This window comes from Sciurus carolinensis, chromosome 4 (assembly GCF_902686445.1).
Source record: "Sciurus carolinensis chromosome 4, mSciCar1.2, whole genome shotgun sequence".
NCBI lineage: Eukaryota > Metazoa > Chordata > Mammalia > Rodentia > Sciuridae > Sciurus > Sciurus carolinensis.
Genome location: NC_062216.1, coordinates 170,382,215 through 170,524,356, shown reverse-complemented (window position 1 = coordinate 170,524,356; position 142,142 = coordinate 170,382,215). Strand labels below are relative to the sequence as shown.

General features: G+C 49.0%; 1 protein-coding gene across 3 annotated transcripts; it reads left to right on the top strand.

The window, feature by feature from the left end:
- The first annotated feature begins 44,775 nt into the window (after positions 1-44,775).
- On the top strand, positions 44,776-135,301 carry Tcf20 (transcription factor 20). 3 transcript variants are annotated; one of them, XM_047549167.1, is made up of 6 exons: positions 44,776-45,071; positions 86,744-92,497; positions 119,028-119,121; positions 127,642-127,691; positions 128,720-128,814; positions 135,080-135,301. In XM_047549167.1, exons 2-5 carry the CDS (start codon positions 86,780-86,782, stop codon positions 128,768-128,770), a joined length of 5,913 nt encoding a protein of 1,970 aa, XP_047405123.1. In that variant the 5' UTR covers positions 44,776-45,071; positions 86,744-86,779; the 3' UTR covers positions 128,771-128,814; positions 135,080-135,301. The 3 variants fall into 3 exon arrangements, with proteins under 3 accessions (XP_047405123.1, XP_047405121.1, XP_047405124.1); XM_047549165.1 differs by having other exon boundaries at positions 128,687-128,814; XM_047549168.1 differs by lacking the exon at positions 128,720-128,814.
- The last annotated feature ends 6,841 nt before the right edge of the window (positions 135,302-142,142 follow it).

Here is a 142,142-nt window from a genome sequence, read left to right as displayed (position 1 = left end):
CACCCCAGCAGCTCACGCTTCCAGGACGTGTCTGCCTTGGGCGGTAGCAGTGCTCGTCCTCCCCGTTCCACAGAAGAGGAAACTGAGGCTTCGTGGAGTTCAGACCCAAACCCCTGGCTCTGTGCTCTGGACCACGGTGCCTGCTGCGGCCTGGGTTTTCCTGCAGTTCTGCCCCCTTGGACTTGAGCCAGGCTGCTGTCTGGGGCTGGTCTCTGTTCTCAGTGGGCATCCCTCCTGCTCCTCCGACGGCTCGGTTCTGCCTCTGAGCCCTGGACGGCACTCGCCCAGGTGCTTATGGCTTGGCTTAGCGGCCATCTCCTCTGAAGACCACTCCTGAATGACTAATAGTAGGGTGTCCCTTTGTCATCATATCCCTTCCCCTGAACACGTGCCCCATGTCACCTCTGAGGGCCTCCAAGCTTCACTGCCCCTGGGTCTAGGCGACTCCCCTGTGTGCTGACACTGAGTCCCTGGCTGCCACACCCCCACTGCCAGCCTGGCCAACCTTCCAGGAGGAAGGTTCCTGGGATCCTGGAGGGGGTTGTCCAGCAGGAGCTTTGGCCTCTGAACCAGAGGTCCACAGAAACCAAGCCAGGCGTGTGATCCAGACCCGGGGCTGGGATGGCGAGGCCCCTGCCACAGGAGCCTTGGGTCTCACCTCCGCCTTGCACTCAGTGCTGGCACTCTTAGGACCGTCCTGCTGGCCATGTGCTCCAGGCTTAAGCCCATCCTGTGAAGGCATCACCGTCCATCCTGACGGCTCCCAGCCCGCACAGGGCCACCTCCCACACAAAGGCCTCTGCCCAGGAGACCTGGACCCTCACCGTGCCTTTGATTTCTATCAAGAAGAGGCTACTCTGCCACCACCCAGCTGACCCCCTCCCCTCTCCCCGACAGCTGCTGGGAAGCCCTGAGCCAGATTGCAGCCAGCTGTGGAAGGGACCTCGCAGTGTGTGTTAGGACTTGTCACGGGCGTCTGTATGGCTGCTGGGTGTTCACAGCTGCCCCTCTAGGCTTGGGATGAGGCTCAGAGGGAGGCCGGGTGGGAGCAGGTTCACAGGGCCCAGTACCAATGACTGGGCCAGTCATTGCTGCTCCAGTTCCCTTGGCTCCTATTGCGTGTCCCTCAGAGTCTTTTTGGGTGAGATAGGGAGTGACGGCGATGTTCATAATGGTGGTAATAGTCATTGCTTGTATTTACTGAGCACTTACTGTGTGCTGGCTTTGTTTCAGATGTTTCATGGTGTTGGTTCCTCTTACTGCCCCAGACCTGGTGTCCATGAGGGAACTGAGGCACTGAGTGAACTGGCAACTCAGTCCATTTGGAGGAAGAGGAGACAGAGGGTCCTGGAAAATAGCCCTGTAGGACATTCCTCTGCAGACAGTGGACAGGAATGTGAAGTCACCAGCCAGATCCCAAACCCTTAAGAGTGAGCTGGCAGTAGGAGCTGGGGGTGGGGGACTGTCAGGGTAGAACTGGGGACTCAGCTTGCTAGACCCTAGGGCAGGGATCCGCCTTCTAACCTCTGCCTGGGACTCCCTGGTGTCCCCAAAGGGGCTGTGTCCAGTGAGCCATGTGGCCTGAGAAGCATGCTCCTGAGGCCAGCGTCCCCTGAAGCCCTGCAGGATCATCTGTCTGAGCCTGGCCAGGACTGAGGTTAGGGGCAGGAGCCCCCGGGTCTGCCTCTGGCCGAGAGGCCTGAGATGCACTTCCCGCCCTGCTGCTGAATTGCTTGTGCGGTTTTTACAGTTGCTCGGGGAACTGTAAGTCTGCGTTGCCTGACTCCTGTGTATTTAAATTCTCAGCCATAATGTTATATTAACTCATTTTTTGCAGTTTCCTGGGAAGCTCTGTGTACATTGCAGGGCGGTGAGGGGAAGGAACGGCCGTGCCTGTGGACAAACAGCTGTGAGCGTGCCCAGCCCCAGGGGCTGACTTGGGCCCCCCACCTCTGGCAGGACCCCCAGGAGAGGTGCTTCCTGCCAGCCAGGTGTTCACAGTATCTGTTCCCCACACGGATGCAAAGGATCCTGCCTGGCGGCTGGTGAACGGGATCTGGCTGGGGATGGCCCCGGGACTCGGGAGAGGCTGGGAGTCTGTCTTCTGACTGGTGCGTCCCTCCCTCTTCCATCCCCTCCCAGGTGCTGAACCTCCCCCCACCCGTGTGCCCAGCTTGAGACAGCAGTGTTGCTGACCCTGCCCCACTGGGCATGCTGAGGAGATGGACGTTAACTCAGACAAGTAAACAGACGGTGCCTGCTTGGGGCCAGGATGTCCTTGAGAGGGGTGGCAAGGCACGATGGGGCAGAGCCCTGCAGGGGGCTGCTCTGAGGTGCCCATGGTGACCGTCCAGCCACCAGGCCCTGCTCTGCTGTGCTAACCCAGTTAACTCACCCAGCGGGGCCCTGAGGGACTGTGCCAGAGCCAGTGTCCGACCTGGCTGTCCCACTGCCTGGTCCAGGGTCTCACTGCTCTGTCTGAAGCTCTCTTGGAGAAGGTATTTCCAGTGGGTGGAACAGAATGTGCAAGGCCCCAAGACTGGCATGTGGCTGCGGAGTTGGAGGACCAGCTGGTGTGACCAGGGCAGAGCCAGCAGGGGCGAAGGGAAGGGGGAGGCTGGAGGAGTCAGGCTGACCTCGAGGCTCAGCGCACACTCATCCTGTTCCCGCACCATGGCAGTGTGGGGGGCGGGGGAGGGTGGTAAACGGGAGAGCAGAACCTTGGGGTGTAGGGCAGCAGGGCAGGACCTGGGTGCTCGTGGGGGAACCCCTGGGTCAGCGGGCTGGACTGTGAGGGGGGACCCAGACTCCTCAGGAAAGGCCTGGCCAGGAGAGATCTGGTGGCTCAGGAGAGCACAATCGACTTCGTCCCTCACTCGCTGCCTCGTTTTCTTCATCCAGAAAACGGGGGTCCTGCTGCTCAGGTGGGCGGAAGCTTAGAACAAAGTCCCCACTTTGTGGGAAGTGAAGTGACTTGCTCAGAGCCCTTTCCAGGTCCTCATGTGGCCAGGCCTCGAAGCCGTGGAGCTTGGGAAGAAGCCTGGGTTGGGACCCCACCTCTCCAGCACAGAGCGAGGCTCCGACAGCCTTTCCTGGCCGCCTGGGCTGAGCGGACCTGAGGAAGGTCGGCACACTTGGAGAGCATGGTGCAGTGAGGTGGCTGGGCCCTCGGGGTGCCCTGTCCCTGTCTGCAGGCTCCAGAGTGGCCAGCAGAGCACTGGCCCTCATGCAGCACCTCTCCCAGCCCTCCAGCTCAGCCTTGCCCTTCACATTGAGTTCAGACCGGCGCCTCCTCCAGGAAGCCTTCCCTGGCTGCCTCTGACACCTGTGTTCACATCACTAGAGTGGACCTTGCTGCCCTCCGAAGCTGTCCTGGGGGCTCCCCGCACGAGTGGCTGTGTCTGAGTCCTGGGCTCCAGTGCCCCTCGGAGGGAAAGGCAGAGTAGGCGCCAGTGAATCTGGGCTGTGGAAAGGACCGGGGCCTGAGCCTCATTGGGCAGGTGCCACCCCTGGCTGGTTTCCTGGCCCCAGGCTTCAGCCGGCCACTCGGTTGACTGGGGGCACCTGCACACCCACCCCGTTTCAGAGAGCGAGCCCTGAGAACACCTCTGCATCTGGAAGTCCCAGGAGCGGGGACACTGGGCTAGCGGTGCTGATATTCTGCAGGTGGTATTCTGCCAAGTGGTGATTTGGCCCCCTAGCCATGGCCCTTGACGAAGGCCAGGCTGGACAGTGCTGGGGGTCACTGGGCAGAGGGCCATCCTGTCCCTCATAGGGCCAGAGCCTGCCTCCTGGAATGGTCCCCAGCGCCAGCTCCGTTCTTCTCTTAATGAGGAAGCTCTTCTCCCTCCCTGCCGTCCGCCCTTCTTCCAAAATGGATTTACCGTTCCGCTCCGCCCTCCTCCTCCCCCTCCTCTCACGGGCTGCCGAGGGAAGTGGAGGGTGTTATTGTATATTTTAGCCGATTGTTCCCCGTACGCCCCAGTCTCTTTGGGGTGGGTCTGGGGGGGATGGGGGAGTAAGTAAATTATATATTGAACTCCTAACTGGAGCTGAGGCCTTGTGGTTTCCATGGCAACCAGGCTGGAAATAGCTCGGCGTGACATCAGCACGGTACAGGTATAGCCAGATCCAGCCGTTCCCCAAACAAGCTGGCTCTAAGGGGAGCAGGGATGTGCTGCTAATTAACATATGCAAATCAGGCCTGGTGAGCTGGGTGGGGCCTGGGGTGCCCAAGCTGGGCCATGGCCATGGCCAGGGCCTCTGGCAGGTAAGTGGGTCGGGGGTGCTGGTGGTGTCAGGCCCCAAGCCGGCCTGGCACATGCCCTGTTGTGGGACGTGTCTGGGCCTCCAGTGAGGGGCCCAAGCTGCCTGGGCCTGTCTGCCCCTTGGGGCTCTGGGAGCGGGGCCAACGGGGCTGCCAGGGGATGGGCAGACACATGTGTGAGGAGCTGGGACGGTTCCCTGCCCAGGCTCGAGTGTATCTGGCCCTTTGTGGCCCATGGGCACTTTGAAACCAGCTACCTAAGTGGGCCCGTTTTTCTTACCAGGTCTGCGAGGGCATCGACCTGTGCCCGCCATGACTCCTAGCCAAAGCCCTCCTCGCCCTGGGCGTGGGAAAGGCGCGGCCCCACCATCCTCTGTTGCCGCATCAGCACCCCTTCCCACCGCCCCACAGGATGAACGAGCAGAGCCCTGCCAGCCTGCCCTGCCGCCTTGGACCTGTCACTTGGTCTCTCTGAGCTAGCATTTGCCCCGTGAAGTGGGGGGCTCTCCTCCACCCACATCCTTTGCAGGGTAGTGAGGAGGCTGAGGAGGCAGGCTAATGAGGAGACCCTGGGAATGACCTGGGGGCACAGCAGCCTAGACAGGTAGAGGTGGAAGGGCTTCCTGCCCGCAGTGTTTAAAACACAACCGGGCACCCAGCGCCGCCCCCTCTTCCCTCCTACCCAGACGCTCTTTCTGATGAGGCTCTGGAACTCGCAGTAGGTTCTGGACGAGGTGAAACATTGCCACCTTCTGTGTGGTGAGTTCCACGGGGCCGGCTGCAGCTGAATGAGGTGATCTGTTCACTCCTGCAAGTGTCCAGGGAGTGCCAGGCGAGCCAGGAAGCTGGGAGGGTGGGTTGACGCAAACAGCCCGTGGGGAGCACTTGGTCCGCAGGGGAGGCAGGCAGAGACTGTGACCAGTGCTCTCGGAGGGACTCGGGTGTCTGGGAGGATTGCCCAAGGTATTGGAGTGAGGCCCGCAGGGCCACCAGAGCCCGCTTGCAGTGCAGGAGTCTGGGGAGGGGCCTTCTAGGGGGAGAGAAGTAGGTGAGCCCAGAGACTCACCTGACATTGGGGAGGAGAGTGACATTTGACTGGAATAAAGTTGGAGGGGTGAGATGAAAGTTTCTCCAGTTCCAGTTTTAGGGCTGGAAGTCAAGGAGTTTAGGTGTGAACCAGGAGTCAGTGGGAGCCATTGGTGGCACTGGAGCAGGGGAGTGATCAGATCTCAGTTTCAGAAAGAAAAGCTGGGCCAGAGAGGGCCTGGTGTCAGGCACATTGAACAGAGGTGATGGTGGCCATGGTGATGGTGTTGATGGCAGGAAAGCAGTTCCAGTCCTCTTGGGAGCCCTCTTAACCAAGAGCTGCTCCTTCCCTGGGCAAAGGAAAGTCCTTCGTTGTTGGGCCTTGGTTTCCTCAGCCGTCGGGCGGGTTGGTGGTGGAATGAGGCTGCGGGGTGTGTGTGGAAAGTTCTTAGCACAGTAAGTGAGCATTGGTCCTCCTGGGACCAGAAGGGAGCCGATGCAGGAGAGCGCCGCTGCCGGGAACCTTCTGGAAGGCGCAGGCAGGTGCCCTGCTGGGCCTCTGCCTCTGAGACTCCTGGTGGCCACGGAGCCAGCTCCTGGCTGTGGGCTGTGTGTCCGGCCACCGTTGTCGTCCAGGGGTGATCTTGAGGGAGGTGGAGCAGGGAGCCATGAGGACTCCTGGGGCAGCAGGGAAGGGTCCCTGTGTGGCCAAGGACCTTCCTGCAGCCTCTGGAACTTCTAGGAACTGGGTGACTGACTGGGTCCAAACTGGCAGGGCCACGGGACCTGAGGGCCAACCAGGACCTTTGCTGCAACCTTCCCTTTTGGTCCTTGGCAGTTCCTGGAATAGGACCTGCTGCCCCCAGGGGGATCTCAAGTTGGAGAGACAAAGACCCAAATGGCTCTGGAGCCACCTCTCCTCTCTCCACAAACCCCATTTCCTCTTATCTCACTGCATTGGAGCCCAGACTTAGTGCCAAGTCAGACAGGGCACCTGGCCCCTCGTGGCCCTGACCTCCAGGGGCTCTGGGGCTGCGCTGGAGGTGTGCGTGTGGACTGCGGCCGGACGGGGATCAGTGGTGGAGTGAGGTCACCAATGGCAGGGGAGGCCCCACCCGGCCCTGCTGGCGGGAGAGGCTTTTGCCGAGGGGCCAGAAGGCAGGCCGCTCGCGCTGTCCTGGCCAGGCATGGCTGGGGAGCCTCCACTGCTCAGTCTTCTGGGCTCCTGACCCTCCTGGCCAGCCTTGTGGATCTGAGGTGAGCCGTTGGTCTTCCCAGTGGGTCTCCTTGGAGTGCTCGTGGGGTCCCCGCCAGCGGTTAAGAGCCCAGCGTCTGGGCTAAGCAGAGCCACACATGCACTCGGGGATGCTGTGTTTCTGCAGGACCAGGGCTGTGTGGCATCCTCTGGCATCTCATCACCACCCAGGAGTCTGCATGGCACTTTGCTGCTTCTTCCCCATGTGCACCCTGTGCCCTTCCTGGCCTGCAGATGTGGGCAGGCCACTCCCCTCTCAGAACTGCCCAGGGCTCCCTGGGACTCGGTGAAAAGCCCAGCCCCCGATGCAGCCTCTCGTCTGTCTCTGTTCATGCTGTTCCTTCTGCCTGGATGCCTTTCCTCTGCCCAGCTACCTCTGACCCATTGGCCACTCTGATGATACCACCTCTGAGTCCTCCCTGACCATCCCTGTCCCAGGTTGGAGGGTGACTCCTCCGTGCTCCCACTGTCCTGGGCCTTGGGCCTCCTTGTCAATGGCTCTGCCCACATCTTTCTGGGACCGCCAGCCTGTAGCGTGACCCTGGAGATGGGAGTCCCCTTCGATTTAACCCCAGCTCAGGACGTTGCTAGGGTGCACAGGCCATGGCACCTGCCTGGACTCACCTCCCACCACACCGCTGCCCTCTGTGCTTGCTCTGTGCCTGCCCTCACCTGCCAGCCCACCTTCCGAGGACCTAGGGCAGAGCCCGCCAGGCTTCTCTCCTGGACCCCCGGCTTGGCGTGGCACCTCGAGGCCCCGTTGGCTTCTCCCACTTTCTAGTTTTGTCGGGCCTGTTGGGTGTTCGGTGACTGCCGATGGACTGAACCTTTCTGGAACCTTCCCTCTAGGCAGGATTTTGTCCTGTGGGAGTCTCTGAAGTGCTGCAGCCTCCCATCTGCCCCTGGGTGTCCTTAGGCCACTCCTTGATTGCCAGCATTTCTGAAAAATCCCATGGAAGCTGTGTGACCCTAGTCTAGCTCCTGCCACTTCCCACGGTAGCAGCAAGCCTGGGCACAAGGCGCGAGGGACCTGCTCTGCCCTCCCCGGGGTGGGGATGGATGGCCAAGCTCTGGCAGCCAGACTCAGGCCCCCACTTCTGGTCCACTTTAGACTCCCTTCTCCAGGAGCAAGTCTGGAGGCCTCTCGAGGCTTCTGGAATTATCCACCCGTTCATTCACTCTGCACAGTTTGCTGGTTGCTTGTGTCATGCCAGCTCTCTGCTGGCCTGGGGGTACAGAGTAATAATAGAGGGAGCCCAGGGCAGGCTCCCCATTCTCGTCTGGGACAGGCAGGGCTTCCTGCTGCCCCTCTGCCTGGCTCCAGCCTCTTGGGTGCAGGCCCTGCGGGCTCCTCTTCCCGCTGGTAATTGTCAGCTCCCAGCCCTGGGAGGCAGCTGGGCCAGGTGTGGGCCGCCTGGCCACCCGCCTGGCTGCCTGCCCACTCACCGCTGCAGGAGGCATCGCTGCCTGGGATTTGAGCTCCTCCGAGGGCCTGTGATGCGGCCGTGGGGAAATCATTTTCTGACAACGGCCATCAATTTTGCTGAGAGCCCATTGGCGCTCTGGCAGCCTGTCCCTCGGCAGCGGCAGCTGGTCCGTGTCAAGCCCCTCGGTGTCCTGATGACAGAAGCGATTTGCATTAGGCATCTGCCCCAGAGCACACGTCCGGAAGAGACGGATTCTGGCCAGTTCCAGACATGCACCGTATCACCTCCAAGTTTATCTTCAGGTCACTAGGTTGATGGACATGTCTCCTCCCTACCTTAGGGTGACCATCCATGTGGGCCCTGTGGGGCAGCCCCAGCCTGGGCCCTCAGGAACAGGGCTCCCTACTGCCCCTGAATCCACCGAGTCACAGGCACTGGCTTGGCACAAAGGCACAGCTGTCCGAGCTCTGTCCTGAGAGGTAAAGGAGAGGAAGGAGCCAGCATGCACGTGTCTCGGGGAAAAGCATTCCAGGCAGAGGGAACAGCTTGTGCAGAGGTCCCGAGGTGGGGCTCAGCTTGCCGTGTTGATGGAGCGGAAAGACTTCTGTTCAGGCTGCGGGGCGCCTTGGGTACCTGGGAGTCGTGGAGGGTAGAGCCAGGTCTGAACGGCCCCAGTGTCACCCTGAGGAAGGCAAGGTGAATGCTGGCAGGCGATGAGGAAAGCCCTGGAGGGGGTGCTGTTGGGTGTGAGCCAGGGAGGGGAGCAGGATCTTGCCTGGTGGAGTCAGTGTGGGGGCGGGGGCGGGGCCTGCAGGAGCAGCCACAGGCAGGAGAGGCCTGGGCGGGGCTCTGCTGGCAAAGCAGGGTCCTTCCCTGAGGTGTGGGGGATACTGTTCTGGGCTGGGTAAGTCGGGGCCACCTGGGGTTCTCAGGCCTTTGGTAAGTTCACTGGTCAGCCCCGTGGGATCAGCAGCCTTAGGGTTAAAGTCCTACTGTGCACCAGGGGGTTCACCCACATCCCAGCAGCCTCGCGGTATGCCTGCTGAAGCCGCACAGTAAATACTCCGGTCCATCAGTGTGTGTGAACACCTGCTCTCCTAGATGGGGAGGCCCAGAGAAGTCGCGAGGCATGTGCTGGGGCCACACCACAGCTTGCTAATGCTGTGGGTCAGTTAGAGGAACCCAGGCTGGGAAGGTTGGCCCAAGCAGGGATGGGAGATGACCTGTGACTTGGGCAAGAGCAGCTGCGGGTCTGGGCAGTGGGAGACAAGGGTGGTGGCCATGAACATGGCCTTGACTTAGGGCTTTCCCACCCCAGGTCAGCTGGGAAGGTCTCTGGCCTGGACCTGGTTCCGGAAGATGACATCTTTGGGCAGGCACCTCTGCCTCCCTGACCACGTGTCTGTCAGCAGCTGTGCTGGGTCCCCTGCTAGAGCCTGCTGCGCATGGAGGGCCAGAGGCTCCACGTGGGCAGCAGCTCAGTGGCCTGGCCACCCACCTGTGTCCCACTTGCTGTCACTGTGCTCACATGTCCGTCTTCCAAGGGGAGCAAGCGTGGACCTGTGTAGGCCAGTCCTGGGCCAGCTGTGCACTTCCTAATTGGTCCCCTCCAGGCCGTATTTTCTCGGGTATTGATGAGCCAGTGTCACCAAGATGCAGCCCGAAGCTGAGCTGAACTCAAGACAGATCGAGCCTGTGCCTCATCAATCTGCCCGCAGCCGCTCTGCCGCCTGCCAGGAGGGAGGGCAAGGCTGCGAGGCCCTCCAGGCTCCCAGAGGGGTCTTTGGAAACCACAGATCTACCTGTCGGGGTCGCTCTGTTGTTTCCAGTCCTGGAATTCGCAGGGTGACCAGGTCTGGGCAACCTTCTGTTGCCTGGGGTAAAGTGCAAGCTGCTCAGCCCAGGCCCAGGCCCAGGCCCTGGCCCTCTGCACTCTGGGACCTGCGCCCATCCCTCCCTCCTCCACAAGCCACGTTCTCTACATGTCCTGTCAATTCAGGTCTGGCGGAAACATGGCTCCCTGGGAGCTCCCACGCACACCAGACTGGATTTCTGTTGTCCTTGATGGTCCCAAGACCACCTCCCTCTTCTGCTGAACCCTCCAGACAGCTGGAATCAATGAGTTATTTGTGAGATTCTGTCTCCCTCAGAAACAACACAGCACATAGTAGGCCCGCAGCAGATGTTCAGTGCATGAATAGCATGTGACTCTTTGCCCTAATTAAAAACTTTGGCCGACATGGTGGCACACATCTATGATCCCAGCAGTTCAGGAGGCTGAGGCAGAAGGATCGTGAGTTCAGATCCAGCCTCAGCACCTATAGTGAGGTCCTAAAGCAACTCGGTGAGACCCGGTCTCTAAACAAAATAAAAAGGGCTGGGGATGTGGCTCAGTGGTTAAGCTCCCCTGGATCAATCCCCAGTAACCCCTCCCACCCCCCCAAAAAGTTAGAAAACGTTTTTTTTCCTGCTGCCTCTGGGATGAAATCTGGACCCCTCAGTGCGGCATCAGGACTCGCGGGGTTCAGTTGAAACAGTTCCCCATGCCTGGCAGTTCTGTTCCTTTACTTAACTCCTAGGCATCCTTCAGAGCCCAGAGAGATACCATCTTTCCTGTGCAGCCTTCCAGTTCAGCAGCTGCTAGGCACCAGCTGTGTGCAGGGCTCAGGGAGACAGGGTGGAGTTGGCCCTGTGGAAAAAGTCCCAGTGCGTCCTGATGCGAGGGTGCCCGTGAAGGCTGCTTCCACCCTCACCATGGCGCAGGATGTCCTGGCATCACCCATTTCACAGCAAGGACAGCAAGGCTCAGGGACAAGGCAGAACCTGTGCAGGTGTTCAGCTCCATCAAGGAGGGTGTGGCAGACCTGGAGCCCAGGGAAGAGGCCTGGCCTGCCATGGCAGGAGGGGCGCCCCAGCAGTGATTTCAGGGGAACCAGGTCTGGACTGAGACTGGAAGCAAGACTCGCCATTTTCCAGGAAAGCGTGCAGGACCACGTAGGGGGAGGGGAGGGAGTGGTAAGTGTGCAGAAGGTGGACGGGTGGGGAGAAGGGAGCAGAGTGGCAGAGGGAAGGAGACGGGCAGAGCGGGCAGGGGCCTGGTGGTTGAGTGTGGGACGTGAGCTTCATCGTCCTGGCCTGTGGCCACACTAGGCTCCGGCTTCTGGCAGCTCCCAGGTTCTGTGGTCCCTCTTTTCTGCTTGTCTAGTGTCTGCCCTGTTCCCTGGCAATGTCCCCTCCAGGCTGGCAAGGCAGGTGAGGGTGACTGGCATGTATCCCCGGGAGCATGGCTGTGTAGAAACCCTCTAGGATGAATTTAAGGAGCCCAGTGACGGTCCTACGGGGATTGTGGCTCTCGCATGTCTCATGCAGAATGACTGTGCCACCGCACCCGCCCCATCCCGGCCATCCTGGGCCTCCCTCCCCAAGGCCCACTGTGCGTGCCTCTCACGGCCTCCCCAGCAGCAGTCTGGGCCCGCTGGCTCCTTGGCGTGTCCTTCAGCCCTCCACCTGGCTGCAGACCTCAGTGCCCCTCGGTAAACACCACTCTCAGGCCTGCATAGGTATTGGATGGACCTGGGGTGGAGCAGGCAGTCCCAGCCCATTTCACCCTCACCAGCAAGGCAGGTGCCACGTCTGCAAAGAGGCAGCGCCAGGATTTGGACCCAGGTCGGCGGACCCCACAGACCTGCCTCGCCTCTGGCTTGGGGTGCGCCCTCCCAGTTCCCACCTCATGCCTGTCACCATGGTCCCGCCCCTCCGAGGCCCCACGCGGAGCACCCAAGCTCAGTCCTGGCGTGGAGGAGGTTCGGGGCTCGCTGGTTTGTTCACCCCCAGGTGCTTCGTGCCTGCCCACCACCTCAGGCACCTCTCTCCGCCTGGGACACTGGAAGCTGAAGTTTGGGCCATGGTGTTCACTTCTATGACTCACCTAGGGTGTTCTGGGACCTCCAGTAAGTGACCTCTCTGGTCTTCATTTGTGAGATGGGTTGACATTAGTGCCTCCCCAGAGTGGTTGGAAAGAACCATGCCTGGCACATAGTAGGCCCTCCTCTCCCCTCTGTGACTTTCCCACAGGGATCGTGGCTCCCTCTCATGTCTGTCTCTGTCTCTCCAGCGCTGTCTGGACTTCAAGGAAGCACCTCCAAACCCTCTGACTGGTGGACATCTCCTTCCTCTGACCTGCTTCACCTCCTGTCCAAGGATGGGGCCTGAGGGTCAGCTGGGTCTCCTGCCTGACTGCAGACACCTTGGGGGCTGGGGCCTGCCCCCCTGTGGCCCCTCATCCCACCCCAGCCACCAGACCAGGGCTCTGCACATAATAGACACTTAATACATGTTTATGGAATTGAATTAACGATAAAACGAGATAATGGCCTGGAAGGAGCCGGGGTTGTTAGGAGGGAATGCACAGCGTAAAACCAGGCATATTTTTTTAAGCAGATTAATCTGGTCTTAACTCATTCTAATAGCCTGCGCCCCTATTGGCCAAGGCCATTATAATAATATACGGCCAGGGCCGTGGGGCTGGGAGATGGCGGTGCCTCAAAGTTCGCCTTCCAGAGGATACCACAGCAGGCTGCCTCCCTCCTGTCCCCGCTGGAGCCCAGAGAGCCTGAGGGACTGCCTGGGTCACACAGGTGGGTTGGGGAGTATGAAGAGATGCTCAGAGAAGTGCTGGGGGCTTGGAGGATGTGCAGCTGCTGGGGACAAGACCGCACAGGAGGCCTGCTTTTCTGGAAGGGTCGCCCTCTCCGAACTTGATGCCTGGAGCCAGGGTTGACAGTCAGGTTCCCACCCCGGGGGGCTCTCTAACTCAGCCCCTCACCTCTGTGAATCACCTCCCTCACAGGTGGGGAGTCCAGTTTAGTGCTTCAGAGTGCACGAGCCCTAATGGGGGAGATACGAGGCTGACACGGTCGTTCACCCTTAGTCTGAATTCACATCCTGGTGTGGGCTGAGATCCGGGGAACCAGAGTTCAGTGGGCCATTGGGAGGAAAGAATGGCCAGCTCCAGGCAGTAGGTGAGGCCGCCATGGGTCCCAGAGCTTGGCTTCCTGGTCACCCTTCCCAGCTGTCCTCTGCTGTAGTCCTGAGTACTGATGGAAGGCTGGGAATCATGCAGCTGGGTTGGGGAAGGAAAGACCCCAGATCCCCGGATGGTGACCAGAGAAGGTTCCCCTCTCTCAGTCTGGGGCAGGGGGCAGGAAAATGACCATGGTCTGACAGCTGGGCACAGCTGCCACAGTGGGTGTCCTGCATGACTGTCCCTCAGCTCCTCTTGGGGGCAATACTGTGCTGTTGCACCCGGTGACTTGGGTGGGTGCCCAGTCCTGCCTCTGCCTCACCTCAGTCTTGAACCAGCATCGTCCCCTGGCCAGGAGAGCGGCTGCAGTGGCGACAGTGCCCAGGGCACCCCAGGCCCAGGTGAAGTGCCATTTCCCTCATTCCCCTGTCAGCCTGCCAGGTTCAGCTCAGGGCTCAGCTCAGGCCCCGCAGTCCATGGGACCCCGTGGGTCCCAGCGGAGGAACCCCGGTGGCTTGGGGATCAAGGGTAATGGAGGGGTGAGGAAGTCTCTCCACTGGAGGCTTCCCCCATTCAGTTTGCTGGGAGGAGCTGCCTGAGCCTGGGGTGCCCTGGTGGGTCCCCCCTCACTGCTTCCCACCTGCCTCCTAGCAGGCGGACGATCCTCAGCTGCTGGCCCAGCCTGGCAGGGCGGCTGCAGCTTTAATCAGCCATCGCGCCGCTTTCCTTGGAAGGAGAAATTGCAGGTGGCAACTCGTAATTTCCCAGGCTTCTCCCTTTCATTAATTTCTCCCTGCAAAATGGAGGCTTTCTGCTGAGCCGGGGACTTGGCAGCCGAGCGCGGCACTGCTGGCCCAGCGTGCTCTCTGCTCGAGGTGGGGGCGGTGGGAGGGGGCGGCGGCAGCCGCTGTGCCCGCACTGTTGGCCGTGCCCCCTCGCAGAGGCCAGAGGTTTATTCTGTGCTCAAATTGGCTCGCTGAGCCCCGCTAGGTCTGGGAAATTGCTTGGTTCGCCCTGTGCTTGCTGCTCCATCCCTGGTGGTGCTGGTGAGAGGAGGTGGAGGTGGGAACCTGTCAGCATCGGCCTTCCTGGACCGTGAAGGGACAGAGGTCTCTGGGCCCTCAGGGACACCCTGCCCTCTGCACCTCGAGTTCGGCTGGAGTGGGCTTCTGGCTGCCAGCGGCCTGCCTTCCAGTGTTGAGCACTCTGCGGGCCAGGCCTGCGTGGAGACAGGCAGGGGCGTGTGTGGTGACCCCCAGGGCCCTGGGGGACATAGATGGCACACTGACCATCACGCAGCTAAGGCTCATGCTGGATGGTCAGGGTGTGGAGGCCAGAGTCTGGAAGGACAGGTGGGAGGTGGGTGGGAAAGGGGAGCAGCAGGTGCTGAGCAACAGGAACGTCTGTCCGTCCGTCCTTAAGACACAGTTAAGCAGCGCAGGGGATGAGCCAGGTGCCCAGAGGGAGGAGTTGGGCGATACTTGGGTAGATGTGCAGTTTAGAGACACCTGTGGTTGGCCAACGTGGACAGTGTTGGGGGTGGCGCAGGAGGACCAAGAAGGATGCTGGGGGCTCAGGGTGGCAGTGCCGCTCCCTGAGGGGAGGCTGCGAGTCTGAGGAGGAGGGAGATGTCTTGGCTTGGTTTGTGCTGGCAGTGCTTCAGGGACTGCGGGAGGGGATCCAGGTGGGGTGCAGTTCAGGCCCTGCTGTGCATCTGGAGCTGCTCTGGTGGTCTCTGAGCTCCCTTAGCCTGCCTCCCAGTTTGGAAAGTGCACAAGCCATGCAGACAGAACCCAGGACACAGGGCTGCTGATGGAACTCTGGGCACTCCAGTCCTCAACCTAGAAGAGGGCCTGGCGCCCACTCCTGGCTGTCTGCCTGCCTGGGGAAAAGCACGCCTGGTTTGCATCTGCCAAGGCCGTCCATGCAGCAGGGGTGCTCCTGATGGCCGCCCAGCACCTCCGTGTGGAGGACTGAACGCTGGACAGACAATACCTGCAGCCCCTCGGCACTCTGGGCCAGTCACTCCACTTTTCCGTGCCTCAGTTTCCCCAGCTATGAACTGATTTTGCCCACCTCACATGGTGGGCAGAGACGTAAATGCACAGCCAGTGGCCCGCCTGGCACAGTAGCTGTAGACTGACCCATCCCTGCCACTTACCTCCCTGCACCCTCTCTACCAAGAGGCTCTATGGGCAGTGGGCTGAGGGGCCCTGACTGCAGCGTGTGCCTCCCTTCCCAAGCCCAGGGCCCTCCCTGCCTCCCATAGTCACCACCATGTTGGGCTCCACCTGCGTCTCCCCAAGTCCGCCGTGATCTATTTACGGAGTTTCTAGGCGGGACTGTAGTGTAGCTTTGATCTTTTAGGAGGAGTGGGCAGCTGAGGCCGGCGGGAGCCGGCTGTATATTTTCTCTGTAATGGGGTATTAAGTCGACAGCCCAGATGGGGATCTCCCTGCGGGCGGGAGGGGGTGGGGCACAGCCTGCTTCCTATCAGCCTGAAATATGGCCCCATCACTGCCAAACCTCAAAGGATGCTACCTTCGGGTTGGCTGGGAACCAGCTTTGATGTTCTAGCCGTGCAGGGTTGGGGCAGACCTCCTGGCACAGAAGGGGCTGCAGTCTCAGCCCCAGCTGGACTGGAATGTGGTCTGCCAGGCACCTGGGAGAGGGGCCCCTTCCCTCCTCCACCTACTCCTCTTCTCACCTCTCCTCCCCGCCCTCCCCACATCCTCTTCCTCTTTTCTCCTCCTTCCTACTCTTCTTCCTCCTCCCTCGGGCCAGAGTCTCTGGCCTTTCCCATGCTGCATGCACCTGCCCCACCCACAGATCCATCTCTCCCCAAAGATCCCCTGGGGGAATGTAAAGGGTACAGGCCACCAGGACCAGCTGTGGGTGTGAGCCTGGCTTTCCCTCCTGTCCAGCCCCAACCCCAGCCCCAGCCCCGTGCTCATCAGGTAACTTCTTCAGTTCTCTGGACGTTCGTGCCCTGGTCTGGGAAAGGGGATGTGGTAATAGCTGCCCTCAGGGTGGCTGTGCACGTTAGTGAGTAATGCAGAGCTGGGGTCCCTGTCCTGAGTAGACGCTGTCTGTTGCTAGGTTTGCTGTTTCTGTATAACCTAGGGGTGGAGGTGGGGCTTCTCTGGACCTCAGTTCCCCTCAGTACCACAGTGTGAAGACTTACTTGCAGGGTGAGGGTGGACAGGATGAAGTTGGATCCTGCGTCACAGAACTTGGCACATGGGGTTATCTGGTAGGTGACCATGATGATGGTTTCCTTGAATACTTAAATTCAGGGGCCAGGCGAGGTGGTGCACGCCTGATTTCCCAGTGACTCAGGAGCTTGAGGCAGGAGGATCTCAAGTTCAAGGCCAGCCTCAGCAGTTTAGCAACTTATCAAGTCCTGTCTCAAAACAAAAATAAAAGGGGCTGGGGATGTGGCTCAGTGGTTAAGCACCTCTGGGTTCAATCCCCAGTACCAAAAAAAGAAAAATTCACTCGAGGGTCTATTAAATTCACTGCATGCCAGGGCTGGAGGCTGGCGTGGAGCCAGGTACAGCCCCACCTGAAGCTGCACCAGGTAAGTGGGGCACACGTGCCAGGTGAAGAGGTCCTTCCAGAGCCACAGCATGGGCAGCGGGGGTGATCGACGCCAGCTTCCTTTCTTTTTCCTCTCCGCTCCCTGCCCACAGCTCCACATGAGACCTCTCGGAACCCAGCCCATCAAGGGCTTGGAAGCAGAGGGAACGGCTCCTGTCTGCCCCTCGCTGGCTGGTGGCCTTAGCAAGGCCTCCACTCCCAGCCTTGATTTCTTCATCTGTGAAAGGGGGCCGGGTGGGTGGTGAGTGGCCTTCCATGCTGGAGGCCGGGAGCAGGAGCCCGTGGAGGGTGGAGCTGCCCTCAGAGCCCATCACACCTACACCAGACACACCTGCCTGGGGCAGGACCCAAGCTGGGAGAAGTGGGGGGCTGCTCTGCTTTTCACCTCTGACCACCCCCCTCCACCCTCAGCTGTTCTCAGCCAGAAAGCCACCCATTCTCTGGGACCCTTTGATTTTGTCCCCAAGCAACCCCTTCTCTGGGGCCTGTCTGTCCCCTCCTCACCCCTTCCACAGAGCCCCCCTCAATAGCCACCACCAGCCAGAGTGTTATCTGGTGATGGTCACCAATACCCTGCAAGCCTGGGCCTCAGTTTCCCCATCTGGAGAATGGGGCTGTGCCCTTCCACTCTCCATGCGTGGCTCCCTTTAGCTGTACCGCAGATGCTGGCTCCAGGGTTCTAGGTGGGTCGGGGCCTGCTAGACCTGTTGCAGGGGTCCTCTCCCAGGCCCCAGCAGTTCCTCCGAGACAAGGTCTCTTCCTCTACTGGCTCAGGTTGAGGGACTTGCCTGAGGTTGTCCAGCTACAATGGGGACCCGGGCCTGGAACATCCATGCCATCGTGGTAAACGCTGCTAGCTCCAGGGTCTGGTTTCCCAGGTGCCCCACACCTGCCTCCCATCCAGCCTTGCCACTTACAGCCGTGCCTGGTAAATGCAGATGCTCTGGTCTCTGCCTAGCATTTTCTGTGACCTTGCCTGGGGTCTTCCTCTGGGGGACATTCCCCACCATCACCCTACAGTGGCCTCTGCCTCCTCCATGGGGGTCCCTGTTCTCTGTCACATTGCAGCACTGTCCCTGTCCTGGCCTGTGGGGGGGGAGGGGCAACACTGATTCTAAGAGTGCAGACCAGTCTGGAGTGAGGGGCAGGGCTGCCTAGGATTGGTCAGGTCAGGATGAGCTGGGACTGGACTGGGAGAGTTGGGTCCAGGTTAGCCTTGAAGCTGGGCTGCCCGGGCCTCCCTGAGATTTCCCCTTGCCACGAACTGCCCACACTTCTGTTCCCCAGCAGTCACAGCCCTGCTTCAGACCAACCTGGCTGCCCGACCCTGGGACCTGGGTTCTTTCTTGACCCCCAGACCTAGCCCTCTTTCCTTGACTTCCGCTGTGTGACCTTCTGCAAGCCCCTGCCCCTCTCTGAGTCTTGTGTCCCCACCCTGAAACGGTAGGTTGGAGCCCTTCTGCAGTCTTGCAGAGAGGTCCTGGGTTGGCCCCAGCTGGCTCCACTTCACCCACGTGGGGTTTTTTTGTTTCTTGTTTTGTTTTGTTTTGTTTTTTAACTTGAGCCAATATTAAAATGGGAAGCTTTCCACATAAAAACGCAGCTTTCCCGCTTCTCTTTATAACGGCTGGCCGGGCCACGAGCTCTCAAGATGGGAGGAGCTGGGTGGTCCTTCCTCTTGGCCCCCTGCCCGGCGCTGAGCTGGGGCCCTTCTGCCCCGCCACTCTTCTCCCGAGGACCGGTGCCTGAACCCGCCTCCCCTTCCTCCTCCTGAAGAGCAAACTGCTCCCCCAACCCCCCAATATTCTAGACAATCTGCCTCGTTTTAAAATTCCTTCAGCAGCCCCAGGCCCAGCGGCTTCTCCCAGCGAAGGAACCAAAGGAACGAGGCCGCACGTGACTGTGCTCTGCGGCTGGGAAGCTTTGATGTTGCGGTGATTGCGAGCGCCCCTCCCCCGCCCCTTTCTTCCTCCGCGCCCTCCCCCTCCCCCTCCCCGCTTCCCCCGCCCCCTCCCCTCCGCCTCCTCCCTCTCCCCCGACTTCCTCTCTGCTCTTCTCTGCCCGCCCCCTCCAGGTACCTGCTAATCGCCTGCTGCTCCTGCGGTTCAGGACTCACCTGGCTTGGAGAGACCGGGCCAGATCACCCTGGGAGGTTGAGGCTTTGGGGTGGCGGGAGGGGGTCCTGCGTGGAGGAGAGGTGCCGGGAAGAGCTAGAGGCGGCCAGCGGGGGCGTGCTCTGGGGAGCAGTGACACCCCTCCACCCCTACCCCGGTCCGTGGGGTTCAGGGTTGCCCAGTTAGCGCAGCCTTTTTTGTCCATGAGGGAACCTGAGGCCCAGGACATTGGAGGCTGGCCTGGGTTCGGGGTGGTGAGCGGCCGTGGGGTGCACCACCCCCAGCCCACCCAGTCCTCCCACACTCTCAGGGTTGGACCCTCAGGGCTCCTGTCCAGGTTAGTCTAGACGTCTCTCCCACAGAGGGCAGGCGCGGGAACAGAAGCCCTGGTGTGACTCCCTGCCACTGTAGTCGCCATCCCAGTGTGAAGACACATCAGTGGGTTCCTCCTCCGTGCTGGCATGGTGCCCAGGGCCTCCCCGCCTTGTCCCTTCCTCCCGGCGCTGCAGGGGTGGCTTTTTGGGAGGGCTGGCTCTGGACTGGCCTGGGGAGGCCCAGTGGGCCTGCCTGTGGGGGCGGGGTCGTCCCAGCCCTGACCCAGGCTCTGGCCCTGTCCTGCTCACTTTCTGTGGTTAAGTCTTCCTGGCAGGCAAACCCATGGAAGACACGTGCAGCCACAGAAGCGAGGGGGGAACCGTGTCATCTTGCCAGCCCGGAGGCCCACTGTGTGCCTGACGTTCATTGGGGACACACAGGTGTTACCTGTCCTGCTGCCCCCTCCCCAGGACCATCAGCACGTCATTCCAGGCTCACGGAGGTGTGGAGGCCTAGGCAGCAGGCCTGGGCCCTCTGCTGGGGGGTCTGATCACCCCTCGCAGCCCTCTCCTCACAGGGTCGTCAGATGTGCCCTTTCCTGGTGTCTGCTGCTTCCTCCTTAGAGTTGGTGACACTGGTGCCCTGCCTTTTTGGGGTGCCTTCTCAACAGCAGCCGCTCCACACCTGCTGGGATTCCCAGCCATAGTCAGCCCGTGAGGGTAGCTGCCCAGGTGCCACCCTTCACCTGTCTCTCCAGAGAGACTTACATCCCTCAAAGCCCTACTGTTCTCGGCTTCCCCCATCCCTCTCCACCTCCCACATGAGCTGGGAGCTGAGCAGTAGCTCTGGGCCCTCCCCTGGGCTAGAGAATCTGATTAAAGTAGTGCCTGGGGCCTTGGTTTACACCCTGGTTAACTGTGCAACTGTGGGTAAGTCACTGGCCCTCTCTGGGCACATGAGAACTGGAGGTAGTAGCAATATCTTCTCTCCCACAGGCTTGTTTTGAATAGGTTGAGAAGATAGATGGGGCGGGGGGGGGGGGGGAGCGGGAAGCAGCACTTTGAACAGATGAGAGCAGCTGCACTGAGTGTCCATCTTTGTATTCCCTGTGCCCAGCCGTGAACCCAGTGCACGCTCACAGATGCCTGCAGGCCTACAGGCCCTTGCTGTAGGACTGTGGCACATCTTCCCGCCCTGGAACTCCTTATCACCCACCAGTTTATTTAGGAAATGTCCTCTGCCCAGACCCGGTGGTTGATGGGCAGTGTCCCTTGCCCATTTTCTAGTGTTGGTCACTGGTTGGCTCCGCAGCATAGCCCTCTGATTGTGCTCATTTATAGATGGGCAGCTCCCTGCCCAGCACCACCTGGCTGGGCTGTCTGGTGCAGGCCGGGGCACTCGGCCTGTCTGAGCGATGGAGCACCGGGGCAGGGGGTGCAGGCTCTGAGGCCTGTTCTCACCCGAGCCCCCCTCCAGTTTCCTCTGTGGCTCTGGATGAATTATCAAGTGCCTCTCTGAGCTCAGTTGCCATGTGTGACAATAATAGCAACTCCCTCCGGGGGGAGTCCGTGCAGCAGCACGTAAGGCACCAGGTTCGGATAGGTGCTTGCTCAGTGTCAGCTGCAGTTGTTGCTGTTCTTATATTATTTGACTTGAAAATCTCCTGCTCCACGTGCTGTTACAATGGTTGTGGTTCATGGAGAGCTGAGTTGAATAAATGGGTACAGGGCTCCCAGGCCCCCGCCTGGTGAGATGATGTCTCTGAGCCTGGGGCCTGGCATTGACAGGACCCCCTCGAGGCTCTGGTGGTGAGGAGGAACTTGGCCCTGTCCTGGTGGCCTGGCCAGGGCCCCATTCTGGGTGGGGGTCTCAGCCCTGCCTGGCCTGCCTCCCGGCTGACAGCTCGGGCACTGTGAGCTGGCTGCCAGCCAAGCTGTTTCCTTTCCCGGCTGGCTGCCATCCCGGGCCCGATGCCAGGGGGCCGGCTGGTGGGCAGCAGCTCGAACACCACAGGGCTGTGATCCCAGCCAGGAGACTCCAGGCAGGGCTGGGTGTTGGGGCCTCCGACCGCCCCTTGCAGCCCTTGGGGATCTGGGCACAGCTGCATCAGCTCTCAGCACTGCCCCCAAGTCAACGCTCTGCAGAGGGGATCTGTGGAATCTGCCGAGCAGATTAGCAGAAGCAGCAGTGAGAGGAGCACAGGGGGCAGAGAGTGGAGCCAGGATGCCACGGGGCACGCAGTGTCCCTGTGTCCAGTGTCCCTGTGGACAGAGCCTGTGTGGAGGCAAAAGATGAGCATCCCAGCGACTGAGACCTGGTTGCAGGAGGACAGGCTGCTGCTGAAGGGGGTGGTGCCGGTGCTGGCGTCGCTGCTGGGCAACCCCAAGCATGTGTGCGCCAGGCGCCACCGTGTCCTTACAAACATCAGCTCCCTTGGCGGTCCTCAGATGAGGAAACGGGTCCAGTTCCAGCAAAATTGGCCAGGGCAAGCCTGGGACTCGAACAGCTTGGTGTCAGCACCTGCACCCTGACCGATGCCTGGGTCTGAACCTTAGGGCAGCACTGGAGGAACTGGGCATCCTGCAAGGGACCCAGGAGGGCTGCCTGGAGGAGGGGATGATCTCGGGGTGTGGGCTGAAGGCTGCCCGGGGTAAAGCCAGCAGCCACCTTTGACAGAAAGCCAAGGGAGGCTGATCTGAGGAGGTGCCAGGGGGCTGGGACCTAAGTGACATGAGCCAGTTGTGCAAAACTAAGGGAAGAGCTTCCCAGGGAGGGGAACCAGTAGGGCAAAGGTCTGGAAGCTGGAGCAGGCTTAGCGTGGGGGAAGGACCAGAAAGAAGGTGCAGAGGGTGCACAGAGTGGCTGGGCTGGCTCACCGGAGGCAGGGCCGCTGCAGGAACAGAGGAGATGGGGTGGTTCTGGGGCAGAGGAAGCCATGTGCTTCACTTGGGATGTTATATTTCCTCTCAGTCAAGGAGGAAGTGTCTGGGCTGGGGTTAGGAGAGTTAGCTGCCAGGCTGTCGCCGCCTCTCCTGCTGCGTCCTGCACCGTCATTTCTGTCCATGACAGAGGGGTTTTGTGGAGTCTGAGTCCCCGTGCCCTGGGGCTGGTGGTGTCCTGGGCAGACCCAGTCGGAATGCCTCTGTGCTCCTTTAGGCTCTGCGTAGGCCCCTTGGGCAGCCTTAGCCCCACCAGTGCCTGGCCATGCTTCTGTGCCCTGGACCAAGCACATCTCATTGAACTGAAGCCACCGTGCACGTGAGGCCTCAGGCTGCATTCCACCGTGTCACTTGTTCGTTTTTTCCCCTGCGGCCAGCCCAACACTCTTGACTGATAACTGGTAAAACTGACAGTCTAGGCTTGGCCGGTGACCACGGCAAGCCCTGCTCCCCTCGGCCCTATTGTCCCTGTCTGTACAGTGGAGACACCGTCGTCTGCCCTGTGGTTGGCCGCGAGGCTTAAAGGAGAGTCTGCAAGTCCCTGCCAGGAGCCTAGCCCGGCCTCCATCAGTGGCCGCTGTTGCAAATATGAATCCGAAATTCTTGTGACCGCCGGGCCCAGCACCCTGGACAGCAGCGGCCTGGCCCTGCCCTCTCCCGAAGTTGGAGGGAGGTCCCTTTCCCACCCGCAGGCGTCCCTGCCTCTGCCACGCCCATCCCTATCAGCGTCCCCAGGCTTTCCTCCCGCTCCTGGAGTCTTTAGTCTTCGGCACAGTCTGGTAATTAAAAACCTTCAGGGGGACTTTATTGAGTTAGCATTAGTTATTTTGTCCAGGCTAGAGAGCGAGAGAATATCTGTCCTCCGGGAGAGGGGGCTGGGCGGGGGCTGTGGCTGAGATTGGGCAGGTGCCTGCCGGTGCGCGCACGCGGCTCCGGGGCTCGGAACGCACCGCACTGCGGGCGCGGCGCGGGGAGAGGAGCGCGCTGGCGGGCGCTTCCCACCCCGAGGCTCGCCCTGCGGCATGTCCCACTTCCCAGGCCCTTCCCGCCCGGGTCTGGAGCTCCGTGGGCCCCTGGATTTCACAACCAGCCCCTGTCAGAGCCAAGATGGCTGCAGGCGGGGGAGCCGGGGCCATGGGCTCTTTCTCCCTGAGCTGGGGATGAGGTCTGGGCTAAGCCCTTTCCTCTCCGGCCTGGCCCTCAGGTTGGTGAGGTGCCCCAGGCTTCCTCTCTGCCCATCCCTTCCCCGTACCCTGAAACGCCCCCTTAGAGTCAAGTAAGGCACACCTGCCATTTGGAGCTGTGACCTTGAGCTAGCCCCCACCTGTCTGCCCTCAGATTTTCACCTGTAAAATTAGGACAGCTGTCTCTCTCTAGGTTGTCATGAGCAATACGAAGGTACAATATGAACTCCCTTGTCCAGGATAGGCTATTTTTATTCCCCAGGGACTGTTTGTATGCCCAGCCCTAGGGAAGGAGCACCCTTTGCCCCTGTGTCACTCTGTGACAACGTCACATCATGAATGCTGGCAGTAACCTTGAAAGACAGGTTTGGCCAGCCCATGTTTCAGAGGAGCTAGCTGAGGCTCAGAGCAGGGAGGTGGTTTGCACAGAGTCACAGCCAGGAGTGGGGAGGCTGCGTCCAGATCTAGGTCTTCTCATTTGAAAAACTGGAAAGCCAAACGCTGAACCACTGGTGTCCAAGGAAGGGTACTTGCCAGCCTGCGCTAGGCCTTGGGCCTGGCCAGGAGGCTCTCTGTGGGGGAGGCAGGGGGGGCTGGGCCTCTGGTCCACCCAGACTTCCTTTTCTGCTCCTGCCTTGCTCTAGGGGCAGACTCCCTGACCCCTCTGCTTTGCCTAAGGTCCCAGGCCCTGCCACTCTTGGTGGGGGAGCCCAGGGTGAGGTTTGGAGACATTGTCTGAGACCTGGAGTCTGGGGCCGAGGACCTGGAAGGGGTGCAATAGCAGGTGTCCTGTGCCACCTGTGGTCAGACCAGTCACTCAGTGGGGCTCTGGACTGGGCCAGCACTGGCACATTCCCTGGAGGTGCAGAGCAGAGGCCTGGAGGCGCTGACCTGGAGTAAGGAGGGCCGCCTGGGCCTCATAGGTGGCCCTGGCCCTGGGGTACTGTGTCATATGCCAGTGCCAGCAGGCCTCCTTGCCCATGATGCTCCCGCTCAGGACCCGCTCTGGGAGTTCTCCTGGGATTTTGCCAGGCCACTCCCTGCCCACGCCCCGGTCCCACAGCCCACCTTGGTTGCAATTGGCACACTATGATGTTACCTCCCAGAAAACCCCGGTCCTCATTCAGCATCTGCCGGGTCCCTGCCTAGTCCAACTCTGCCTCAGGTTCCTCATCCATAAAGTCAGTCCAAGGCATGGCACTTGTACCTGGGAACCACAGGCAGGACAAGGACAGAAAGGTCCTTTTGCTGCATCCTCTATCCCTGTGCGCACATTCTGTCATGAGCATTGGGGCCTCAGGGAGCAGGACCCTGAAAGTTCAGCGCCCAGACCCTCCTACTGCCTGGGGCCTGGGCAAGCTCTCCCCTTGTGGGATGGGTGTTTACCGTGACCCTGAGGTAAGAAGTAGAGGGCCAGCATGTAGGAGGGCCCGGGAATGTCATTTGTGCTTTTGTGTTTCCAAGACTCCGTTTCCTCATCTGAGAAATGGGAAAGAAATGCTCTGGTTTTCCTCATGTTCATGAGACCATGTGTGTGGTGGAGGCACCTGCACTTGCACCTCAGGTCCACAGGGGCAGGGGCACAACTGGGCTCCCTCAGCCTGGACAGGCACTGGCTGCTGTGGGGGAACCGTGGAGCCCTACATCCCCCACGTCTGAGATCTGAACTTTGATACTCTTTATCTCTACTGAAAGGAATGGGCTGAGCCCCAAAATCTTCAGGCACCCCCGCCACTCACTTCCTTGACCAGGCCACTTTTCTGTGTACGTACAGACTCTGCCTCCCACTCAGCAGCTCTGGACCAGAATCAGGAGACTGGATATAAGAGGTTGCCGCCTCAGCACCCTTTGACCAGGGCCTCAAGTTCACCTGGCTTGGGCCATCTCAGTCAGTAGCTCGACTGACCTGGGTCCACAGCCACCCTGGGCCTCCCCTGCCCCGCCCTGTATGCCGTCCCGCTCTCAGCCACACCCTTCCTGCCCTCTTCTGATTCCCCATGCAGAGGTTGCATTCACTGCATGCGCAGCTGCTGATGAAACTGCTCTCGGGAGGTGGCATTCCCCGGGATAGCGCCGGTGTAGGAACTTCGCTCAGTGCCTCATGGAGGGGCAGTCCGGGCCTGGCCCTTGGCTTGGGCCCTATGGCCTGTGACCCACAGCAGCTATAGTTCACTTGTCTGCTCTGTCTAGATACCTCTGTGACTGTCTCCCTCCTGGAAACCCTCCCTGACTCCCAGTCCTGTGGAAAAACTTCCTTCCTTGGGGCTCTGGCTGGATGTAGGTATTACTTTTCTTCCCATCAGATTGTGAATTACTTGGGAAACATTTTCTGGATCCCTGGGCCTGGTGTACAGTAGGCACTCAATAAGTGCTTGTGCTTGTTGAACAGGATATGGGAGCTGGGAGAACCTTAAAGATCATTCCAAGCAGAGGAAATGGAGTCCCAGAGAGGCGGGGACTAGGGTGCAGAGGAGCGCTGCATGGCAGAAAGGAAAGGGCCCTGGGTGTGAATCCGGGAGCCCACGGTGGACCTGTCTGGGTGGCTTGCCTCTGTGCCTCAGTTTCCTTATCTGCAAATGGGCACGTTAAAACTGCATGCAATGGTTACAGTGAGAGTGAACCAAAGTATGGCAAGAGGGGACACGCGGAGCTCCTGAAGATGTGGCTCTTCCTCCAGCTGTCTACGGCTTTCGTGGGTTGAAGTGGGTGGCACCAAGGTCCTCGTGTGCTCTGGGAGGCAGATCTCTTCCTTAGATCACTGGCGCACCCTAGGACAGGCCGGCCCCATCGTTCCACTAAAGCAGGAGGCCCAGCGGTATATGCTTCACCAGAGCCTGTCCACATTGGACCAGGTGCGTGCTCCTTCTCCTCAGGGACCCCAGGAAGCCAAAGGCCTTCTGCTCTTGGATCTTCCCTTGGGCTTCTGATATCACCAGCCTATCCCCTGTGGGCACCCTGGTCGGAGCCTCAGCTGAGCCCAGCCCCCTCTCCGGGGTCCCTCTTACCATGCGTGTTTTTATATTTTTGAGCAGATGAAAGATTTTCACTGTGTGCTTTTTTTGGTCCTCTGGCTGCCCGTTTCTCAAAGCACTCTGTTGAGGGGACACCAGAGGTCCTGTGCTGTGCTGTTTTTCAGGGACCCTGAACCTCCTGCAGGTGCTGGGGCAGGGAACTGGGGGTTAGGAAGGAGAGAGAATGAACGGGACAGACTGCTGCAGTCCCGACCCCACCTCTGGCCTAGCCTTAAAACCTCGACCAGACCTTGGGGCTGCTGCTTCCTGCCTGGCTGGCCTGGTCCCCAGGGAGGGTGGGGGCCTAGCCCTGCCTCCTGTAGGCCCCTGTCCCTCTGGCTGGCCCCCACTCCTCAGCAGCCGCCGTCGGGTGCAGGGGGCGCATGCGTGCGGCGGGAGTGAGCCGGCTGTGGAGAATTAATATTCCTGGAACATCGCCCCGGCCGGCTGCACACGCCGAGGAGAATATTACGGCGATTAGCGGTGGGAGTTCGGCCTGCACGCAATATCTGGATGGAGAATTCGGTGTGATTAATCTGGCGCTAAGTAGCAGCCTCCGGGGTCCGCGGGGCTCTGGCATGTTTGGAATGGGAAAAAAGCTCAGGAGTGCAGTGATCTTTGGGGGCTCTTTGGGGGCCTGCCAGGGTAGCAGCTGTATCCCAGGCAGGTTGTAGGCTCTCGGTGGCCCTGGCTGGGCAGTTCACCCCTGGTTTGCAGCCACTGGCAAACTGCCAGCTGATAGACAGGCCATTGAGAATCGCAGCCCACCAGACACCCACCCCAGGCCTTTCACTGTCCTGTGTTCAGAATCACAAACCCTGAGATGTGGCTTCTCTGTACACTTTACAGTCACCTTCCTGGACCTCGGTTACCTCATCTGTAAAAGGGATGCATGACTCCTGCCATCTCAGGTGAAAATAGCTGTCCCTCCCCCCCATCTTGTGAAGGAGGACACAGGCTGTGAGCATTATGCAGGAGTGGTGCTCTGCTGCCTGGGTGTGGGGGGCCATTGTTAATAATTCTAATAACCCGACTTCTGTAGCCTCCAGTTCCTCTTGCACTGTCTCTGCTCTTGGGGCAACAGCAGATCTGTTGCCTGGAATCGCCCAGAGTGTGTCCAGAGGATGCGATGGCAGGGACAGAACACTGATCATCTTACAGGTTTGAATCTGTGGTCTCATCTGTAAACTTGGCATAAAAATACCTCAGCTCCCTGAAATCGGGGCCCAAGCCAGAAAAGCCAATCCTTGTTTTAAGGTCTGTCGTTCTGGGACTGTTTTACAGTCTGACTGGGACACTGGTGGAGGTGAGAGAATTGGCGGTGGTGTGGGACCGGAAAATGTCTGCTGGGACTTCTGCACAGTCCTTAGCCCCAGTCTGGCTGCCTCCGATGGAAACTCCAAATGCCAGGGCTGGAAGGGGGCTCCTGGTCTTCCCCAGTGTCTTCTCATTAAGCACAAGGAAACCAAAGACCAGAGAAGTTACAAGGTCTGGCCAGGGCAGCACCAAAGTGGCAGGGTTGAGAGAGGATCAGTTTCTTTGGAGCCAACCAGACCCGCGTTGACCTTGGACAAGTCTTCTTTGTCCAAGCCTTAGTTTCCTAATCTGCAAAATGGGAACTTGTGGATAATAGACCTGGGCATTCAGCTCTGTGAGCCAGAAAAGGTCTGGGGGTCCCAGAAGGGTACCTAGCACATACAGGGGCATGCCTTCTCTTGGCCAAGAGCTCTTGAGATGGCAGAACTGGACTGTTGGGCTTTTGCACTCAATTGCTTCAAGCCCTGTGGACAGAACATTTCCAAATTTGATTTGTAGGATTTTTTTTTTTTTTTTTTGCTACTGAGGCCTGGAACCTCCATGCAACTCATCATTCTGTCCAGAAGTGGATACTGGATCAATCGTCCTCACTCCCTCTTTCCCATGCAAGCAACATAATGGCCTTTGAAAGGGGGTTGGTTTGTGGTTTTCCAGCAGTAGAGTGGTCTGTGGTCTTGAGCAGCTACATTTGAAACCAGGCTTTTCAGGGGGACCCATTTTAGTGAGCTCTGGAACAGCTGGGTACAGTTCAGGGCAAGGCAGCAGGGTCAGGGAGAGGCAGGCGGGCTTGCTTGGTGGGGTTGGCTGTGCATTCGCTGCCAACATCTCAGTGACTGGGGCAGGCAGAGCTGAGATAAGCCCTGCTTAAGTGCACACAGGATGGGGCTGGTGGGTGCGTGCATGCGTGATGGGAGGACGCCAGCTATGATGACAGGCAGGAGAGGGTGTTGGTTCAAAGCCCGGACTCTGGAGCTGGAGAGTCGGGAGATACATCCTGGCTCTGCTCTTTAGTAGCTGTGAGCCTCTGGGTGGCTCGGTTCAGTTCTCTGGGCCTCAGTTTGCTCATCTGTAAAACAATTGGACCAAATGATTCCAGCGCCCCTCCTAGTTCAGTTGTTTTTGTCTCTGTGATACTGGTCTCCATCCCCAAATAGAAATGCACCCAGAGACTCAGTGTACCCTGAACCCTTCGGCTCACCCACTGTACTCCCCCAAACCCTTTGCCTCCAAATGGAGGCAACAGGGCCCTTCCACCCAAGGGTGCGTGGGAGTTGCTGCCATGGAAATGAGCCTTGCTTTGGGGCTTGGGTGCCCCTGTGCCCCTATCCATGCATTATCCCCCTCCCCTCCCCCAGCCTGGGTGTCCTGACCCAGCTTACACACCTCCTCCTCCACGAAGCCCTTCCTGGTGCCTCCCCCATAATTTCTCCACATTTGCTATTGACTGGAGCTCCTGCCTCACTCATATTGGGATGTTCAAGAAGTGACTAATTGTGTGCGTCCATGGTTCAAGGGGAACTGAAGGAAACCCACATTAATTACTCATCTACTAAGTGCCTGACCTGTGCTAGTGGGCACATTTGATTATATTCCTTGTCCATATTACCACTCAAAATCTCAGGAAAGTAGGGTGTCACCCTACTTCAGGGGGGAGGGGGAGTGCGACTTGCCAGGCTTTGTGAGCCCAGTCTGCATTCCTCTGCAGCTCACTTCTTCCTGCTGCCCCGCTGCACCTTTGACTTTGCTGTCTGCTGAGCACCTTGCATGCCCTGGTCACAGAAAGTCATAATGATGGCAGCAAATGCCAGTCAGCTCCTGCTAAGTGCCTGTGCTGCGCTGATTTTTTTGCGTCCCTTACGTCATCTCACTACAACTTGATGCTTGCACCCATTTTACAGGTGGAGCTTATGTGGCTTACGGAGGTTAAGTAGATTGCCTTAGGTCACACAGGAAGGAAGCGGTAGGGCTGAGATTTAAAACCAGACAGCCTGGTGTAGGTGCCTGCCGAATTGAATTTAAATGTTCCTGTCCAAGCTGGGTGTGATGGTGCATGCCTGCAATCCCAGTGACTCAAGAGGCTGAGACAGGAAGATCACAAGTTCAAGACCAGCCTGGGCAACTTAAGGAGACCCTGTATCAATATAAAAAGAACTGGGATGTAGCTCAGTGTAGAGAACCCTTGGGTCAATCCCCACTATAAAAAATTAAAAAGACGCACATATATAAAATATGTTTTATATATAATATATAATATTTATATTTTTTCCAGTCCACTGTTTCAGCTGACCTTGCCTAGGTTCCTTTATGCTTATTTCTTATGTCATCTACTATATGCAGAGTCAGAGGACAAGACAGATCTGTGTCCTTGGCTAACTTCAAAGCCCCACTTGAGGGGACCGGAAAATGAACAGGCAGATGCAGTTCCGCTGGGGTCTGGTGAGGGTCTGTCCTGTGCTGAGACCCTCCCAAGGGACTCTGCTGTTATTGTTTCCAACTTCACGAGGGCTGAAATGGACTCTGCGGAGCCAAGTGGCTTGTCTGTAGTCACACAGCTAGTAGGGGGCCAGGATTTGGACCCAAGCATCCTGCCTCACAGCCTGACCCTTGCCACCGCTTCTTGCTACCTCCCAGGACATTGAGTAGGAGCTGCCGTGGGGGACACATGGAGAGCCTGACTTGGACTCAAGGTCAGGCTTCTAGGTGGCAGTTGAGCCCCTCACAGAACATGGGGAGGGAGGCAGTGGGGTAAGAAGGTGTTCCAGACAGGGGACCAGTGGGCACAAAGGCCTGTAGGCAGGAGAGAGCATGGTTCGTTCAGAGAATCAAATGAAGGTGTTCTAGATTTCTTCCTGGCACTCGCAGTTACAAACAGGTCTTCTCCAAGTAGGACTAATTAGAAGGACATGCTGAGAGCCTGTTGTGGATTCTGCATGGTGCCGGGTCTTCCGTTTAGTCCCAGTCCTGGGAGAGAGACGGCTGGTGCAGAGCATGGCGGGAAGCCCAAGGGTTGAGGTGGGAACACAGGCTCAGGTTTTGGGAAAGGCCAGGAGAACAGAAGTGCTTTCTTGGTGGTGAGAGTGGCGTCAGGTTCCCCCCTGTAACCCTTGCATTCTGCATGTGGAGAGAGTGGAATCAGAGGACAGGTGCTTAGTAGGTCCTCCTCAAAGGTCAGGTACGGAGGAGACTCAGATGCAAGTATATGCCGAGTCTGGGGCAGCCACTGGTCGGCCACCCTGATACCCTGTGGCACCAGGGAAGTAGGAAAGGTGCTGCTGTGGAGTTGGCAGTGCAGGGTCTGGGATGGTCAGGCTGGTGCTACAGATTGAAGTGAGCAGAGCAGTGAGCTTGTGGCTCTCCTCCAAGGGTGAGGCTGGAGGCTGGATTTCCAGGAGGAGGTGGGCATTGGACAGGGAAGGCCCTGCCAGGCCAGGATAGTGTGAGCAGCTGTGAAGCAGGAAGCTCACTGGGGGGCCAAGGACCTGGCCATGATCCTGAGTCCAGGTCCTGGACATATGGGTCCCTATGGTGTCCTGCCACTTCCTGGGCCTTGGTCTCCCCTTCTGGATAGGAAGCATTGGTGCTGACCTCTTAGGCATTGTGGTGGGGTAAGATTTGAAGTGTGATGTGCGTGGTACTGGCCTTGCACATAGTAGGTCCCTGGCCCCTCAGATCTAGCACTACTGCCAGACGCTGAGGGGCAGAGCCAGGACTCCAGGCCAGGCCTGTCTCGAATGCCGTCTCCGAGGTAGGACTTGGAGCAGGGTAGCTGGCACTGCTCTGCCCTACCCTGCCCCTATTGAAGCCCACCTTTGCAAGGGGTCTTCAGAATCTGAGTGATTAGATTCAAGGCCTCACTCCAGTGGCCTGTGAAAGCTCTGAAATGCCCTGGAGCTGCCCAGCTGGACTTCAGCCTCTGGGGCCCCTTCACTGGCCCTGACCCACTCTTTCTATCCCATATGACCCCTAGCTCAGGTGCAGTCTCAGGGAAGCTCTTCCCTCTCTGAGCCTTCCTCTGTGACAAAGAGCCCTCTCTGGTCTTCATGACCACCACCCAAGGTGCTGGGCCCGAGTTTCCAGCACACAGTAGGTGCTGTGAGCAGTCACCCTTAACCTTTACCCCATAGCTTCCAAGAACAGCAGTGAGCTGCGATTCTCACCCTTGGTGGGCGTTCACCCCCTTTAAGCCATTCACTCTGGGGCCAATTATAAATAGACACATAATCGCCCCTATCTATGGAGATAAAGCGTATTCTTCGGAGATGAGCCACCCGCCCTCCCCTGCCCCCCCCCTGGCACGCGCTCTCTGCAGTTGAGGGAGACGGAGGGATCCCGTGCCCCCTCCCCCTTCCTTCCATCCATCCAGCCATCCATCCATCCATCTCCTCCCTGCTGCTCCTCCATCTCCACCCTGCAGAGGTGAGATCCGGCAGGGGCCGTGATGTCAGAGGCTCAGCTGATGTCACCGCCCCGGCCCTGTGACTTCACTTGCCGGCTCGGGCAGGAGGCGAGGAAGCTGAGCCTGGGAGAGGAGAAACTGCCCCCTTCCCTTTCCTTCTTCGGTTCTCCCTCTCCCCTCCTCCCCGGCCTCGGCCAGGGAGTTGTTTTCCTCGGCTGCTGGCAGGGCTGGCAGGGGGCCTGGGGCAAGTGCCAGGGCAGGATGCTGCTGCAAAGGTAACGGCGTGCGCGGTGCCTCTCCCTCGGTCGCGAAAGTTTGCTCTGGCGTGCGAGGCGTGCCCGCCGGGCGCTCGGCTGCGCTGTGCCGCCTGGGCCCCAGGCTCCCGGGGGGCGGGCAGGGGCCAGCCGGGCCAGGGCCGGGCCGGGCAGGGGCCTCCCAGGCGGCCTTCACTGCCTTGTCCCCATCAAAAGGCCGCAGCTGCTCGAGTGGCGGCTGCAGCTTTGAAACTGCCATAAAGAGCGGTGGAGGGAGGGAGCGCGGGGGATGCTCCGAGCGGTGCCCGGAGGGCGGCCGCGCGAGGAGGGCGGAAGGGCTGCTCCGCCTGGGCAGCGCCGGGCAGCAGCAGGGGCCCGAAGGGCAAGGCCCCGGGTCAGGAGCCCAGGGGCCCAGTCCCTGCCACTCTCTGTCCCCTCCGGTCCAGCCGCCGTCGGTGGCCAAGACCCCAGCAGCGAGGTGCAGCCGCCGCGGGGGGCGGGGGCTGACTCTCGAGCCCCCCCATTATTTCCAGACAGATTCTTCCACCTCCAGCAGGCCATTTGTCAGCGGTGATGGGGGACAAAGGAGGGGGCAGTGGGTGGTCTGTTGCGAGTTGGGCGAGGGGCATGGAGCGCAGGCCGGAGAGAAACGCCAACAATTAAGAGGCAGATCGAGGGCTTTGCGCGTTTCGGCTGTCGAGGGAGCCGTCATTTTGTGTTAGCGTGTGTGTCTGAGGTGGGAGGAGGGAGAGAGGGGAGAATGACAGGAGAAGGATTATGACATTGTGCTGTCTCTGTTTGTGGTAAATGCAAATTTGGCACCAGTGGTTTCCCGGGAAAAGCAGCAGCAAGTAACCCAGGCCAAGGCCTTGGCCCAGACCCACCGAGGGAGCCCGTGCTGGGCGGTTTGAGGTTTTATTTGTTCCTCCCTTTTTTCTGTCTGGCGTGTGCTTCTTCCATTTATTTTACAGTGAAGAGCTGGAGATAGACAGGCCAGCATGGCGGGAGGAGCTGGGCCCTTCCTCTGTGGCTTGTCAGCCCCTCCTCACACTGCCGGAGGCCCAGGCAGCTCTCCTGCCCACCCTCCCAACCACTGCCCTATCTCACCTGCCTTCCGCTCAGGTCTTCCTGTCCCTAGCCAGGGTCACCGCTCCATCACTGTCAGCCTGGTGGCCTGAGGTCTCTGAAGACTACTTTTGCACACAGCTGCTTCCCAAGGATGCCCAGAGACAAGGAGCTCTGGACAGGGACAGGGATGGGACTTTGGAGACAGAAGGCCAGGGCTGGGCACACCCCCAGCTGCCATGCTGGCCTGGCCTGTGGGAGGTGTTGGCAAGATGTCCCAGGATCTGGACTCCTGACTGGCCATTGGAACAGGGAGCTTGAGCATACCCCTGGCCAGAAAGCAGCCACAGCCCAAGGACCTGGGTTACCACAGGGCTCAGGCAGGTGCAGGGACTTGGACACAGGTGGTCAGTGTATTTGGAGCAAGCTTCTAGAGAACTCAGAGAGATGGGCCATAGCTCGGGCTCAGAAGGCCAGATGTTCTGAGCTGAGGACCAGAGTGGGAACCCTCTATAGGGAAGGCTCAGGGGAAGGCTCTGGCCAGGCCCCAGCCCCTCCTGCTCTGGGTCTCAGGCTGTCGCCCACATTCTAGTCTTGCTCCCTGCAGGCCTGGTCCTTCTGCTGGACTCCCCACCTCCTCTTTTGCCTGGTCTAATCCTCTGGACTCAGTTCCTCCTCCAGGAAGCCTCCCTTGCCCTTAGCTTGGGTGGGCTGGGGGCTTGTATCCTGCTTGCCCACTGTGCCTTTTTGTCTCCCTGATCACACGGTGGTGGGTCTGTCATTCTCTTGGACCTTTGGGGATGGACCCTGGATGGGTGTCCTTAGGTCCAACGACTTTTAGGGCATCCCCTCTGCATCTCTGGCACCTGCCCAGAGCTGAGCAGGGGGAGGTTCTTGTGGCTCAGAGGAACAGAGCCAGACTTGGAGATCTCCCAGGAAGTGGGACCCCCCCCCAGGATGGAGTGGCCACCCCCTTCCCCCATCCTTGATAGTATGATGGACTCACTTTGAACTGACCCACCCAAAGGGGCATTTTTCCCCACAGAGCCTGGCATGTGGGGCAAGATTACAGCCGTGCACATGAGAGGGGACACTGAACTTGAGCCCCAGCACCAGAGGCTGTGAGGAGCAGCTGCCCACTTGAAGGGACTAAGCATTGGGGCTTAGCCACCCTGATGGCCTGTAGGGCTCTAGTGCCCCATGCACTCTGTGTGCCAGATGGAAAAGGAAGGAGGCATGAACAGACTCTCCCCAAGGCGAAGTGTTGGGCCCATTTCAAGCCCTGGGCTGGAGAGCCTCCTGGCCAGATGTGCTGGGAGCACCAGGGTGGGCATCCACAGTGATGGCCAGCTGGTCCCTGTCAGCCCCCTCCACCCTATCCAGGTTTGCAGAGTGCCTGCCCACTTGGAGCTGGCAGCCTCTCTGGCAGAGATGGGAAAGCACAACACTCCTCCCTCCAGACCCTCCACGCCAATGGCACGAGAGGCTGGAGCGAACCAGTCCTGAGTTTGTAGCCCTCCTGGCTGCACCTAGTTATGCTGTAGTTATGTGACCTTGGGCAAGTTACTTAGTGTCAGAACTGCAGTTTTAAAAAGTGGTGACCTGGGAGTGGTATCCCTTCCTCATGGGGATTAAGGAGACTGTAGGTGCAGCATCTGCACACAGCAGGTGCTCAATTAATGGCAGCTGTGGTTAATGGCAACCTTGGAGGCAAGATAAAAAATGTGCTCCCTGGGTATCCCTGTGAATTCTGACAGGGTAATCAAGAGAGGCTTCACAGAGGAGGTGGCTTTTGAAGGCCTTGAAGTGTAGGGAGGAGTCTCCCAGGCAAAGACAGGGGAGGCTGTGCCGCTAGAGAAGAGCTCAAGAGCAGAGCTTCTAAGGGGGGCATGAGGCATGTCAAGGAGAGGGTGGACAGGGTTGGAAGAAGGGGCCCAGTTTCTCTTGGCATTGGAGGCAGTTCTGGAGAAAGGATGAGCTGACTTGATGGACTAGACAGGATCCTCCCAAACATCTCAGCTCTTAGCTACTTACTTTCTGGATGTATTCAGGTCTCAGCACTTCGGACACATTCTCCAGGATCCTGTAGGGCTGGCTTGTCCCAGCTCCTCCCAAGCGAAGCTCTCAAAGCGAAGCTGCTTTGTGGTGTTGGATTTCCAGGTGGCCCATACTTTGAGAACTAGCTGGATTTTTTATTTGCTCTCCCGTGCTGGGATTGAACCCAGAATCTCAGGCTGGATTCCCTTTTCATTTTGAATCTCTGGCCTCCTGAGCCTACACTCAGGCCATATTCTGAGCTGGAGTAAGATTGGGAAGCAATATGGAGGCCTGGTCCAAGGGCCTGCCTTGGTGAGAATTCTTACAGCAGCACCTCCTGGCTGGTCCCTGAGATGAGTGGAAGCTCCTATAAGAGGCTGGGGTGACATTCCCCAGCCCCAGCCCTGACTGAGATGGCAGCATAGAGGAGTGGCCAAGGAATTTGGTCAAATAATTCTGGCCCCAAGCCGTGTGGCCCCGGGCGTGTCACCTGCCCTCTCTGAGTCTTGGTGTCCTAGGCTAATAGGGAGCACCTTTATCACAGGGCTGTGGAAAAGTTATGTAAGTTAAATTCTTAGAGAGCGCTCAGCCCAGAGCCTGGCTCCCAGGGGGCACTTAATCGGAAACTTAGCTGGGCAGGGTGGCACACTCCTGTAATCCAGCAACTTGGGGGGCTGAGGCAGGAGGATCACAAGTTCAAGGCCAGCCTTGGCAACCTAGTAAGACCCTATCTCAAAAAATAAAAAGGTGTAATTTAATTAGGGATGTAGCACAGATGCTCAGTGGTAGCACACCCCAGGGTTCAATCCCCAGTGCCCCCCCCCCCACATAACCTTGTTAACTTAAAAAGAAGGCAGCAGCACAGGGAAAGCTCAGCACCTAGTATCTGTGGACCAATCCCATATTTCCTCTGTGCCTCAGTTTCCCGAGCTATAAAATGGGAGTGATTCTTGTGCTGGTGGTAAAAACAGTTTGAGACTTAAGAAGCAGTTACTGAGTTGGGCAGGCACTGTCCAGCCACCAAGACTTGGCTTGTTGAATGGTCTTCCCTGCTTTGAGCTGTGTGTGAGCAGGATGGGGCCCTGGGCCTTCAGAGCTGAAACTATGCAGGAAAAAAGGTCCAGAGAGTTGGTATTTTCTAGATGAGGCTAAACCTGTGCCTTTGGTTACTCAGGGTGAGACTAGGGACAGTGGACGGCTGTAGAGTCTTGAAGGCTAGTAGGGCCCACCCACCACTGCAGACGAGCTGCCTGGGGCCAGGCACCCTGAGACATGGCAGGAGCCACCGGTGTGCCAGGCCTTGAGCCTGTTGTGGTCACCAATCCGGGACCTGTTTTCTGTATGCACAATGGGGACTTGGTCTGCTCACCTCTTAGGTCCCTCGGGGCTCTGAGGGGTGGCAATGCTCCTGTTGCTGATTTTCTTGGATGATTTCCATAAAGGCTATGACTTGGGTGTGGCCTGCCTGCTGGTTTTCTTCTTCCCTCCCGTACCGCAGGCAGCCTGCCCATGAGCCACCTCTGTGCCTGGCCTTCACGTTGCACTCCCATCCCCACTAGTGCCACACCTAAGCTGGGGTGGGGGCCCAGAGGGTCCCAGCAGCAGAGTGGTCCCCCAGGGGGCATCCTGAGGCTCTGGGCAGTCCAGTCCCTGTCATGTACTGTGGCCAGCGAGTACTCAGGTGTGGGCATCCACAGCTGGCAGCTGGCTCTGGGGCTAAATGCACAGCAGATCCAGCACTCCCTGGCTCCCCGTGCCCAGCAGCACCATCCTGGAACCAGCTGACCCTGCTCATGGCATCGGGTCTGGGTGATTGGGGGCACTCTTCCCTGGGCCGGGGCTCTTGGGTGAACCATTCCACCTCTTGGTGCACTTGAGGCTGGAAATGGCCTTTAGCGCGAGGCCACCGGTGAAGCATGTGGGATGCGGCTCCCCCACGTGGGTGACGTCAGTGTCCCGCTCTAGAAATGAAAGGTCGAGGGTGCCAGAGCTTAGGGAGTTTGTTCAAGTTCTTTCACACCCAACCTACTACCAAAAAGGAGCAGAGCAGGTTATCAAGGTGGGAGCCAGAGACCACTGTGGGAGGAGGCAACTGGGGAGACACAGAACTTGGGCTGCGGTGGTGCTGGGCAGGTGTGCCACTGCTTGCCACAGGGATTTGTTGACAACGGCAGGAGCAGTCATCAGGCGTGAGGGGTACCCCACATGCCATGGCCTCAAGGAGCATAAGCCACTGTTCCCACTGACCAGGTGTTCTGCCCGCCCGCACTTGGCCAGTGCGTGGGGTTGCCTCCGGGCACTCTAGGGGTTGGAATTCCTTCTCTGCCACTCACTAGCTGTGCCACCCCAGGCTGAGTACTCTCTGGCTGAGCTCAGTTCTCCACCTGTGCGTGGGGATCATCACTGTAGTCACCTCACAGCGCTGAGAACGCGGGGTTAACGCAGGCTGATGTGCTCAGCACTGCCCAGCACGTGTGAATGTGCGCACCTCTCAAGTCAGCCCAGATTCTCTGGATCACTCACCATTTACTGAGCACCTGCAGTATACCAAGCCCAAGCCCAGGCAGCTTTCTCCTGTGCCCTGGGCTAAGCCTCCAGACGCCGGCTGGGCTGAGCGTGTGAATGTGCTGCAGGAGAACAGCCTCTGAGAATTGGTGTGTTAGCTCCCACTGCTGGCCTGACAGACATCCTCATGAAATATGTCACTCTAAAAGAGTTTTTAAAGAAATTTCTGGAAAACTCTTAATCCCAGAGACCATACACAGCCTGAACTTAGGCTGGGTGCTAGTCTTGACTTTTTCAAGCCTTGCTAGGGAGCCTCAGTTTCCTCATCTGTAAAATGGACCCATAACTGTCCCCACATCAGAGGGCTGACTGTGGGATTGCATGTGAAATGAACTTTATGCACCCAGAAGCACCTGCACTTCCTTGCGTACAACCGTGAGACCTTTTGGTTTTGTTTCTGGTCAAGATGACCATGGGCAGGTCCTGGGTGGTGTCACGCTGTACACTGACTGCATGTGGACATCAATGCAATGTCAGCTCTGCTCTCAAGAGCTCCCTGAGTTGGGGCTTCCCTAAATCCCTTGACCTTTTTAACTTAGGGAGAGCGTGGAAGGCTTCCTCAGGCAGCCTTGCTCCTCGGGGTTCTGGTCCAGGGTTCATCCTGTCCATTAGCTCATTACACAGAGGTTTCTGGAACAGCTCCTTGGGCTGGGCACTGGGCTGGCTGATGGGGTAAGGCCAGCTGACTGGAGGTTAGCCTGCCATCCCACAGACTTGGGAGGTTGAAGCAGGAGGATTGTGAGTCCAAGGCAACCTTGACACCTAATGCAAGATTTTCAAAAAAGAGCTGGGGAATGGAGCTCAGTGATAGGGTGCTTTCCTAGATCCATGAGGCCCTGGGTAACACACACACAGCTCAGTCCAGGAGGAAGGATACAGAAACACCTCTCATCACCAGACGACTGTGCAGGGGCAGCTTGACACAGGGCCTGGGCTTCCCAGAAGAGGATCAGCCACAAGGCAGCTGGCAAGATGGCTTAGAAATGAATATTGGCTGTGTCCTTTGCTCAGGATCCTTGATCTTCCTTTTGGCCTGGGATGAGGTCCCAGAGCCTCCCACGGCTGCTCCTCCTTGCTCCGGCGGCATCTCCAGTTCCTCTTGTCTCTTATTGCTCTGGTCTCCTTCCCTTCTTGGAGAGCTGTTTGCTCCTTGCTGCCTCAGGGCCTTTGCCCATGCAGGTTTCTGCCAGGCACTCTCTTCTAACCTCATCATGTAGCCCGGGGGCCCTAAGCACCAGGAGGACCACTGGGCCCAATGCCTGGCATGTAATAAAGGCTCAGTGAGTGTTGAATAAATGACTGAGTACAAAGTCAAGCCTCGTGGCATTTGAGTAAGATTTGAAAGAGGTAGATTTTAGTCTGTAGAGAAAAGGAAAGGCCATTTCTCCCTCAGGGACAGGCAGGCTCAGGACAGGAACAGTGCGTTTTAGTTTGGCAGAGGACAGAATGAGACACAGGAGTGAAGGTGGGAAAGGTGAGCTGAGCCAGATGAGGGCTTTGCCTTCCAGGACAGGAACAAACATGCATTCCGAAGCCCCTGGCACCCACTGAAAGCCCCGAGTCAGCTGCAGGGACAGGTGGGTCGGGAAAAGCGGCTGCAGTCAAGGACTGGCTGAGTTGGAGAAGCCACCGCTCCTGCACGCCTGCTTGGCCCTTGTACCCGAGAGCTAGCAGGGAGGGGCAGGGCAGCAGTTTCCAGAAGACAGCTGCCTTCCTGTGCGCAGGGCGGCCATCCTGAGTCGCTGGAGGGAGCGTGAGCACCCACCTCTCAGTCATCTGAGCGGCAGCATCGAGGTCCACAGCACACCCGCCTCTGCCCGTGGCAGAAGGTAAGCCGTCTGATGCCCAGCAACGACCTCCCTCTGAGCCTCTGGAGGAGGCAGCATCTATGTCAGGAGTGGAAGATCCAGGGACAAGGACCTAAGGGCAAACCCTGGACCCGCCACTTAACAGCTGTGCACCTTTAGACACCTTCTAAGCAACTCTGGCCTCCAGTTTTCTCCAACTGTGAACTGGGGGCTGCTCCTGGCATCGTGAAGGTTGAGGTTAAATGAACATCTGGAGCCCAAGCACAGGGGACACTGGAGGCTTAGGAAGTCGTGGCCATTATCATGGCTGGGCTTTTTCTCCACGGTTTGAAATCTTAGCAGGAAGCTTGGGTTTCAGGCTTAAAAATGAAGAGCATGTCAACAAAACAGGATGGAACAAAGTCTTTTCCCAGCATGCCTCAGCATGTGGCACTGCCTTCCTGTGGAGCCCAGACAATGATGTGGCTAAAAGTCTTGCGCTTTCAAGCAGAATAATCCCAATGGAAGGAACCTCCCTATTGTTATCTCATGATAAAGCGACAATGATGAAGAGGGGCTCGGCAGCCACGAGCCTGTGTTCAGATTCCATCTCTGACTCTACTAGCTGCTCTGTGCCTCAGTCCTCCTCATCTGCAAAGCGAAGCAAGAACAGTTAAGACCAGTACCTCCAGCCGATAGATTTTTTACTCAAGGATTAAATGAGTTAATGCAGGTGAAGTGCTTAGCATGTGATTTGTCACTACTAATGGTGAAGGCACCAGCACCCTGCTCACTTCGCACAAGTCACTATTGTTACACCATTTCACCTTTAACTCTTTGTAGTGTTCGGAGTGACTTAACCAAAAGTCTGTTCTGAAGCCAAAAGTCTAAGTTCAAATTGCAGTTCTGCCTTTTGCTAGCTGTGTTACTTGGGATCAGTGTATTAACCTCTCTGTGCACCCATTTCCTGCTCTGTACAATGAAGACAATGATCTCTTCCTCAAAGAGGAGTGAATAGCCATCACCCAGATGTGGGACCTGACTTCCTGGAGGCACGTGGCCCCTCCCCACAATCCCAATTTTACAGACAAAGCAATTGAGACTCAGAGTCATTGAATGATTTGCTGAAAATGCAACATTAGTGAGACCAGGCTGGCCCCAGCCCCTGACCTGTGTTGGTACCACCATGCCAGCAGCTGCACAGGAGCGTCCACCCACCAGGCAGTGAATGTCCAGTGGGTAGAAGGGTGACTTCCCCTGCTACCTGGCTGCAGAGGTCTCCAGTTTCTTAGGTCTGCTCACCTGTGGGAAGATGGGAGGCTGAGACATGGTGGCTGCTGTCTAGTGGGCAGGCCAGTCTTCCAGGTTGGGGCCTGGGAGTCTGGACCCCCAGGCTGCCCCATCTCCGGCTGACCCTGCTCTCTTCTGACATGTCTTCCCTGTCCACCTGCAGACTTTTGGACCCACCAACTGCACACGTCCATGTCCATCTTTCCTGTGTTTACTGAGGGTGGGGAGCTTGTGGCTAAGAGGGCGACTCTGTTCTAGCCCTGCTAGGCTTCTTCCAAGCTGTGTGACTCAGGAAAAGTCACCTTAAAACTCCTTGTACCTCCGAGGTCTCATCTGTAAAACGGTGTGACATCATCAGCACCAACCTTATCCCAGGCTGTCACAAACAGTAACTGGGGTGATAAAGGGAAATCTGCTCCGCACCCAGGTCTCAGTCAGCCTGGAATCCCCTGGTCTGTATTGTCACCATAAACAATGTCATTTTGTGGACACGGCACCCCTACCCTGCATAGAATGTCTCATACCAGACAAAGAGGTGTCTTTGCCCTGCAAATGCTCAGTCTAGTAGAGGACATGGACATGCACAGAGTGCCTTGGAGGGCAGGGTGGAAGGGCAAGCTGGTGAGCAGAGGTCACCATGAGACCCTGTGAAACAAATTCATGCCAAGTTTGTCACAGATACAAGACCCTGCAGGGTCCTGCACTGGATACAGCCCTCCGGGCACAGCTGCTGGCTGTTCCCCACATGCCTCATCTTGGTATCCCTGTCCCTGTTTTGACAGCCCCCACTCAGGGCTGAGAGCCTCACAGATGGCAGGTGCTGGGGTGGAGTCAGGGTGTGCCCACAAGCACCGCACCAGACCACCCCTGTGGTTGGTGCCTGGTCAGCATCCTTGCACTTTGCCCAGGGATAGTGCCTGGCTTGGGCCAGCCCAGCAGGATGCTGTGTGGAGTTTTCCCTCTGTTAACCAGAGACTTCTGGAAGTTACCTTCTGAAAGGCTGAAAGCGGAACCTCAGGCCCCTCTTGGTGTGCTGGAGTGTGTTAGCAGTGGGCCCCTCCCAAGGGGAAGGAGAGCTGGGGCTGGCGAAGGATAAGGTGAGGGCTGTTCGCGTGCTCGAGAGCCAGGTGAGCGAGAGGAAGGACACCCGGCCTGCCGCTGAAGGCACCAGCACCCGGCTCACTTCGCACAAGTCACTGATCTGCAGAGCAGGGCCAGTCTCCTCAATCAATCGGTGCTGACAGATGGTAGCGGAATCAGTGACCTAGAGGCAGAAGGCTCCATTTGTAATCCCGGAGTGGCCTGCGCCTGGAGGAGGGCAGAGGAGTTTGTAATAAAAGGAGTGACACGGGTTTCCGAAAGCCATCTTTGAGCCAGAGGAGGAGGGAAAGGATTAATTTTGCTTCTGGAATTGATACACACTGATTCAGTTCAATAAGTATATTTTTTTTAGTGGGCTGGGTTAAGAGGGGAAAAGAAGAACAGCTGATCTACTGTCTTTTCCTTAAAGAGCACGCCGTCTGGAAGGAAAACCAGGATCCATTACATTTGAAACAACAAAAGAACAGAAGATACTCACGTGACCAAGAGGAAGGGCTCCGAGTTATTGAGCTCCTGCCACTGTAGGACCCTGGGCAGTAACTTAACCCTGGGAGCCTCAGTCTGCTTATGTGTCACATTGTGTCCACATCATGCAGCTGTAGCTACTGTTAATATATGCCTGGTACTGTACTGAATTCTTTTATGCAAATCTCTTGGAGTCCCACAGCACCTATGTGTGAGTAATATCATCTCCATCTTACAGTCGAAAAAACCAACATTCAGAGAGGTGAAGTGAGTTGTCCGAGGCCATACAGTGCAAGAGTAAACTCTGTTGGTTGCATATTTTCCTTCAATGATACTAAAAGGGAAAGTGACAGGTCACCAGCAGCTAAAAGACCCAGCTTGAACAGGGTAGTTTCTAGGTGGAGGTCAGCTGGGCAGTGTCCTCCAAGGTCTAGAAGTGGGGCTGCAGGGTTGATCTCCCTCAGGGGCTGAGGGAGTGCCCAAGAGCCTACACCCAGTGAGCTGTTGCATTCGTTCCCTCTTGAATGAGGCTCTGCTGAAGCTTGTCCCCCTCCCCTCTGTCCCTAAACCTAGACCAATGAGCTGGGGAAGGAGGGGAGGAATGATAGGGCTGGAGACTGAGGAAAGGGGCTTCCCTTTTCTTCATGAATTCCCTCAAGCTGAGGGTGCCCCAACACACAGCTTTCAGGAAGCTCCCCTGCATTCTCCTGTTTTTGTCCAGAAAGCATGAGCCTACTGAGTCCCTCCTCTTTTCCATCTGCAACCCTGACCCAGGCTGAAGCCAGGCATTGGTCTTTTTAAAGTCATAGTGCCTGAGAATTTGAAAATGAACTCAGAAGAACAATGGGAACAGCCAGAGGGAAGGGCCTGGTGGCCTGTTCAGCTTTGCCATGGAAGAGTTTGGCACCCTGCCTGGCATGCAGGAGATGTTGGGGAATCAGATCACCAGGAATAGTCCTGACCCTGCATTGGAGCCGTCCCCCACTTTGAGAGATTGGACGGAAGCCAGCAGAAATCACTTCTTTCCCCAACCACATCCTCCTGCCAGGGTGCCCAGAACTACTCCAGGCCCTCCCTGGGTGGCCTGAGGCAAGGCTAAGAATTAACTGCTCTGGTTAGATGGGGTGAAAGGTGAAAGGGTAAAGCCAGGCCTCAGGGAGCTGTGTAGCTCAAATATAGTGAGGTACCCCAGGCCAACCTGCTGCAGAAGCACTTTTCCCCAATTCTAATTTACATTGAAGCTGGGTTGCTTCAGGAGAGGGAGCCACATACTCCCCTAACACCTACAACAGATATTGGCCTAAGAATCAGCTATTTAAGCCAACATTAGGGACATCCAATTCAAACTTTCATCCTTCCCATTATACCACTGGGAGATGGAGGCACAAGGAGGAAGAATTTGGCCAGGTCACTGGGCCAGTATGGGGCAGGATACACATACTCCAAACACATCCCATCCCTACGGCCTCACTTCGTTAGAGGGGTCACAAGGCACCAACATGCACACAGTGGTTGTTCTACAACAGATTTTCTTAGGGGAAAAAAATTTCAAGTTTGCAAAGGAAGGCTGGGCAGGGGCTGAGGCAGAGGCACTGCGAACCTCCAAGTCAGCCCCGGACGCTGGGTCCAGCCTACCAGACACTGCCGCTGCCCAGCACCGCAGCTGAAGTCAACCGGCATTTGTGGAGGTCTGTTTTGCAGTGAGGTGGGTAGCCCCGTCTCCCTCCCGCTGCCCCTCGCTTTTACTGCGGTGGAAAAAGAGGCTCAGAGGGAGCAAGTCGTTCACTCAAGGAAACGGGCGCCATGGAGCTGAGGCAAGAGAACCAGGCGGCCCAGGGCCAAGGGTGCTTGGCTGTCAGGAGCGGGCTTCTGTGCCCGCCGACTACACAGTTGACAGTTGCCGGGAGGAGGCCCGGCCCTCGCCGGCGGCCTTCCCAGGCTGCCGAAGGCGTGACTCTGGCATCGGAGGCTCCAGGGAACTCCAGAAATCCCAGTGAGACTCCAGCCACCAACCTCCCCAGAAAGTTGGCTCCCGGCCACCCCCAAGACGGCCCCGCGCGGCGGGCCTAGATGGCACCGGGGGCGGCGTGCTGCGCTCCGCGGCGGCAGAGACACCCCGCGCGACCCCGGCAGCCACGCGGGGGTCTCCAGGGCCTCCGCGCGGTGCGCGCAGGCCTCGACGCCGCCGCACGCGGGTGGGCACGCGCGCGCCGGCCCCGCCCCCGGCGCCCCGCCCCCGCCGCGCGCCCGCCCGCCCGCCCGCGCGCCGCGGCCGGAAGCCTCCCCATTGGCCGCGCGCCGTCACCTGACGCTCTGTTATTTCCTGTGTGTTGGGAGAATGGAGAGAAAAAACCCCGAGCCGAGCCGCCTTCGGCCCCTGCGAGGCGGCCGCGGCCTTCGCCGGGGGAGCCCACCCTGAGGCGTGCCCGACCGGGGAGCGAGCGAGCGAGCGCGCGGGCCGGAGCGAGCCTCGAGGGGCCGCGGCCCCGGCCCGCCCCGCCGCCGGCCCGGGCGTCCGAGCTGGAGGCGGCGGAGGCACCCCCACCCCCACACCGCGCCGCGCCGCCCGCCGCCGCTCCCTCCCCTCCCGCCCCCGGCGGAGGCCGAGGGACGGGGCGGGGGGGCTCCCGCAGGTAACCGCCGCCCGGGCCGGGGGAGGGGTCGGCCCGGGGCTCGGCCGCGCTGTCTGCCCGCGCGGCCGGCGCAGGGGTCTCTGCCTGGCCCGACCTGGGAGTGGGATTCCCCCGGAGTCCGGGCCGGGGCCGGGGGGTGATGAGGGGACTGCCCGGCCGGGGACTGCGGGGTCCGGGGCCGGCTTGGCAGCGCCGCGGGGAAGGGGCCCGGCTGGCCTCGGGGGTGAGGGGTCCGGCGGGGCCGGGACAGCCCGAGGGCGCGGGGAGGAGGTACCTGCTGGTCGCGGCCTTGGGTGCAAAGGCGGCGTGTTGTGAGCGGGCGGCGCTGGGGGCCGCGGGTGCGCGCCACTGCCCGGGCCCGCGGCGGCCCCGGGGGGACCCGCGGCGCTGGCCTCTTCGCTGCGGGCTGCAGGCGAGGCCGGCGGGACGGAGGACCGGGCGGGGAGGGGCCGCGCGGGTGGAGCGGCGCGGGGCGCCCCGGAGTCGGAGCGCGGGGCCGCGGGCCTGGAGCACCTGAGGCCATGTGGACGCGGCGGCTGCTCGCCTGCCGGCGGCGGAGGACAGGTACCCGCCGGCGCGCGAGCTGCGGGCGCAGGACACACTTCCTGTGGGGCGCTCTCCGCTCGGCCGCCCGGGAGGCAGCGCGGTGCGTGCGCGGCGGGCTCTGCGAGCGGGCGGGCGTGCGGACCTGCGGCTCTGGGCGCCCCATCCCTCCTTGCGGGCCGAGTGGTGGTTGCGGGAGAGTTGCCGGCCCGCTCGGGCAGCGGCGGGCGGTGGAATGTTGTGTGCGCCGGGATGGGAGTGGAATTCGGTGCGCTGGGCGGCGGTGGCGAGGAGCGGCCGCCCTCGGGCTGTGGGTGGGGGTGTCGGCGCTTCTCTAGCCTGCCCTGTGGTTTGCCCTTAGGGGACAGATCAAAATTAGGATTTCCCCCTTTCCTCTGCTTCTCTTTGCCCTAGGAGATTAGATGACTCTGATAAATGCTGTAAAATGGATGGAATTTTTGAGCTATTATCTAACAGGCTGATCTTTGAATGATAATTGGACCCTTATGTTAACAGCCTCAGTGAAGAGTTTTATAAAACATCTTAACGTGGGGTGGCAGCTTCGTGGATAGGAAACCACTAAATTCCAACCTGGGAGACCAGGATTCTGCTTCCAGCTTTACCACCAAATAAACTGTAACCCAGGGCAAGTTACCTACCCTCCCAAGGCCCCAGTTTCCTTACTCGTTGAATGACTGGCTTGGGGTTATTTCGTTTGTTTTTGGGGCTCACCTGTTTTGTGCTTTCATTTGACCATAGGTAACTTTTCTGAGAAATGCAAGGTGTACCTTACATGACTTTGAAAAAACAACTCTTTAGCTTCCAGCCTATTCTTCTAGAGCATAAAACTTGGTCAGGGTAGTCTTTCTTCAAATCCCAGGTGCTGTTCTGTGCTTCAGAACAAAAAGCGTACAGTATTGTTATTCTGTTCTCTGCCGAGTGTGCCTTATATATTTTTTTCTTTATGAAAGAGTTATCAGAAAGAAGATTTCAGAAAATGTTTGAATACTTGGCGAGCGTGGCTAGTGTGTGATTGGGTTTGTGTATGTTCAACGATCTTTCTGTGCTGGGGATTGTGAAGACATCTTATTTAAAGTTCTTTCAGTGGGGCATGTGGCTAGATTTCCAGCTTTGGTATTCTCAGTAGGGGTGAAGTAGACTTTCATAAAATCTCCTGTGAAATGGTAGGCTAGAGGAATTAACTGTCACTTCAGGGTGCACTAATTATTTGCATCCCCGATTTATCCCTTAATGGTAGCAAGATGCCGCCTCACAGATGCTGAAGAACCCCAATTAGTTTCACTTATTTTATGGTGTGTGAGGGCCTTAGGCCATGCTTTTGACTGGTAAGTACTTCTAGACCAGCCTCAGAATTTGGTCTTGTCTTAAATTTTTTAGTGATGCTCAAGGGACATGTACCTAATGTGGTAATATGCCTTTCTTAGATTCATTTTTTACTCAGTCTGCATGGTTTCCAGAAGGATTTTAGTGTGTTTGGGGGCTGTGCTCCTGATGACAGTTTTGGAGATGGGTTGGTAGAGGTTTTCTTTCGTGCTAGCAGGCTTATCACATACTTAGTCACTTTTTTTATGGTTACACAGATGAATTATTTGGAATTTTCCAAATAAGCAATTACTCTATTAGAATTTGAATTATGATGTGTGCAGTTCAAACCAACCCTAGTTACTCAAACCGTCTGTTTAAACAACCCTAGTTACTCAAACTTATAAGTACTTATCACATTCCCATGTGTATATTATGCTCATCTTATACCTTATGGGGAAACTTATTATTCTACCGAGGTAATTGTGTATGTACGTGAGCAAAGGCTGCTAAATTTAAGTAAGTTGTTGGGAAACTTGGGCTTTTAAGGTTCATAACCTTTTAGCAGTATACCCTTTTCTTAACTCTTAAAAAATAAAAGGGAATGCAGTTGGCATGATCACATCTGTTTTGACCAGGAAATTAGAATTGGACTTTTAGGGTAGAAAAGGATGCTAATAGTTGTATTAAAAAAACACAAAACTGACAGTTGTGGTGGTGCATGCCTGTATTTTTAGTGACTTGGGAGGCTGAGGCAGGAGGATCACAGGTTTGAGGCCAGCCTCAGCAATTTAACTACAGACCCTATCTCAAAATAAAAAAATTAAAAAGGGATGGGCATGTTACTCCTGGGTTCAATCCCCAGTACAAAACCAAAACAAAACAAAATGCCACAAATACATGCTAGGCTGTGTCCAAGGTGTTTTGTTGTTTTGTTTTTTTGGTACTAGGGACTTGAACCCAGAGGCGCTTTATCACTGAGTCACATTCCCAGCTCTTTTTTATTTTTTATTTCAAGTCAGGGTCTCATAAGGTATTTAGGGTCTCGCTTAGTTGCTGAGGCAGACCTCAAACTTGTGGTCTTCCTACCTTAGCCTCCCAAGTCCCTGGGATTACAGGCATGCATCAGCCATACCTGATTGTCCAAGGTATTTTGAATTGTCTTACAATAGCCATCCAACAGACCCCAGAAGTAGATCAACTTCCCTTTTCCTCAGAAGTTACAAAACTAGGGAGAGTCAGGACCTGGATGTAGCCCTCCTCTTGATAGATGTGATTCTGGAATCTTTATCTTCCTGCTGTCCCCACCTCTTTTTTTTTTTTTTTTTTTTTTTAAAGCTTTGATGAACCTGAAACCTGAACTTGGGCAAAATACTGGAAAGCATGGTTTTTGTGACTGCTTTTACTTTTGTGGCCCCTGGGAGTTTTCTGAACTTTGACGTTCCTTCTACCTAGCTAGTTTGGCCAGTGTGCCTGAGATTTAATCTCTAAGAAGTTTCTCTGTTATACCCAATTCTGCCATTCTATCTTGAGCTGAAAACTTTTATATCAACTCAAAGAGTGATGTATTACATAAAGGACTGTCTGTCTTCCTGTCTGATAGTGGTTTACAGTGCATAGGAATCACACTGTGGCTGCTTTTACTTTGACCAGATGAGACTCAGTACATAGATTTACAAAAGACAGTCCTTTCCTCAGTATGACTTAAGCACACTTCCTCTTGGGGGCTTTGTGTTCATGGCACTTTAGCCATCATTCCATCTACCTGGGACTTCCAGCATTGCTTTCTTCATACTCTTTTTGTGAAGGTTAAAATAAAAAAAAAAAAAAAGTAACCGAGCCAAATGATAAAATAATATTTTATTTTGGAGGAAAACAGTACATCAGAGTTATACATTTGAAATATACTGAAGTCAAGGGTTTCACAGTAGAGTATAATTTTATTAGGCTCTTGAATGTCCTGCCCCTCATCCCCCATGCTGGGGTTGGGTCCCAGGGCCTCATGCATGGTAGGCAGGTACTCTACCACTGAGCTACATCCTGAGTATTAGTCCTTTTCACCCATACTGTTGTTCTTATGACAACAAACACAGGACTCTCAACTATGCTGGCTCTCAACTATGCAGGTTTGCACCACCTGGCAGGAAGATGCACTACAAACATGAGTTGTTGGTATATGTGTGGCTTATCATCTGAGGCATCTTTATGTAGAATTAAGGAAAAGACCTTAGTTACTGGGGAAAATATCCTCATTGCAGTATGCATACAGATTGTTCTGTAGGAAAAGGGTAGCAGTTCCATGGAACACTTGAATATTAGCTCGGTGGGAAGATGATTTCCATGTTTGAACGTCACTTCCCTGAGTGTGGATTAAGGTCCTCCTGTGTATATTCTAATTTTCAATAACCAATGCTTATAGGCACCTCAAGAAGCATGGAAGAGGCAGTGGTGGGAAAGATAGAGGAGCCTTTTCTGGAGATGAACTGCAGACATTAAATATGTAAGAATGTTGGGTGGTAATAATAGCTGTGAAGAGAGTTCAAAAAAAAAATGTAGAGACTTAGAGCACTACTTCAGAGGGTTCTCAAAGATGTTCCTTGTTCTGAAGCTTTTTCTGCCAGCAGGGCAGTCAAATATGATGCATAGGATGAATGAGAATAGCATTAAAGTAAATAATTTGCTTTAGCCTGATCCTCTAGAGAAGGTAATCTGAAGGATGGAAGGGGCTGGTGGAAGTCTTCCCTCTGTTTATGTCTTCATGTTTTGTGGATAGGGACCTGGTCAGTAGAACTTCAGGGAGATCATTAGTGGTACCCTGTAAAGGCTAGCAACAGACAGAGAATGTTGTCTGCTTTTTTTCTTAATTGTCCTGATTTTTAAAATGCAGATGTGTTATAAAATTGGTGAATATTAGGCTAGATCGGAAACATCCTTTGCTTCTTTTTATATTCCTTTTTGGAAGAATTGAATTGGAATATTACAAGCACTGTATTTTATTAAAGCTACACTTGAAGCCAGCAAACACTAGTGACTTCTGTATTTAGGGCATTTTGCTAGGTATTGGTTCAACAGAGGATCCCAAGAGACCAAGTGGAACTTGAGTGAGAGGATTTTGAGGGAAGCAGGGTAGCTCTGAGCAGAAGCTCTGGTAGGGGAGGAAGCAGTACAGGGCAGACCTCTTGTTACCCCTTGTCTTTCCTGGCCAGCTGACATCCAGCATGCCTTTTCCCATTCTTGCCATACCCTGATTACAACATTTTAGAGCTGGAAGACACCAAGGCAATTGTCTACACTAACCCTTTGGCTTTATAACTCAGAAGATCTGACACCAAGAGGTGGTCACTTTCTCAGAGTCATGCAGTGCTTCTCTGACGGGGTCAAGGGGAGGACCCTGTTCTTCACTAACTAGGTCACTGTTCTTTCCACCACACCCCATGCTCTCACCAGATCACTGAACGTTGACAGTGGCTCCTGAGTAGAAAAAGGAAGCCTTTGGGTTCTAATGTACTTAGAAATTTTAAAAAGCCCATGTAGTTACAATCTTAAGAAATTAAGGGAGAGTAGGCACATCAATATAAAGCAGCGTATGGACAAAGAAAATTGTGTCATTGTTATTTTTCACAAAGATGTGTAGTGTTGGCTTTCTAGCCCCAGTGGTTTCTCTAGGTCCACAATGGATGACATGGTCAACCTTCCTTTGTCATGTTCAGCATTAGTTGTTCAATTAAAGTGAGCCATCTAGATGTGAGGGCAACTTCTGATATGTGATTAAAATTGAGTTCTAGAATTCAAAGGAGTTATGGTCCCAGTAGTTCTAAGTTCTTTTCCTTCCAGATCTCAGTTTCAGGGAAGCCTGGGTTTCACCTCTTCAGTTAGAAATGCTTTAAGTAAGGCTGGGCATGGTAGCATACACAGCTGGGGATGTAGCCCAGTGGTAGCATCCTACTGGGTTCCCCAGTACAGCAACAATAACAGCAACAGGGAATGCCGTGAGTGCCAAGCATTGCTTCAGGAGCCTGGAGAACGTTCACTGTGCCTGGCAAGAATAGGGTTTTTGAAAAGTACAGGGGTACTTTGCTAGGCATTTCCCTGACTTAGTGCTGTGGTAGCCCAGTTACCTGGGGGCAGATTGGGTATCCCTTTGGTGGCAATGTTAGAAAGCATACTTACTGTAGGGAGTCCATGTGATGGGTACCTTGTGGAGGCAGCAGAGCATGGTAAGGAGGATGTGCACCCTCAGCCTGGCTACATCACTTTCTCATGGTGGCTTTGGGCATTTTGCCTAAGCCATAGTCTGCTCATCTGTAAAATGGAATTAAAGGCCACCTTGAGCTATTGGGAAAAGAAATTAAAATGGCAAAGTATATGCTAGAGTGCATCACTGGTGGGTGGTGCTCAGAGATTGGTCACTGACTGTTAGCAGATGTTCCATATTGTGCTATGTTGCCAAGATGCTAGACTGGAACAGGGCTCTTTCTTACTGATGCTATTGATTTTATGTCCTCAAATACCTGCCCAGGAGAGAAGGGTGAGTAAACAGGGTTATCAGAAGTGCTCTGACAGAATACAAGGTGCTGTATCAAGCAGTAACCCTGTCTTGAAACTTCCCTGGAGGCTTCTCAGGGAAGGAGCTTGTGCTTCCTCTTGGTTGTCTTTTCTCACCTCGGTGACTTGTTCCTTTCCTTGACCCTTTGGCTTGACCCTTGGTATTCTCTGGACCCTCTTTTTTCATTGAACTCTCATGCTGGGAGATCTTGGATAGCCTTGACCACTCATGATTCTCCATAAGCTGCTGATGTCCACTTTAATATCTTTAGCTAGCTCCTTCTCAGCTTCCCCAACTCTTGCTTGACTCACAGCTTGGGATTCTCACTGGTATCTCAAGCTCCTTAAGTCCAAAACTGAGCACTGAAGGTTGCTCCCTTCTGCATGAGTAGTACAACCATCCACCCAGTTTTTCAAATCAGATTCCTTCTTTTCTCTCACCACCCCCTAATCCTCCACCCAGTTATTGTCAGTGCCATCTCTGATACGACTTCCATAATGACATTTCTTTTATCCCGACTGCTACTACCCTCCTTGCTGCCCTCACCTTTTACTAGAACACTGTGGTGGCCTCTTAACATGGCCTCCTTATTTCTGCTCACGTCTGCCTCTATTCTGCGTTGCCCAGAGCAGCCAAGAGTCATCTGTCTCTTTCCTGCTTAAAATCCCATAATGGTTTCCCTTAGCACTTTGAAGAGAGTCCAGAGTTCTTATGGTTCACAGACCCTGAATAACCTGGCCCCTGCTACCTCTCTGATTGCCTCTCCTGTTTTTGCTCACTGTCCTCCAACTACACTCACTTTCCTCCAATTCCTTAAAGATACCAAGCTCTTTCCCACTTGAGGAACTTTTTGTTGTTGTTTTTTATAGTACACAAATGGGGTACAACTTTTCTCTGATTGTACATGGAGTAGAGTCACACCATTTGTGTAATCATACATGTACAAAGGGTAATGATGTTTGTCTCATTCCATTATCTTTCCTTCTCCCCACCCTCTCCCCACCCCTCATGTCCCTCTACACAATCCATCCTTCCTCCATTCTTCCCTTACCTCCCCCCAACCCTCATTATGTATCATGATTCACTTAATCAGAAAACATTTGGCCTTTGGTTTTTTGGGATTGGCTTATCTCACTTAGCATGATACTCTCTAACTCCATCCATTTACCTGCAAATGCCATATTTTTATTCTTTATGGCTTGTTGAACACCACAACAAGCCATAGGCAATCAGAGAGGTAGCAGGGGCCAGGTTATTCAGGGCCTGTGAACCACAAGAACTCTGGACTCTCTTCAAAGTGCTAAGGGAAACCATTATGGGATTTTAAGCAGGAAAGAGACAGATGACTCTTGGCTGCTCTGGGCAACGCAGAATAGTGGCAGACATGAGCAGAAATAAGGAGGCCATGTTAAGAGGCCACCACAGTGTTCTAGTAAAAGGTGAGGGCAGCAAGGAGGGTGTGGCAATTCCATTGTTTATCCTTTATCTGTTGAAGGGCGTCTAGGCTGGTTCCACAATCTAGCTATTGTGAATTAAGCTGCTATAAACATTGATGTGGCTGCATCACTGTAGTATGCTGATTTTAAGTCCTTTGGGTATAGGCCAAGGAGTGGGGATAGCTGGGTCAAATGGTGGTTCCATTCCATGTTTTCTGCTGCTTTCCAGAGTGGCTGCACCAATTTGCAATCACACCAGCAATGTGTGATTGTACCTTTTCCCCCACATCCTCGCCAACACCTGTTTTTGCTTTTATCCTTGATAATACCCATTGTAATTGGAGTGAGATGAAATCTTATATGCTGCTTCCTCTGTCTAGAACACTGAAGCCAGCCCAGCCTTTTTTCATCTTTCAGGATATTTGTTGAATGAATAAATACCATCCATGAGATAAGCAGCAAAAGGGATGGGATAAAAAGAAAAAGTATACTTGGAGCACATCTACAGAGTTCTTTAAAACTGTGTGTATGTGTGTGTATAAAGACATGCATCTGGATTACTGAAGGAATGTGAGTCTGGTTGTGGCATAAGTGAAATTATTCAAACAAAACACCTAGCAGTTGGCAGCTGGAACTTGAATACACTCCTTATGGCAGTATGAAAGGATGTAACCACTTTGGGAAACTCTTTGGCATTTTATTAAAAAGTTGAACATGTATTGATGATCTGGCAGTTTTCATTTTTAGGTGTTAGAGGAAAAATGAAAATGTTCATAAATATGATTTATACAAGAATGTTCATAGCAGTTGTATTCATAATAACCAAATCACTGGAAACAGTCCACATGTCCATCAACAGAACAAACACCCTGGTACATGCACTCAATGGAAGGTCACTCAGCAATAAAAAGTAACAAACTACTGATACATGTAATAAGGATTGATCTCACAAATATGCAAGTGAAGAGCCAGACACAAAAATAGTACATAACAGGTGATCCTTACTTGTAAGACATTCTAGAATAGGCAGAACTCACCTATGCTACTAGGAATGGAATGTTCCTTTTTGGGTGGAAGAGGATTGACTGGGAATTTTATAGAGTGATGGCAATGCTCTGGGTCTTGGTGGCATTCACCAAAAGTGATTAAATATACGGTATATATTTGTGGTACATGTTATTTAGACCTAAAAACAACCTAGGAATGAATTATCCTGGGTTCCAAAATATATCCTGAGTTTGTTCTTCCCATCTCAAGCACCATTCCCTCTTACCTGGACTATCGTATTTCCGAAAGTTTCTCCTATTCCCTAATTTTACCCTTCTCCCAAACTGTTTTTTCCATTTATCCTCTAAAGTGATCATTAAGAAATTCAATTTGGCTTATGTCAGTTTCCATCCTAAAGTGTCCCAGGGCTTGCTTTTGCTTTTGTGGTGTTCAACAAGGCCCCATTTGACTTGGTCTCCTTCTGGTTCCCCAAGCTCTAGCCTCAGTGACCACCTGTTTCTTGAACTCCCCAAGCTAATTTCTGTCATAGGATGTTTTTACTTGGCTCCTCCCTCTGCCTGGAATATGTAGCCTCTCCCATCTTTATGAAATTTACTTGTCCTCCTGGGCTAGACCTGTTGACTTGAGTGAAGTCACTGAGGATGGTGGTGATGGAATGAGAGCTGTTGATGGACTTAGGTGGGAGGGGCCAGGGAGAATTCAGGCTTCTGGTGAAGGAGGCTAGGTGGTGAGGGTGCCGTGCACTGCAGTAGAAAACAGTGACCAAAAGATTGAAGTGGGGTATAAAGTGTAAATTTAGTTTTAGAACTTAAAAGTTGAGATGCTTGCAAGGCAGCACATGTTTGAGCACAGATCTAACATTTAGGTGAAGTAACTGGACTATAGATTATGACTTGGGGGTTCATGCATATGTAATAATTCCAGCCTGGAGTGTATGAGATGGCTCTCAGGTAAATAAGCAGTGTGACTAGGTAGAGAAGTGGTTCCTTTCGTGTTTCCTGCCTGAGTGATGGGCATTTCTAGCCAGTAATGGGGACTTACATCGGAGCTAGAAGGTTTTGTAGTTTTAGAACACCCTCCCTGCCAAGGAGTTATGTTATTGTTGCTAACGATGACAAGTGCTCAAGGGCTCAGGACAAAACTCGGAGGAACATTTAAGGGAGCAGGAGGAAAACCCAGAGAGCAAGGCGAGGAAAGAGTGTGTTTTACATCAGAGGCGGTGAATAAGATGACTGAGAAACACCAGTTGGGTGGGGAGGGAGCATCTTCTGGGGAGGAGAGGAAACCAGAGCCAGATTGCTGTGTGCTGATGAGGAAGTGTGATGAGGAGATGGAGCAGTAAGGTTGGAGTCCAACCTTCCCCAAGTCTGGCAATTGAAAAGTAAAAAATAGCTGCAGGGAGAGTCTGGGTCAGAAGAAGAGCATGTGTTAAGTTCTGATGGGAAGGAGCCAGCACAAAGGACAGCACTGAGGACCTTCCAGGGAACTCAGGGTGATCCAGGGCAGTTGGCTTTGGATCTTAAGATTCTCTCCTCCCTTGGCAAGCCAGAGGTGGGCGGGAAATAGGATGCACTGGGCAGGGACCTAAGGACTGCTGTTGTGTGCGCTGCAAAGGTCCTCTGTTGTGGAGGAGGGGGAAGCAGAACTGGAAGTTTTGAAGAAAGCAGGAAAGATTTGAAGAAACTGCTGTGGCAGCAGATAGAGCTGACTAAGGAAAAAAAATTGCAGGAGGAAAGTAAAAAGTGGTTAAGATGAGTGTTCTACCTCCTGGGATTTTAGAGGAACTGGTCAGTGTCTGGCAATTTCAGCCCCACCCCCACCCCTGCACACCTGCCATCGCCATTCATTATTAGACCTGGTGACTTGTAACTTATTCCAGAGCCTTCATGTTTCATTTAACAAATACTTATGTAGCATTCACTGTGCAGGTAGATGCAATGTATTAAGTGTTGTGTCAAAATAGCGGAATAAGGCAGGGAGTACTCATCCCTTAAGTGCTGGGTTGCTTCAGATCTGCAGAGGCATGTTTACTACAGTATGTGAGGGCTGGGAGTGAGGGTCATCCTCTTCCCAGCTCCAGCTGGAACATCTCTTCTTGTATTATTTCTGGGGTACCTTCATTAATTTTTTTTTTTAACTGCAAAGTGTCTCAGATAATATTTTCATACACTCTTTGACCACACTCTGAGTTCCTTCTGGTTAGGGCTGTTTTGCTTTATTTTATAGCCCCAGTAGCTCTTTTGTTGTCTGTCAGTGCATTTAGAGTGAGTGTACCATTTTGCTTGTGAATCTCTGCCCTGGAATCCCTTACCCTCTGCCTGTTTTTAACCTTACTATAGGTAGTGCAGTTCATATGTTACAGTTGATATAGGAAATGTCTGTTGCACCATGCTTATATATTCTTAGATGGCCACCATGCTCTTTCACATAGTAAAGTAATTTTGAATGTGGATTTGTTGTGGAAAACTTGTGAAGTGTTCCTAAGAGCAACTAAAATCCATAAAGAGCAGAGTGCAGTGATGCACACCTGTAATCCCAGCAATTCGAGAGGTTGAGGCAGGAGGGTTGCAAGTTTGAGGACTGTTGATAAGTTTCAGCATAATGGGAGGGGACCTGAGGGGTTAGCTTAATGTTCGAACACACGTGCTAGTTTCCTGGGTTTGATACTTGGCATCACAGAAAATTAATTAAATTAGATGGGTAAGTTTTTCTCCTTGTGGTTGAAGACCATGTGAAAGTGGACTTAAGTTATAGCATACACCATAGGAAAAAGTTCGAAGAATATTGTAGTCTACATCGGTGATTAAATGTCTCTTAAACAGAACAAAACAAAAAACACTACATTGGCTAGCACATGTATTGGAAGTTGGCTTCCCCTAAAGATAAGGGGGACAGGCCATATGAAGCCTGTGGAAGGGAAAAACATCAGAGAAATAAAAAGAGAATATTTCACTTCAGCCAAGATTGCTAAGTAGGTACCAAGACACACAAGGCACAAGACACACAAAAATTAAATATCTTCTCTTTCCCTAGAGTCAATGTCTCTGGGAGAGTCAGTCAGAAAATTTACATTTGTAATACCTATAATGGTTCTATTAGGCCATAACAGTGGTGTAGCCAGAAAACGAGGGGAAGAACCAGGAAAGAGAGGCAGTTAGTTATTCCTGAGTAAGGTAAAAATATCAGAAGGCTGTAGAGGAGGGGACATAGGGTAGGCAGGCCTTGAAGGATGAACAGGAGAGATGAACAGGTGGGAGGAGGAAGGAAGGAGAATTCCAAGGATAGGTGCATCAAGAGCCAGGGCTCAAAAGTGTGTGGCATATTGTGGCTTTTGGGGCAGGGGTTCTAAAGGGAGAGGAAGTCAAAAGGGAGCATGGCCCAAGGGACATAAGAGTAAGGTGGGGATAGCTTGTGATGGCCTTTAAACCTGGGCCCTTGACTCTCATAAACAGAAAGGGTTTTGGGAAGAGGCATGGTATACAGTTGAGAGAAGGTTCTGACCCCAAGGAGAGCTGGTGATGGAAAGGAATTGGAGCACTGGAACCAAACAGTGAACTGATCATCTTTGCCTCTTTCTCTTCTAGTTTTCCCATGCCCAAAGCCCTAATCTACATAAGAATAATCTAAAATGTAGCAACTGGTTTAAATAAATGGACTTCCAGAAAATTCTGGCATCAGCCTGCTTTGTTACCAAAACAGATAGCTAGATATTCCCTAAACAATATAGCATATTTACCAAAAGCTTCAATAATAAGTAACAAATAATCTTTATATGAAAGATTTGGGTGCTAGGCATTGTTCTAAACATTTGACAAATATTAACTCACTTATAAAAATTAAGAGATAATGTTATCCATTTTTCAGATGAGAAAACTGAATCACAGAGGTTGAATTGCTAGACCAAGGTCACCTAAGTAGTAGCAGAACCAGCATTTGGAATTGGACATCCTGGCTCTGGACTCTGCCTTTAACCTATACTTAGTGCTATTCTGTGTTTAATTTGAATGAACTAGAAAATAACTCACTGAGTAGGTTTGTGGTCTTTTTGAAGGGGAAGAGTTTGTTTTTTGGATTGCACAGAGAATAAGAAGGAGCCTTGAAATTGCCATCCTGCAAGAATCACAGTTGTAGGGGACAAGTACCTGTCTGCTCCCCATCACATCCTCAGCATCTAACAGTCCTGGCTATGTAGTTAGTGCCAGCAGGTATCTTTTGAGTGAACCAATACGTGAAATGGAGTTTTGCTCCCAGCTCTTGAAGGAATGTGCCATGGAAGCTTCAGACGTATTTTCTCTTTGGTTCTCTGTTTAAGATCCTTTTGGATTGAAGAGTTCTGTGAATTTATTACTTGCTTGTTTGAGGAGTTATCTTCCTCAGCTTTCAAACAGTGCAAGCTCAGTCTACTGATTATTTTCTGGTTTTAAGAAATAAACTTCAAAATCAAAATATTAGACTTTAAGATTTAAGCAGAAATTTTTATATAAATAAGATTTCTTTTGTTATTGCTTTTGGTTTTTCATATGCCTATATTTAAGATGTCAACCTTGAAAATGTTATTGAAGAATTAGAATTGAATTCCAATTATAGTAGCTAACATACCAAAGATTCTCTGTGTCTTCTTCTTCTTCTCCTCCTTCTCCTTCTCCTCCTCCTCCTCCTCTTCCTCCTCCTCCTCCTCCTTCTTCCCCTCCTCCTCCTTCTTCCTCCTTCCTCCTTCTTCCTCCTTCCTTCTTCCTTCTTCTTCCTTCTTCTTCCTTCTTTCTTCTCCTCCTCCTCCTTCTCCTCCTCGTCCTCCTCCTCCCTCCTCTCTCCTCCTCTCTCCTCCTTTCTCCTCCTCCTCCTCCTCCTCCTCCTCCTCCTCCTTCTTTCTCCTTCTTCTTCTTCCTTCTCCTTCTCCTTCTTCTCCTTCTCCTTCTCCTTTTCCTCCACCACCAGTATTCTTAATACTTGATACTGGTCCATCTAAATCTGTATCTTGCTGAAGAAGCTTCCTTAGTGAGTGGTTCACTGGGAAATTCTCTTTTAGGAACCCAAAGATATTACAGTTCATAAAGTGTCTCTGCTAATGTAATATCACGTTGATCATGTAGAAGTCATATATCTGATTTTGTCAGCAAAATAATAGGTGATGCAGGTTCCTAAGGAAGAATGGACTAATGTTTTCTCTCTGCTTTAGTTCATTCTGAATTAAGTCATTTGAGAATAGGAGAATGAGAAATTTTGTTTTCAGTCTGTAAGTGAATAGACTTAGTTCTTGTTTCTCTTGTTGACTTGGTTTACCTTATTAGCTCTACTAAAATATATCTCTTAATGTTTTTTTCTGTTAAACATTAAAAATACTATGTTTTTATCCTAGAATAAAGATATGAAGTTATTCTGATAAAATAGTTGTGAAAATTAATTGTATATTGAAGAAAAAAATTCAGTTGTTAGCCTCGTGCTTTAGTTAAAACAACTTGTAGAACCATCTTATGTGTAGATGGTGATTCCTTCACATAAAGGGGTATTACTGGGGATTGAAGCCAGGGGCACTTAACCACTGAGCCACATCCCCAACCCCCCCACAACCCCCGCCCCCCTTGCTGCCACCACCCTTTTTGTGGTACTGGGGATTTAACCCAGGACCTTGTGCATGTGAGACAAGCACTCTGTCAACTGAGCTATATCTCCAACCCCCCAGCCCTTTTTATCTCATTTTGAGACAGGTTCTCACTAAGTTGCTGAGGCTAGCCTCCAATTTAGAATCCTGTCTCAGCCTCTTGCATCACTGGGATTATAGGTGTGTGCCACTGTGCCCCACATGAAGGTGATTCCTAATACTGTTTTACAAAATTTTCTCCAGTTTTCTGTTTGGAGGTGGTATGTCTCCCAGTTAGCCCTCTGTATTGGTAGATTCCATATCCACCAATTCAACCATATTTTTAAAATCTGTAAAAATATATCTTTAATGGCATCTGCACGGAACATGTATCAACTTTTTTCATATTATTCCCTAATATAGCATAACTATTACTTGCTTAGCATTTCCATTGTATTAGGTATTATAAATAATCTAGTGATTTAGAGTATTCAGAGGGATATGTATAAGTTATATACATTCTACATCATGTTATTTAAGAGACTTGAACATTCACAGACTTTGGCATCCATGGGGGTCCTGGAACTAATCCCCTGCACATACCAAGGGAGACCATATTTGTTTCAGACAGTTTATGCTAAATTCTATCTAGTATTAAACCACTGTTGTGATTAAACTACTAATATAATAACTCAGTGGCTAATATTTATAAATCCTATACTAAGTGCCAGGCATGGTATTTATATTATTTTATTTAATTCTTACAAAATAGCCCCATAACAAAGCCAGTACTTTATCTGTAAAATGGGGATAAAAGGAGTAGATTCAGTAATTTAGAAGAGGTCACTCAGCCACAAGGTGATAGAGCCAGGGCTGGAACTCAGCTCTGTGACTTCAAAATCTGTTTCTTCCTCTTAATGTAAAATGTCTTAAAAAAAAAAAAAAAAAAAAAAAAAAAAAGCACATCACATGGCTGTTTCCTTTTCCATGCACAGAAAGGTCTCCCCATCCTCCCAAGTTCTGGAATCCTCCATTCTCTTCTGTTGTTCCTCCACAGCATTCTTCTGAGGTTTTTATCTTGTTACCTCCACTAAACATAAGCCCCATGGGATGAAAACTTTGTCTTCTTCATTATTGTTGCCTAGAGCAGTGCCTGGCACACAGTGGGAACTCACATATTTGTTGTAAAGAATATGTACCATAAGGTTATTTCTTCTATCATATTGGCTTATAATCAGTTTCACAGGACAAATATTTTTGTTCTTTCAAGACAGGGTTGGGTGTGTGGTTTTTTTGTATTTTTGTTTGTTTGTTGAGGTCCTGGCGATTAGACCCACTGAGCTACATCCCCAACCCTTACTCTTTTATTTTTTGAGATAGTGTCTTGCTAAGTTGCCCATGCTAGCCTCAAACTTGTTTTCCTCCTGCCTCAGTCCTCCTGAGTTGCTAGGATTACAGAGTAGGCACCACTGCGCCCAACCATAGGCAGTGGTTTAAGTGAGGGTGTTGAAGAGAGGTACTTGTGAGGATGCCAAGGAACCCCATGTGTAGGAGACAAGTCATAGCTGCTGTGGAAGTAGGTTGGAAGTGGTTTGGATAGACCATGGTGGTAGACCTGCCTGAGCTGTTGTTGCAGTCTCTTGATTAGAAGATCTCCGAGTCTCTGATCTTTTCCTAACCTCTACCAGAGGGTCGAATTGGATTAAGTGCGTCCTCCTCACCTTGGGGCTCAGGATTGCACAGTAAGGCCCTGCCCTGCTTCTGTAGTCATCTCCCACGTTCCCCTCATGTGTCCTTTACTGCAGCTGTGTCCCCATTCCCATATGGGGGTCCCTGCTCCTTTTCCCCATTCACCATTTCCTAGACTGTTACCTTTGAAGTCCTTTTTCAGGTGTTCTTTCTCTGTGAAATATAATATTTTCTTAATTGGGAGTTTCTTTCATTTTATAATTTTCTTGTGTTATTGCTAATTTTTTTTTTTTGTATGCTAAGAATTAAACTCAGGGCCTCATGTGCTAGGTGAGTGCTCTATCACTGAGCAACATCCTCAGCTCAGTTTTCTTTTTTCATACCTTTTCTATATGTATTCTTGCACTCCTTTCTGAGTTCTCTGCAGTAATGTTGGGCACATGAGCAAATGAAATATTCATTCATTTCAGCACTGGGGATTGATCTCAGGGGTACTCTACCACTGAGCCACATCCCTAGCCCTTTTTATTTTTCATTTTGAGACTGGATCTCTCTGAGTTACCCAGGCCACCTTGGAACTTGAAATCTTCTTGCCTTGACCTCCTGAATAGTTTTTGGTGTAGAGACAAACAAGTGTAAAAACTGATAAAATGCGTCATATTTAGTTTTGGCACAAGGAAGACTTGTCCTTAGCCAAGGATTATTTCGATGATCAAGAACCTTTTTGAGCTGGGTTTGGTGGTGCATACCTGTAATCCCAGCAGCTCCAGAGGCTGCGACAGGAGGATCTTGAGTTCAAAGCCAGCCTCAGCAGAAGTGAGGCACTAACCAACTCAGTGAGACCCTGTCCCTAAATAAAATACAACAAAGGGCTGGGGATGTGGCTCAGTGGTCAAGTGCCTCAAGTTCAATCCCCAATACCAAAAAAAAAAAAACAAAAAAAACCCGACAACAACAAAAAACAACTTTTTGAAGTGAAGCCAGGAGAAAAAAATATAGATAAAGAATTAAGGGGCTGGGGTTGTGACTCAGTGGTAGGGCACTTGCCTAACATGTGTGAGGCACTGGGCTCAATCCTCAGTACCACATTAAAAAAATTAAAGGTATTGTGTCCATCTACAACTAAAAAAAAAAAAAAAAAAAAAAAAAAAAAAAGAATTAAGTATAGGGGGTCTTGAATTTGGGAGAAGGCAAGAAAGTGAATAGGGAAACCACCAGGTAAAGAGCTCAGGGAAGAGCCCCAGCACTTGTCCTTAGGGTCTTCAGTAGTACAGTGAGGGGAAACAACAACTAGATCAGTGATAATATGTTGCAGGAACTTGGCCACAGAGAAAGAAGGCACTAGGGAGCCTCGGTTAATGCCACAAAAGGGTAAGTGTTAGAGCCAGTAATCTTAGCAGGTGGGAGACAGTTTGGCATCATGCAGGAGGAGGCTGTTGAGGGTCAGGACTGACTGAGATGGACTATCTTGGGCATGTGCCAGGAGTAAGGAAGTGAGTCAACAGTAGACCAAGTAATGAAATCACTCACCTTGGGTGTCCTAGGTTCTTATAGGTAGAAATAAGTGATTTGAGACTTTACCCCTTTTTTATTGATGGGAAATTTACATAACAAAATTAGCCTTTTTTAAGTGCAAAATTCAGTGGCATTTAAGTATATTCAGTGTTGTACATCCACGACCTTTGTCTTGTTCTAAAATATTTTCATCATCCCCAAGATAAATCTGGTGCCCATTAGCAGTTACTCTTCTCCTGGCTTCTGACAACTACCAGTCTGCTTTCTTTTTGTATGGATTAATTTATATTGGATATTTCAGAAAAATTATATCATACAATATATGACCTTTCGTGTCTAGCTTCATCTACTTAGCTTAATGCCTTTTTTCTTTGTTTCTTTATTACTATTATTTATTTATTTATTTATTGGTGGTGCCAGGGATTGAACCGAGGACCTATACATGCTGGGCAAGCGCTTTACCATGGAGCTGTGCTACAGCCCCTGCACAATGCTTTTGAGGTTCCTCTACTTTGTGGCATGTATGAGTACTTAATTCTGTTTTTGGCTGAATAATATTCCATTATATGTATATAGCACAGTCTGTTTATTCATTTGTCAATGGACTTTTCATTTGTTTCTACCTTTTGACTGTATTGAATATTGCTACTAAAAATGTGTGTATTCATTGTGGTTTTGTGGGTTTTTTCCTAATATATTAACTCTTATTTGTTTGTACTGGAAATTGAGCCTAGGGGGGCTTTACCACTGAACCACATCTCCAGCCCTTTTAATTTTTTATTTTGAGATAGGGTCTGTCTCAGTTGCTTAGGGCCTTGCTAAATTGCTGAGGGTGGCCTCGAACTTGAGATCCTTCTGTCAGCCTCCCGAATTGCTTGGATTACAGGCGTGTGCCACAACATATATATATATGTCCAACAATATATTAATTTCTTATTAAAAATTAGTGGAGGAGCTGGGGTTCTGGCTCAGTGGTAGATCGCTTGCCTAGCACATGTGAGGCACTGGATTCCATCCTCAGCACCACATAAAATTAAATAAAATAAAGGTATTGTATCCATTTCCAACTAAAAATATATTTTTAAAAAAATTAGTGGAACTGGGCACAGTGGTGCATTCCTGTTATCCTAGCAGCTCCGGAGGCTGAGGCAGGAGGATTGCAAGTTCAAAGCCAGCCTCAGCAATTTAGCAAGGCCCTAAGCAACAGGGTGAGACCCCATGTCTAAATAAAATACAAAAAAGAGCTGGGGATGTGGCTTAGCGGTTAAGTACTCCCCTACCACTAAAAAATTAATGTATTTTTCTAGAGCAGTTTTAGGTTCATAGAAAAAAAGGACCAGTAAGTACAGGAAGTTACTAGATACCCCACTCTCCCCAGTCAGTTTCCCCTGTTAACCTCTCACATTAGCATGGTGCATTTTCTGTAATTGAAGAACCAGTTATTGATATTATTTAATAATAATAATTATTAGTATTAGTATTAGTATTTTGGTACTAGGGATTGAACCCACAGGCACTTAACCACTGAGCCACATCCTCAGCTTTTTTGTTTTTCATTTTGAGATAGGGTCTTGCTAAGTTGTTTCAGGGCCTAAGTTTCTGAGCCTACTATCGAACTTTCTATCCTCCTGCCTCAGCCTCCTGAATCTCTGGGATTGCAAGTGTGTGCCACCACATTCAGCTTGATATTTTATTATTAACTCAAGTTCATAGTTCATACTTAAAGTTCACTCTTTGTTGTACGTTATGTAAATTTTTTTAAAAAATCTTTTTAGTTGTAGACGGACACAATGTCTTTATTTTTTATGTGGTGGTAAGAATCAAACCCAGTGCCTCGCACATGCCAGGCCAAGCGCTCCACCACTGAGCCACAGCCTCAGCCCACATTATGTGAGTTTTATGGACACATCATTTGGTGAATTCACCAGTACAGTATCACACAGAGTAACTGGCTATCCTAAAGTCCCCTGTGCTCTCCACCTACTCATCCCTCCCTCTCTCCTCTTTGACTCTTGGAAGCCACTGGTCTTTTTACTGTCTTTACAGTTTTACCTTCTCCAGAACCTCATAGAGTTAGAATTGTATTGTACACAACCTTTCCAGACAGGCTTCTTTGATGTATCCTCAGATAATGTTTCATTGTATGGACATACCAGAGTTTATCCCCTTGCCTGTTGAAGGGCATCTCAGTTACTTAGAATTTTTGACAGTTATAAATGAAGCTACTGTTAATATCAACCTGCAAGTTTTTGTGTTCACAAAAATGTTTAACTCACTTGGGTAAATAATTAGAAGTGTGATTACTGGATTGTATGAGAAGATTAAGCTTCATAAGAAACTGCCAAGCTGTCTTCTGAAGTGACTATACATTTACTTTTCTCCTTCTTTAAAAAAAAAAAAAAATTGACATTTTAGCCATTCTTTAAGTGTGTAGTAAGTGGCACTGATTATATTCAGTGTTTTGCAACCGTCATCACTATTTCTAAGACCCTCATATCACCCCAAATAGAAACTGTGCCCATTAAACAGTAACTCCCCATTTCCTTCTCCCTCAGACCCTTGGAACCTCTAATCTGTTTTCTGTCTCTATGAATTTGTCTGTTCTAGATCTGTCATATAAACAGAATCATATAATATTTCATCTTTTTGTGTCTGGCTTATTTCATGTGGCATAATGTGTTAAGATTTCATCAGGGTTTATCCATGTTGTAGCATGTACCAAAAACATTCATCCCTTTTTATAGCTGCATTGTATGTGTGCTGTAGACCAAAATCGTTTATTCATTATCTGTTGACAAACACTTTGATCATTTCCACCTTTCGGATATTTTGAATAGTGCTGCAGTGAACATTGGTGTACAAGTTTCTGTTTCAAGCTTCAGTTTTTAATTCTTTGGGGTACATACCTGGGGTAGAATTACTGGTCACATGGTAACTCTTATGTTTTATCTTTTGAGGAACTGCTAAACTGCTTTCCAAAGTGGACACATTATTTTACTTTCCCACCAGCTATGTGTGAGAATTTTAATTGCTTTACATCCTTACCAACACTTGTAATTTTCCAGTTTTTGATTGTCTGTCCTAGTGAATGTCGAATGATATATTGTGGATTTGATTTGCATTTCTGTAATAACTAATGATGTTGAGCATCTTTTCATGTACTTTTTGATGATTTCTTTATCTCCATAGAAATGTCTGTTAATGTCCTTTTCCTGTTTTTAAAATTGGGTTGACTTTTTGTTGTTGAGTTGTAAGAGTTCTCTATATATTCTGGATACTCAGCCCTTATCAAATATCAGGTGCTATATGATTTGTGTTGTCTAGGAAATCAGAGGTCTTTTCCATTAGTATTATTTGAATAAGTTAGTTAAAAATGAGTAAGTTATGCAGTTTTAGGTAGTATTGGAATCCCAGGGCTAGAAGAAATTTTGAATAGTTTTGAATTTATTAGATGCCCATATTTTTATTTAGTCATTGCACTTCTTCCTTATGAAACCTCACAGACCCATGAGATCTGTGAAAAACAAGTTTTGAGAGTCAGCCCCAGCATTCATAAAAAGTTGTAAGTTACTTTATTCCTAAGGGGGAGAGATCTAGAGTCATATATTGATTATGCTCTTGTGTTTTAGTCTGACAGTTGTATTCCAAGCCCAGAATCATAGGAGCACTGCCAGGTGATCCTGAAACTATCCTGCAACTTCAGAGGAGCTGTGCTTCTAAAAGGGCTATTCATACTCATGTGTGATGTGTGTGGTCCTTGCTCCCTTCCACATGGACTGTCCCATTTGGGAACAGGTTTGTGTGTTAATGCTCACCTCAGCCAGGTCCTCTCCTACCCGGTTGCCTGTCTGCATCTGTACTGTGGTACTGAAGCTTTGAGGGGACCCAACAATAGAAGACATTTCCCTATATTTTACCTCCTCTTAGGTGAGAGGGCTCATTTAGCAGTTTGAGCTTAATAGAAGGCAGAGATTCTTGGGCTTTTACAAGATCAGTTTTCATATGGTTTGAGGATTTTCTTTTGTTCATTTTTTGTGGTACTGGGGATTGAACCTAGGGATTTCCAGCTAGGCATGTGCTCTACCACTGAGCTACACTCCAGCCTGTTTTCTTTATTTAGAAACAGAATTCTGCTGAATTGCTCAGGCTGGCCTCAAACTCGAGGTCCTCTGTCCTCAGCCTCTGGAAGTGGTGGCATTACACCGTGGCAGAGGGTTCTGCAATATGTGTACTTCTTTCCTGACTATCCACTGTAGGTCTTCTCTGCTCCCCACTGAGCGCTCATTTCCTAGCTCGCTCTCATGGAATTCTCCTTCTCCCTTGTCTAATCTTCCAAGAACCAGCTTCTCCATGCTGATTCAAGTAATAGAGGAACAGGTGCTGAGATGGATTTACATCACCTTGAATAAAACTAATAATTGCATTATTAAATTCATTATTTAAAAACACTGAGTTATTTTGCAGTACTAGGCATTAAATCCTGGGTATTCTGCCACTGAGCTTTTTCTCTAGTTCTTTTTATTTTATTTTGAGACAGGATTTTTCTAAGTTGTTCACGCTGGCCTTGAACTTGCCATCCTTTTGCCTCAGCCTCCTGAATCACTGGGATTACAGGTGTGCGCCACTGCACCTGGCTTAGATTTATCATTTTAAAAATAATCCTTTATTAGCTAGGGATGGGGGTGGCTCAAAAGATTGTCCTTTGAGTGTCCCATGCCAAGAATTTTGAGTTGAGATTTGGGTGTGCCAAGAACAACCAAAGGAGTGCAAACAGCATGCAGCCTGGAGCATGGGATACCAATGTCCAGTAGTAGCCAGTGGCACTCCTGTGAGTGCCTTTCAATGATTGCTTTTTTACTGTTACCCTTTTCCCCTCAAAAGATTTCTCCATAGCATTTTGTTGCTACCTTTTTCTTTTTGATAGCACATAGGTAGAGAGATCAGGGAGTTGAACCCAGGGATGCTTTACTACTGAGCTACCTGAGACCTCATTTTAATTTTTAAATTTTGAGACAGTTGCTGAGACTGGCCTCAAACTTGTGACCCTCCTGTCTCAGCTTCCTGAGTTGCTGGGATCATAGGTATGCACCACTACACCCATTGAGGTCACTACATTTTAACATTCCTCTAAGTGCTTGACTGTGGGTTCCTCACATAATGGGAGTGTTAGCAATTTGTCCTAATGTACCCTGTGTCTGGTCCCTAGTAGGGTCTCAATAGCCATTGTTCTACTGTGGCACTGTACTTCACAGAACAAGGTTTGTGTAAATTTTTTTGTTGTTGTTGTTGTGCTGGGGATTGAACCCAGGGCCTTGTGCTTGCCCCCAGCCTCTCATGTAATTTTTAGAAGATGTTCTGGGACAATAGAGATCACTTATTTTGTGTTCTTGAGTCTGTGATTCGATATCTCTTTATTTGTTCTGGAAAATTCCTAGCTGTCCCTTTATATACTGCCTTGACCCCCATTCACTCTTCTCTTCCAAAATTCCAACTTTGATGTGTTGGACCTTCTCAGTATATCCTTTCTGTCACCTTTTCTTCTTTCCTATTTTTCATTCTTGGTAGTTGGTTGGTTTGTTTATGGTGCTGGGGATTGAACTCAGGGGCTCCTCTGTACCACTGAACTACATCCCTAACCCTTTTAATATTTTGAGAAAGGATCTCGATAAGTTGGCCTTGAATTTTGTGATCCTACTGCCTTGACCTTCCAGGTAGCTGGTATTAAAAGGTGTGCACCTCTGTGCCTGACTTTGGTCATTTATTTTGATCTGTTTTCCAGTTAACCAATTCTCTCTTTGACTAATCTACTTTTAATTGAGATTAATGTAGCTGGGTATTGGTAGACTGAGGTAGGAAGATTATAAATTCGAGGCCGTCTCAGCAGTGTAGGAGTTCTACTAAGCAAGTTAGTAAGACCCTGACTTTAAAAAAAAAAAAAAAAGAAAAAAACAAGAACAACAACAAAAAAGGCTGGGGATGTGACTCAGTGGTTAAACACCCCTGAGTTCAATCCTTGTTTGGCACTCCCTTATCCCCTCCCCCACCAAAAAAAAAAAAAAGAAGAAGAAGAAGAAGAAATTAAGAACTCAATGGGTAGGTTTATTGTTTTTCAGTTTTGATTCTTTTCAAATCTTGTTCCTTGCTCCATTTTTTCAAGTTTGACTTTTATCTCCTAGGACATAGTAAATATAGTTGTTCTATGGTCACCTAATAATTCCAATATTTGGAATTCCTGGATCTGATCGTGATGGTTCTTCCTCAGCAGATTTGTCTATTCATGTTTGTGTATTAGATCTTATATTTGAAACATTATTTATATAAACAGAGGTGTGGGTGTAGATGTGTTTCTTCAGGTGCCAGATGATTTGGCGATGAGTCCATGGGACTTGCAGCTTACCCTTAATTCTTGGATTTAGCCTTTGGGGGTCCCATTTCCCAGGTGTGGGAGCAGATCATTTTGTGTCTCCTGTACAGGGCTTCCTGGGCAATCAGCATCTCCATCATGCCTCCTGCTTTGAATTTCCATTTTTTCTGGATTGTTTACTTGGTTTTCGTCACTGTCTTGTTAGCTTTCTTGATATTCTCAAAAATATATACCTTTATTTTATTTATTTTTTGTCAAATTGTTTAGTCTATTATTGGAAGCATAAAATGGGCTCTTATTTTCATGACTTACATTATTATTATTATTTTTTTTTTTCCCCACAGTGCTGGGGATTAAACCCAGGACCTTGTGCATGCAAGGCAAGCACTATACCAACTGGGCTATATCTCCAGCCCTTCATGGACTTACATTACTCTAATATTAAATTCAAAGCAAGTAATCATAAGTGACAGAATGTACTACTTTGTCTTATATCTCAGTGTGACACTGAGAAGTTTTGATGAAGCATGGTCAGGTAAACCATGTGGCCTGTGGTGTCCACTGGTGGCCAGCTGCGTCCATTCCCCTCTGCTCCCAGCACTGAGGATTAAACACAGGGTGTAGCATATGCTCGGCAAGTACTCTACCACTGACCTATACCTTAAAGTTTTGAGCAGGCTCTGAGTTGCTGAGGCTGGCCTTGAACTCATAATCCTCCTGCCTTGACCTCCCAAGTAGCTGGGATTATAGGAGTGTGCTACCGTGCCTGGCAGCTGCTTGTTAACTCCCAGCTCTTCCACTTTCAAGCAGTATGAAGCTGAGCAAATAACTTTCCTGTGCTCGTTTCTTTGTTTAGAAAATGGAAATTTTAATTGTACTTACTTCATAGAGTGATTGTGCCAGTTAAAGTAATAACTAAAGCTTTTAGAACATTTCCTGACTCAGAGTACTCACTACATGTAGTTTAGCTATTATTACCACCTGGAAAATTGGGAAATGCCTGATTTCTTTTTGGCTCTCTTATTGTCCAGATCTAGGATCCAAGGTGGTAAAGTCTTCTCATTGGCCTTTTGTTCTCTGTGGGTGTGTTTCACAATGACTGGGGTTAGCCTGTTGGCTGACTTCATGTCTGTGATCAGGGAAGGAAGAGAGAAAGTCTTGCATTTTAGAGGCCATCTGCCTCCACGTGAGGCTAGGACAGCAAGGCCACTGTCCCTCAGTAGGTAGGGGGCTGGGGGCTGGGCTCTATCTGGTGACTCTTGCCATGTAGAGTGAAAATGTGCTTCGTTGACAGTCTTGATTGTGAATTAGTAGCCTGATGAGGATTTGACCCTGCTGCGCTTTTTGTGAATGGATCGTAGATCCCAGGGTGTAAGAGCTTTCCTCATTAAGAGAATGACATGGAAATTAACTGCCACAAAGTGGTTTTACTATTTATTGTCTCTTTTAAGGTTTATTTTGTTGGCTTTTGTTTGATTTATAGTTAACTTGTTTTCTAATTTTTTTTCTCTCCTGACTACCGTGTCATTGGTTCACATGTTCACCTAAGAAAGGGGGAAAGGCCAGTGGCACAAATGGCACTGTTAGTTTATGTGGTAATTAGCAGTTTATAAATATGTTGTGGAACATTTCTGTGAGGCAACAAGGTAGGTTGACTTCATTTTTGCAAATAATTAAAGTGGAACTTGTAAGATAAATTGTCACATCACAGAGAACAAATGGCAAAACTAGGAAGTATTTAAACTTAGGTTTCCCAATGCCAAATACAGTACTTTTTCCAGTGCATCTCCCAGGAGAATCAATAGAAAACAAGTTTCATGGAGGAAGTAATTGTACCTTGTTAAAATAAAAGCATATTGTCTATTTTGCTCACTAAAATAAAATTCTATTTCCAGATTTTGTGTGTGTGTGATTTTAATTTAATTTTCTAATTTTCTTTTGACAGTGGGGATTGAATCCAGGGGCACTTAACCACCGAGTTACATCCTCAGCCCTTTATTATTTTTATTTTGAGACAGGGTTTAACTAAGTTGCTGAGGCTGTCCTGGAACTTGTGATCCTCCTGTCTCAGCCTTCTGAGTTGCTGGGATTACAGGTGTGTGTCACCATGCCCAGCCTCAGATGATTTTTTTTAAGCCTGATTTTCTTGGTTTCTTTCTTCAAGTCATCTTGCTTGACTCCAGGAAAGAGAACAGTGCTTAGGACTCCCTAAGACATCATGTTTCAGTTGCACTTGGCACTTCCCTGCTGTGCTAGTGGCTGCCCTCCACTCGCCTTGTGCTGGCCTTGTGCTCAGACGGGAACCTAGATGGGCCTAGAGCAAGGCTGTCCGCATGGATCTCGTGCCATGAAAGTGGTGCCTGTTTGTTTAGGATCTTCTAACCCCAGGTGAATTTGCCAGCTCAACATGTTCTTCTTGGGTGCTCAGAGGTGGCTGTTTCTTCTTAGTTTGGACTTGGAATTTTTGTTAGTGATATGTTTGAAACAATCCTTTGAAGTAGGTACAGTTGTGGACTTTTGTATTTTTCAGTTTTAAGTGCAAAACTGTAGAAGTCTGGCATACAGATGTTCTTAAAAAAATTAGAACATTGTTTCCACATATTTTGCGGTTGTGTTGAGTTTGAGGAAACAGTGAAGTTTAGAGTGAGCCCCTCACTTACTCTTAGAGCTCTTTTTTAGAAATTAATCATCCAGATGATTATTCCTCCCATGTCTGTGTCCCCAGCCTTACGGAGAGGACCCATAAACTGTAAAAAGGCCCATTGGCTTTTATCTGGAGTGGACTAGACATATAGAACTCAACTCTGCCTTTGCCTCATTTGACAGGTTGACCTATGGTATTGGCACCTCCAATAAAATCAAGTCTGAATGCTGTGGGTGACTGCTTTTCTCTCACTGTTATGCCCAAGAAGGCCAAGGATGTAAGGTCACGTTGTCCCATCCTCTTCTTTCTGAGGTTGTTGTCCATTTTTATTTTACTGTGTGTGTAGTTTGTAAATTCAGATGTGGTCAGTTGGTGTTAAAAGAGTGTTCTGAATTTTAAACGTGTCTGATTTATTGGTTCCACATGCCTTTGTGCCTTGCTGTATGTAAAATATCTTAGTATTTTTACATTTTATACTAAAACCAGGTACTTTCTTTCAAGGGTCAGAGTCTTTGGAAAGTAACTATCAAAACTCTTTTCAAAACCTTCTAGAAGACTTTTGATTTGCATTATTTGCATTTTTAATAGTAAGTTAAGTGGTTTTTATTTATTAGCAGTAGTGATCTATCATGTTCATTTGCTTTGTGGAAAGGTGAAATCAACTTACCTCTTAGGTTTCAGTGAGAAGCAAGATTCCCAGCAGAGGATGAGGGATTATAGAAACCCCTTCTCACTATTAATTTTCTTGACCAATTAAAACTTTTGGATTATTAATTATGGGTTTCATGCTGGGAATGGAACCCAGGGCCTTGGGCATGCTGAGTTGCACCCAGCCCAAAACTTGCCATCTTCTGTTTACTTTTGTCACCCACCTTTTAAATGCTTGCTCTGTGTGTCCACAGGAGAACAAGGGTCCCATGCTGAGGGCGAGGGAGCTGAAAGTGCTGACTGTGGTTCTTACTCTAGGGAGGTGTTGGGTAATGTGGGATTTGTTCTGGACTTTAAGGTGAATGGTATATCAGCAAAGCCAGCGCTGCTCAGGCAGCAGGAACAGCTTGAACAAGGCAAGGCTGCAAAGGGACATGCTGGGTGCTCTGGGGAAGATGCAAATGTGGCTGAAGCACGAAGTTGGGAGGTTATGTATGTTAGACCTGGGCCTCAACCCCCAGCCGTCTTCCACACTGACCAGCTGTGTAAACTTGTGAGAGTTAAGTTTTCTGAACCTGTTTCCCATCTGCAGAACAGTTAATTACACTGCACAGTTAAGATTAAATGAGATTCTAAGATGTTTCCTTACATGTTCAACCACTTAAAAACTAGTTGTTTCCTTTTAAGTTTTATTTGTCTTAAAATTGATAAGCTGGTTAAGCCAGTTTCTAGAAGGTGATTGTACATGACCCTCACCAGCACACTGACTGTAGCATATCACACTCACCCAGTTTCCTTCTTCCCTGCTTAAATTCCTTGCCTTCATTCCTTTTTCACTTCTCTTCCTTTTAACCTCTTCGTGATAGAGCAATTTGAAGATCAATCTTATGCTGAATCTTAGATTTTAAACCTTTTCTTGACCACACCAAATGCCAGCCTGGTACCTACTACACTGTGCTACGCTGGCTTATCCACACAGGCCTACAGAACGGAAGCAAAAGTTTCACACAATAGTTCTTGCACATTATCTTACTGGGAGTCACAGACATTTCGTTCTATTACATGTTCTTTTTTTTTTTTTTTTTTTTTTGGTGTGGTGGGGACTGGGGACTGGGGACTGAACCCATGGGGGCCACTGCAGTTTCTTGAAGTGTTCTTCATGAAGATCGATTTTCATGTAAAGGACAGAGAACACTGGTGCTCAACTAGTATTGTACTGCTGTTTTTCATCTTGGTTGTTTCTCTCACATCCACTTCTGACCTTTGGCAATTTCTTTGGGTTCTGACTTCAAAACATGCCCTTTATTGGATCTCATGTCACCACCTTCATCAATACCAAATTCACCCCTGTAGCCAAAGTTCCTTACCCAGACCACCAAAATAGCTACTTTGTTGACTCTTCTGCTGCCTACCTTGCCAATCCCATGGTCTGTTTTATAGAAAACAGCCAGAGTAGCCAACTAAAAACTGAAATCGGGCATGTCAGTTATCTCCAGCTCAGAATGCCCCAAAGACTTCTAATAAAGTCCAAATTTCCTCTTTGGCTATTTCTTCGTGGCCTTTCACCAGTACTTGTTAAGCAGTGCTGTGAGAGCTGGTGTGCTTTCACACACGCAACCCTGTCCTGGAGGTCCACTGGTCCCGAGGCCTGGAGGAAAGCCAGGCTGCAGCGGGGCTTCCCTTCCGTGGCCCCCACGTAGTGGAAGTTGATTCACACTCACTACATCTGGGTTGAGTTCCTGCTGCCAGCAGCCAAGACAGGAGAGGTGGCCTCACTGAAGGAGGGCTTTGAGAGAAGGGACATTAGAGCAGGTCATTCCAGAAATGGGAGCAGCATGGGCAGGGACGTGGGGCCTGAAGCAACTTGGGAAATTAAGAAGTTTGGTGTCACTGGAGCAGCAGGTGTGAGGTGAGGCCAATGAGAGGTGAAGGTGGAAGTTCTGTTGGTGTTAGAAGCTAAAGGGCCTGGAATGAATTCCATGCTCTGAACGCTGACATTTTCTTTGATTAACAAAAAAAAAAACAAAAAGTTTTTTTGTTTCGGTCTTAACAAAATATGTCAAACATTCAGAAAAGCACAAAGACTAAAGGTATCTGTGAACTTATGACTTAACTGATGCCACAGTCAGAACCTCCCTAGCACCTTCCTTCCCCTACCTAGACACACCTTTCCCAAACACCATGCCTTTTCCACCTTCATTGTGACTAAGATTTGTCCTTGTTCTCACACACAGCTGGAGAGCTGGTTTGAAAAAATTTCTTTGTTGACTCAAAAGTCTATTACAGTGCACACATGCTTGCGTACTCACACCTAACCTGACCCTGCAGAGTCACGGAACCTCCTCAGACTGCTTGGCCCTGACTCCATTGGACTGAACACATATCCTGGCTTGACTGGCAGAGTGAAGTGTTACATGCTTTTCCTTACACTTGTTTGTCCCTCAGAAAGTCAACCATTTTTCCAAGAAGCCCAGGTTTCCTACTAAATGGCAGTTAGAAACTCCAAAACTCTGTGTGCCACCTTGATCCCTAGGATTGTTTTCTTCTAAAACTGCCATGGATTTTTGGGGAATGCTATGTAGCTCTTTTTAATTCACCCACAGTTTATTTTTATGGATATTGTCTAATAATTATTCCCCTCCCTAAAAGCAACATATTATCCCAGTACCCCTTAATTTCTCTCTCTCTCTTTTTTTTTTTTTTTGTATTAGGGATGGAACTCAGAAACACTTAACAGCTATATCCCCGTCCCTTTTTATTTTTTATCTTGAGACAGGTTCTTACTAAGTTGCTTTAGGGTCTCGCTGAGTTGCTGAGACTGACCTCAAACTTGTGATCTTCCTGCCTCAGCCTCTCTAGTTGCTGGGATTAACCCAACTTTAATTTATTTTAATTATAATTCAGAAAAATTTTGGTACATGGTAGGGCAGATAACTCTTGACTTTTATAGTTTTCCAAATTTTCTCAACTAGTTTTATACATTCTCTTTATATTTTCCTTAGATGAACTTTGGAATTAGTTTATCAAACCCTAATGGAAGCATGCCACACACAGGCTGCTAGGAGTGCTGTGGCTGGAAAGGTGACATGGTGGGGGGCACATCAGAAGAGCCTGAAGAACTTGGGAGATTGGTCATGTTGAGCAAAATAAGTTAGTTGTTTGTGCAAACATGTAATATTTATTGAAGATAATGGGAGGTAAGTTTCTTACTGCTTAAGGAAGTATATTACAAACATGGAAAGATGAAAGGCTCCAAAGAACCCTGAGGTTTGGAAGGTTTGGAATGGAGGTGTCATTATGAACTTAGGGCCTTTAACATACATAAATAAATATACACATATATATGCATGTATATGTTTATTTACATGCATATGTATGTATAACATATCTAACATAGTTATTATTTGCAGTTGTAGAAGGGAGTGTTCATGTTTATGCATAGTATTTTCTGTTAGAATCAGTGACATCTAGATCTTGGTTTCTAAGTACTCTCTTCCTTTGTAGGATCAAATGTGCTTGAAGAAGTGGCTGGTTCCAGGGGTCGGGGCAGGGAAAGTCCAGAGGAAGCTGAAGCATCATTTGCCAGGAAGGAAAGGAATTGTTCAAAGAATGAAACATGTCAAAAGGACACCAAAACTGGTTCCAGGAGGTTTCACCACTGGCCAAATCTGGGGACAGTTTGAGTGTCAGATGAATAAGGAAGCAAACTCTGCCTGTTAATAAATGTAGAAGGAATGACAGTAAAGAGTATCACTCTTTGGCAACCCTCATAGAGATGATGGATTCTTGTGGGCAACATTGATGGGTGCTGGTTGTGGGTGGATATTTGACAAAGAGAAGATATTGGCAAGGTCTTAGAATTTCTCCAACAAAATGATTGTTATGAAGAGGACTATGATAGCATTGCAGTGGGGAAACCTGTTGGACATATTAAATATGTTGACTAATTAAATATGGTTAACAATACTTCTGGTGGGTAGGTTGCTATCAGTTCCCTCCACAAGTGTGGTATTGCTACCAGGAAAGCGTGATGTGACCTGAGTCTGGTCATGAGGAAGTGCAGTCTAGTCTCAGGCCAAGACTCATCCAATAGATTGATAGGACCCTGCTCTAGCAGGGACATGAAAGTCAGGAAAAAACTTAGGAATTGGGCTGGGCTGTGGCTCAGTGGTAGAATGCTTGCCTAGCCTGTGCGAGGCACTGGGTTCAGTTCTCCGCACTGCATATAAATAAATGAAATAAAGGTCCATCAACAACTAAAAATTTTTTATTAAAAAAAAAAAAGGACTGAGAAATTACTGCAAGTTGACAGGCACTTAGAGACATGTAACTGGATGGGATTGTGAACCAGAAAGGAAGAAAAGACCTTGTTGGGGGCGGTTGACAATGCAGACGGGGCCTGTGGGTTGGATGGTAGTACAGTGTCAGTGTTGATTTCCTGATACGGAGGCTTGCATGATGGTTTTGTAGGAGATTGTCCTTGTTTTTAGAAATATTCGCTGGACTATTTAGGGGTAATGGGACTTCATGTCTTGATCAGAAAACACTAATGACATTGGGTATGTATAGATATCGTAGCAAGTGATACACAATACTGAATTGGGCAAGCTTGTTGAAGCTGTTCTCTGAGCACCTTAAACTTTACATTTGAATTTTTTTTCTTCACATGTGTTAGGCATGCGTAGACAAATGCTCTACCAACTGAGCTGTATCCCTGACCGCTTTTTTTTTTTTTTTCCTAATTTTATTTTTATGAGACAGGGTCTCATTCAGTTGTCCAGACTGGCCTCAAACTTGCAATCCTCCTGCCTTAGCCTCCCAGGTTGCTGGGATTACAGGTGGTTGTCCCCACACCAAGTGCTAATACTTTATACTGATTGGAACTCAAAGTTTTACAAACTGATCTGTGGAAACTTCTTTATGATACTGGCCCTTTTGGTCTAGCTACACTGTGTTCATCCAGTTTGTCTTATTTTGAATTCTTCCTTTGGACTTTGCAATAAAGTTTATAGTGTTTATCATATAGCTTATATTTTGGATTCATCCTCGATAACTTGAATTTTAACTCAAAATTATATTTAAATGAATTATAAAATGAAACACACTTTTTGCCTGTAAAGGACAGCCCTGTTTTTTGTCTGTAAAGGCTTAAAATCATGTACTCACATAACCTTTAAATGAGAAAGAAAATTCAGTGCCATTTCAAAAGACCTGAGGCACAAGAATTAAGAAATTCCCACAGGGAGCCCAGCTAGCCCCTGTGATATCACTGGCTTCACCCTTCTCCTACCCCCATTCTGGGAACTGTCTTGCACAGATGTGGTCTTTGGGAGTAATCTTGGGATGCCCCTGAGTATAAGACAGGTAGCCTTTGAGTGAACCTGTGGCCAGAATGGGGCCCAGCCTCCTTTTGTCTCTGTAGGAGCAGATTTAAGGCATTTCCCTGTGGAGTCACAGAAGCTTGCATTAGGTGGGATGCTTCAGCCTCTAGGTTGTTAGAGATTATGTCTAAAAATAGGCCTGCCACTGTGGGGTGGAATTTAGCTGTTTGTAGGCCTGATTCTGGAAAATAGTTCTGAACCAGTGATTGTGTGAGCATACCCACTTGGCACCACAGTGTCTCAGGTGCGCTCAGTGTTGGCTCTTGGATCCCAGACAGTGGTTGTCTGGCAAGTTCTTCCCTCTCTTGCTGGCCTCTGGGTTTGTGGGGTCTCCTGCACCTCCTTTTCTTCCCCTTGAACATAGAAGTGCTTTGCTGCCAGTAGGAACAGATAGAGCAGAGATGCTATTGAGATTATGTAAGGGGTATAATTTTTAAATGAGATTAGTGAAATTATAAGTGATTTTTCTACCCAAACCCTAATGTAAGTAGAAATAAAAGGGAGAAGATATATGCACAGTCCTGCTACAAAAGGTTTTCATTTTTCCATGACATTCCCTTTGGCGTGGGACTAAGTAAATGCCTAATTTCCAGATATTGTAATCATTGCATGGATTTAAGTTTATGTGCTGCTGCTCTTCATCTGATAAGCATTTCCATGGTGCTCGGATCTTTGCAATAATTTAAAAAATGTCATTACATTTTTATTCCTTTATTTTATTTTATTCATTTTTATGTGATGCTGAGAGTTGAACCCAGTGCCTCACACATGCTAGGTAAGTACTCCACCACTGAGCCACAACCAAGCCCCAGTGATTTTTAATAACTATGCTTCATTTCTTTCAGGGAATATATCATTGTTTGTTTAATCATTTTCAAGTGATAGTTTGTTGCCATTTTTTTTTTCCTTCTTACAGATATCACTGGAGCCATCTGGTATTTGGGTTTTTGTTTGGTTGTTTTGAGATTTTATTATCAATTTGCTTCTGCAAAGAGTTGTAATGATCTTTGCTGTTTTTGTTATTTTTTGTACCACCTTCATCCTAACATCACCAGTGGGATACAATGTTAAATAGTTTTACAAATTTAAAACTGTAAATTTGTTCTTTCCCTTTTTTCACCTGCATGTATCTATGTATCTAATCATGGCAGAAGGTGGACTTTTTTTTTTTTTTTTCTTACAGCTAATGTGGCAGGTACAATGTTTTTTAATACTCAAAGAGCATGCTTCTTATCTTTGCAGCTTCTGATGGATTTCTTTCCCCTAGAAAATAACAGACATGTGAATTCTGAGTGAGTTCATTTCTTAGCTGCTTTCAGGCTCCTTTCTGGCCTTCCAAGCCAGAAACCAGCACCATCGACACATCTTATTATTTCAAAGGCCTAATTGTACTGAGACAGCTATCACTCACTGAGGAAAAACGAGACTCTGCCCATGTGCAAACTGGACTTAGAATATGAAACACCAAATCAAGTCAGATCTGTTTCTGATATTCACAGTATACACACACTTGAAACAAATGATACAGATACATCTGGTACAAGTAGGTCAGCTCAATCCCAGCAGATTTCAAGATTCCGTTCTAGAATTATTCCCAGTCTATGAGAGTAGCAGCACTGTCCTGCTGCTGGTTTGAGGAGGATTTCTGTCAGCCTGGCTTCTGGGTGGGCAGTTCATAGCCCACCTCTCTCTTCACTCTGAATGTTTCGTTTATTAACTTCTCTGAACCTTGCTTTACAAAAGGATGTGCTAACATCTTAGATCAAGGTGAGGATTGAGTACATTAACATTTACGTAAAGCATCTGGTAGAGTGTGTGGTATGGTAGGCATGCAGAAACATGAGAGCCAGTTATACATTCTGACCCAAGTGTTTGTCATGGTTTTCAAAAATTTGGATTTGAGTGTTCCTTGCCCAATTTTTGGTTCGTGAAAGAAAGGATCATGGGCTTAGAATCAAAAGAATTTGAGTGAAACTATCAGTTCCAACTTATCCTAGAAGAGTAACTACTGGAAAATGACATAATTTATCCTGGGTTTTTACCCCCATGCACTAATTAATTAAAATATGTAAAATCAGATAGCCTGACATGTACAAGTTGCTTAATAAGTAGTAATTATTATTATATAAGCACATGCCTTAGGTACTAGTTAAAGGTAAAGGTACTTTACTAAGTTTGTTTTCGCTGAGAGAGGTAAGGGCAGCAAATTCTCAGCGTTACGGAAGGCTTGTAGATATCACATTGCAGCAGCTCTTAGGATTCTGAGAGCCACGTGATCTGGAAGGAATTTATGGGCCTAGGGATGATTCAGAGAAGGTCCCAAGGTGACAGGGGCAGTGCATGGAGGAACTGCACAGGAGTCAGAACAGACTTGTTGGGGAGGGTGGGGAGGAGCAGGAGCTGTGCAGGGAACAGGCCAGAGGATGACCAGGTCTGTGCAGAGATGTGCAGCTCTTCTTTTCTTTTGTGGCTGCCTCGTGCTGGGACAGATAACTTTGGAAGGCAGTGTTCCAGACCAGAAAGGTCAGAAAGATGAAAATTACCATGATAGGAGTAAAGAGGAAGAGGACAGATGAGGGTAAAGGGTGTTGTGATGTGGCAGCGTCTGCAGAGTGAAGTGTTAAGGTAAGAAGAGCCTCTGGCTTGGGAGGGTGGTGGTTTTCCTTTAGGATAGAGAGCTGAGTGGTTGAGGAAAGAACAGCATTATCTTTGTCACTGAAAATGAATTGCTGACTGCCTAAGAATAAATATGCTTTGCCATCTTTATTAGAATTCATTCCTGCTACAAGTGGTACTGTCCAGAGTCATTTCCTGAAGAAGTGACTGATCTGTCTCCCCATTTCCAACTAAAGAGATCCGGAAGTCTTACCTTCTGTCTCTGCATGGCCATTAAAACCCTTTCTGGAGTGATACTGGCCAAATTATATTGTTATATTGTATATTGTGTACTATTGTGTACATGTACAAATATGAATTAACAGCAAATCTCATAAGTGTGCACAACTATAATGCACCAATAAAAATCATGGGGGCAGACCTCTAAAAAGAGGGGGTTAATGAAAATGAAAGTATGGTGAATGAGACCTGCAGACCAACACCCACTCCATCTCTGGTTCTGGTCCACCTCCTGCTAGCTACTGTTTTTAGAATCCCTTCCAGTTTTGAACCTTGGGCATTTCTTGCACCATGGCTGTGTGTTTTTGTCTGACATTTCTAGATATTTTGTTGAAGGAGGATTTCTAGTCCCTGTTGTATGCCGTGTTGCATGAAATAGAAGTCTCTCACTCCCCAAGAGGTAATAGTGTGCTCTGAAATTCTAGCAATGAGAGAACTTTGTCAGGATCCCAGGAGAAAACAGATGGCACATTCACACTGGCAACTTGAGGAGCATTTAATTGTATCGCTGAGAGTTCATTCAGGAAAAGAGATTTCTCGTTCCAGGTATGCGGGAATTATGGGTTGACCCAGCCTTGGAAGAACTGGGATTGGGGAGTTCAGGCAAGCTCTCTTGCTGATCTGATTCCAGGGCCTCCGTGGGTGTTCTCCTGAGCTCCTGGGGAAGCTGCTGTGAGTTGGGGTCTCCTATTGCTGCCTCCAAGGAATAGCTGCCACTCCTTTTCTTGTCTTCCAAATCTCATGCTTCTCTTTGCAAAGTCTAACCCAGAGCCAGGAAGGAAAGATGAAGCCCAGCTTCTCATGTGCACAGGAGAACATAGAAGAGGGTGATTATGATGCTGAGTTGACAATGCAGATTTTTATTATAAAGGGAAAGGCTGAGCAGGATTTGGGGAAAGAACGGGGAAAACTGAGTCTTCTGGCCTGGTGATCACAGGGCGTTGTTACCACCTTGTTTTAGTCAGCTTTTTTGCTGCTGTGACTTAATGATCGGACCAGCACAATCATAGAGGAGGAAAGGTTTATTTGAGGGCTCATGGTTTCAGAGGTCTTAGTCCATAGAAAGCCAGCTCCATTCCTTGGAACTCAAGATAAAGCAGAACATCATGGTGGGAGAGCGTGGCAGAGGAAAGCAGCTTGCATCATCAGGAAGCAGAGAGAGAGTCTCCACTCTCCAGATAACAAAATGTATACCCCAAAGCCACGCCCTAGTTCCAGTCTCCTCCAGCCACACACTGCCACTTCAATTAATCCCTTCAGGAATTAATTCACTGGGTTAAGACTCTTACAACCCAATCATTTCTCCTCTGAACCTTTCTGCATTGTCTCACATGTGAGCTTTTGGGGGACACCTCACATTCAAACTGTAGCATACCTCTTAGGCCTAAAGGCAAGAAGAAGTATTTTCTGGAGCCATGGGAAAGTGGCTAAATGTTCATATTGCCAGACAGCTGCCAGAGCTGTGGCCATTAGTAGGAAATCTTCACCTACTCTTGATAACTCCAGGGTAGGAGCCAAGAAAATAAACCCCTCTGTCTCACTGTCTCCAAACTGGGCTAGAAGGCAGCTGGTGGCAGAGCATGTTGGTAGCTCCTATGAGGCCCTGCATGGGGCATAGAATTAGGAGGGAAGTGAGTGAGGATAGGATCTTGGAGGCAGAGAATGTCCCCTGCACAGAGGCCATAACCAGAAGCACATAGGTTGTTGATAGCTTAAGAAGGGGAACATTTTTTCAAGGAAAGGAAGAGAAATCAGCAGGATGTCAGTGGTTAAACTTGCAACAAAAGAGGACATGGGTACTTAGAAGAACTCTCTTGAGGACAGTTTGGATAATTTGGGGGAATGGAATGGCATTGACCATGTGAAGGCAGAATACACAGAAAATTAATGTTGGTTTTCTATAATACAGCAAGGTTGTTGGCCCTCCACCAAGGTGGAGATCATGGCCACAGCTGGGGCGGTGGGCATGTGGATTCTGAGGCACATTTTGAGCCTCAGTACATCTTCATGGTCGGGCAGAAAGTTCAGAATGGGTGAGAAAATTAGGAGAGGGAGAACATTGGTAAGCCTCTTTTTATATGTATAAAAACTCCTTATGATTGACTTCCTCTGACATTGCAGATTTTCTTTACCACATATTTATATTGAGTCAAACAAAGAAATTCAGGCATTTATCATCATTAATCACAGTGCTTTAAAACTGATTACACTGATGCTTTTTTTGGACTGATAGGATAGTATTGAGGTGATCTCTTATGCTAATGGTAAAATTACAAATACTGCAGATTTACCTTTTCTATTGCTGGTGTATTTGGTTTTCCTAATTGCTATACTTGGAACTGCTAAAAAAAAATAAACTTGCGACCACTTCTGGTACTCACACTTTCATGTATGTTATGAATATTTAGTTTCACTGGAACCCTGCAGGAGTATATATTGTATATATTGGCTATATACATTTTTTTTCTTTTTTCTTTTAGTCTGCAAACCAACAGTAGGGAGAAGGGCATCATACAGGGTTAGGGAATCTACAGGGAAGGGCTAAGGAGAGAACAGAGGAGGAATTCTCCCCATATCCCCCACCCCCTGCCCCCCAGAAAGGGTTCTCAGTAACCAGGCAGCCTGAGGCTCAGTGTGCTGGTGTCTAAAGTGGTCTTTAACTTTATTAGTTCCTATTGTTGGAGACAACTGGGCTGCCCCAAGGAGTCCAGCCTGAGCTCGGAAATAGCTCAGCAAGACAAACTTTCCGTTTGCAGAGGGGTGTGTTCCGAGTGAAGTCTGGCAGGCAGGTACACTTGGGTGGGCAGTTCGCCTGTTTTTATCCCTAACACAGCACTGTCCCCTAGTTCTGAGAGGAGCAGCTCAGGGTTAAAATCTGTGTGATTGGCTAATTTTAAAATCGTGGAGGGCAAATGGAAGGGTATAGTTAAGGTAGCTATGTTTGGATACAGGTTGGAAAGCTCAAAATGCCCATGATTAGATCTTAAATCCCAATTAAGGCTAAATACTGTATTCTGAAAACAGACCTCCGCACTTTGTTTCTCACACTCTTTGTTTCCTAAAGAGGAAGAATACTGAGGAAATAAATGGCACCATTGTTTATACATTCGAACCTTCAGAAACCTGATTTTATTTGCAGAAGAATTATTTAAACAACATGTATTTATAGAGATTCTCTCTCAAGGCAATATTTCCTTCCTTCAGCTTCACAGATTTAGTGTTTCTGTTCAATTTTAGCCCCATTCAGCCCTGTTTTATCACCTAGAGAAGATCACTCACACCAAGAACTAGAGTAGAACAACACTGAAAGCGGGAGAAATACACACATGGGCGGATTTATTTATTTATTTATTTATTTATTTTAATTTTATTTGTTCTGATTAGTTGTACTTGACAGTAGAAGGCATTTTTACATTTTGATAGAGCATACATAAATGGAGTGTAATCTCTCATTTTTCTCATTATTCATATTGCAGGATCACATCAGTCATGCAGTCACATATGAGGTCATAATGTCTGTTTCACTCTACTATCCTTCCTACCTCATACCCCTTCCCTGTGGACTTGACAGCCCTATGACAAAGGAGGTGGAGGACCAGACGAGGCGGGCTTGGAGGTCTTTGGGAGAATGCATGCACGTGCTGACCTCTGACAGGACAGTACTCTGTTACTTTCTGTGTAGAAGACCTTCCGGATAGTGTAGCATTAAGAACATGGCCTGTGGGATCTGCCACTCTGGCTGTCAGCCTTGCTGCTTTAGTAACTGTGAACTTAATGCCTTAGTTTTCTCTTCTGTAAAATGAGGATATTAATGTTATGAGAATTAAATAAGTTAGGGCGTGTAAGAGTTGGAACAGTGTCAGGCTTTGTAATGGATGTTTAAGCAGCTATTACCAACAGATTATCTGTCCAGCAGATTTGTTGGAACTTAGAAGCAGAAGTCCATCACAAAGGCCTTGATGATTATGAGAAACAATTTTCTTTAGACACTTGCTTTTTTTTTTTTTTTTGGTATGTGAATGTTTACAGATGACTTTGCCTCGTGTGACATTTATCAGACTTAATACTTTATATGTAAGATATTTCAGGAAGAAGTGTGTCAGGCTTTCAAAGGTTAGAGTTACTGACCAACTTCCACTATGATCCATGTTTACTTTCTGAAGTCTTTCCCCACACTTCTCATGTGTACCCAAGCTAAATTGGGTTTTCCCTTAGAACTGGGTCCATAGGACTTGACAGGCAGATCTTCAGCATCCTCCAGCTCTGCCTTTAGGTTGAGCATATTCTGTTTTCTCTTCCTGCAATTCTCTCACCCCCACAGCACCATCTCTCAATAAGTGAGTGCTATAGTTCTCTAAAGCCTAGTTCTTAACGCCATGTAATCATTCTGGCAAAATTCTTGCCACATGCTCCATATTGTTAATGGTGTGAAGATTATAACAAGGATTAAGCCCTCTTTTCCCTTTAGGAATTAACATGCTAGTCAGGGAGAGATAGCAAACAAGTAGCATATATGCATCTGCTGGGAATAAGTATGGGGAGGGAGGTTGGATTAAGAACCAGGGTGAGCTGGTAGAGTTAGCTGTTTTTAATAGGTTGACTGGGGAAGGCAGTAGCAGTCAGGTGACACTTGCCCAGAGACCTGAAGGAAGAGAGAGAGACAAGCTGTGGGGGAAGAGCATGGCAGGCAGAGCAGAGTTACTGTGTAGAAGTGTGGATGACCCAGTCCAGGATCAAGGAGATGGTGAATCTGGCTTATCTTTAAACAGGATCTTTGCCTTTTCTGCGGGCAACTCCATTCAGCTCCCCTTGAGAAGGACTAAGAAACTAGCTTCATGAACCATTGTAAGAAAGCTAACTATTAGGGCTGGGGAGATAGCTCAGTCGGTAGAGTGCTTGCCTCTCAAGCACAAGGCCCTGAGTTCAATCCCCAGAACCACACACAAAAAAAAGAAAGCTAACTATTAGGACCTGTTGCCTGCTAGTTGATGTGTGTTTCATAGCTGCTTTTGAAACAATTTTTGGAGCAGTTTGACCTTGTCCTATTCATCTCTGACCAAGAAGGAGATAAGCACAGGCAAAAGGAAAAATAAAATCAGCTCTTGATTATTTAAGAGGATGATGCATTAGCAAAAGTCATGCTAAATGGTGGCGCAATCAGATGACTGGGAAGAGTGTGCGTTCTAGGGTTTATATTCTTCTCTATTGTTTGCTATCCTGCTAAGTGAATGTTCCAGTTCTTTCTTTGATAGAAATTGCTAGTTACAAGTTTGTGAATACTAGTTTGGCAAATGAAAAGCCAGGTGGGGATTAAAATGTGCTGGAACTTCTTGCAGACCTCCAAAAGGGAGTCTGAAAGAATAGTCACTGCTCCTATCTGGCTTAAGCCACCCCTTTGTACCTGGAAGTTGTGGTGGTTGAGAAGGGGTACATTGGACACAGTGAGGTGTCAAGAAAGGGTTGACCCTGAAGTCATTGGTAGGGAATCCATACAGTGATAAGGATTGAATGTCCTGGGGCCATCACAGGTAGTTGGTAGTTACAGTGAGTTTGCAATAACGTACACTTGGATGCGGGGAACTGGCTTACTTCTCAGGCCAATTCTTAGGCAGGGGTGGGAATAAGCAGCCGGTGGAGTGACTGCCTATCATTATTTGAGTCTCACAGTGGTCAGACTAATACATTAAAGCAAAGAAATGAGTGGCTTGTCTTACCCCTCCCCCACCATAACTAGAAGATTCCCTTCCCTCACCTCTGGAAGACTCATTTAAAAATTGTTTTTCATTAACAGTAATAAATAACATAGCCCCCTGTTTAATCCAGTAGACTTTTGAGGGCTCATTTATCTAATAATGAAATTCTTTAAAAACTATATTGACTTTGTATATACATAGAGTATTTCTTTCATTCTACCACAAACTCTGCTTCATTCTTTAGACCATTCCTCTGCTTGTGTGCATTATCAGAAATGGATAGGTGAAGAAAAAAGGACGTGAGATTCAAACCAGCCAACTTTGTTTGGGCATCCAAATTGTTTTAGGTGGGTTTTGTTGGAATCGAGGAGACGTGTGGTCTCATGTCTTACTTTCTTTTCATTTCCAGGAGGGCTGTTGGCCTGCTGCTGTGCTGCTGAACAGTATGCAGTCCTTCCGGGAGCAAAGCAGTTACCACGGAAACCAGCAGAGCTACCCACAGGAGGTACACGGCTCATCCCGGATAGAAGAGTTCAGCCCTCGTCAGGCCCAGATGTTCCAGAATTTTGGGGGTGCCGGTGGTGGTAGTGGTGGTAGTGGAGGCAGTGGTGGGGGACGACGAGGAACAGCGGCTGCTGCAGCGATGGCTAGTGAGACCTCTGGCCATCAAGGCTACCAGGGTTTCAGGAAAGAGGCTGGAGATTTTTACTACATGGCAGGCAACAAAGACCCCGTGGCGACAGGAACCCCACAGCCGCCTCAGCGAAGGCCTTCTGGGCCAGTGCAGAGCTATGGACCCCCCCAGGGGAGCAGCTTTGGCAATCAGTATGGGAGTGAAGGTCATGTGGGCCAATTTCAAGCACAGCACTCTGCCCTTGGTAGTGTGTCTCATTATCAGCAGGATTACACGGGGCCTTTCTCTCCTGGGAGTGCTCAGTACCAACAGCAGGCTTCCAGCCAGCAGCAGCAGCAACAAGTACAGCAGTTGAGACAACAGCTTTACCAGTCCCATCAGCCTCTGCCACAAGCCACTGGCCAACCAGCCTCCAGCTCATCCCACCTACAGCCAATGCAGCGGCCCTCAACTCTGCCATCCTCTGCTGCTGGATACCAGTTAAGAGTGGGTCAGTTTGGGCAACACTACCAGTCTTCTGCTGCTTCCTCCTCCTCGTCCTCCTCCTTCCCTTCACCACAGCGTTTCAGCCAGTCTGGACAGAGCTATGATGGCAGCTACAGTGTGAATGCTGGATCCCAGTATGAAGGGCACAACGTGGGTTCTAATGCACAGGCTTATGGAACACAATCAAACTACAGCTATCAGCCTCAATCTATGAAAAATTTTGAACAGGCAAAGATTCCACAAGGGGCCCAGCAGGGGCAGCAGCAGCCACAGCCACCACCACAGCAGCAACAGCAACAGCAGCAGCAGCAGCAGCAGCAGCAACAACAGCAGCAGCAGCAGCAGCAGCAACCACAGCATCCACCTCAGCATGTGATGCAGTACACCAATGCTGCCACCAAACTGCCCCTGCAAAGCCAGGTGGGGCAGTACAACCAGCCTGAGGTTCCCGTGCGGTCCCCCATGCAGTTTCACCAGAACTTCAGCCCCATCTCCAACCCTTCTCCAGCTGCCTCTGTTGTCCAGTCTCCAAGCTGTAGTTCCACCCCATCTCCTCTCATGCAAAGTGGGGAGAATCTCCAGTGTGGGCAAGGCAATGTGCCCATGGGTTCCAGAAACCGAATTTTACAGTTAATGCCTCAGCTCAGTCCAACCCCATCTATGATGCCCAGTCCTAATTCTCACGCTTCAGGCTTCAAAGGGTTTGGGATGGAAGGGGTGCCAGAAAAGCGGCTGACGGATCCTGGGTTGAGTAGTTTGAGTGCCCTGAGTACTCAGGTGGCCAATCTTCCTAATACTGTCCAGCACATGTTACTTTCTGATGCCCTGACACCTCAGAAGAAGACCTCCAAGAGGCCCTCCTCATCATCTAAGAAAGCAGATAGTTGCACAAACTCAGAAGGCTCCTCACAACCCGAAGAACAACTGAAATCCCCTATGGCGGAGTCATTGGATGGAGGCTGCTCTAGCAGTTCAGAGGATCAAGGTGAGAGAGTGAGGCAGCTGAGTGGCCAGAGTACCAGCTCCGACACCACATACAAGGGTGGAGCTTCAGAGAAAGCTGGCTCCTCACCAACACAGAGTGCTCAGAATGAACCCCCCAGACTCACTGCCAGTCCTGCAGCTAGAGAAGAGACCACCTCACCAGGAGCTAAAGACACACCACTGTCATCTGAGGGGAACCCAAAAGTCAATGAGAAGACAGTTGGAGTAATTGTCTCCAGGGAGGCCATGACAGGTCGGGTAGAAAAGCCTGGTGGACAAGATAAAGGCTCCCAAGAGGATGATCCTGCAGCCACTCAGAGGCCACCTAGCAACAGTGGGGCAAAGGAAGCTAGTCACACATCACTTACACAGCCAGAGCCTCCAGGAGGAGGGAACAAAGGAAACAAGAATGGCGATAATAGCTCCAACCACAATGGAGAGGGAAATGGCCAGAGCAGCCACTCTGCAGTGGGTCCCAGTTTCACAGGCAGGACTGAGCCCAGCAAGTCTCCTGGAAGCTTGCGCTATAGTTACAAAGAGAGCTTTGGGTCAGCGGTGCCACGAAATGTTAGTGGCTTTCCTCAGTATCCTACAGGGCAAGAAAAGGGGGATTTCACTGGCCATGGGGAACGAAAGGGTAGAAACGAGAAGTTCCCTAGCCTCCTGCAGGAAGTGCTTCAGGGTTACCACCATCACCCGGACAGGAGATACTCCAGGAGTGCTCAGGAGCATCAGGGCATGGCTGGTGGCCTAGAAGGAACCACAAGGCCCAACGTCTTAGTTAGTCAAACCAATGAATTAGCCAGCAGGGGCCTTCTGAACAAAAGCATTGGATCCCTGTTAGAAAACCCCCACTGGGGCCCGTGGGAAAGGAAATCAAGCAGCACTGCTCCTGAAATGAAACAGATCAATTTGGCTGACTATCCAATTCCCAGAAAATTTGAAATAGAGCCTCCATCATCAGCCCATGAGCCTGGGGGATCCCTCTCTGAAAGGAGATCAGTGATCTGTGATATTTCTCCACTAAGACAGATCGTCAGGGACCCAGGCGCTCACTCATTAGGACACATGGGTGCTGACACCAGAATTGGGAGGAATGAACGTCTCAACCCAAGTTTAAGTCAGTCAGTCATTCTTCCAGGTGGGTTGGTATCCATGGAAACAAAGCTAAAATCCCAGAGTGGGCAAATAAAAGAGGAAGACTTTGAACAATCCAAGTCCCAAGCTAGTTTCAACAACAAGAAATCTGGAGACCACTGCCATCCCACTAGCATCAAGCATGAGTCATACCGTGGCAATGCCAGCCCTGGAGCAGCGGCCCATGATTCCCTTTCAGACTATGGCCCTCAAGACAGCAGACCCACACCAATGCGGCGGGTACCTGGCAGAGTTGGTAGTCGGGAGGCCATGAGGGGTCGGTCTCCTTCCCAGTATCATGATTTTGCTGAAAAATTGAAAATGTCTCCTGGAAGAAGCAGAGGCCCAGGGGGAGACCCTCATCACATGAACCCACACATGACCTTTTCAGAGAGGGCCAACAGGAGTTTGCATGCTCCCTTTTCTCCCAACTCAGAAAGCCTGGCCTCTGCCTATCACACAAACACTCGGGCTCATGCTTACGGGGACCCCAACGCAGGTTTGAATTCCCAGCTCCATTATAAGAGACAGATGTACCAGCAGCAGCAAGAGGAGTATAAAGACTGGAGCAGCAGTTCTGCTCAGGGAGTGATTGCTGCAGCACAGCACAGGCAGGAGGGGCCACGGAAGAGCCCACGGCAGCAGCAGTTTCTTGACCGTGTCCGGAGCCCTCTGAAAAACGACAAAGATGGTATGATGTACGGCCCACCCGTGGGGACTTACCATGATCCCAACGCTCAGGAAGCTGGGCGCTGCCTCATGTCTAGTGATGGCCTGCCTAACAAGGGCATGGAATTGAAGCACAGCTCCCAGAAATTGCAACAAGAATCTTGTTGGGATCTTTCTCGGCAGACTTCTCCCGCCAAGAGCAGTGGTCCTCCAGGAATGTCTAATCAAAAAAGGTATGGGCCACCCCATGAGACTGATGGACACGGACTAGCTGAATCTACACAGTCATCCAAGCCTAGTAATGTAATGCTGAGGCTCCCAGGTCAAGAGGATCATTCATCGCAAAACCCCTTAATCATGCGGAGGCGTGTCCGTTCTTTTATCTCTCCCATCCCCAGTAAGAGGCAGTCACAAGATGTAAAGAACAGTAGCTCCGATGATAAAGGGCGCCTCCTTCACCCATCAAAAGAAGGCGCAGATAAAGCCTTCAATTCCTACGCCCACCTTTCTCACAGTCAGGACATCAAGTCTATCCCTAAGAGAGATTCCTCCAAGGACCTTCCAAGCCCAGATAGTAGAAACTGTCCTGCTGTTACCCTTACAAGCCCTGCTAAGACCAAAATACTACCCCCACGGAAGGGACGGGGACTGAAATTAGAAGCTATAGTTCAGAAGATCACGTCCCCAAATATTAGGCGGAGTGCTTCTGCAAACAGTGCAGAAGCTGGAGGAGACACGGTCACACTGGATGACATACTGTCTCTGAAGAGTGGTCCTCCAGAGGGTGGGACTGTGGCTGCTCAAGAAGCTGAGCTGGAGAAGAGAAAAGGTGAGGTGGTGTCTGATCTAGTCGGTCCAACCAACCAGGAGTTGAACGTTGAAAAACCTCTTCCGAGGTCTTCAGAAGAGTGGCATGGCAGTGGGGACGACAAAGTAAAGGCAGAAACACATCCAGAAACAGTTCCTGCCGGAAAGGAACCCCCAGGTGCCATGACAGCGGCAACATCACAGAAGCCTGGCAGTAACCAAGGGAGACCAGATGGTTCCCTGGGTGGGGCAGCACCTTTACTCTTTCCTGACTCAAAGAATGTAGCTTCAGTGGGCATATTGGCCCCGGAGGCAAATCCCAAGGCTGAAGAGAAAGAGAACGACACAGTGACGATTTCACCCAAACAAGAGAGTTTCCCCCCAAAGGGATATTTCCCATCAGGAAAGAAGAAGGGGAGACCCATAGGTAGTGTGAATAAGCAAAAGAAACAGCAGCAGCCACCGCCTCCACCACCCCAACCCCCTCAGATACCAGAAGGTTCTGCAGATGGAGAGCCAAAGCCAAAAAAGCAGAGGCAAAGGAGGGAGAGAAGGAAGCCTGGAGCCCAGCCAAGGAAGCGGAAAACCAAACAAGCAGTTCCCATCGTAGAGCCCCAAGAACCTGAGATCAAGCTCAAGTATGCCACCCAGCCACTGGATAAAACAGATGCCAAGAACAAGTCTTTCTTTCCTTACATCCATGTAGTAAATAAGTGTGAACTTGGAGCCGTTTGTACAATCATCAATGCTGAAGAAGAGGAACAGACCAAATTGGTGAGGGGTCGAAAAGGTCAGAGGTCCCTGACCCCTCCCCCCAGCAGCACTGAAAGCAAGGTGCTCCCAGCTTCATCCTTTATGCTGCAGGGGCCTGTGGTGACAGAGTCTTCTGTTATGGGGCACCTGGTTTGCTGTCTGTGTGGCAAGTGGGCCAGTTACCGGAACATGGGTGACCTCTTTGGACCCTTTTATCCCCAAGATTATGCAGCCACTCTCCCGAAGAATCCACCTCCCAAGAGGGCCACAGAAATGCAGAGCAAAGTCAAGGTACGGCACAAAAGCGCTTCCAATGGCTCCAAGACGGACACTGAGGAGGAGGAGGAGCAGCAGCAGCAGAAGGAGCAGAGGAGCCTGGCTGCGCACCCCAGGTTCAAGCGGCGCCACCGCTCAGAAGACTGTGGCGGAGGCCCTCGGTCCCTGTCCAGGGGGCTCCCTTGTAAAAAAGCAGCCACTGAGGGCAGCAGTGAAAAGACTGTTTTGGACACAAAGCCCTCCATGCCCACCACTTCAGAAGGTGGCCCTGAGCTGGAGTTACAAATCCCTGAACTACCTCTTGACAGCAACGAATTTTGGGTCCACGAGGGTTGTATTCTCTGGGCCAATGGAATCTACCTGGTCTGTGGCAGGCTCTATGGCCTGCAGGAAGCGCTGGAAATAGCCAGAGAGATGGTGAGTAGGAAAAATTCCTTACCAGCTTGGGTTTTTATTACTTCACTCAGGTTCCATTTCTTCAACCTTGGTCTTTATTCTTACATATCACAAGCTGCTAAGCCCCAAATGATGGACAAAGGAGTTAGTAGTTTAGAAGATTGGTTTTACCTTTTATTTTCATTAGTAACGCATGTCTACAAAGTCATGCCAGAGGCTATAAAGTGTCTTAGAAGCTAGGGACCCTGTTTTACCTTCAGCTCCGACTCCTGCTTCCAGGAGACATCCACTTTGAACAGTGTAGGTTTCAGAAGGTGCTAGTTTCTTGTTTTTTGAATAGTAACTCTTACTGCTTTTTTTGTTGATTTTTTTAAATTCAAACTTTCCTTTTTTGTTATTTGCATTACACAGTATATTATGATTATATTTCTTCTAAACTGTTTTACTGCTCTAGGTTTAATTCCTAGTTTCATTTGCTTTGTATTTTCTTAAGCCACATCCTTCTAATCCACATTTTCCAGGCAGGTTATTTATTTTTCAGTCCTGTTTCCTAAATGTTACCCTGGGGTGGCTCATTCTGCTTCTGATTCCTGTCTCCTGTGCCATGTCTGCCTCTTTCTTAAAATAGGCCTTCCCTTAAGGGGCTATATCATTCTCTAGTAGTTTCCTGAGAAATGTTCTGGAGTGTATGTTGCCATTTTGTCTGTCTGGACATTCCTTTATTCCACCTTCATGCTTAATTGGGAATTGGCTGGGTATGAAATTCTGGATTTGTAGTGATTTTCCTCTTGGATTCATTGCTTCTGACTTGTCCTCTGGCCGCCAGTGTTGCAGCTGAAAGGATGGTACCACTCTGTCCTTCTCTTCTGAAATGTTCTTAGGTCTGGAGCAAGAGGCCTTGAGCAGGTTCCCTTAATTCATCACTCTGGCTCCAGAGACCACTCCACCTGTACAGTCACATCTTTCAGTTCAGGAGAATGTATCCTTTGTTATTTCTTCTTTCATGATTTCCTTCTGGTTTCTCTGTTCTCTTTCCATAATTCCTGTTGATAAGGAATTATCTGTCCTTCCTGGATTGCTTCTCTGGCCACTTCTCTGTGTTGTATTCCATCTCTTTGTCATCTTGTTTTAATTTCTCCATGCTTTCGTCAACTTTATCATCTAATCTTTCATGTACTTATTTTTGTTTCTGATACTTTGAAGAGCCTTTTCTTCTCTGAATGTACTGATTTTTCAAACATAATCAGCTTCGTTTATGGTTGTACTAACTTTTTAAAACTTTTCTTTAAATCTTGTTGTTTTGTTTTCTATTTCCTGTTTCTTGTTAGAGTTCTTCAAATGCCTGTTATCCTTGACCTTGTATTTATAGTTTTAGGAGAGAAAGAGATGCTAAAAAGTAATTGTTTGACATTCCGGGTTTCAGTATGGACAAGGCTTGTTGGCCTGTGGTCCTCCCTGTAGGTAGCTAGTCAGCATCTGTCTGTTTTCTGAGGTCAGTTTGCCCAGAGAAGAATCTTGAGATTTCCTATGCAGAGACATCACCCTAGGTGCCAGTAACCTATGAGCCAGGTGGAAGGGGTGGTAGGTGTGGGTATGGGTGATCTCGTCCTTCATTGTGCAGACACTGGCACCCCCTTTGTCTTCAGTGCACCCCATTCCCCTCTGTTAAGTCAGGTTGAGGCAGGAAGCTAATTCCTCTTACAAGCTCAGCAAACGTTACCTTTTCCAGCCCCACCCCACCCTTTTACCGAGGACCTCAGCCTTCCCAGGCTCTGTGCCATAGGGAGGGGAGGCCAGCCTTCTAGCAACTACTTCATTGTGTAGTATTGTTTGCTTCTTTTCAGACCACCAGATCACTTACTCTCATCTACCCTGTTTCCAACTTCCAGAACTTCAATACCACTTCTCCCATTCTTCATGTCTTAGAAGTTTAACCCCAGACGCACACTATTTTCAGACTACTGGGGTTTTGTTTTTGGTTTTGGTTGTTTTTGTGTGTTTGTTTTTATGTTTTGTATTCTTTTGTTTTGTGGGGCTGGGGATTGAACCCAGGGTCTTGGGAATGCGAGGCAAGCACCACCAAAACTGAGCTATATCCCCAGCCACTGAGCTATAAACCAGTCCAGACTACTGTATTTTTGTTAGTTGACATATATAAATGAATTTCAGTCACAGTTAAGAAGGATTTTATCAGGCAGGATCATAGTTGTCTTGGACACCTCATAGTAGCCTCTCCCCCAACAACACTTGATTTTATCTTTGAATTGTCTGTAGAATTCGTAACAGTGTCTAATAAGAAGGAAGCACTGGGAGAGTGAGAAGTATGTAGTGGTAGATTGCCAGCCTTGTATGTTGGGGCCCGGGTTTGATCCCCAGCACCACACGTAAAGATTTTTAATGTGGAATATGTAATATATACATTTGAAATGAGAGCCTTCTAATTCAATCATGTGGGAGCTTTCCTGCTTGAGCTCCTCTGTGAACTTTTTTCTCCCCCTTTTTGCTCTCTCCATTATTAATGTCACTCTAAAACATCAAGTTTGAAATAGGTCTACCTCCTCTAGTAAGTTTAGACACGAAAACATTTTAAAATGCAAGATCACAAAAGGATGTAAGAATTTAAGAACCTAAGGTACAGAATTTTTTAAAAGGTCAAACTTGAGCACTTAGTAATTCATTATTGTCATGCCCAAGTTGATGGCCTACTGGCCAGTATTTTTCTGAAAATTATGGTATTTGGGTGGATTTGTTATTTTGTTGTTTTGGGAGGGTATGTGACCATCGGCAGGTTGTTTTATTTCAGTACTTAATATTGTTAACATCTCTTGGTAATTTTTTGTGTAAACTTTTGAGCATTCTCTAGTAATAATTGGTGACAAGTAATAGGCTAAATACTATCCAGCAAATTCCTAGATCTCATATCTCCAGCCACATCTAGTTTATAGGAAGTACAAGGTGCCTGATGCATCCCCACCTAAGTCACAGTTTCTTCCTTGAAAGCATGTTGAAAAACCAACCTGCCCCTTAAGATGGCCAATCAGCAGTCCATCTCTTCAAAAAGTGATTAGTCTACTGCTTGTCGGATTTGATCCCCAAATAAAATCTGAAATGTTATAATTCGAACAAATGTACCAAATATGATCTTTCTTACCCTCACCCCCAGCTTTCAGTGACCAAATGGTTCAAAAGACAGAGTACTTTAGGTAGCAAACACTAAAAGTATATTTTGCTTTTTAAAACATCAGTTGTAGTCTCAACTGTTTTGGAAGTGCTTCCAGTTAACTATGCTCTCCAAGGGACAAAATGCTGGGAGGCTTCATTTAAAGCCAACCAAATAAAAACAGGTCATTTTAGCTGGGCATGGTGATACATGCCTCTAATCCCAGCTATTTGGGAGGCTGAGGCAGGAGGATCACATGTTCAAGGCCAGTCTGGGCAACTTAGTGAGACTATCTTACAGTAAAAAATAAAAAGGACTAGGGTTATAGCTCAGGGGTAGAATACTCATGCCCAAGGTCCTGGGTTCAATCCTCAGTACCCACCCTCACCCCCCAAGAATAAAGTAATTTTAACCACATGCTTCTGAAGAATAGAGACTTTGGACATAGGTTCTGGGCTCTTCTGTAATACCACTAACACTTGACCAGTTGTAAGTCTCATGCTGCAGCTGTAAGCATATTTCCTTTCTCTTCCATCGATCCCCTTCTGTTTATTTTAAATCTCTCTTTGAGAATAGAGTACTAACTTTATTTTTGGAACTTAATTTTTCAAAATACTTGTACATCTGTTTTATTCTTGCAAGTAGTGAGATAGGAAGGGAGGGAATAGTGTTCCATTACCCCAGAGTAAAAGACAACTTAGAGGCTTAGTATAGTGTACAGTTAGTGTAGCTCTGAGATGTATCGATTTTAAAAAGTGGTTTATAAGTTATGCTCTTTGACTCTTTGAGCTGATGTTTCACTGTGACTACAAGATTCTTTTATTTATCTTTTATTCTCTTTTTCTTAATATAAAATTACCTGATTTGCCTGTTCTTTAATAAATGATGTTTCAGTTTGTCAAGGTCACTTTGAGTCTAGTTTTATCGTAGGCTTTAGCAGATGCATTCAATACTGGTCTTGCTTAATGAGCATGTTCTCAATCCCATCATAAAAGATAAGGCCACATACATTCCATTAGAGATCCACTTTGGCCTGTGTATTTATCTGGTGTTTTGACAAGCATGATATTGTAACCAACTAATACAAAGTCCTCAGAGTAGTTCCTCTCCCTGTGTCACACTAGACTGAAAATTGCCAAAAACCAGAGCATTCCTGTCTCAAAATGACCTTCACTCCCCTTCCCTTCCTAGCTGTGAGCATTGAGTCCACTTATTTTGGCACTGTTCCCTTTGCTTCCGTCCACCTTTGACCTCTGTCTGTCTTGGTAAAAATATATGTGTGACCCCACAATGACCTCTGATGTGAAGGATGTTATGGAAGTAGTTGACCCTAAACAGGGGTATTTATGACTTGATAAGTACAAACCCTGTTTAAGATGGTGCAGTGTGTCGAGAGGTTTGTAGTGGAGACCTGGATCTGCTGGCCATGGATCCCTTGAGGCTGCGCACGTCAGCCTTGACCACAGATGGGGGAGCCACCTGCCCTTTTTCCCTCCCTTTCCCAAATATGTTCTTACCAGCTCCCTGGAGGAATTTTTAATCTCTTTTTAATCCTACAGGATATGTAAAAAACTGGGTTTAAGTTAATTTTTAAAAAATTTTTTGAATCAGTATATTGAAGACTATCTAAAGATTTTTTTGGGAGGGGCAGGGGTACCTGGGATTGAATCCATTGAATCCAGGGACACTCAACCACTGAGCCACATCCCAAGCCCCAAAAGTTTTTTTGAGTCACAGTCTCACTAATCTGCTGAGGCTGACTTTTAACTTGGTGGTCCTTCTGCCTCAGCTTCCTGAGTCACTAGGATTACAGCGCTACTATGCCCAGCTTTAAGGTTTATTTTTAATGTGAGTTTAAATAATGGATGATATGCTACCTCCCCCCTCCCGTAACAGGCCAACATCCCTCCTTAATTTACTTTCAATTTGTAAGTTTTAAAATATAATTCAAAAATTATAAATATAAAAAAGTTTGACAAATATAAAAATTTTAATAATAGACTTCTTTATGAAAATGAAACTATTTGAAAGACCATAATCAGCCAAGTCAGAAAGTCAGCTTCCTAATTCACTGTAAGGTAAAGCCATTAATCCTACATGTTCTCTGAATTCCTATCTATGTGCTTCTTAAGGTTGGTATGTCCCAAAGCCTGGCAAGACAGCTACCACCAGCCTAGTTCTGCTGAAGCCCCCTTGCCTTCAAATCCTGGTCTCTGCCCCTAACCTCCCCCTACACACCCAACTGCGGTGATTGTTCCTGCTCTGCACTTTTTCCCTGGCAGCCACTTGCTTTGGGTTATCTCAGTCCATACTTCTGTCCTGGCTGGTCTGCCTAACACGTTCTCCAAGGGAAGGCACAGCCTGTTCACTGTTTTCCCCGTAACTTTCAGGGTACAGCAGCAAGTCGTGTAATTATTCGTGTAATTATATCTTTACCTTTTTCCTTAACACTGTGTGGGATCTCTTTATATTGCTACATGATAGCATTGATACTGGACTTACGGGAAAAGGGTTACTTTTCTTTCACAATTTTGTTTTTTCTAAATTCTAAGGAATTTAAAGTGAAGATTGCAGTTTTGAATTGTATTGCATGTATTACCTTCGAGAACGTATCATGACAAATCAAAGGACTATTCATTTTCCTTCAGTCTTTTTCTTGAATTTTTTTAACCTATGGGAGGATGATGGGTGAGAATTACAACTGATTTTAAAGTAAAACTTGTAAGGAGTAGTGTGTTCCTTGAAAATGCTAAGGGTCCATAAGCAAGAATATTGATAAACAAGTCACAGTAAACACATCACTATACATCAGGCCAAATAGTTCATCCCCAGGATGTTAAACTAGTTCTCAATACCATTAAAAGAGCTAACATGATCAAATAGTATGAAAAAATATACGTTCATTTTATTTCAACAGTTCCCTTCCAGGGAACTTCTGGGTGAGTCAGCAGAAGACCTGGGCACCCTGACTGGCATGTGGCACTCAGGGCTCTTGAGCCTTGTGTAGGAAGATTTCTGTGATTCCTGCAGCAAGCATTGCCTTGCACCATGCGGGTTCTGCCCACCAACGGGAATCTCCTGGGAGGTACAGCCTCCTTTATCCAGTACAGGAAACAGAGGTCCCTCCTCCTCATCCAGCTGAGGCCTGCACCTGCACCGCATCCTGCTACTTTCCCCGACGCGGGAAGTTATTACACTCCCCCACAGGTTGCGCTGCGCCTTCTGGCATCTGCCGTTCTGCTGGGGAGCTGTGTAGTGAGGAGGCCTAGGTGAGAGCCATTGCTCTGTTTCCTCTGAGGCCCGGTACTTGCTCTCTCCTTCCTGGGTCACGTACTCAAGTCTCTTAACCATTGTTTCACACACCTCATCTACAAAATATGAAAATTTATAGCGTCTACTATAAAGATGGTTGCCCCAGGCATTGAATGTCACTTTTTAGGGACTGGGGTTTAGCTCAGTAGGGTGCGTGTCTAGCATATGCGAAACCCTGGGTTTGGTCCCCCAGTACCTAAAAAAAAATAAAAAAACTTTTTGGAAACTGCTTAGAGAAGTGTGTTTGGCACATTTCAACAGTTGAGGTGGCTTAAAGGAGGTGCTGACTGTGGCTGGTGGTCTGTCCTCAGGTGTCTGTTTTAAAGGTGTCTGGGTGGTACATTCCTTCAGTAGGCTGTATCTCAGTTAGCCTTCCTGCTAGCACACGTGGCAGATCTTCCCAGGAGTGTCCAGAGCTCACTCTGTTGTAGGAAAATTGTCTTGCATATGAAATAAATGTTTTTCTCCTCACTTTTATTCTTGATGGAAACTCAAGTGTTTTGTGGGAGCAGGGTTATGGTATTTCAGGTGCAATATTAATCTGTCTTATGAAATCACATCAGCCTACATTGGAACTCTCAGCAATTATATTCTTCAAAGGAAAGGAGGCAAAAGGAAGGGAATAGTCTTTGGTCTTACATATTAAGTAAAAGCATTAAGAACCGAGGGGATAGCTCAGTGATAGAGCACTTACCTAGCATGTACCAGGCCCTGGGTTCCATCCCTTGCATTACAAAAAGTAAAAAAAAAAGGCATTAATATTCTGTGAGTTGGTACATTTTTTATAGTTCCTACCTACAGTCAAAGCAAAGAGTCTACCTGGTATTAAAGTTGTTTTAAAAATAAACATTTTTTGGTATGGGGAGACTGGGGATTGAATGCAGGGGTATTTTCCACTGAGGTACATACCCAGTCCTTTTTATTTTTTATTTTGAAATAAGTTGCTAAGTTTCTTAGGTCATTGCTAAGTTGCTGAGGCTGGCCTCCAAGTTGGGATCCTCCCACCTCAGCCTCCCAAGTCACTAGAATTATAGGTATGTGCCATTACACCTGGCTGAAGTAAACTTTTTTAACTCATCAGCACTATAAGGGAGATCCAAAATAATTAAGAATTCTGTGTTTGTGTGGTATGTTCATGGCAAATACTTCCCTATTGCATTTCATCTCTTCCTCTTCCCCCAAATCAGTTACTATATAGAAAATACGTGAACTGTGGTGGGACTGTATTTTCAGGATTTGGCTTTTAACTTAGAAGCAGTGCAGAATCACTATCAATTTCTAAGCATGTAGATCACATGATCAGGGTTGTGTTTCATCAAGGAAATTCAGGAAAGAAGTGGGGAGACAAGAGTTGCAAGGAGACCATTTGAGAGACTGTGGGATTAATTTGTAGAGGGGCTGAGTATATGAGTATATGGTGGAAAAGGGAATCAGAAGAAGGGGACAGACCCCAGAAATGTTTTAGGATTCAGAGTCATTTGAATCTTAACAGTGATTAGACGTAGTAGGCAGAGAAAGTGGGGAGGTTAGGGATGAAACTGCCAAGGGTATAGCTCCATAATCAAGGAGTAGGCGGTCAGTACACCAGGAATGAACGAGATTGAGGGAGAAGAGGAAGAAACAGGTTTGCAGCTTATATGTACTAGACAGAAGGAAATAGTTATGGAGTCAGTTTGGCCTAATATGCATGTTCAGGTCAGTTACAATTAGGCTCTAATTCAGTGGTTCTTGATTTTTAATAAGGACTGAGTTCTACTTAGCTTTTCAAATAGATGTAAAACTAGTAAATTTTTAAATCCAAGTTGAATAAAGTGGGGAAATTGAAAATCATGAGGTCTGTGTCATGTTTAAAAAAAAATCCCACATAGACAATCCTGAGAAGATAATAAAGAATTTATCATTATAATAATTGCCTAAGCTGGGCACCATGGTACATGCCTGTAATCCCAGTGGCTCAGGAGACTGAGGCAGGCAGGAGGATTGAGAGTTCAAAACCAGTCTCAGCAACTTAGTGAAATAAAATATAATAAAGTGCAGGGGAACGTGACCCATTGGTTAAGTGCCCCTGGGTTCAATCCTTGGTACCAAAAATAATAAAAATAATTGCCTCAACTACAATTGGAAGAGGGGAACAGAGGGGCAATTTGCTGGTTTTGTTTTTTAAATAATTTCCCCAAGATACAAGAGCATGGTGGGAAATCAAGATTGCATTTGATTGTGTTGAGAAAGAACTGATGTGAAACATTGGTTTTATGGACCTAAAAAAACTATGCTATGCACAGTAGCACCCATTTCTCAGAGTTCCGGAAAGCTTTTTAAGATTTTTGTGTGTTGAATTGAGGTAATTGAATGGGTTCTGAAGGTGGAGATTGTTGCCATTGTCGAACACTTATCCCGAGGGCCTAGGGCAGCTGTCCTCACAGGAAGTGGCAGTAGACACCGGGTGGGGGCGTGGACAGAGGCAAAAGAGAAGAAACAACAACCTGGCCTCCGTGTCTGGATGAGGCACCTAGCACATCAGTGGTGCTCAGGGTTCCCAGTCCTTCTCCTGGGTTGCGAAAAGATGAAATAACATTCATAAAAGAATTACATATTATTTACATGAAGGTAAATGACAGTATTATTCATATTATAAACTAATGGAACTGTTGGTGAAAAAAAGTCACAATCCTGATAACTCAGCATGTTGGCCTCTTCCTGATTTTGTCCTTGTGCTTGTTATTTTATAAGATAGAATAATGATGTGTCAATGACTGCTGAAGTGTGTTGGTTGCTTTCTAAGCTCTACATATGAATAATCACATTTAAACCTCAAAGCAGCCGTCTGAGGGTGGGTCTTACTACTCTCCATATGAGAAAACTGAGATTCACGGAGGAACTTGTCCAGGATCAAGACCCAGCAAACCTGTTATTAGACAGGAGATGCACATCTGTGTATGATCTTTTCACTTTAATTTTATAATTTTAATTTTTATATCCTGTGGGAGGTTTTTGTCTTATTTAATGTGAGTATGAAGTCATTTATCTAATGATTCCTGAACATTAGACACCAAGGTTATTTCCAGTTAATTTATTACTTTTTGTGCAGCAATAAAAGTTTTTATATGTGGAACTTTATTTGAGGAAAAAGTTCTGGGTTTTGAACTGCTTGGCCAAAATGTATAAAGATTGTTGTAGTTTTTGAAAGGCATTATCTCAAAGTTTGACTAAAAATGGGTCATGCCAGGGTATGATCATCCACACAGTGTGTTGACCCTGCATTCTAATATTGCCTAAATGGTGTTAGATCTTTTGAAACTCTTAATTTCTTCCTTATAATTTTATTTATTCTATTAGTGATATTGGTATTGTTCCCTATTTTGTGTTTTAGGTTCATTGATTATTAATTTGGAATTTTACTATTCCTCAGTTTATTTTTCAGCACACATTTTTCTTAGTCTAAATAACTTACTGGAAAGTTTAGATGAGTTGAACTCCTGTTTAGGAGTGCCCCCTAAATGGGCATCAGTAGAGTTCTTAAAGTTTTCATCTGTAGACAATGACAGACTGTAAGATATAAAACTCAATTTGCTGGAGGTCAGGTAGTCCCTATGGTGGGCACCAAACAATAGAAGGCTTTTCATTGAGGTGGCTTTAAAGGAAATAAATTATTATGGGCTGGCATCAGCCTTGGATTGACGTGCTCCCATGTTGTTTTAGTAGAGGTGTGTTCCTGTCATTAACCTTATTAGGTAAAAATAAAAATGAAGAGGTAATCCAGGCTTGTGTGACCCTGTCCCAGTGAGCCAGGTTCAGCAGAGTGATGTCAGCTGTGTGTGCTTAAGAACCAACACTTAATTTGAGAATGTTGGCAACATACTGTTGTCAAGAAATGTGCCTTATGAAAACAAAACTGAAGAACTGCCACATGGGCAGAGGCACAAGACCAAGGACAACAAAAGAGCAAATTCAGGTTGTTTTACTTAGCAGCTTGTGGAAGGGTCTTTAGTAAAATGCTGTTCCATTTAACAAGTCTCAGGCATGTTCATTATGACTGGCTCTGTGGAGGTACCAGATAGTTCCAGACTTTGAAAACTGTCCATGAGGTGTAAATCTCTTGATTCAGACAGATGTTAGGTGAAGACCCCTGGTTTGTGAGTTACTTTGTTTCTTTATACAAAAATTACTTAAAATTGGCTTAATAGGGTAATAGTTAATTTGAATAAGCAGCAGATGATTCTCTTTGCTGATTTCTAGGTCAAGTTCCCTATTGAAGTAGAGGTTTGATGAATGTTTGAAAGGTCAGCCTCTCAAACTGACATGTCTGCTGGCTCAAGAGTCACACCCAGACAGCTTCCTGGGGCATTTAGATCCACTTTTGGTGGGGGTAGGGGGTCAGTACTGGGATGGAACCAAGGGATGTTTTACCACTGAGCTACATTCACAGATCCTTTTATTTTTCATTTTGAAACACAGTTTTGCTAAGTCGCTAAGGCTGACCTTGGACTTGCCATTGTCCTGCCAAGCCTCCCAAGTCACTGGGAGTACAGGTGTGTTCCACCACACTGGCTTTGAGTCCACTTTTATTCACAAAAAACACATTGAATTCAAAGCCAGCTCCCTGCACGTGGTTCTCCTCAGGCAGCTCGTGCTGCCGTGACACTCTCATTGCTCCACCCTCCAAGTCACTGACAGTGAAAGGTTCCAGCCTGTCAAGACTCTGGGCAGGGCACCTGCCCTATCTCAGGTCGGGTGCACTTCTTGGTGCTTACACAGACCCTGCAACATCAGGGACCACAGCCTCACAGCACTTAGATGATTGTTGATCTAAGCTAGACTAGAGACATTTATATAGATATATTAAGGTGTTTTGTTATTGAGACCATGACTTTACCTATAACTATATATAACTAAATATACACGTAAATAAATTGCATGTGTGTGTGTGTGCACGCATTATTTGTAGTTTCAGAGAAAATAATGCATGAGAGATAGACAGCCAGTGGTGATCTGAATTCCTTACCCTTATGGTCCTTTGTGAGGCACAGAATGCCAGGGGCCACTGCCACAAGTCCTGCCTTTGTTATAGAGGCATCTGTGTGAGGTCTCATTGTTTATGAGTTGCATTCTGCCTCTTGGGTCCTCTTAGTGCTGGTGGTAGTGGTTACACACGGTCCATCTAGAAAACAGCCTCCCTTGGACTTGGGAGGAGGGGAGAAGAGGTCTTGCGTGGAGCTATTCCAGAATGCACAGACCTGAGTGTCCCCTGCCTTGCCCCCGTCCCACCCAGAAGTCTTGGGCCATCTAATTCCTCTCTTTCCCCTATTCCTCTCATCCATGCAGACACTACAATAATGATTTTAGTTCCTAAATAACACAAATCTCTCTCTTCTTCTCTGCTACCCTCCTGGTTCAATCCATCATCTTTCTCATCAGAGTAGTATCTTAATTGGTCTCCCCACCCTTTGTCCTCTTTAGTCCACCCTCTGTACCAACAAGATCTTTCTAAAACTCAAGAATGGCCAACCAGTCCCATCTTTCAACCCTGCTCCACCTGCTTTCAGTTCATTCACTCAGTGTCTAGTTGGCATCTCCTGTGTACCCAGAACAAATCAGTATAGTAAGTAAAATAAGGCAATGTGACCAAGTGATCAGGCGGCTGCCTTAGATGGGGGACCAAGTAAAGTTTTGAGAAGCCAAGGTGGGAGTAGCAGAAAGAACCAGCCTGGGGATCAGAGAGCCCTTGAGGCTGAGGGAACAAATGGTGTACAGGCTGTGGGGAAGGACCTAGCTTCGTGGATTTGAGGGACAAAGAAAGGCAGAGGTAGGTGAGGGAAGAGGGTAGTGAAACTGGAGAGGTAGGCAGGAGCCTGTTCTGGCCTCTGCAGACCAGGTGTGTCACTGGGTAACTTGGTGCCATTTCTTGGGACAGGAAATCTTGGAGGAAGAATAGTTCAGTGGGAAATAGGGACCTGAATTTTGCCCATGTTAAATCTAGGATTGCCTCTTAGGACGTCTAAATGAAGTGTGGAAGCTCTTCGTTTCAGAAGGAGGTTGTCCATAGTTGCTTGATGCCACGCGGAGCTCTGGCCTCACTTAGGTCAGCACTCTGTAAGTGCCACGAGGCCGTGCGGTCGGGGGAGCCTCTGCACCTGACTGGGGAGGGCAGTGTGAGTGGAGACCAACTCAGAAGTGTGCCCTGCTGCCGTTGGAGGATCGAGCGACTCCTGGGGGAAGTCAGCACACATCAAGAGCCACACATGTCCTCAGAAACCCTGAACCACCAAGAGCATGCCCTTCACCTGGCGCTCTTCGTGCCACTGCCTCCGCCTCCTGTGTCCCTCACAGTCAGAAGCAGAGTTTTTAGTGTTAGCCTATGAGCCACACCCTCCCAGAGACAGTTGCTCCTTCCCTGTGACACCTTGTTAGGTTTGTATGTTAAGCATTGGTAGTAGAAGCTGAGGAGAGTGTCATTGTTAACTCCTGTTGCCTCACTTTCACTTCCAGGCAGGGCTGGGCTTCCTCATTAAAGCAGATGTCTCCCAGCAGTGGAATCTCAGCCATGGCTGACAGCATTCTTCTCCCAGACCCCCTCATCCCATCCTTCCTTTGGAAAAAAATAGAGTTCCATTTAAAGTGAATATAACAAAATCTTAATTGCCCAGCTCTAGAAGACTGTTCAAGACCTTCAATATTAGCTCCAGAGAACCCCAGGAAGTAGTCCAGCCACACACATAAACACATCATGGGCCTTCAAGGGGCCCTGAAGTCACCAGTATGCACCAAGTATTGCCTTTAGCACCTTAATTTGAGACCCCTTAGTCATTGATATCTTTCTTTTTTTCTTTCTTTTTTGTACTAGGGATTGAACCCAGAGACACTGTACCACTGAACTACATCCCCAACCCTTTTTTTATTTTTTAGTTTGAGACAGGGTCTAAGTTGCCCAAGCTGGCCTCAAAACTTGTGATCCTGCTGCTTTGGCCTCACTGAAGATCACAGGCATGGCTACCATGCCCAGCCTCATCAGTATATTTTCAGGCAATTCAGTAATTTGGCTAATCCCATCCTCTGCCTGTTGTCTCTTTCTAATCTCACTCATGAAAGCAAGCCATTGTGACTAAACTACCTCTCACCAGTGACTACTGCGCCTGACCATGCTGCCCAGAGAAGGGACCAGCGGAGAGCATACAAGGCTCTTATATTTACCAGATTTTACTCAGCAGATGGTCTTTGAAGACACTAGAACAGGTTGTTGGTGAGAAGTGATGACTACAGAATCTTAGAGGTGTTGTGTTGGCTTTCATCCACGTCGTCCTAGGAATTGGCTTCTTAGAAAACTGTACGACCCTCTGAACCCAATCTCTTAGCCGAAAAATGGGACAATAGCTGGACTGTCTTGTCAGGTTGTTGAATAAATGAGATCTGTCCTGACAGACAGTAGACACTTAAAAATTGGGATTGGGAACCCTGTGCAGTGGCACATACTTGTAATCCCAGCAACTCTGTAGGCTGAGGCAGGAGGATTGAAAGTTTAAGGCCAGCTTTAGCAACTTGGCAAGGCCATAAGCAACTTAAATGAGATGCTGTCTCAAAATAATAAAAAGGGCTGGGGATGTGACTCAGTGGTAAAGTGCCCCTGGGTTCCATCGGTAGTACCAAAAAAAGGTCAGGGGGGAGAGGAGTCTGAGTCTCCATTTTCTTCACCTATTGAAGTGAGGGTCAGCCTCTTGCTGAGTATCTTCCTCATCTGGGAGTAATCTTTTAAGATAAATGGGTGGACTGCCTGATAGTTATCAGACTTTGAGCTGCATGTTCGCTCTTCCTCAAGGTGGAATTCTCAGTCCGCATTTGTGATGTGATTCATTTTGGGTGGGGCTGGTGCCAAGAATCCACTTTGAGAAACACATAAGCCAACTCAGAATTCAGTTTTAGGAAGCTAGTCACAGGTATAGGTACCACAGTGCTGCCCCAGAGTTAAGCTCTTTTTCAGAATAGGTGACCTGAAATGCACTGTGTCACCTTATGACTTCATTAAATGGCCCTCACTAACACCTGACTGGGAGTCTAGCAGGGCTAGCCTTAGGGTGTTGTCAGTAGATTGAATATGCTGTGGTTCGGGTATAGATGTATATCCCCAAAAGCTTCATGTTTTGAATTTAATCTCCATTATGAGGTATTGGGAGAATGGAAACTTCCTTTGAGTAAGTTTAGAGGTGTTTATGTTGCCAAAAGCTTGGTCCTTGTCCCTCATGCCAATCCAATAACGAGGACACAGTTTTGAGAAAAAGGAAAAAGAAAGTTTATTGCTTTGCTAGCAGAGGAGAAACGCAGGGACTGTCCCAAAGGCTGTGATTCTGTCCATCAGCAGGAGCAGGGGGCTTTTAAAGAGGTGATTCGGAGGCTGCATTCCACATGTTCTCTGTTGGAGTTTTAATTCACTTGTTAATTTGGGAGATGGTCATTTCTGAGATCTTTTGGTACCATCCCCAAAGTCTGAATTCCTTGGTTCCTATGGTGGGTGTGTGCTCAAGGACAGAAAAATCTGCCTAAGATGGGGAAGAAAGGCAATCCTGCATCCCTTGAGATAAAGGAGAAGCAGGGAGAGAGGAAGAGAAAGAAACATGTTCATTTTTAAAATAAGTTGCAGTGACAGAGCAACAAGGGCTATATTTAAAGCATATATTTAAAGCACTGTTAAACTTGGGGGGTGATTTCAGGAAGTAATTAGGATGGACTCACTATTGAATCCTGACCCCTATTTTTGAGTCCTGACAGCTTTATTAGAAGAAGGAGACTAGAAGAGACACACAAATACACATGTGCTCCCCGTGTCTTTCCATGTGGTACTTCGTGCCACCTCAGGACTCTGCCAGCAAGAAGGCCGTCACTTGATGAGGCCCCTAGACCTTGCAGCTCCAGAAATAGAAGCCAAGTAGCTTCCTTTCTGCTAGAACTCTGCCATGTGTAAGAGTGCCTCCCAGATCTCTCTGTCCCTGTCCAGGCTGCCCATGGAAACTTCCCACTGCAGGAATAGAGCGGCCTTGCTTAAGAAGACCCACAGATGAGAGGGCCTGTGAGGTCCATGTAGACCTGAGCAAGAAAAGGGAAATCAAATGCAAGTAGGAAAAGAGGTAGTAAAGATAAGGAAAGGGAAGTTGGAGTTTCAGTGTGTTTTTCCCAGATTTGAAATCTTGTTAGAGGAGTCAGATTGTGGCATTGTTTGTCATCTCTGCTACTGAAACTGTAAACATTTCAGTCTGGTGCCTCTTGAATAAGCAGCTTCCAGTAATTGGCTTTCAAGGACACACAGACTCCACTCCTGGGTGGGCTGAGCCATGAGAGGAGCAGGGTTATACCAAGAGTCACTTCCCTGATGGGAAATTTCTGTTAAAAGATGCCTTTTTAGATTCAGAAAGCACAAAATGTAATCATTTCTCTTTATCAGCCAATCCACTTTTTGACCAAAGGGTAAAGTAAAGCTGGTATGTGATCTTGTGCAACTTAAATCTCAGTGTTTTAAACTGTCTATAAGCATTTATCTCTCTACTTAGAGAAAAGGCCGGCCCCTTTCTTCATCACAGGCCTGCCACGGGCTCCTGCTCCTGCTGGGCTCAGCCTTTTCTCAGGTTCTCAGCTTCTGTTCAGAGGAAAGCTGCTAATTACTGCCTTAAACCCAGTCCGGGCTTCAGCACCCATCTCTCCTTTCTCACTCCTTAAAGGGTACAAGTCCCTTTTCTCTTTAACATGGAATAACTCCCCTAGACAAAATATATATAATGTTTTCAACAAAGTTGCACAGTTTTCTTTGGGGGCTATAAAAGAAACCCCCTGATTAGAATTATTTTAATGCAGTATATATGCTTTCAGGTAAGAAAAAATGCAAACCGTGTTTCAGAAAAAAGCAAATCTGGTTAGCCCAAAGAAACATTACTAGAGAAACCTGCATTGGCATTTGATAAGCAGAGTTCTGAGACTGTGTATTAATATTAATATGTATTAATATCATAGGATGTGTACAGTTTGTGCAGGAGAAAAATGATTAAACCAAGCCATTTTGGAGAAATATCTTAATATCTAGAAGGGGATGAAGACTGATTTCATCTTAAATTGTAGCACATGAATGCATTTTATTTAGGAAATTGCTTTGTTTTACCTTCCTAAATTTATTACTGCTGAACTGGAAGGCTGTAAACCCAGGAAAATTAGAGTTAGGGAATTATGGAACACTTAAAACCTGCAGAAATGGCCAGTATCTGTGCCTGCCACATACATAGGTGCACTTCATCTTATCTGTGATAATTACAAACTTTTCCCTTTGTGGGCACCTTGGTGAAAATCATTATTTGTACCTGCCATAGTCTCACATGTTGTGGAACATCATCATCAGTAAAGCACTGATAGCCAGGCGTGGTGGTGCACGCCTGTAATCCCAGCAATTTAGGAGGCTGAGACAAGAGGATCACAAATTCAAGGCCAACCTCAATACCATGTCTCAAAAAAATTAAAAGAAGGTAGACTGGGGGGCTGGGGAGATAGCTCAGCTGGTAGAGTGCTTGCCTTGCAAGCACAAGGCCCTGAGTTCGATCCCCAGTACCGCAAAAAAAAAAAAAAAAAAAAAAAAAAGAAGGTAGACTGGGGATATAGCTCAGTGATAGAGTGTCCTGGGGTTCAGTCCCCACTACTGCAGAAGTAATAATATAACTTGTTCACACTAAAACAGACAATGGGTTGGGGAATAAGTAACTATACACTTTGATGTGTAGAAAAGCTCTAGCTTTGACAGAGAGAAATGCTCAGGTGTGTGGTGAGCCTGGGTTTAGCCTCATCACTAACAGCAGATTTTGGTACAAATTAACCTACCTGGGTGGTAGGGTGCTTGCCTGTATTCCCAGTGGCTCAGGAGGCTGAAGCAGGAGGATGGCAAGTTTCAGGCCAGCCTGGGCAACTTAGGCCCTGTCTCAGAAAACAAAGGGCTGGGGGTATAGCTCAATGGTAGAGCACCCCAAGTTCAACCCCTAGTAGCTCCCTCCCACACCAGAAAGAAAGAAATTTAACCTGCCCAAGTTCCTGCAGCTAGTGAGAGGCAGGGCAAGGTATTGGTTTCTTTCTCTCCAGGGAGCAGCTTTGCTGCCACTCAACCTCCACCACAGCATCCATGCTCAGCAGCTCCCCCACCCCTGCCAACTTGCTGCCAGTCTTCCTCATTTCATGTCTTTGTCTGTTTTTAGACTACCTATGTTTGAGGTAGAAACCAAGAAAGATATCCCACTGAATGTAAGGATAGTCCACAGTAACTGGAACACCTATTTAACTGGATTTATTTTTTTCCCCCTCCCTCTACCTCATTAGAAGCAAAACGATAGGGAGAAGATGTTGCTAGCAGAGATTTGTTTTTAAAAATGAGGTTTAGGTTATATCCTGGGCTTACTTTAGTAAAACCTATTCTCTTACAAGTTTGTTTTGGATTTTTTGTTGTTGTTGTTTTTAATACTGGGGATTCAACCCAGAACTGCTCCACCACCTAGCTGTGTCCCCAGTTAAGCTGCTGAGGCTGACCTCAAACTTGTGATCCTCCTGCCTCAGCCACCCAAGTTGCTGGGATTACACATGTGCACCACTGCCCAGCACAGAATATTCTTAATATGTGAGTCATAACTCCAAAGTAGTAGAAAAGAATCAGTTTAATTCAAAGTCCTGAGCATGTGTTCTTAGGCAGGGAGGTAAAACTGTTTCCTGAAGGGTTCTTGGCTTTAGATTTGGTTATCCAGGATGTACCATTTGAAATTAGACCTATTCCTGACCATCCCAATTGAGATCCTGCTCACTCTTGCTCCTGCATAGTGGCTCCTCACCCTTCAGAATCTTGCTTCTCTGGGTCACTCCCCTGCACCCCACATGTGTGTCCCTCCATGTGGCAGTGTGTTCCCTCTGCTCTGGACATCAGCCCCTTCCCCACGGAGCCTTCACTAATTTGTCACAACTTGGCTCAAGCAGCACTCCCTCAGAAATGCTTTCCTGACCACTGTTGCCAGGGCAGGGACACTACCTGTAAGCCTTAAAGCACTGTTTTTTCATAACTCAGGCTTTACTTTGTCCCCCAGACCTTTTAGTTAAGTCCCTGGCGATAGGCACCAGGTGGACTCTGGCTCCTCATGTCAGCCCTTGCACATAGACATGCAGTGAAAATGTGTTGAATGAATAAAAAGTAAAGATTATCACACTTCTGAAGTTGATATCATCAACTCACAAAGAAATTTCAAAATCAAACGATAGCGCACTGAGAATAAAAGACATCTTTATGATATGGTCTCATCTTTAGATAAACCAGGGTGTCAGAGGGAAAGGAGTGGAGAGAGCTGGATTGAGGAGGACCCGATGATCACGTTTTTATTAATTTTCTTCCAGCCCATGTTTCTGCTCCCTGGAAATTGTAGTTTTATGCTGTAGAACCAGAATTACATATTAAGCTGGGCATGGTGGCATAGACCTGTAATCCCAGCGACTCAGGAGGCTAAGGAAGGAGGATGGCAAGTTCATGGCCCCTCTCAACCATTTAGCAAGCCCCTAAGCAGTTGAGTGAGAGACTGTCTCAAAAAGAGCCGTGGATGTAACTCTGTGGTACTCTGTGGTGAAGTGCCTGGGTTCAATCCCCAGTTTAACAAACAAAAAAAAGAATTAAGGCAAATAGAGCAGACCATTAGGAGGTTTAAATGCTTTCTTCACATTGCATAGAACAACTAGCATTCCATGATTCTGTAGTGAGGCACCAGCTTGGCTTCTTTACCTTTGTTAACCAGCACTTATTTTCACCTCTGATGAAGGGACAACAGAGGTACCTTACTTTCAACACACCTAACATGTGAAAATCTGGATTTATAGAACAGCAACAAAAAAGGGTGTGAGTGTGATACAGTCTTTTAGAGAGAAGACATTATTCCTCAGCTGCATCTTAGATCTAGTAACTTTTCATTTGTTTGCTGAAGGATAAAATAAAAAAAAAAACTGTTGTATAAAGCTATGTATACTCTAAATATATTCTTATCTGCTCAAGGTTGTAGAAATTCTGGCGTCCTCTATTTGGCAGATGAAGTACAGAAAGATAAGAAAGGACATTGTTAATGAGGGATAAAAGCCCTTTAATTTTAAGCCTTCTAACCTGATTCAAAGCATCATAACTTCACTATAAATTGCAGACAGGCTGGTCCCACCTATGAGTACCAAGAAACTAGGAGGCGATTAAGGGAACAGACTGTCCTGTCGATTGAAACAGAAGCCAGGGATGTAGAGGGAGATGCTGCCAAAACTGCTGTGCTCAGATTTTGACCTTGGTCCTGCTTTCTGTGTGGTTTGCACTGCTTCTAGAGCCAGTCACCAGTCCCTCCTTCCTCAGCTCAGACTCCTGTAGTTAGATTCATAATGCGGCCAGAAGGGCCTTCACACATAAGCACATCTCAGTCTCCACAGCAAAGCCACTTTTTAATTGGAGGTTTTATGAGGGGGGAGATAGGGGTCCAGATGGACAATTTTATTGGAGATTATTTTATATTTGGAAAATAATGATTGAATTAAATAAGTTTGCAAGTGCACTTTCCCCCAGTCGTTGGGAGAGGACGACTCCCAGGAGGCAGAGAGGGTGAGCTGCTAGGTCCTTAGGAATGGTACAACAGCAGTATATCTGCTGGGCCTCAGGCATCAGGGCATCCAGAAGCCTCAAGTCGTTTTAGATTAGTCCAGAGTTGCACAGTTGGAGTGGGGACAGGCTAGGAGAGCTGCGGCCAGGAGCAGTGGCAAGGACCTGGGGCAAGAAGCAGGTTGGCTCAGCATGTAACTCAAGCAGTGTCTGCAGAGCTCAGCAATGAGCCAGCAGGGCACTTTTGCCCATTCTAGTGGTGCCCAGCGTGCCTTTCTTGTTTTAAGACTCCTGCTAGTGTTTCATTTGTACATAGTCATGTAGTTTTGGTTCCTATTTATTTTACACTTTTCCTTCCAATGCAGATGCTTCAGAATTTTTTAAAAACAGCTGTGTTCATCTGCAGTGGCCAGAGACGAAGGACTGAGTGGAAGCAACAGGAAACAGTAGCGGGGAGGGGCAGTGCTTAGAGAGTCGGCTGGAGCCGCCTATGGAGGGAGAATACCGCTGAAGCCTCCACAAAGCCAGGCTGACAGCAGACGCCTGCAGGGGCTGCTTGTTTTAGGCAGTATTCTAGGAGGGAACCATGAGTTCTGAATAATAATAATAATAAAATAATGACTTGAGTTTGCCTTAACTTAATAGACTGTTTGATATATATTATGCCTGGTTTTCATGTTAGTAACTGCCAAGAATGTGACACATATATAGGAAGATACGTTTTATGTATTTTATAAAATTAAGTCCTAGTAGTTATATAACATTCTAGTTTATGGATTTGGGGGGTGGGTACTGGGGATTGAATTCAGGGGTGCTTTACCACTGAGTTCCATCCCCAGCCCTTTTTCTTTTTATTTTGACTCAGGGTCTCACTAAATTCCTTAGGGCCTCACTAAGTTGCTTAGGCTGGCCTTGAACTTGCAGTCCTCTTACCTCAGCCTCCCTAGCCTCCTGAGTTGCTGGAATTATAGGCATGCACCACTGTGCCCTGCTAGTTTATGGAATGTTTTACAGTTACTTCACACATTTCATGGAGAATACAAAGCAAATAGCCCCATTTTACAGAAGATAAAATGATGTGGTAGCTTTTGACTCTCGCACTGTGCAGACACCCTCAACTGCTTTGTTCACTCGCCTTGTGCTCCTTTGGATCTAGACAGTACTCAGGTTAGACAACCACAGTTACTCAGTTATTCTCAAAAGACAGTCAAGCTTGGAACTTGGTCTTAAGTACACAATGAACCTTCCACTAGTGACTGCAGTTAACAGGATTCACTGTGTGACTTCTTACACTTGTAGCATTGTGATTTATTAAGTTGTGTAATAGTTTCAGGTTTTGAAATCCACACTTGCTTGAACAGCTGTGGGACATAGTGCAACTTTTAAATCCGTGCACTACACCTTCAGTAGCATTGAGCAGATGGACCTGGGAAGAGCTGGGCATCTCACTGGCCCTCAGGTTGACTGTGAAACCTTGGTGGTTGTGGGCTGGGGTGGGGGGTCCTGGGATAGGAGTGCATGCCTTTCTCCCAGGATTTGGTGAGGATGCAGGCAGCAAAGTACTCCAGGCAGCTGCACGAGTTTTCATGAAGAAGCCTGAGGGGCGTGTCTAGCTTCAAGGAAGCAGGGACCAGAGCATGCATTGCTTGGGCCAACACTATGAAGAGCTCCTGAGAGAAGGTTGTCAGGATGCAGAGTTGCATCAAAGAAAGATGCTCCTAGGATCCTAGACACTTACTCGAATGTAGACCCACTCGAATGTAGACCCTGTGGCTGGCATGGAGCAGGAGGACATAGCCAGGGCAGCAAGGGCCTCTGGCCTACATACAGGAGGCTTGATTAAAAGAGAAAAGCCTTTTGCTTGTCCCCCAGAATGAGTACCTAGTTCCACATTCTCCAAGCTCTCAGCATCCACTTGCTGACTCGTAGTGCTCTCCAGGCCTTGCGTCCTTCCATCGGCTCACATTCTCAGTGCCCTGGGGGCACACGGTGGATCTCACCTGAATAGGTGAATCCTGTAAGCATGAAGAGGTGAGTGCAGTGCTGGATGGAAGCCACGGGTGCACGGATGGATGTGGTCTGCAAGAGCCTGGTCACCATCAACGCACCCAGAACGCTGCCGCCCCTTGCTGAGGCGCACTGGAGACTGCGTGAAGATACCTGCAAGGCAGTGATTGCTCAGGTGGCTGCTCCCTCTCGGGGGAACTGTTCTGGGAGTGACGAGGCATGCGCAGTCCTCCCTGGAGCTTCCCTCCGAGAAGGATCCCACAGCTCCTCGTTGATTCTGCCCCTACAGTTTGCCACCTTAAGTCAGCGAGCCCTGCCTCTGAGATAGTGACAAGCACTGGTGAGAGAGTCAGGTTGGGTGTCTGTTTAAACCTTCTCAGAAACTAGTGATTATTTCCCAGGTTTACAGTATCAAGAAATGCAGAGTTCTTGTCAGAGTTGCTTGAAAATAGCCTTTATTCCTTTCCATAATAAGTGAGAAATGTCTTATTAAAAGATCATTTATTCCTTCATCAGAAGTTTGGGATGTTTCTTGTTTGAAAACGTAACTTTTTCAGAAACCATGCCTGAAGCACCCCCATCTCACTGTGTGTGGAGAACTCGGCTCACCTGGGAATGAATAGCATTCAGTTTAGAATATAGAGTACTCTGAAACCAAAGACGTCTGTGCTGTGATTTTATCATATTATTTGCAGTAGGGAGGAGGAGAGTGCAAATTGCTTCTTCAGGTAAAAGACAGAAAATAAAAGTCTGTAAGTGGAAGTTAACATTGGCCTGGGCATTGATTTGCAGATGGAAGGATTCAATAGATAGGGGAGATTTTGTAGAGTTAAATTTTTACATCCTGTCTTTGGCTCTTGGCATATAGGAGGTGCTTTCACATGTGGAATAACTGAGTGAATGAAGGAGAATAGCAGGCAGCATGGTATGGAATGAAGAATGTTGAACTTGGGGTCAGAAGCAAAAAGACTGCAGCTCTAAATTCTGTTTGCTCCTAGCAGTATAGTCTTTAGCAGGTCGCTTTGCTTCTGTTTATTCAACTAGAAGAAAGGTACCAACCCAGCGTCCCTTCTTCAGGGATCTCATGATACAAAAATTGCACTCATGAAAAGTGAGTGCAATTATACATGTTTCCATGAGGGAGAAGTTGGTCGCATTGGAGATGTGAAAGGAAAGTGAGCGACCCTGAATCTCATCGTGTTCATTTTCTGCTGTTGCCATTACACCACCACACACATTACCTTCCAGTTGTGCAGGTTAGAGGCCAGCATGGGTCTCCCTGGGCTGGAGCTGTGGTGTTGGCTGGGCTGAGTGCCTGCCTCCCACACTCCTTGGCTCATGTCCCTTTCTTCTGCCTTCAGAGCCATCAACTTTGCATCTCTGTGACCCTGCTCCCATTTCTGCATCTTTGTAAAGCCTACAGATGTGACCCTCTCTGGGGGAGGGTCTTTGCTTTATGAGCCATGACGTTAGATTGGGCCTGTTTGAATAATCTTGCCTACTGTCCCCATCTCGAGGCCTTGACTTAATCACATCTGCAAAGTTCCTTTTGTCACATAAGCCCTTGGGTTCCAGGGAGTCAGATGGATGATACTGGGACAGCCGTAACTCTGTCTCCCTTACCCATAATCTATAGTTTGCTCTACACGGAACAGAAGTATAGTGGAGAAAGCACTAAAAGGACTCTCATGAAACCTGGTATCAAGTGAGTCACTTTATCCCTCTGGGTCTCTATTTTATGCATCTAAAAAGTTGGGGAGTTGAATTTGACAGTGGTTCTGAAACTGTTGTGCCTCAGAATAGCTTGGAGAACTTGTTATGACACCATTGAGGTGTGGCCTGAGAATTTGAATTTTCAGCAAGTTCCAAAGTGCTACTGGTCTAGGGACCACACTTGGAGAATCACTGAACTAAATTGTCTAAGGTGCTTTCTCTAAGGCCCAGTGTACCCTGCAGGGTTTTCCCTTCGGATCAACATAGGTAATTAATTGTGCTTTCTAGCAGAAAGAATCAAGCATCATTTTATTGAGGTAACTTCTGGGTGAATGGTGAGTTACCTTTCTTCATGAGAAAGGTGGGCTATGTGCTCTGTGGGCTGGTCAGAGCAGGGAGCTTCAGGAGGCCCTGCAGAAACAGAGAGGCAGGTGTTAAGGTAGGAAGGAAAGGGGTGTTCTTCAGATCCCAGCTCTGTGTCTTCTTTGTCCTTGTCTATAAACTGGGTTGGTGACAAGGCCCACTCTCCAGTTGCTTTTCACACAGTGGTCTGTAGATGGTCTAGTGCATGCCTGGCCCGTGGTCCACTTGGATCACATCACTGGGTTCATGCATTCCACCCTCACGATTTTGCTCCAAGGCGAGTGCTCTCACTCCCACTTTGGCAGATTGAGGGAACAAAGGTTAGGTATTGGCCAGGAAGGCATAGTAGGCAGTGCAGAGTCACTCACCAGCAGTTGTGTAGGTTCCAGAGTCTGCACACTCAACTCCTAAACAGGATTGTCTCACATCCTTGGTCCCTTCCTGTGTCAGTGAGGGTGTTTTGACCGCAAGTTAGAAAACTTAAAAAGTGAAGTTTTGTGTTTTGTTTGTTTTTTTTAACTATCTGGTCATGTAACAAGTCTGGCAGCAGGTGGTTCTGGAGTAGGTTAGGTAAGTGCTCAACAATGTCACAGTGGGTCCAGGTCCATATCTTGTCATGCCACTATTCCCAGCAGATGGGTTTTGTCTTCAGGACTGTCCCCTTGTGATCAGAAGATGTCTGCCACAGATCCTGCTGCTGTTCTATATCAGAGACTGAGCAAGGAGAGGGCCTGTTCCTTCGTCCAGTCTCTCTGTAAGGGAGTAGAAGCCCTTTCCCTGCAGACTTTCCTTCCAGAAATACTTGGCATAGTGCTTCCAGTGGCCACTACTAACTGAGATTCACCTCTGGGGTGGGGAGGGCCTGAAGCCCAGCCCCCTGGGTAGCTGAACGTTCAGGTTCCCTTAGTAAGGAAGAGACGGCAGGAATGGCTGCCTGTTGCTCAGGCAGCCATACTTCATTCCCTCCGGTTGGTGCTGAGTCCTTTTTTCCTGAAGGTGACCTGTGGCACAGACAAAAGTACACTGTCTAGTGCTGTTGGAAGTGCTGTTGACTGTCCTTGGCTGACTACACGCCGGACGAGCTTTGCTTTCTCGGCAAGTGTGTGAGGGCACGTGATAACATTTATTGATTTGGGGCACCCAAAAGGATCTTGGTCTTCTGAGTGGAAGACAGAGCTCTTGAAGGGCTTGTCTTACAGCCTTATTTTCCCCCATTTGCCTCTGGAGGATGCTTTCCTCTCTGGTGTCTTAGCCATCTCATCTCTATAGTGAGATGTTACAGGCCTCTCCCCATGAGCGTCACCACAGCCACCCGGCCGCGTGGTGACACAGGCTCCAGTGTCGCCAGCCTCAGTTCACCATCAGCATCAGCCCTGGGGGGCTTGAACCAGCTTCAGTGCTTAGGAAACACTTTTGGATTTGTCCTTTTTGTTGCTGCTGATGTTCAGTTGGTTGATTTGTTTTGTTTTGTTTTGGGTAGAAGCAGGAACAAAGGTCTCTGTCTTCTTGTTAGCCTTCCAGGGTGTCACACCACCTGGAGTGTCCACACCCTTCCTCAGTAGGGCTACCTGTGGTTGAATTTTATGAATATGGTTGTCCGTGATGGGACACCGATTTCCTATGCTGACACTCTCAGCCCACATCACAGGAACCACAGAGATGTGCCCCACTTTAAGAAAACCTGACCATATAAGGAGGAGCATCACAATTACAGAATAATGTCGCACTTAGCCAGAGATTCATGGCAGTTTTCCTAGTGCATTTAAAATAGGACTCATGTATAAAAATATCATTTCCATACAGGAGCCCATATTTTCTGAAAAGGGAAATATGCTTGTATTGGGCATTTGGGGTAAGTAGATCAAAAATAAAAATAAAATCTTATAAATATAAGAACTAGAAACTAAGTTCCACTTTTAATTCTAAAAGGGTTATATTTATCTCTACTACCTTAACCCTCTCCTCCTACCCTAGATTTTCACAGCAGAAATACACAGGCGGGATCTGCAGGCTGCTCATGGTGGCAGTGAGGAAAGGAGTGGCAGGCATGTGAGTGGGTAGATGCCAGGGACACCAGAGGCAGAGCTGGGCACCCCACTCTCTGTGTGTTCACTATGTGCTGCAGGGTCCCTTGTCTTGCCCCAGTGTGTTGTTCCACTGATTTGAGATCATTTGTGAGGCCCGGCCCTAGAAAACGCTGTGAATCCTCTCCTGTGGTGTGGTCAGTGAGTAACAGTGAGAGATAGACCAGCCAGCCCATCTTGCCACCAGAGACTCTTCCACCCACAGAGACAGGTGACAAGGTCTGACCAGCGGGGTCTGGGAAAGGCTGAGGCGAGAGCGAACCTGGAATGCTGACGGGCCTGATTTCTCCTTCCTTTCAGAAATGCTCCCACTGCCAGGAGGCCGGCGCCACCCTGGGCTGCTACAACAAAGGCTGCTCCTTCCGATACCATTACCCGTGTGCCATCGACGCAGGTAAGCTGGGAGGGCACACCCTTGTCCAGAGGGCATCCAGAGGGCCAGGACTACAGTTTGGTCATCCCTCTTTTTTATAGTTATTTTTGTCTCTCCTAATCAACACTCTTTTTTTTTTTTTTTGGTGGTGCTGGGAATTGAACCCATGACCTTGTGCCTTGCAAGGCAAGCACTTTGCCAACTGAGCTATCTCCCCAGCCCCTGATCAACACTCTTATGTTCGTAAATTCTAAAAGAATGCAGAGAATAAAAATGGAGTAAAATGGAATAAGTTTTCAATAACAGCTCTCTTCAGTTCACATGTGTACAGTTCCCTGGCTTTAGCCATCACAATAGATTTTTTAACATTTTCATCACCTTGTAAAAAAGCTCATACTTATCAACAGTCGCTCAGCTTCCCTCGCCTCCCTCCAGCCACCAGCAACTGCTCATCAGCCTTCTATCTCTCAGATTTGCCTATTCAAGACATTGCATATAAATGAAACCATACAGTATGTGACCTTTCGTGACCAGATTCTTTCACATATCATAGTCATTTTCAAGGTTTATTAGTGTTTAGTTATTTTCAAGGTTTATCCATGTTATAGCATGTATTAGTACTTTATTCATTTTTATTGTCAAAAGTATTTTATTGTAAAGGATACACACTGTTTTATTTATCCATTCATCAGTTGATGGACATTTCCATGTTTTTACTGTTATGAATAATGTTGCTGTAGAACATTCACATACAAATCTTTTTGTGGACATGTGTTTTGAGTACTCTGGGGTATTTAACCAAGAGAAGAATTGCTGGGTGTGGTAAATTCTATGTTTAACCTTTGAGGAGCTGGCAGGCTTTTCCAAAATAACTGCACCATTTCACATTGCCACCAGCAATGTATTAAGGATTCTAATTTCTCAACACTTGCTGACACTTGCTATTATCTTTTTTTTAAATTATTGTTACTGTTATTGTTGTAGCTATCCCAGTGGGTATGAAATGGTATTTCATTGTGGTTTTTATTTGGATTTCCCTAATGGCTCATGATGATGTGTGTCTTTTGCTTTGCCCATTGTTACACTGGATTGTCTTTTTGTTGTTGAGTTTTAAGAATTCTTTGCACCTATGGAGCTTAGTTTGCAAAAATATTTTCTCACATTTTGTGAGTTTTCTTTTCATTCTCAATGGTGCTTTCCAAAGCATAACAAGTTTGATTTGATTTGATTTGATTTGGTGGGAGGTACCAGGGATTGAACTCAGGGCACTCGATCACTGAGCCACATCCCCAGCCCTATTTTATATTTTATTTAGAGACAGAGTCTCACTGAGTTCCTTAGCACCTCACTGTTGCTGAGGCTGACTTTGAACTTGTGATCCTCCTGCCTCAGCCTCCAGAGCAACTGGGATTATAGTCCTTCGCCACCGTGCTCAGCTAGTTGATTTTTTTATATTGATCTTGTATTCTGCATCTTTGCTCAACTTGTTTTGTTCTAGTAATTTATAGTAAATTTCTGTGTGCAAAATCATGACATCTACAAATAGGGATGGTTTCGCCTCTTCCTGCCTGATACAGTGCTCTTTATTTCTTTTTCTTGCTTAGTTGCCCTGGCTAGAATCTCCAGTAAAACTTTGGACAGAAGTGTTGAGAACTGACATTCTGATTTTGTAAGCTAAAAAAAAATATGGTGTTAGCTGTTCATAGGTATTCTTGGCCTTTTTGGTTACCGCACTGTGGTACCTGTGGATAGAACCCAGGGGTGCTCTACCACTGAGCTACATCCTCAGCTCTTTTTATTTTATTTTGAGATAGGGTCTTCCTAAGTTGCCCAGGCCATCCTCAAATTTATGATCCTCCTGCCTTACCCTTGTGAGTAGCTGGGATTACAGGTGTGCACCACTCTGCTGGGTTTATCCTTAGGTATTCTTGACAGAGCTGAGAGAGTCCAGTCTAGTCCCAGTTTGTGGAGGGTTTTATCATGAAGGTTTTGTGTGAGATAGGAAAGACCAACCTCATGCTACTCACCATAGACTCCATACTCTGTTTTTCTACACACCAAACAGTCCTTCAGTGGATGCCAGCTGGGTGTCCTCCAGTTTAACTCAGTTCTTCACTAACCAGAGTCAGTGTAGACTCCACAGATTAAGGGCTCAGTCCCATAGACTCCCTACTTCAGATGCCTGTCTCAAGCTCCAGGTTGTGACCTGTGCTTCTGAATGGCTAGGGTTCATAGGACCTCCTCTTAAGGTTTGATCAATGTTCTAGAACCAATTCCAAGTAACACTCTACTCTTTTTTTTGTTGTTGTTGTTGTTTGTTTTTGTTTTTGTTTTGTTTTGGTACTGGGGATTGAACCCAGGAGTGCTTAATCACTGAGCCATATCCCTAGCCCTTTTTAATATCTTATTTAGAGACAGGGATCTTGCTAACTTGTTGAGGCTGGATCCTCCTTCCTCAGCCTTCCGAGCTGCTGGGATTACAGTAGTGTGCCACTGCACCCAGCTCACTTCATTGTCTTTACCCATTTACAATGAAGGATACAGTTGAACAGCTCAATGGAAAAGATGCATTAGCACGTAGGAGGGGCCATGGAGCCTCCATGCTCTCCCCAGGTGCACCACCCTCCAGGGACCTCCATGTGCCTATCAATCAGGAAGCTCTCCGAACCCCGCAATTCAGGAATTTTTATGGAGGCTTCATCACTTAGGCATGATTGAATGATTTGCATGACTCAATCTCTGGCCCCTCTCCTCTCTCCAGAGAATGAGAGGTGTAACTGAAAGTTCTAAGCTTCTAATGATGGCTTGGTTTTTTCTGATGACCAGCCCCATCTAGGAGCCCACAAAAGATACCCTTCTGTCACCCGGAAAAATTCCAAGAGATTAGAAGCTATGTATCAGGAACCCAAGACCAGATATAAGAAAAAGAAAGGTTCTCGTAGCACCCCTATTTTTAGGAAATTACAAGGGTTTTAGGAGCTCTGTACCAGGAATGGGAATGAAAACTAAAATGAGTATTATACATCACATTGTAACAAAGTTGACTGCATTTCATCTGTTGAGATGGAGCTGGTGGGCTTTGCATTGTGGTGCCTGCTGAGGGAGGTGCCTCCTGTGCTGGACACAGGCACTGTCGATGAGTGAGGCAGGAGACATGTGTCCTGACTCAGCTGTGGCAGCCTGGGAAAGTGGCCCTTCTGGACTTGAGTCTCCTCAGCAGATGCTTTCCCCGTTTACTTTTTGGGAATCACATGTGCCCAAGACCTTCACCCAGCCAGCTCTAATAATGCCTGCAGTCAGATGAAGGGAACTGAAAATGGAGAGAGGTGTGGAACAGGTGGAATAGGCACCAGTGGGCATGCAGAGGACCTCAGGGTTCCTTTCACCCCGTCTCCAGTGCAGGAGTCTCATCAACTCCCTTACTAGTGCATAAACACATGCCCTTCCTTTCCAGTCCTTCTCTTTGCCCTTTCTTTCCTTTTCCCATCTTCTCCAAGTTTCTGAAGGAGGAGCAGCTAAAAAGAACAAGAACAGTGGATAATGCTTACTCCGAAGTTAGATTCCCATCAAGTGTTGGGCTTGTGCACAAGTGCTGGGGCTGAGGGGCAGCTTGGTGGCCAGGGTGCTATTTGACCAGATCGATAGGTAGAGAAGAGGTAGAGAGTCTTCAAGTGTCAGGGAGTTCGGATTTTAGACTGTCCATTCTTTTCTTTCTTTTCCTGAATGTTGCTGTCCTGCATCTGTGCGATCACCCTGGGTTGTAGTCCAGCATATTCTGTGGTGTAGCTTTAAAATCTTTTTTCAGGAGCCAGCCAGTTGCCTAGTTGCCTTTTCTTGCTTTCATTGTATTGCCCTTGTTACATCAGAATGTTTTGGGGTTTGTTTTTTCATTTTTGGTTTTTTTTTTTTTCCCCCAGTTGTAGCTTCTTAGTTTTTAAATGAGAATTTTAGGTGTATGTTCAGGATGATTGATTATCTTATATGGGAAATCCTGCAAAAATTGGCTTTTCCAGCCAGTGGCTGGGAAGCAGTGGTCTCCCACATTAAGGCGCTGTTCAGAAATACTAGGTTGAGCATCCAGGCAGGCTATAACCACATCCTTCCCAATCACATTTCATGTGCACAGTGGGGCGCCAGCCATGTCAGCAGCCACACTCACACCAGACGCCCACCATGGCTGCTGCTCCCCCTCCCTGCTGCTTCTTGGTGTGGTTTCTCATGGGATGAAGCCTGCTGCTCAGGAGATCTTTCCACAGTGATGGAAGTGCTCTAGGTCTGCACTACAGTACAATGGCCACAGCCAGATGTGACCATTGAGCACTTGAAAAGTGGCCAGGTGCAGTGGCAAACCCCTATAATCCCAGCAGCTCAGAGGCTGAGGCAGGAGGATCAAAGCCAGCCTCAGCAACAGCCAGGCATTAAGCAACTTGGTGAAACCTGTCTCCAAATAAAATATAAAATAGGACTGGAGATGTGGCTCAGTGGTTGAATGTCCCTGAGTGCAATCCCTAGTACCTCCCTGCCCGCCCCCCCAAAAAAAAGAAAGAAAGAAAGAAAGAAATGTGGCTGGTGGGACTGAGGAAATTAATTTTTCTAACTCAAGAGGCCATATGTAGCTTACGACTGGACAGCAGAGTTAGAGCCATCTTGATCAAGTCCAGGCAGAAGATTGGGAAGAGGGCAGAGCACCCTCTAGGAGAAGCTTACTCAGGCCACCTCCACATCCCCAGCCAGAAGCAGGGCCACTTCAATTAGCTGAGGGTTAATAAGCAAATGACTCCTGTCACTCTGACCCAGCCTGTCATGTGTGCCTGTCCAGTTATCTGTTTAGCAGAAGTTGGTGGCTGAGCATCCAGTGAGAGGGAATCTCTGGGTCAGGGAGTGAGGTGGTCTTTTGGCCCTTTGCTTCAGTACCCCCACTGCTGGACTCTGCCCCTCTGGGTGCAGAGCTCGAACCAAAGAAGCAGCCTCACATTTGTCTTTTTGATGACCTGTCACAGGTACTCAGAGGCCTGCACTGTTCTGTGGGGTGGATGCTTGTATTTACTCCACAACCTTCCCAGTCACAAGTTTTGTGCTCTGTGGTAGATCTGTGTCTAGGAAGGTAGTCACTGATTGACTTTCTTTCTAATCATAACCAAAATGAGTCCCTGGGTTTAAGAGTCTCTAATCTCTCAGTGGAATAAGGAACAGTGTAACATTTTCATCTCTGCCTTGCTGTCAACCACCCAAACCTTTAAAGAGCTGTTGATGTCTCTGGGAAAACTTTTATTGCTAGGATGTCTCCATGGAAACAGAATCTTTGTCTTACAGTGATCTCTAGTGCCTACAGCTTCCCCCACCTGACACTGGTCCTACATTTCTGACATCCTCGTTAGCAGTTCTGGGCTGATTGTTACGTCATAGACACAGGATTTGGCTCTAGGTAGAGGACACAGTAAAAAGAATGTGAGCTCTGGTTTAAATTTTTTTTTAATTTATTTAATGCAATGAGCCACAACAATTAAGACAGAAGGAAAAAGGGCTGTGGTAGCTCATTAATAATTCTACTGTGCATAAAGAATCTTGCCTGGAGGGTATTTTTCTTCTACTCTCATGAAGAAACACAGCTGGGAATTTCACTCTGCAGCCACCTTTGCAGCAGCATTTTAGAGCTGCTCTTTCTGCTACAGACTTTGATCTTGCGGTAGTGGGGTCAGAACCCTGTATGGGCCATTATAGAATGCTGGGGGTCTTGCCCCTGTCATGAAGAAGCAGCGATCTACATCACAGAAAGCAATCTCAGTGCCCCATTATTCCCCTCCACTGCTTCAGGAGCCTAACCCTGCCCCTGAGCAAGGCTGTGTGGAAGATGACAGTAGTGCTAAGGTAGATGGTAACTGAACTGGAGACAGTGCCTGATGCCCAGCAGATCCAAAGGACAGTAGACCCCTCTTTTCTTGTTCTTCTCAACTCATTCTTGATTGCTGTCCTCAGCCTGAGTCTGTATCGATGTCATGATTATCAGTAGCTTCATGGTACTTATTATGTTAAGGAGCTCAGTAAAGTCCACTCAGCCTTTAAGCACAGAGAGAAAGGAGAGTGGCATTCTCTCCTGGGAGTTGGTATTTATTTCTGGAAGCCATCTTGTTGACTTGGCCACCTTGTGAGTCTTTCCCAGCTTATGTCATGATCCAGCAAGCTGTTTGCTTTTACTTCACCCTGTGGAAATACTGACCAAGCCCTCTGGATAGTGTAGGGTCAGGGTCTGGGCCAGGACTTCAGGAGACTGCTGCTGACTGGCCACAGAGGGGACAGGTGCCTGTTCTAGTCAGAAGAGATTTTACTAGACTTCTTGCTTGTTGCTCTTGCCCCCAGCAGGACCTGATTGGAGGCAGTGGAGAAGAGGCTCCCCAGTGTCCTTCCAGGTTTCTGAGCTCTCTCACTGGTTCTGACCCTGCCAGAACAGGAACTGCAGTTCCTGATGGCCTGTGTAATGTGTATGAGAACTAAAAGAATTTAGTTATGTAGTTTAGTTTAGATATGGTGTTTCTTTGGGGCAGAGGTGGGCACTGTGTCTGGCAGTTTCTCTAGGAGACTTCTGTTCCTAAAGTACCTGGCACTAGGTCCAAGTTTCCTTTGTTTTCTTTCTTTTCTGTGTTTAACTCAGGGAAGACTTTTCCTAACTTGAGACAGGTTTTTGCCAGGGATCTGTCACATCTGGTCACTATTCCGTGGCTCTGAAGGTAACTGAGCCACCTGTGCCTTTCTGATGGCACCCTTTGCCCCACAACATGACCCCTGTCTTGTTCCCTGAGCCTCTGTGGCAACGGAACGGCCGAGCTCCATGTTGCTGTACTGTCTGTCTGGCCCAGGCTAGAGACTGCCGTGCAGCTCTGCCAGAGCCCAGGTGAGGAGGATGTGCTTTCCCAAGCTCCAGTTGTCTGTCTCCTGCTGTTTATAAACTCTCTGGCAGATTGGAGCAGCAGGAGCCTTGGTCACGCTATGTACTTGTGGGTTTTAAATTAACACATTTCATTTACTGCCATGCTAGTTGCCTGCTGGGAGAGGGGCCTAGAGGTTAGTGACAGTGACTTGATGACTCGCTCAGTTTTTGGGCCCTGGGAGCAGAGAAGGCTGCTGGCCCACAATCCAGAAATAAAAAATTCCCAAGGCCAGGGAGTTTATGCTACCAGTTTGGCCAAGTTCTAAAAGTGCCTTTTTTGATTTGTTCAGGATATTCAGGACCTAAAACGTTTTCATTTGAGTGTTCCTTTACCTTATAATTATTTCACTTGAAATCTGTGGGTACACAGGCTGCAAATCTGGGTCTAGGTTTAAACCAGTTAAATCGTAAACTCAACAAGACTGCCTCCTGCCATGGCGCTCGGCAGCTTTCTGAGAATGTGGGGTCTGTATTCATTACCATTTTGTCACACATTCTGCACCAGTGACCTGGCTGCTGGCCTGCAGAAGCTGTGGTGTGCGGGGTGGACTCACTCCCGGGGTTTCCTTGCCAGCTCCATGCCCTGCCTTGTACATGGAGCTCAACTTGCCTGGAGGAAATGCATCCTTGCTATCATCGAGAATGCTGTCACGTGTTGAAAGTTGGAATAAATCCTTCTCCTCCCTCATGGGATTTTATTTTCCTGTGAAGCAGTCAGTGCAGATCATGTGATTTGTATTGGGGGGGTGTCTCCTGTGTCTCCAGGGATTGTGGACTGCAGGTGACAGCAGGGCCCTCAGGCCTGATCACCTTTCTATCTCAAACACCTGGGCTCTCAGTAGAGGAGAAATGCCTCTAGATTTCAGGTGTCTTCATGAGGAGGCTTTGCCGTGAACCTGTGGAATGGGATTAGACTAGAATTGAGGATTGTTAAAATAGCATTATTTGGGAATTGTCTCTGGTTGTTAAATAGGAGCCATCATGGAAATACAGAACAAAATAATAAAATTAAAATCACCTGTAACACTACCCAAAGAGAACCTCTGTAATATTTTGGTAGATTTCCTTCTAGTTTTTTTTTAAAGCATGTAAAACATTTTAACGAAATTAAGAATATACCTATCCATTTGTATATTTTGATTGTTCGGCACTTTTACGTCGTGTTTATTCACACCATTAACTTTTTAAATGACCAGTGTTCCATCATGTTAAGGTACCCTAGTTCATCTGGTGTGTCACTGTTGTTTTCCTCTTAGAAATCACAGTGTAAGCCCAGCACGGTGGCATACTCCTGTAATCCCAACGATTCTGGAGGCTGAGGCAGGAGTATTGCAGGTTCAGTGCCAGCCTCAGCAACTTAGTGAGGCCCTAAGCAACTCAGTGAGACCCTGTCTCAAAATAAAATATAAAACAAAAGAACTGAGGATGTGGCTCAGTGGTTAAGTGCCCTGGGTTCAATTTCCAATATCAAAAAAAAAAAAAAGAAAGGAAAGAAATCACAGTGTAGGAACCTCTTGCCTCCATGTCTGACACTGTTGATTCTGACTGGTGTGGCCACACGTGGGTCGGGCTGTTTCAGCACACATAGGCTCCATCTGTCCCCTTCTTTCTTGCAGATTGTTTGCTACATGAGGAGAACTTCTCGGTGAGGTGCCCCAAGCACAAGGTGAGTCAGAAGCTCCCAGAGCCTGGTTCCCACTGGGGCTAGCAGTTAGGGGTGGCTTCCTGTGAAAGACTTAAAGCCCAGGCCTGTCCTTACCTGCACCTTGGGCTGCTGGCCTGCTCCTGACTCTGAAAGGGTAGAGAGGCACGATGCTGAAGGGAAACCTGGGGCATAAGGGCCAGCACTCTGTGTGGTGTGAGGGGACTGGAAGAGATAGATGAGGGGGCTGCCCATTCATGAAGAGAAATCAGAAGATTAAACTCAGAGAAACTGGCTTGGAGTTCAGTTTACTAGAACCCCAGTTTACAGATTGCCATGTGGTGAGATGGGCAAGGAGGCCTGGTGTAGAAGCAAAGGCATTGACTCCAGGGCTTCAGGGGAAACTCAGTCTCTTGCAGGTTGTATTGCTGCAGAAGTGACCTGATGATTCAAGTCAGTGGGTACTATTGCCACCTTCCCATGCTATTTAAGAGGGTCTCTTGGCCACCTCTTTGGGAAGTGTGCAAGATGAGAGGTGAAAGGGCTACTTTTGAGATACCACAGATAGGGATGGAGAAGCCCCAGGAAAGGCCTGGGATGGAACCCACTGCCACCTGATGTTTCCTGCATTGACCACCCTGTCTGGCTGAGGTCACACTGACACCTGGTGGTCACTAGCTGCTCAGTGTCTTCCATCTCTAAGTATGACCAGAAAGTACTAGAAAGATGACATCTGGAGAGGTCTGTCCTCAGAACACTTTTGAAGGATGCTTATGATTTTTCTTTAAAAAATATTTCCAGAGGTGGAGCACAGGGTCTGACAGTATTCTCTGTTTTTACTTACTGTCACATTTTGCCTCAGAAAGCCCTACCTGGGTGTCTCCTGTTTGTCATTCAGTACTGACTCTGCTTTTTCTTCCTTTTCCATGTGCTGTCCCTGTCCTCACCTCTGCCCTCCCTGACTCCCACACTCTTTCCTCTGTTCCTTTCGTGTCTCCTCGTGGCTCCGCTGGCATCAGCCTCCCCTTCCGTGCCCTCTCCCCCCCTTGCAGAACAAGACCGCGAAAGGCAGCCTCAGCACAGAGCAGTCGGAGCGGGGGTGAGGGGGGCAGTGTGCGCGTGGGAATGGAGAGGACAGCAAGCACAGGTGAGTCAGGGCCAGCCAGGCTCCACCACCCCTGCCTGGCTCCCGGCGGTGCTTTGGCCTCTGCCCTCCTGCTGGCCCCAGGCGCACCACCAGCAGTTAGTGGCATGGATCCTACCACCAGGTGGATGAAATGGCTCTCCAGTTGTTTCTTAACTTCCCAGAATGTGGTGGGGTCATTAAACCTGTCAGGATGACTCTCTTTTTAAGTAGTTTTAGTTGTAGATGGATACAATAATTCTGTTGTTATTATTTTTTTAATGTGGTGCTGAGGGTGGAACCCAGTGCCTCACACATGCTAGGCAGTGTCTGTACCACTGAGCTACAACCCCAGCCCCAGGGTGTCTCTTTCTGAAGTCAGCCCTTCAGGACAGCTGGTGAGCAGGCCTCAGGATTGGTGGTCCTACAGGCATTGTGACCATCTTCTAGGATGACCCTCTGGGCAGGGGACTTCAGCAGCCTGCTGTTTCCTCCTCCTCCTCAAGGGTCTAACCAAAGGTCTCTTCTTTTTAATTGACTGCATTTCTATAAAACTAGAGTATGTTTTCCTTTGAAAAATAGAACATTCTCCAAGTTTTCCTACTTGAAATCTTTTTCTCCCAACAGTACCGTGAAAGATTCCTTTTCGCAGAAGTACAAAGAGAAGGAAAATCCTCTCAGAGATTTAGTCGACTTTAGCATCTGATTTAATTTTACTCTTAAAAATCTCTAGAGATCCGGCTGCACCGTTGAGCATGTGGGGCACGGCCAGCCTGCTCCTGTGAAAAGCAGGATGTGGGATTTAGGGATCTGGCAGCAGGGGTCTCCACCATGCTTGCTTCCTCACCCTCCCTGCCCCCACAGCCGCTGAGGAACGACAGTGTGTAAAAAGGAGAAAAGAGAAGCGAACGTAACTGACACTCAACTGCAGCTGTGGGGGGGGCGGTGTTCTCCGAGGGCTCATTTCTCTCTAAATGGGGGCTTCTGTGTAGCCTCTAGGAGTCTCACCCCCATAACCACAGAGATAGTTCCCCTGGGCAGTACCAGTCCTTCGCTGTTCCCTATGGAATGTGCCTTCCCCCAGGTTACAACTGGAAAGGTTTTTGCCTTTTTCTAAAATGCCCAGTATTAATATGAGGGAAAAGTCAAGCTCATCCCAGAATATGGTGGTTTTCCTCCTTTCAGAAGATGTTTGTTTTGTAGGCAGCTCCCAGTGCTGACCTCAGAGAAGGCCCCTGCCACCCTGCTGTGGGATAGGTCTGGGCCCAGGTGGGGGCTCCCCAGTGCTTCCTGTTGGGGTGTTGAGTGTTTTGCTGTAATGCGATTCTCTTTGCCTCTTGCAGGGAGCAGGGTTGGCAATGCAGGGAGCAAAGCAGAGCAGGAGAGGTGGTTGGAAGCCATTTTATATGTTCTTGGGTCACAGGAACCAAATGAGCAAACGGAGCCCTGTGGACTGCAGTAAGTCGTCCTCATCGGCTACTGCTCTTCTAGAAGTCACTGGGCTACTCTGCCTGCCTGCACTCCTGACCCTCTGATCAACCCTCGGGGCAGTGCAGCAGCGTGGGTGGTTTTACAGCTGTTTGCATTGGCCCTTTGTTCCTGGACTGAGATACCACTGTGCCTAGGCAGGCCCTGCCACTTAAGTGTCATGCCTCTGTGCCTGTCCCAGACAGTTAAAGTCAAATTCAGTGGAAGACCACGAGGAGAATTTCTGAAATGTGTCCTGGAAGGACTGGTTAAGGAAAGAACCATTTGTCATTCAGCACTTTCTGGTTTTGTCCTGAATTTTCCAGCCTGTGTTAGAGAAAAGGAGAAAGTCTGGGCCCTGGTAGGCAGGTCTTGGGAATGTGGGCCACCATCTTTACTCATTCTTGGGCCTCCCAGCTGACAAGGCCTCAGCTCTCAAGCCGAATGGTCAGCTTCACCCTCCATCCTCCCAGGCTGCAGCACTGCATGGTTGCAGGACCTGGCCCATCACACGGCAGGGCTCGAGTCTGTTGAGGTTGGAGCAGCCACCTCTTGAGAGGAAGGATGGATACGGTGTGCCCAGCCTCGTCCATCTGGAGTGTTCTCTCCATAGGCCATTCCCACAAGGCAGATTCCTTTTACTGGTTCCATCTTTCAGACCCAGAGTGCACCACTGAATTGGGTGGGAAACCCAGTGATGGGGGCAGAAAACACACTTGCTCTCAGGGAGTGCTCATATTGGGGTCCATGCTGAGAACAAAGAACCACCATTACTGGGGACTCGGACAGGCAGGGAAGTGACCTTGGATGCACATCTGTGTCCTGCCTCCTGATATCCCACTTTCTCACACAGAGTGTATAGAAAGCCCTGTGTGACTGGGGTTAAGCCACTTAATGTCTCTGCTTCAGTTTCTGCTTTGAGAAGAGAAGTAACAATGTCAACCATATGAGAATTTCGTTATTCGTCAGAAAGTACTGGGCACACAGGCTGCTGTACCTGGCTGCAAGTTTCTTACAGTTAGAACTAGAGGGGTTAAAGCAGCAGAGGGACCCTGCAGCTGCCCTTTGGATCAAAAAATACTAGGACCGGTGCTGGGAGATTCTGCCCTCCACACCCCACCCCAGCATTTGGGGCTCCTCATGGTCTCTGGCCAGACCAGGAATGCCAGAGAGGAAAGGTCTTGGACAGCCATCCAGTCGGCCACCTCCTGACATTTATGAGGATGAGGAAGCAGTGTGGTGGGCCTGTTTGTCCTTGTGCTGAGAGTCTTGTCTCTCTGACCTCATCACAGCTAGTGAACAGGGGGCTTTCCCGTAGGACTCTTGGCTCTCCTTGTCATGTAGTAAACAAGGAGCCCCTGGCTTCCTGCCTGGCCCTGTGACCTGGTGTTTGAGTAGCAGTAGCCATCCAAACCGCTGCTCTGACCTGGGTGCAAGAGGATGCCAACTGCCCACACTCCTTGCACAGACCCTCCACATCAGACAGCCTGTCATGGATGAGTGAGTGGCCTTTTCTGGGGTTCTCCTCCAGAGAATCTGTCCTCACCTCCCCACCTGCACCAGCTTAGTCTTGTACCACACCTGCTCTACCCAAAGCCCTGCCTCACAGCAGCGGGCATTCTCAGCAGACTTAGTCTCCAGGATCATGTCATTGGAGATCCAGCCAGGCTCTCCTCTTCGAGGTTCTTGTCACATTTGCCTCCCAGCCACTCGGGGCCAGGCTGCCTCCCTCTAGGCCTTTGTGTGTGCACGTTTTGCCTGCCTGTCTTCATGGGACAGGCTCCTCTCATCTTCTGGGGCTCAGATTACCAGTTCCTCTTCAGAAGGCTTTCCTTTACAAATCTCAGCCTGAAACGCTCTCTTTCCCCATTCTGCATCCTTCCTAGCATCACATTGTCACATTATGTACTGGAAGCTTTGCAAGGGCCAGGGCCACCTTTGCAGCCTTATGGTCCAACCCACAGTGGGACAAGCAGTGGTGCTGAATGTCCCTGTTAAAGATGAGTGCATCACAGAGAGCAGTGGTCTCTCTGACCCTGACTGTCAGCAGTCAACCAGGCTTCAGAATCAGGTTTCTCCCCACTCAGTCCCTCTCAGGCAGGAATCAAGTGTCTATTTCAGAGATGGAGCCACCTGCTCTGGAGGAATCCTGGTGGGGTTGGACGGGATCAGGTGGGGTCGAGCTAATGGATGCCTGCTGCAGTTGGGAGAGAGGCTTAGTGTCCGGTGTGAAAGGATAAGAAGGTGGTGTCATCCATCCCAGGCTCAAGTTACAGAATAGAGGAGCCTTGGGGGCAGGGCAGGCAGGCTTGGGGCATGACCCAGGATGAAACCCTGTGCCCTGGCAACTGAGCATCACAGTGCCTTTGACCATCCTTGGCATGGAGTGTCAGAGAGCTTACTGAGCCCAGGCAGCTGTGTGGCACTGTGACTGTTCCCAGGCTTACTGCCTGAGGCCCAGCCCTCTCCTCTCAGCCACATCCCATGCAGTGGGGCACATAGTCCTTGGGGCCCACACAGGAGAGCTTTGCTGGCTGTCAGCCCATCCCATCTCCAGCTAACCACGTAGCTGTGGGCCACAGGTGTCACCCTCTGAGCTTCAGCTTTCTCATCTTGAAGCTGTCTAGGCTTCTAGCTCAGTTCCTAGCATAATAGTGATTAAGAAATTTTCTTTCCTCTTCTTCCTACTGAAGGAAGAGTGTGTGGATTTTCGCAGTACCTAGGATTGAACCCAGGGCCTCAAACGTACTAGACAAGCATTCTTATCTCTGAGCTGTATCACCAGCCCTTTTTTAAATTTTATTTTGAGACAGAATCTTGCTCATTTGCCCAGGATGGACTCAGACTTGTGCTCCTCCTGCCTCAGCCTCTTAAGCTGCTGGGATTACAAGAGTGCATCCAGCCTGAAGGAACAGTTTTTTTGTTTTAGTTTTAGTTTTTGTCTTCTGTAACTCCAGAAACATTTGGGGTCCTGTTACATTCAGTAGATCATGTGTTTGGACCAGTCTAATTAGCAGAAAACTCCTAGTTGGGAAGACTGAACCATGGAGCAGGAGGTGCTGAAGGACTACCACTGCCTAGACCCCTGTGCAACACTGTGGCACCCAGGGACAGATCCACAATCAGCACACACAGAACCAACTGGCCAGGCAGACCCGGCTGCCGACTGTGCTTCATTCTGAGATTGGGGTCTGGTGCAGGGTCTGCTGTTCTGGGTAGTGAGCAGGACTGGTGCAGACCCAAGATGGCTGAGCACTTTTGAGGATGCAAACCTGCCCTGTCCCTCTTCCCACAGTAGAGCCTGGTGAGGCTGTGATGGCATCTGACAGTGCACACAGACATCCTGGATCCCCAGCAAAATTACCTTCTGGTTGTTCCTTGAGGTCCTATTAGCTCAGCCCTTGCCATGTTATTTGCCAAGGGCCTTTGGTCCCTGGGGGGGCGGTATCAGAGAAGGCACAAGGACTGTTGTCTAATGCTGTTTCTCTCCCCTTTTCCTGCAGCCCTTGCCTCAGGAAAGCCAGTGAGGTGGTGGAGAATCTCCCTGGGCTGCTGGGGAGGGGTAGAATGGAAGAAGAGGAAGCATGACCTGTGGGGCCCAGAACCACCTTCAGATACAAAGGGGTCATGCTGTGCCATCTGTGTACATTCTGAAAACAGCAGGATGGCTCAGCCACTGGCCCACATTCCTGGGGCCTGGTAGCTAGAGGCCGGGGCTTTTTTTTTACTGTCACCTGAGCATGGTGAACATTGTACTGCTGTCTCTGCAAAATGTCTTCCTGTTTAGTGGTGTTCTTTTCTTTTCTTTTCTTTTTTTGGTCAAGCAGTCTCCTTTTAGCAAGGGCAGATCTATTACACACATGTGTGAAAGTACAGTCTTAGATCCCCACACACACCAGCCTTCTCAACTGTTATGCACAGTAGTAAACTTTTTGGAACCAAAAGAGGAACCTGGCTTTCCCTGAGGTTTCTACGTTGTTGGAGGTTATCAGAGAGCTTTGAGGAAGAAGCAAGGGGAGCCCTAGAAGTGTAGTTGCTGAAGAGTGCTGTGAGAGGCAGAGCAGGGGCCGTAGAGGCCGACGTCACCCCAGGCTCTGGTGTCATTTTTCTGGACTAATTACTTGGAAACTGGTTTCTCTGAGACCTGTGCATATGGGGTGGTTCGTGAAGCATTCAGCCAAGGCTCTTGGTACATCTGGTCATTAGCACCACCATCTGGCCATTGGCACCACCTTCTCAAACCTGGCCTGAAAAGGAGAGAATCCCTACCTGGAGGCCTCAGGTTCCTGAGGAGCCAGAGATCAGCACATTCCGGCTCTGTGCAAGCCACCTAAATGGGCAGAGACCTGCCCTCCCCACTGGAGGCTGTGGGAAATGTTCTTTGTTGGTGTGTGGAACTGACTATCCGCTAGAGACGGCTGCAAAGTGGTCATGAGAAGTTCTTCCACAAAGTGGGTGTTCTGTGTTTTGGTCACAGCTGGGTGCCCTCATCCACTTTGAAGAACAAGACCTGCTACTAAGAGCTGAGCCCAACCCTGGGCCCCAGTGCTCACCATGCTCTGGGAGGTGGGCATGTCCTGAGAAGTCCTCAGAGTGCAGCCCAGCAATTCTGCTGCCTTTCACCATGTTCCAGGTCCAGAGCCGCACAACAGTGCCAGCACTTGGCTTGGATGTGTCCCAAGTCGGCAGCTCATCTACAGATGGGTCTGAGCATGAGGTCCCTGCTGAAAGCCCCATCCCAGTGCCACTTCGGAGCAGGGGCTGTTGGCAGTGGGACCATGTAGAAGTTCCCAGCGCTCAGTGCCTGTTGCTTGTCTTCCAGGTTAGACTGTGGAGATGAACAGGTGGTGGACACTCGTGATGGAATGGAAAGCTCCTCCCGAGCCGCCACACCCCGCCCCGCCCCGCCGTGCCTGCCCGTGCCAGCACTTCCTTCCCAAGTTCTCACCTCACACTCAAACCAGTGACACCACAGGAAAGAAAGGCCCAAGATGTTGGAATGGCTGTTTCCATGGACACAATCTCCATAGTGACAATGTGGGGGGAGGGGGGAGGGGGGCTGATGGGGAAAGGGGGGGAATAAAAGGGAGGGATAAAAAATATATATATATAAATCTATTTTTAGTCTGGAAAGACTTTGTTTAAATGAAAGGTGCGCTATCCCTTTTGATTCTATTTTAAAATTATCTAGTTAACTCCAAATTTGTTCCAATGACAGTGAAATTTAAATGTGAAATTGAACTGAACAAACTCATCTCATAAAGGACGGGGATGTGGCTTTGATCTTTAACTGTCTCACACCAGTTCAGAGAACACTAGACCCCAGCCCAATGGAAAGAGCCCAAGCCACAGCCAGACCGCCCTTTTGTCCGTAGTCTGTGTCAAAGCGGGAAGGTTTTGGGTGGGAGGTGGGGATGGTCCGTGTTTCCAAGAGTGGGGGAATGATGTTTAAACACAAATAAATTTTTTTCCTTTCCAGAAACACTATTTATTTATTATTTTTTAAAATTTTTATCTTTTTGGGGGGTGAAATTGGCAGATGCCCTGAGGTCAGGCTTTGTCCTGAGTCACTGGCCAGTGAGATCCCAAGGGTCCCGTCAAGTGGGCAGAGCAGCCCCACAGCAGAGCAGCAAGGTCCAGGGACGGACCCACCTCTGGGGCCCTGTGTGCTTGGCACGTTCCGGGCATCTGTACCCTGACACGTGGGGACCCAGAGGACAGGAGGAAGCCTGGAGCTCTGTGCCAGAACAGGTGGTGGGCCTGGGAGGGAGCCTCCACGGGAACGGGGTGGGCAGGCTGACCGGGAACACCCACTTAGCCCTTTCTTCTTTTTGTTTTTATTTTTATAATGGAAAAGGGGGCCTGTCAGATAAGCAGTCCCGTGCTGTGTGATTCTTTATGTTGTATTTTGTTTCGTTTTGTAAATTGTATAATTTTTAAATATCTGAGTTTAAAAAAAAAAAAAGAAGAAGAAGAAAAAGTACAAAAAAAAATCTTGTTAAGGCCTTAAGAAGGGGTTAGTGCATCTTTCAGGGGTCACTCTGCCATGGGGATAAAATAGCTGTTTCACAAACAGTTTTATTTAAAAAAACAAAAAACAAAAAAAATCAAAAAATCAAAAAAATAATAAACTTCATTTTAACCTTGTTTCCTTTTTCATTTACTATAAAGTGAATGCGTCTCTTCCTTTTCCAACTTCAGCCCCCAAAAGGTGGTCTTGGTTCTACTCCAGAGGAGGCCACCATCAGACAGACGTGGCTCCTTCAATCCCTAGCTTCTTGAAGGTCAGGCAGTCCTTACTATAGAGCCTGAAACTAGCCAAAGCCCAGGGTTCCTCTGGGCTACTCCATTGGGGGGGTAGAACTTACCACATGTTGGGGGGACAGTCAGACTTCCTTAAGTTGACATAAGGACGTGTTTCCAATCAACATTAATTTTAAAGATCATTAAAAAAAAAATGGAGTTTTTTTAGAGAACAAATAGTGGAAGGAATGTTGTGAGGGAGAAATAAACAATTACAAATGAATTCTTACGTGCTCATCAATTTGTGGCTGCAGAAATGGCAGATTAATTCTGTTTTAATGGCCACATCAAACAGCGTGGTCCATTTCTCATTTCGCTCTGCCAAGACGGAGGTGTAGGTGGGTGTGCCGCATCAGCCTTGGGACCATGCTCAGGCAGCTGAACAGGACCTGCATGGAAATGATGGCTTTTGAGCTGGTTGGCTTCCCATTCTGGTCTTGACTTGGCATTAACACAGTTAAAATGAAATTGATGTATTTCAGGTGTCAAGGACTAAGCCACAAAAGTTGAAAAATATGTATCTTGAGGAAAATATTTTCCTGACAGCAAATGTTTGTCACTTTGCCTTTTATTCTTTTGTTCTCTTTTGATTTGCTGTTGATATGTGAGCATAGCACTCGTGAGTGTTGCAGGTCCTCCCTTACACCGGCTTCAGAGATGACCTTGAGCTGGGGATTGGCCCCATTGCCCATTTCCCTCTGGACTCCCATTTTCCTAGCTGCTGCCACACCTCAGCAGCCTTTGTGCCTTTCCGCTCCTGCAGCTTTTGAAGTCAGCGTGTGTGTGTGTGTGTGTGTGTGTGTGTGTGTGTGTGTGTCTTAAGATTTGTTTTTTTTAAGAGCAGTTTTAGGTTCACAGCAATATTAAGCAGAGGATAGAGTGTCACATACCAGCTCTCCCTGTCAACATCCACCCAAGTGGCCCATCTGTTAGGACTGGTGAATCTGCTTGCACCTCATAATCGGTTTGCATTAGGGTTCACTCTTGGTGGTGTACATTTTGTAAGTTTGGACAAACTTATAATGACATATATCCTCCATTATGGTCTCACCCCTGACAACCACCACTGACCTTTTTATTGTCTGCAGTTTACTCTCTTGAAGAAAGTCAGGGAGTTGGAATCGTACATTATGTGGCCTTTCAGATTGGCTGCTTTCATTTAGTAATGTGCAGTTATGGTTCCCTCATGTATTTTCATGTCTTAATGATTCATTCTTACTGCCAAACAATATTCTGTCAGTCTGGATGTACCACAGTTCGTCCATCCACCTGCTGAGCAACATCGTGATGATTTCCAGGTTTTAGCAATTATGAATAAAGCTGATATAAACTTCAAGTGCAGGTTTCTATGTTAAGAGTTTTAGGGTAAATACCAAGGAGCACAATTGCTGGGTCTAAAGGTAAGAATAGGTTTAGCGTTATATGAAACTGCCAAACTGCTTTCCAAAGTGGCTCTTCGGTTTTGCATTTCCACTAGCAATGAATGTGTGCTCCTGTTTCTCCACCTCCTCCCCAGCATTCATTGGTGTCAATGTTCCTGATCTTGGCCATTCTTAGACGTGTATAGTAACTCTTCTTTCAAAAGTCGTATTTTTTAAGTTGTAAAAAATACATCCAGGGCTGGGGTTGTAGCTCAGTGGTAGAGCGCTTGCCTAGCTCTGTGTGAGGAACTGGGTTTCATCCTCAGCACCACATAAAAATAAAGTTAAATTATTTTTAAAAAACATGAAATTAACCTTGTTTTTAGGTGTTTATAGTTCAGTGGTGTTAACAACCCTGGAGACTGGTCCACCTCTGGAGTTTTCCATTTCTAAGAGTATTCCACTGCCTGTAATCTCTTGCTCCCCCCAGTGTCTACCTGTGGAACTGCATTTCTAAAGGCAGCTCCCCTGGTATTTAGACAAACCAGAAGGTACAACAGTCACCTTTCTGTCCCCAGTGAGGAACTGGAGTTAGGAGTTTATGCCTGGCAGGGAGAAGGTAAAGGCCAGAAAAATACTGTACACTGGCTGAGTACAACTTCCTGATTTCTAGAATTCTCAAAAGGTACTTTGGTAGTATATGGCTCCCAAGAGGGACAAGGGCCTAGAACTTCTAGTCTGCCTCCTTGCTGCCATATCGTGAAGTGCCATGTCTTGTGGCAGTGTCCAGAGGGCCTGCCAGTACACAGGACTTCTTATCCCATGACAGGTATCCCACTGTGGTCCCAGGTTGGAGAGTGTGGGAGGGGGTGTGTTTTTCTAAAGTAATAAATCCCAGGGAATTTCTGTACTGGCATTAACGGAATAGCCTGCCTAAACAGTGTAGAGCTGGAGATGGGAGCATGCAGTGTGGACGTGGATCCTAACGCTCTGCTGTGATTTCAGCCTCATTATGTGACGTCTCCTCTGCCTTAGGGACATAAAACCACCTGCCTCTGATGGCTGTGTGGAAGATTAATGAGTCGGAGCATGCGGAGTGTGACCAGCAGTGCCTGGCACGTAAGTGCCAATCATTGGAAAACACGGCCTTGTTACTGCAGGATTTTTTCATGACTGCCGCATCTTGAACCACAGACCCCTGCCATGAGGAAGATGCAACCTGAACTATAGACACCCCTGTCACTGCCCTTTGTACCCTCATTAGGATGACTGCTTGAGGAAGGCTTGACCCCAAGAGGCATGGGTAGACAATGGCCTCCACGTGACAAACATCCAGACCCTCCTGCCAGTCTGCCATGGTTCTCTGACAGTTGTGGGTAGGAAGCAGCTGCCAACTAGGCAGAAACACAGCTGAGCCAAGTGGGAGGCCACAGACTGGATCTGAGAGGTCCCCCGGGTGTAAGTGGATCCTGCCTTCCTGGTCAGTTGAGAGCCCTCAAAACTGGTCTCCACTTTGGGCCAAGCTTGCACCACCTCATCAGACTCCAGTCTCCCTCCTGCTGCCCCTCACCCACTCCCACAGGACTTTCCGGTGGCACCTCAGCCCCACACCAGGTTGCCTTGGTCTAAAGTGCCAGTCAGTCCCTGGGTCTCTGCCAACAATGTTCCCCATGCCTTCAAAGCACTGCTGGCATGGCATTCAGCTATCTGATCTTTGTGTGCCTCTTTTTGAATGTGGACCTTGGAGCAGGAATCCGCACTATCTTCCCACTGTGCTCCAGTGCCTAGCCCTTCAGGACCACTAAGTCCAGTTTATGTGATGTTTCCCCCCTGATTGTCACCTAGAGGGAGCATGAGCGGCACGGACCTGTGTAGCTGCCCCTGCATCTCCCCTTCCTGACCCCTCACTGCACACTGCCTGCATAGTCAGTAGGGCAGGTTGTCTCCCAGCAGAGGACAAAGGGCAGCCTCAACTCCTTTATAAGGGAAGGTTCCTGATGGACTAAGCACTTAGGGTATGACAAGGTCCTGGGTGGTCCCAGGTGCCTAGAGGGACAAGGGATGCTAGGTGTTCCCAAAGAAATCCAGTGGCCAGCAAGGCAGCCATGGGGCTGCTCGTGGGGATGCACTGTGGCCCCTGGGTGTGGGCTTGGCCATCTTCTGCTCCTGGTGGACCTGATGCACTGGCACCTCTGCGTTGCTAGCTACCCACCAGGCCCTGTGCCACTGCCCTGGCTGGGCAACCTGCTGCAAGTGGACATCCAGAACATGCCAACCTCTTTGTACAAGGCGAGGGAGATGGTAGTGCAACAAACATGGGTGGTGGGTGAAACCACAGGCTGGACATTGAGCTGGGCCCCTGAAAGGAAGCAGGTTTGAGAGGCTTCCTGGGAGAGGGCACTGCTGGACCTGAGGACAGATCAAACTTTCCAAGGGCAAAGATGTGGGAGGACAAAGGCCAGGAGGTGGGACAGGACTTGGCAGTGAGTTTGAGATCCTGTGGGACAAGGTATGGATGATGTAGGTCCCCAGTCCCCTCCGATTCCATCAGAGAGAAAGGTCTTGAGGATGGGGGCAGAGCCCTGTCAATCGTTAACAAGGTTGAGAGGAACGGTGACTGCTTCAACCCTTGCTGCTGTGGGGCTTGCACTTCAGTGCTCACCTCTGTGAACCTGTCTCCTCTGCAAAGTGCAGTGCTGGTGGCCCCCACTGACAATCTCCTGACTCTGGCAAGGTCATAGCTGGGTGCTTGGACCCAAAGTGAGTTTCTCCACCATAACAGGTGTGACCCACCAGCACCAGGATGCCAGATCTTGGACAGGAGAGGCAACTCGGTGGTAGGTAGAGTGCTTGCCTAGCATGGCTGAGGCCCCAACTGACCCCCAGAACTGCAAAAAAAAAAAAAAAAGATACCAGATCTTGCCCTTGCCCTGTTCGACCTGAGTCCCCAAGATGCACAGCAAGTCTGGGCCGTGCATTTTGGCTGACGAGCACTCTGACCTTTGCCTATAGCTACACCACCAATATGGGGACGAGTTCAGCCTGCAGCTACCCTGCAAGCCAGTGGTCGTGATCCACAGGCTGGCGGCTGGTGAAAGGCAGCAGGGACACTGCTGACTACACGCCAGTGCCCACCTGCCACCACCTGGGCCTGGGCCACAGTCCAAAGGCAAATGGCAGAGGGCATGGGGGCAGTATCCGAAGGAGACAGGGCCTGAAAGGTCAGAAATATCGGTAAAGCGCTGGGCGCAGAACCTGGAAAAGAAGCCTGTGCAGACCATGGTGGGCAAAGTCTATGGGCAGAACAGGGGTGGGCAGTTACCCACAGGAGGAGAGCAATGGCAGGGGTGACCCTGGCAGCCTACGGACTTTGCTGGTGTGGTCAGCGATGCTTCTCCGTATCCACCATGCACATCTTCAGCCTGGGCAAGAAGTCCCTGCAGCTGTGGGTGACAAGAGGCAACCAACCTCTATGCCACCTTCACTGAACATGCCAGTCAGTGACGGGCTGAGGGGCACAGCAGGGGATGAGATGGGTGGGACTGGGAGGCAGGGCCCACACCCTGACAGGCAAGCCCCCTGTTAGGATGCCCTTTTAGCCCCAGGACCCTCCTCAACAAAGCAGTGTGCAACAGGATTGCCTCCCTCATCTATACCCACCGCTTCCAGTATAACGAGCGCGTGACCAAGATGTCGGACCTACTGGGGACACTCTGAAGGAGGACACTGACTTCATGCCAGAGGTGCTGGGCCCAGGGGAGTCTGTGCAGGGCTATTATCAAGAACACGAGCAATAATAAGTGTTGGCGTGGATGTGGGGAAAGAGTCACACTTATACATTGCTGGTGGAGTTGCAAATTGGTGCAGCCACTCTGGAAAGCAGTGTGGACATTCCTCAGAAAGCTTGGAATGGAACCACCATTTGACACAGCTATCCCACTCCTCGGTCTATACCCAAAGGACTTAAAATCAGCATACTACAGTGATGCAGCCACATCAATATTCATAGCAGCTCAAGTCACAATAACTTGATTATGGAACCAACCTAGATGCCCTAGATGCCCTTTAACTGATGAATGGATAAATAAAGTGGTATATATACACAATGGAATATTACTCAGCCATAAAGAATAAAATTATGGCATTTGCTGGTAAATGGATGAAGTTGGAAAATAATGTTAAGTGACATAGGCCAAGCCCAAAAAACCAAAGGTCGAATGT

Excerpts from the sequence above, each read along its gene's own strand:
- Tcf20 (XM_047549165.1), top strand. The coding sequence starts at position 86,780 with ATGCAGTCCTTCCGGGAGCAAAGCAGTTACCACGGAAACCAGCAGAGC. Across the intron at positions 119,122-127,641 it reads CCCGTGTGCCATCGACGCAG|ATTGTTTGCTACATGAGGAG; the intron begins GTAAGCTGGGAG and ends TCTTTCTTGCAG. Across the intron at positions 127,692-128,686 it reads TGAGGTGCCCCAAGCACAAG|CCTCCCCTTCCGTGCCCTCT; the intron begins GTGAGTCAGAAG and ends CGCTGGCATCAG.